The sequence below is a fragment of the Mesoplodon bidens genome (assembly GCF_964165515.1).
Source record: "Mesoplodon bidens genome assembly, chromosome: 2".
Taxonomy (NCBI): Eukaryota; Metazoa; Chordata; class Mammalia; order Artiodactyla; family Ziphiidae; genus Mesoplodon; species Mesoplodon bidens.
The window spans coordinates 107,359,624-107,503,802 of NC_138177.1; the positions used below are offsets into that span (position 1 = coordinate 107,359,624).

At 39.6% G+C, this 144,179-nt stretch overlaps 1 protein-coding gene across 3 annotated transcripts; it reads right to left on the minus strand.

Annotated features, from left to right (window-relative positions):
* Window positions 1-4,903: 4,903 nt before the first annotated feature.
* On the minus strand, window positions 4,904-79,599 carry LRRC8B (leucine rich repeat containing 8 VRAC subunit B). 3 transcript variants are annotated; one of them, XR_014015211.1, is made up of 6 exons: window positions 79,457-79,599; window positions 39,973-40,028; window positions 29,360-29,462; window positions 24,463-26,627; window positions 13,516-13,784; window positions 8,361-8,404 (listed from the first exon to the last, which is right to left on the minus strand). XR_014015211.1 is itself a non-coding variant. In XM_081225956.1 (5 exons), the coding sequence occupies exons 4-5, from the start codon at window positions 26,599-26,601 to the stop codon at window positions 8,132-8,134; spliced, it is 2,412 nt and encodes an 803-aa protein (XP_081082082.1). In that variant the 5' UTR covers window positions 26,602-26,627; window positions 29,360-29,462; window positions 39,973-40,028; window positions 79,457-79,599; the 3' UTR covers window positions 4,904-8,131. The 3 variants fall into 3 exon arrangements, 2 of the variants coding, with proteins under 2 accessions (XP_081082082.1, XP_081082083.1); XM_081225956.1 differs by lacking the exon at window positions 13,516-13,784 and having other exon boundaries at window positions 4,904-8,404; XM_081225957.1 differs by lacking the exons at window positions 13,516-13,784; window positions 79,457-79,599 and adding an exon at window positions 57,215-57,233 and having other exon boundaries at window positions 4,904-8,404.
* Window positions 79,600-144,179: the final 64,580 nt, after the last annotated feature.

Here is a 144,179-nt window from a genome sequence, read left to right on the forward strand (position 1 = left end):
GGGGTAAAGTGCTAATCTTGGGTGCTGTTTACCTAAACCTCTGAAGAAACGGCTTTGCAGACCTGTAGGTTAAATAGGATTCCTATCTGAACAGTCATGAGATGTTGAGAAAGTTATTTTTTCATTTGTTTTCTCATCTGTGAAATGGGAATAACACACCAAGTAAAACCTTGTTGGATGGATTGAGACGGCATGCGTGAATAACCTGGGGGAGCACCTGGCCCGTAGCAGGAGGTAAATAATGTTACTGTTGTAATGGATTTCCCCCGATATGACGTTTCTCCCGAGGTGACAGACTCCAAGCTGAAGCAGCAGGGATGAAATGATTAGATTTTTATCTTTCCTCAGTTTGAAGCCATTAATGAGGCTTATGATGTATTGTTCTGCCCAGGTATCACAGGTCCAGCAAATTTCCCTCAGGCCTCTTAATGCAGACTGAATCAATGCTCCTTCACTGGGCTACTTCTTCAGGATTTCCCTTTCCACAGAGCAGTTGCCTGAGACTTGTTCAGACTATTATGAAAAGAGTGACAGAATGGCTCTTTTCTTCCCATAATGATTTGAGTAGTTTCTTTATAAAATACTATAGAGGCAATAAGACAAGCATGTGAATCCTAACCCAGTTCAAGGAAAGACTAGAAGGAAACTCTCTTCACACAAGTGGCGGTTGGTCCCCCCAGTGTTTAAACATTTGCCTGGGTACTAATTTACAAGGAGCACCAAATATTATTGGAATAATTGGTAATAGGTCAGGGCCAGTTAACGCGGGTTTTCACATGCTATTCATTAGGTTACCAGCCTAAGGAATGCAAATTGGTCCTACTTCCATTAAGCACAGTGAATAAGTCTGTTATTTGGATTTGAAAATTGTGACAGGAAACCACCTTGAAGGAAGGGAGAATCTTAATAACTGAAAGACATTTATTTTTTCAAATACATTCTGACTTTATTCAGCATGTTATATGCAATGGTCCAAATCGATTATTTCTCTTCTGATAAAGTTACCACAACCTGAGGTAACTGAGAAACCATCTTTTCCCTACTATAATCCCATTTGCCTCAGGTTCCTAAGGTTGCAAGCACACCTCGCCAGCTGACAATCACATTCCCCTGGACATTGTGATTTGAAAGACATTTATTTTTTATTTTTTTTAAATATTTTTTTTGATGTGGACCACTTTTTTAAAGTCTTTATTGAATTTGTTACAGTATTGCTTCTGTTTTATGTTTTGGTTTTTTGGCCGCGAGGCGTGTGGGATCTTAGCTCCCCGAACAGGGATCGAAACTGTACCCCATGCATTGGAAGCACCCCCTGCACTGGAAGGCGAAGTCTTAACCACTGGATTGCCAGGGCAGTCCCCTTGAAAGACATCTATTTTGATGAGTACAAACTAAAACATCTCCCTTGATATGATGGGCATTTAATACTCTCAAAGTTGGGATTTAGTAAAGGGTGATTTGTGTAAGCTTGGAATATGTGGTTAGGACAATGCTAAACAGCCCAGTCAGAGAGAGAGAGACTGGAGGGTGTAGGGCCTGAGATCTAGGAAGGGCCAAAAGAGTAGGATGCTCTGAGGGGGAAAAAGAGAGGGGAGACCCAGCAGCTGAGAGGCCTGCTCATGAGGCCTGGGAAAAGAGACTGTCCACTGGGAGTGTTTGATAGAAATGCTATGAGGACCCCTACCTCCACCTGTCTCTCTGCTCAATCATCTTTAAGCTCTACCTTACTCTTGTGAGAGCTTTGCTTTTGGAGAAGGAAACAGACAGCTGACATAAAGGTTCATGATTTTTACTAATAGAAAACCAGTTTCCCCCATCTCTACCAAGTACATATTGAATGAATATTCAAAGCGTGTTTAAAGGGGTGACAAATTGTTACCTGCCCAGGGCACCTGCATGTCTGGTCTGGTCCTGGTGCCGGGCACTGCATGGGGTTTACTAAGTGCATCTCATTTGAGATGGAGTCACTGAGATTCAGTGAGGGCCACTGAATTCTCAAGATCTTACCTTGGGGGGGGGTGCTGCATTTTATAAAGGCAGGGCAAGGAGAAACTGAATAAAAGGGGAGGAAATAGGAACCACACGAACTTCTATTTGATTTCTTCTCATCTCAGCGGCAGAGGGAGGCAGAGAGTAAAAAACGATGTGCCTGAGCCCTAAATGAATAAACAACAGGCCTGTGTAAAAAGGCACACAAAATTTAAGGTACTTGTTGTAAGAAATAATTTGAAAAGCTTCTCAGCAGCACACAGAGAGTTCTATAGAATCATTGGTATTTAGGAGGCAAGACTTAGAACTCTTGTCTAAAGCATGATGAGACAACACAGGGTGAAGAGACTTGTATTTTCCAAGTCGAAAAATGACTGCATTTTTTGCATGTTGAAAAATGACTTTTTTTCTGATCCTTCGTTGGCATATTAGATACATATTCCTGTGTAAATATGGGGCTGAGTTCAAGGTCTGGCTTTGTGCTTTTGGATAAACTGCTTTCCTCTGGACTTCGGAGATGAGAGGGACACAGAAAACAAGCTAGGAACCTGGATTTCAGAGAATCCACTCATGTCAGAAACTCAAACATGAGCTGGAACTCCAGAGCATCAAACGGTGGCCTCAACAGCACCGACACAGCCTCTGCCTGCACAGCCAGGCCCCCTTCACAGCATGTTTGAAAAGTGATTTTGGAAAGTGGAGGTGAGTGCTGAACGTGGAGCCACCCTTGTCCCCATGCTCATGGGGGCAGGTGACTGCCCCGTGGCCTGTGAGCACAGGACCCAGTGCCCAAAGCACCTTGCAGTGACACCTTAGGTCAGGCACTGGCTTTGTTCCCCCAACATATTCCCATTCCTGAGGCATTTAGGGTGAGGGAAAGCCTTGCCTGAGGTATGCATTTTCTGGGAAAAATAGGACCATCTGGTTTCCTTCATCATCTGGTTCAGTCTATAACGAGTTCTGTCCTCCGGCAGAGAAAAGTTCTTACTATCTGCTTTCTAATGTGTTCCTGAAACTGTGTATGTGGTTGAGAGAGTCTTCTATCCAAAAGTTCAAACTATTATGTGCCTAGTTTACTCGATAATTCAAGTGTTTTCTCCCTTTACTAAACCTTCACAACATTTCTTGTCTTGTAGTTTTTTACTTTTTATTTACCTGGTCCACTATTCAATGCTAGTGCGAAACTCACAGTAGATGGAGAAACAGGAGCCGAGAGGGAGAGAGATGGGCTGGTTTGTGAACATCCATCCCCAAAGATGAACACTATTCGACAGATGGACTTACTAGGAGTGACAGATTCCACACCCTCAACACTCCCCCACAGTGTATTCTAGGATCAAGTCAACAGTTTTCAGGGACTTGATAATTTGTGGCCATTGTAGCATACTTTGAAAACTCATACTACTGTTATGAGATTCATATGTAAATCTAAAATACATCATTTGGTGAACAATATAACAGTACAACTGCACAGGAAACCCTGGGAAGAGGAGGGAATCACTTCTGGAACTTGGGCACTGATACGTGTATACAGGTAAAATTAGTCCAGTCAACTTCTTCCAACACTGAATCTGTTTTTATTTGCCATTTATTATAAAAATTGAATCTTTATTTTACACAAAAGTTATTTTAAAAACAGTAAAGTTTACCAAAACCTACTGAAGCTCAGGCAGAGGGATTTACCACCAAAATGCAGATTTACATGGTAAACCTGAGGGCCAAAATCATTCAACTCAAAACAATCTCACATTTTCTAGGAATCCATTATCAGAAGTGAAAACCAATTACGTACATGTTTCAGAATATGTGACAAAGACAAAAAAACAAATGCTAGCCTTCACTGTGAAGCTAACCAAAGAAAATGTCTCTACTCAGGATTGGCCCATTATTTTGCTGAGAGTGAAACATTTGAAGAGTTTTTAAAATATTTAAGCATAAATATTTAGGTTTATATACAACACATATATACACAAACACATCCATTCTAATTCTATGCCCCTTTGTATTTTTTAAATTGCACCATCTCTGTTAGAGATAATATATAACATGCAGGAGGCATTCCTAATTGTTTTTCTCAGCAGTAGTGTACTATACAAGTCAAATGCAAAATTTAAATATGAATTAATTTCAACCAGAAGCCAGCTCAACTCAGTACTTTGGCTCATATGTTCCATGTTAATGCTTTAGGGTTGATGAAATTGTTCATATAAAAAAAAAAAAAAGGTTGAAGAGAATGTAGTCAATTACCAAAGGTACTTAGTAGATAGTTCCCAGTGGATGTAGAAGTGATGGACCAGAAACAGGAAGAAACCAATTAAATAGGACTGCAGTTTTTTCACCGCTTCAGCTTTCATATCCAGCTGAAGATAAGAAATAATTATATCCAGGGCATTTTGCAACAGTTACTAGTTTAGGCCATTTCATGTATATAATGCCTTCATAATTCAAACCAGGATGCAAAATAACTCCTCCCCTCTCCCACCAGCCTTCGTCTTGTTTCCAGAAAGAAATAAACACAGATTCTGATGCAATATACAGTTCCTGAAAACAAAGTGGATTTACAGTTATATTCTCATGCTGTTCGTACAGATGAGGGATCACTGGATCAGCTCTAAAGACTGCAGGGATGGGTCAAGTAGAACTATTCAATTAGGCATAATTATAGGCTCTGGCTTCCCCCCAAATAAATACATGCTCAAGTATTATCGCAAGTTCTCTAGCACAAATATATTTTGTTACTATATAAATTTAAGGAGATGGGTGAGTGGAGAGGGAAAACAAAATACCTTATGTGGATGGGACAATGCTAAGAGAAAGTGACGATGGAAAGAACACTTGATTGAAAATACAAGGAAATAAAGCTATAAATCCACAGAATAATTGTTTGATTATTTTAATGGTTTCTGAACCCATCAATATTATGCAATACTTTAATTCAACATACAAAATTTGAATCATGAGACACCTGCAGAACAGAAACAAATATTTTCACTATCAAACAATAATGTTATGCAGATAACTCACTGCAGCTCACCACAGCACACACATTGGAGCTTTGCCACAACGAGACCCTGAGGATCTCTATTTACCCTGTTTAACACAAACATTTGCTAAGTGACAGTGAAACATGGTGATATCAGAGGAAAAATGAAGACTGAGGATGAAGAATGAAAACACCGAATCTATGTGCCACACAGATATACCCTGATGTATGTTAGTGAAGGAACACTACACCTTACAAGGAATGCTCAAAACCACTTAGGTCGCTGACCAAGTCTGAGCATTTAGTTTTCTTTTAACATTACAACTAAGAGAATAGAATACTCCATGATTACAAGTAAGGAATAAAAAAGAATTAATATACTAGCATTAACCTACAACCTCTTACAACTTTGGAAAAATATTAAACATATCCAAAACTAATAAATTACATTTTGTATACATGGGGCGTGTGTGTGTCTGTGTGTGTGTGCAAGCTCATCATTGTGTATCTGTGTGTATGTAAATAAAATGAACCAATGCTAGCATAAGCCTTCAACTTTGTTCTGAATAACATCCATATTTATTTTTTGGAAAATGCACTACACATTCTTGGAAATCAAGTATCAACTAAAGTCTTAAAATTATAATTGAATAAACTTCATTTTCTTCATTTAAAATCCTCTTCCAAATTGAAGATCTGCTCCAACATTGCAGTAAAGGTGGCATCAAACACCACAGTTTTGTGTGTTAAGTGGTGGTCTCAGAGTTCATGGCATCAGTGTTACATCATTTCAAAAGTTACCTAAACAATGGAGTGTAGGATTGAAATAAAAAAGTAAACCTAAAAACTAGGGCATCAAGAACAACAGAGTTTGCATTAGTAACCAAACCCTAGTGTTTGGAAAGAAGCTTACAAAACTCATTATTGATTCTGATAGTAACTTGCTTCCAGAAATATAGAAGGGTGATAAGGAAGGTTTGGCTAGTGACTTCTGCAGGTGAACAGAACTGGTGACTAGCTGGGAGGAGTTGTAGTTTGTCAGGGGAATAGTAGCAAATCTGAAATTTGTTTTAAAAACTCTTCCTTATAGAAGGGGGTAAGATTTTTCATACACATTATGGCTAATTATATGGCCCAAAACATTTAAACATATTTCCATGTATCATATTCATGTTCCAAACATAAGATAATCCTATCCAACACTGGAATCGGTACACATGACAATTCTATTGTGCAACAGGGATGTGAAACATTAAAATGACAAAAAACTCAATATTAAAAAGATTGAAAATAACATAAAACCCTAAATATAGTCAGAATCTGTTTTCTGAAATCCTACAAGAAAGTTTCATCAGTTATGCCTGGCTCCCTGAGAACTTGAGTGTTCTGACTAAAGGCAAGTTTTGGTAAGAATTGCATTTTTACACTGTTCTTTCTCATTCAGAATAAACAATAATGTTTTAGGCAGCTTTTGGTGTTTTATATTTTTTATAGCTATTACTCAAATTTCATTTGATGTGAACAATTCTTTTCTCTGAATGTTAGTCCAGGGGTGTGTGGCAGGTGAGGGAAGCTACATTCTGCCATAACTTAGACTCACTTTCATCTTTCTGGAAGGGACAAAGCAAGAAAAAAAAATACCATACAACACAATTCCATGTTTACAGTACTCTTTACCCATAGTGTTTTCCAGTTTTGTCTAGGTGCAGTTAATAGATTACTTCATAGTTACATCCAAAATAAGATGGCATCACAATGCCTAGACCCTTTAGAGAAAAACACATTGAAAATGTACATTTCCCCAAAATGAGTCAGTCGATTTTGTTCATTTTACAATATGCATGATAATAAAAAGCCAAACACAAAGCTCTTTATAAAAAAGAGCAAAATGTATTCCAGAAAAGTTAGACAAAGGCATGAGATGAATTTCAGTTAACCAGATCTATTTCTTTGTGAGCTTTGAGAACTCATTTTAAGCACTGAATTTTAAGCAGAGTGTTTTACATTATAATCCTATCTAGAGATCATGCAGATGGAGAAGAAAGTATTTTGCTTAACTCTTACTTAATTTCTACAGAATGCTTTAAAATCAGTTTTAAAGATCCAAATCTGCACCTCTCCCCTCCATCACAGTTTTTGAAGTAATTAAGAATTGTACCCGTACAATAGCACAGCACTAGGGAAGAGAGAGGTAGATGATGTGGCCATCCTCTTACAAGGAAACCCCCCGAATATTTTAGGGCATGAAACACAAGGCTTTTGTTATCCAAAAGTAATTAGTTGCAGAGTACAAAAACATTTTGGAACAGAATGTGCACAAATATGAGAATCATAAGCAGCTAAAACCAAATATATTAATAGTAAATTCTTAAAGAAAAGGATGTGTTCTCTGTACCTTACAAAAATTATTCTCACAGATTTTGAATCCAAGATAATACAATAAAAATATTTGTATGTTTTACATTTAATATAAAAATCATTAGCAAATAAAAAAGGCTTTGATGATATATAAGAAAAATTTGAGTATACATTAATTTTTAGGATGCCCCGAGGGTGACATGTCCTAAGTACCCTGCTCCTGTTCTATGCAAAGGCCAAAGGCAGGCACTTTCTCAGGGTTCATCATTGTTGTTAAGAGAAAATCAGATGGAGGAGGACTCAAAACAAGCTGGGACAGGAAGTAAAAATTAAGCCAGAAGGAATTCTGCCTAGCACAATGTACCCTGCCTAAAAATATTAAGACCATAAATCAAAGACAGTGCTCAGTGTACATCAAGGGAATTTATGTTGATGAGTTTATGGTCTAGGTGATAAATATCAAAACAGGAAGTCAGTTAAAACAAGTATGCAAATAAGTAATACCTAATCTTCAAAAGATACAAACTGCAATGTAGAGATTCAATAATTTCATGTCCCCATTCCACCCTCCAAGTGTACTTCTTATATTTCCATAAGTTAAAGATCAATTATTCACAAAACTTTAGTTCAGTGTTAATACTTTTTACCTGTTTAATTTAGGAATAGACACTGAGTTGCTTTAATAAGACATTTGGTTATAGTTAGTCATAATTATCCATTGTTCATCTTTATAACTTAGGAAAATTGAGTTCTCATTTAAAGCCCTGGAGTGTACTTTTAAAAATTATTTTCCTCTTTAGGTCAACATTTATCTAAGCATGTCTGCAAACGTTCTGTTACAGGGGGAGGAAGAGTATTGAGCAAATTCTCCTCGACAATCAGACAGCTCCGTTTGAGGGACTGACATCCTTCCAGTTCAGGAGGAAGTGTTTCCAGGTAATTACCAATGAGCTCCAGATGAGTAAGGTTTGACAGCTCACCCACGTGAGGGGACAAGCTCATCAGGCTATTTTTCCCCAAAAGTAAACACTGCAGCTTTTTGCACTGAAACAGCCCATCTGGTAGCATCTCAATCTGGAAAGGGAAAAAAAGAAGCCAGTAAAACTGTTTTTTGATGGCCTACCATAATACATCTATTTATCTATACCCCTACCTTTTCCCAAAAACATTTCTAACATTTTACAGAGGTACATATAACAATGATGATACACTTGAAGTAGATGGGAAAGATAAAGGAAAAATACGGTCGTCCTGACATGGAGTCAGGATTGAGGCTACCATGAACTTCTATAAACCCCTGCTGTATATGGGTGGGCAACAGATTTGGCTCTGAACATTCTAACAAGCAACTCTCAATTCTCAAAGGAAACCTAATCGGTTACATACTCTTTGTCCCTGAGATAAAAAAAAAACCAGTGGGCTTCCCTGGTGGTGCAGTGGTTGAGAATCTGCCTGCCAATGCAGGGGACACGGGTTTGAGTCCTGGTCTGGGAAGATCCCACATGCCGCAGAGCAACTAGCCCCGTGAGCCACAACTACTGAGCCTGCGCGTCTGGAGCCTGTGCTCCGCAACAAGAGAGGCCGCGACAGTGAAAGGCCTGCGCACCGCGATGAAGAGTGGCCCCCACTTGCAACAACTAGAGAAAGCCCTCGCACAGAAACGAAGACCCAACACAGCAAAAATAAATGAATAAATTAATAAACTCCTATCCCCAACATCTAAAAAAAAAACCAAAAAACAAACCAGTGACTGAGGAGAAGCCTAATTATTCTTGAGTCCTAGTCAGAAATCAGGGATCTCAAGAGTCCTCATAATAAGTTTACTGTGTGGGATAATGAGCTATACCCTCAAAAACATCCCGAGAACAGACACAAGGCTATTTTTTAGGGTTTCACAGTAGAGACTGAAAACTTTATTCTGTTAAAAAAAAAAGTTGACAGGAGTAGAGACAAGAAGATATGACAATCTATACAATCTATACAGGATATGACAATCTATACAATCTATACAGGATATGACAATCTATAGATATAGATATACAATCTATATACAATAGATATATACACAATCTATAGATATACAATCCATGCAAGATAGGACAATCTATACATGCACATTTCATTCCCCTCTACATACTCACTCACGAGTATTTATTCTTCTTCTTGCTCTCTGAGAGTTTCGATTAAGTCTTACGACACAGAGAAATCATTTAAAATACAATAAATAGCCTGCAACTGGGTCAACTGCTACAATTGCTCAACTGAACTGCTCCCCTATTTGGTGGGAAGGTTGCATCTGAGTTTCTAAGGGAGCCACAGTGTGTATATGAAATAGGGTTTATTGGGGAAAGACACCCAGAGAAGGGCTGAGCACACTCAATGTCCTCAGCTCTCATCCTGCCACTGAGGGGCAAGTGCGCTCCAGGAAGAGCTGGATTGCATGCACCCCACCCTGTAACGTTCCCCATATTTATACAGGCCTGGACCAGGCATCTTTGCAACTATGAAACAATGAGGCTCCTTTGTTCCGTAAGTGGCTTTGTTAGAAACAGGGATGAAAGGGGCGCTCCAGATTTCAATCTGCTCCTCTGATGGGCTAGTGTAGCCCCACTGAGCCAGTTCTCTGCTGGAACTTGTGGGGCCTTCCAGAACTGTCTCTTCAAAAGGGTAAACGTTCCCTATACAGCATAAAAAATTGGTCAAATTGCATTCAAAAATGCTCATTATGTTGGAAATTGCCTTCTCCTCCATCAACCACATATACTCTCAGTACTGGCTATCCTTGAAAATAAATCTAATGATCACTGTTGCTAAGTCAGCCATGCATTATAGCTCATCATTCTACACCAAAATACTAGGTATAAGCAAAGGAAAATATCTACCCTTTTATTTCATTCCTTCTTAAGAATGCAGATGCAAAACCACAGATATGTCAATTTCAGTATAGAGATATGACAGAGAGATGAGAGACAGAAGAAATGTAACCTCCTTCTGATTAGAGATTATCTGCAGCTCAAAAGTAGTGTCAGTGACGTACAAGTAGAGGGAATGATCAGTCCTGTGCAGTGTGCTCAGGGTTGAGAGTGCCTGCTGGTGCAAAAGGAGTGACTTAGGCAAAGAGGCTGGGAAGAGGGAAGACTTGGCTCACCTGTATTCAGTGAATGCCTGCTGGGAGCCTCGTTTTGTGCCAGGTTCCCAGCTAGGTGTTGGGGATAAAGTACTGAGCAAGACAGATGGGTCTTTAAGATCCATGCAGGGTCTCTCAACCTTGGCATTGTTGACATTTGGGGTGGGATAATTCTTTTTGTGGGGCTGTCCTGTGCATTGTGCAATGCTTAGCAGCATCCCTGGCCTCTACCTACTAGATGCCAGTGCCACTCCCCTCTCTAGTTGTGACGACTAAAAATGTCTCTAGACTAATGTCTTCCGCAGGGTAAAATTGCCCCCATTTGAGAAGCACTGGTCTAAAGGGGGAGTGAAATATGAAACAATTATAGAAATCATTAGTCTACAACGGCTGCTAGGAAGAAGAGTGCCTTAACCAGGGCTGCATCAAGGAATCCCAATCTCCCTTCCTCATTCAGCTTCCAGGGCCCGGAAGGTGCCTTGCTTGATTGCACTGATTTCCTATTGAGTGAAGACCCTAAAGCCATTGTCCTCATTCTCCTTCTGTCTTGCTGTCAACACTACCATGTCTCACCCATCTTCTTTCATCTCTCTGAATTTGTGATTTTAGCTTCTTCTCAGCCCCCAGAGTACAGGCAAGGGATTTCGCCAGGCAATGAGAGCGAGCCTCTGGGGTTGGTCCCTCAGTTGTGCCATAAAAGTGAGTTAAGGACTGTGGTTAGCGGCACACTTCCTGAGCGGTAAGTATCCGTCTCAGGGGCTTTCTCCCAGCATCATCACGCAGCTCAAGCACAGGGCTTTAACTCATGTAATGGAATTCAATTTTGCTAAAGGAGGCTGGGGAGCTGTGTTAGAGACTCAAGACTTTCTTTCAAGTCAGCAGTTTTATCTTGAAAAATCGACTTACAAATTTTGCCTGAGCCAATAAATTAAAAAAATATTTAGATAGCATTTATTTATACTGAATTCATTTAGCATGCTCTTTCTTAAACCATATAATACATGAGCCAGAAAGGAAAAAATTTCCCCAGTGGACCACTGATTTCTTCTCAAAAATCAAAAGAAATGTTTACAGACGATCAGATGATAAACTATATAAACAGAATGGTTTTACAGAATAAACTGTATTACATATATTTAATAAACTATGAAATAAACTGAAAAAAAACTCACTATGGTTACATTATCACTCTATATCCTAGAATTTTCTGGCAACCAAATACTTTCAACAAAATGTATTGAAGCCCCCAGAACATCCAAGGAAGGATGGTTCTCATCCTATATTCATGGCTGACATTGATAATTAAATATTCCACTGTTTCTCAGAGGCTGGGACCTCATTTCAGAATTCTTTTCAGTGTCAGATTTCCTATTTTTCTGGCCATTGACACATGCTATCTCAGAACATGTCAACCTGAATCTATAAAATCCAATCATTTCAAGAAGCAAAGCTGAATATTTCGATATCTAAGTGGTAATATCAAAACCAACAAGGAGCACTGCCACATAAATGATCTGCAGAAGGAATTTCTACATTATTCACCTTCTGGCTAAAGTCGTTGAGTTGCATTAAATGCAGAAATGGAGAAACTGGAAGACCTAGGTGTAAATTGGAGTGGTTTTTAAGATTTGAGGGAGGTTATTAAATCTTCCCCCTTTCCTGTGCTTCTCCATCACATTCAACACCATCATAATCCAATTACACTTTGGCACTGGATAGAGGTGGATGCTGCCTCTTCCTCTCCCATCATCTACACAGACCACTGCTTCCCGTGGAACATCATGTGGACTGATGCATCTGAGCTGTAGGAGAAAGAGCACTAGAGCAGGAGCTGGAACATGGGTTCCATCCCAGATCCATCACTGGGAAGCTTTGGACCTCAGGCAAATTGCTCTGAGCCTCAGTTTCAGTATCAGTAAAGTGAAGGCAGTGGACTAGAACAGAGCTTGGCAAAGTTTTTCTCTAAAGGAGCGCAACAGTAAATATTTTAGGTTTTGCAGGGCAAGTGGCAAAACTGAAAATATTATGTAGGTACTTACAATAACAAGAGAGAAAAAATTTCATACATTTAAGTGATGTAATTAAAAATACAATAACACAATTGAGTACAATTTCTTTGTAATACAGGCCCACTAAGGAGAACAATGCAACTTATTCATGGACACTGAAATTTGAATTTCATATAATTTTCATATGTGATGAAATATTATTATTATTCTTTTGATTTTTTTCCCCAACCACTTAAAAAATTTAAAAACCATTCTTAGGTCAGGCTGTGGGAGGATCTGGCTCCCAGGCTGTAGTTTGCTGACCTCAGGACCAATGACCCATAGTGTTCCTTTCAGATACAAGGGTCTCTTAATCTATATTCTTACTTCTAAATCATAATGATTAAACCTTTCCACAGGGTTTTGTTTCTTGATTGTCCTCTCCCAACCCTTGTGTCTGCTACAACCAGAGCCTCCTTTGAAGGTACTGATTCAGGCTAACTAGCACTTTTAGGCTCAAGCCTCACCTCAGCTACTATCCAATGACTCAAACTTGAACTAGACTGGTAGAATTCAAGGCACTCTCCACTCTGACCCACATTCTAAAGGCTCTCATCTCTTATTACATCTGCCGATGCCTGTTGCAATCCTCTGGGCATGACCTCTATCCTTTTACATTTCCCCAGTCAATGTTCTCAGGAACACTCTTCTCAAGAATTACCATGGAAAAGAACGCCTTGCTCAACTATGTGTGGCAAACGTTGCACACCATATCTCCCTCTTGGAGAAGCACAATGCATGTTCATATGTTAAAGTCTCTGAGGAATCCAGCAGCAAAAATATGCTTAAAAATGTTTAATGTTTTTTTGTGATAAAACTTAGTACTATTCAGTGGAGTAAACTCTGGAGTGCCCTCTCAGTGAATGTCTGTCATTTGGGGGGCTGTCTCACATCTTCTATGTCCTGAGAATTGCCTACCTTATCTTGGTGGGACTCTTGGTGGGAAGCAGAGCCCACTTCCAACTAGAGGAACCGAAAACACAAGATCCTTGTGTTCCCAGATAACTTACAGCTCGAGTGTGAGCATTCTTAAGCTCTATCAGGTGCTCACATGTGGGCCTTGTGTCACAAAGAAGCAGAAACCATGAAGAACCGATTTTGTGGGAGGGCAAGGGCCACAGTAGCAGCAGCAGCATTTTCAGGGTAGCATTGGTGTCCAGTGCTGGTACGGTCAGTGTGAAGGTATCTTCTTTATTTTACTTTTGTACTATGATTTTGGCTGCATTTCTTCTGCTATCTAACTTTGTGCTTGATTGTTTTCCAAGCTTCATTCTTCAGCCTTTTCAGGGATGAGATACATGACAGCCATTCAATAAATGTCTTTTCTGCTTAACCCCAGAGTTAGTATTTGTTACCTCCATCTATAAACCTGACACACTGCCCAAGTCTTTAAAAAAGAAGAGTCTTATATATACACAACCAAATGTAAAACAGATAGCTAGTTGGAAGCAGCTGCATAGCACAGAGAGATCAGCTCCATGCTTTGTGTCCACCTAGAGGGGTGGGATAGGGAGGATGGGAGGGAGACACAAGAGGGAGGCGATATGGGGATATATGTATATGTATAGCTGATTCACTTTGTTATAAAGCAGAAACTAACACACCATTGTAAAGCAATTATACTCCAATAAAGCTGTTTAAAAAAAAAAAAAAGAAGTCTTTAAAAACTGTTCTTTCAGGAATCTTTACCAACCTCCATTCTAAATGGAGGAATCAACTCACATTTCTGAGTATATGCACATCTAAGTATTTATGCAGCAGGTTTGATGTTTTATTTTCTAATTTTTATAAATATTTTGGTCTACTTCATAGACTCATGAGAACCTTAGGTTTCAAGAAGGAACCTTGAAATTAGTTAAATCTCTATATGAAATATTAATACTTAATTCCCTTTAACAATATTCCTACCAAGTGGTTGACAATTTATATGTGGACAGTTTTATTAATAAGAAAATCAGGGGGCTTCCCTGGTGGCGCAGTGGTTGGGAGTCCACCTGCCGATGCAGGGGACATGGGTTCGTGCCCCGGTCCGGGAGGATCCCACATGCCGTGGAGTGGCTGGGCCCGGGAGCCATGGTTTCTGAGCCTGCGCGTCTGGAGCCTGTGCTCCGCAACGGGAGAGGCCACAACAGCACAACAGTGAGAGGCCCGCGTACCGCAAAAAAAAAAAAAAAAAAAAAAAAAAAATCCCTTCTCCCTTCTCAAATGTTCATTCAGTCTTTGGACAGCTTTCTGGGGAAAGATGAGATATCTTCTCCTGCTTGTCCGAGCTCTAACACTTACAGCTATTCCCAATAAGCTTTCTTTCCTATGTAAGGTCTTCCAAATATTCGAAGACCAATATTGTGGACTATTCTCTCCCTTCCCTCCCCAGTACTTCTTATAATTAGGATACACTATACCATCAGAGAGGAACTTTTCATCTGTCTGGTCACTGTCTTCTGAGCTCCAGTTTCTCCACATCTTTAGCAGGTAAGTCTCTTCATAGTTCTGATGAAGTGTTCCTCACCCATTCAAAGGCGTCACAGTCATCATTATGGCCCGGAGGATGCTCCACAACTGCTGGCTATCACACTTCTGAGACAACACAGCCAAAGACACCATTGTACTTTGGCCATAAACTATCTTCAGCATAAGACTTTTCACATGCTACCAAGCACCCTTCAAGACAAAATATGTCTGATACTAACACCTAATCTCCCTTTTAGCCACAAACAAGAAGTCAGTAAACTTGGTGTCAAAGGTACCAATGATCTTAAATTTAACATTGAACTACAGAAAGCTGTTAACCTGCTTATACATTTAGATAATTCACGGCCCGCTGACAATTTTATCAGCCACGACTTTCAAAAATGTATGGAGTGGTCAGGAGGAGCTTCAAGATGGCGGAAGAGTAAGATGTGGAGATCACCTTCCCCCCCACACATACATCAGAAATACATCTACACGTGTAACAACTCCTACAGAACACCTACTGAATGCTGGCAGAAGACCTCAAACTTCCCAAAAGGCAAGAAACCCCCCACATACATGGTTAGGGCAAAAGACAAAAGAATAAACAGAGACAAAAGAATAGGGGCGGGACCTGCACCAGTGGGAGGGACCTGTGGAGGAGGAAAGGTTCCCACACACTAGGAAGCCCCTTCGCGGGTGGAGACTGCGGGTGGCGGAGGGGGGGAGCTTCGGAGCCACGGAAGAGAGCGCAGCAACAGGGGTGCAGAGGGCAAAGTGGAGAGATTCCCGCACAGAGGATCGGTGCCGACCAGCACTCACCAGCCCGAGAGGCTTGTCTGCTCACCCGCCGCGGCGGGCGGGGCTGGGAGCTGAGGCTCTGGTTTTGGTCAGAGCGCAGGGAGAGGACTGGCGGTGTGAACACAGTCTGAAGGAGGCTAGTGTGCCACGGCTAGCCGGGAGGGAATCCGGGAAAAAGTATGGAGCTGCCGAAGAGGCAAGAGACTTTTTCTTCCCTCTTTGTTTCCTGGTGCGCGAGGAGAGGTGATTAAAAGCGCTGTTTAAAGGAGCTCCAGAGACGGGCACGAGCCGCGGCTATCAGCACGGACCCCAGAGACGGGCATGAGACGCTAAGGCTGCTGCTGCCACCACCAAGAAGCCTGTGTGCGAGCACAGGCCACTATCCACACCCCCCTTCCGGGGAGCCTGTGCAGCCCGCCACTGCCAGGGTCCCGGGATGCAGGGACAACTTCCCCGGGAGAACGCACGGCGCGCCTCAGGCTGGTGCAACGTCACGTGGGCCTCTGCCGCCGCAGGCTCACCCCGCACTCCGTACCCCTCCCTCCCCCCGGCCTGAGTGAGCCAGAGTCCCCGAAGCAGCTGCTCCTTTAACCCCATCCTAAGCGAAGAACAGACGCCCTCAGGTGACCTACAGGCAGAAGCGGGGCCAAATCCAAAGCTGAACCCTAGGAGCTGTGCGAACAAAGAAGAGAAAGGGAAACCTCTCTCGTTAGACTCAGAAGCAGCGGATTGAATCTCCACAATCAACTTATTGTACCCTGCATCTGTGGAATACCTGATTAGACAACGAATCATCCCAAATTGAGGAGGTGGACTTTGGGAGCAATATATATATATATTTGTGTCCCTTTTTCTCTTTTTGTGAGTGTGTATGTATATGCTTCTGTGTGTGATTTTGTCTGTATAGCTTTGCTTTTACCATTTGCCCTAGGGTTCTGTCTGTCCATTTGTTTTTTAGTATAGTTTTTTTGTGTGTGTGGTACGCGGGCCTCTCACTGTTGTGGCCTCTCCTGTTGCGGAGCACAGGCTCCGGATGCGCAGGCTCAGCGGCCATGGCTCACGGGTCCAGCCGCTCCACGGCATGTGGTATCTTCCCAGACTGGGGCACGAACCCACGTCCCCTGCATCGGCAGGCGGACTCTCAACCACTGCGTCACCAGGGAAGCCCTTTAGTGTGGTTTTAAGCACTTGTTATCCTTGGTGGATTTGTTTTTTGGTTTGGTTGCTCTCTTCTTTCTTTCTTTTTTTTTGATTACTTAAAATTTTTTTTATTAATAATTATTTTTTATTTTAATAACTTTATTTTATCTTCTTTCTTTTCTCCATTTTTCTTGAGCCGTGTGGATGACAGGCTCTTGGTGGTCCAGCCAGGCGTCAGGTTTGTATCTCTGAGGTGGGAGAGCCAAGTTCAGGACATTGGTCCACGAGAGACCTCCCAGCTCCACGTAATATCAAACGGGGACAATCTCCCAGAGATCTACATCTCAACGCAAAGACCCAGCTCCACTCAATGACCAGAAAGTTCCAGTGCTGGAAACCTTATGCCAAACGACTAGCAAGACAGACAACACCACCCACTAGCAGAGAGGCTGCCTAAAATCATAATAAGGTCACAGACACCCCAAAACACACCACTGGACACGGATCTGCCCACCAGAAAGACAAGATCCAGCCTCATCCACTAGAACACAGGCACTAGTCCCCTCCAACAGGAAGCCTACCCAAGCCACTGAACCACCTTAGTCACTGGGGGCAGACACCAAAAACAACGGGAACTACGAACCTGCAGCCTGAGAAAAGGAGACCCCAAACACAGTAAGTTAAGCAAAATGAGAACACAGAGAAACACACAGCAGACAAAGGAGCAAAAAAACCCACCGGACCTAACAAATAAAGAGGAAACAGACAGTCTACCTGAAAAAGAATTCAGAATAATGATAGTAAAGGTGATCCAAAATCTTGGAAACAGAATGGAGAAAATGCAAGAGATGTTTAACAAGGACCCAGAAGAACTAAAGAGCCAAAAAACAATGATGAACACCACACTAAATAAAATTAACAATTCTCTAGAAGGGATCCATAGCAGAATAACTGAGGCAGGAAAACAGGTAAGTGACCTGGAAGATAAAATGGTGGAAATAACTACTGCAGAGCAGAATAAAGAAAGAAGAATGAAAAGAATTGAGGAAAGTCTCAGGGACCTCTGGGACGACATTAAAGGCACCAACTTTCGAATTATAGGGGTCCCAGAAGAAGAAGAGAAAAAGAAAGGGACTGAGAAAATATTTGAAGAGAATATAGTTGAAAACTTCCTTAATATGTGAAAGGAAATAGGTCATCAAGTCCAGGAAGCACAAGGAGTCCGATACAGGATAAATCCAATGACAAACATGCCAAGACACATATTAATAAAACTATCAAAAATTAAATACAAAGAAAAAATATTATAAGGAGCAAGGGAAAAACACCAAATAACATACAAGGGAATCCCCATAAGGTTAACAGCTGATCTTTCAGCAGAAACTCTACAAGCCAGAAGGGAGTGGCAGGATATATTTAAAGTGATGAAGGGGAAAAACCTACAACCAAGATTACTCTACCCAGCAAGGATCTCATTCAGATTTGATGGAGAAATTAAAACCTTTACAGACAAGCAAAAGGTAAGAGAATTCAGCACTGCCAAACCAGCTTTACAACAAATGCTAAAGGAACTTCTCTAGGCAGGAAACACAAATAAGTAAAAGACCTACAATAACAAACCCAAAACAATTAAGAAATGGTAATAAGAACATATATATCGATAAATACCTTAAATGTAAATGGATTAAATGCTCCAACCAAAAGACACAGACTGGCTGAATAGATACAAAAACAAGACCTGGACACATGCTGTCTACAAGAGACCCACTTAAGACGTAGGGACACATACAGACTGAAAGTGAGGGTCTGGAAAAAGATATTCCATGCAAATGGAAATCAAAAGAAAGCTGGAGTAGCAATTCTCATATCAGACAAAATAGACTTTAAAACAAAGACTGTTACAAGAGACAAAAAAGGACACTACATAATGATCAAGGGATCAATCCAAGAAGATATAACAATTGTAAATATTTATGCACCTAACATAGAAGCACCTCAATACATAAGGCAAATACTAACAGTCATAAAAGGGGAGATCAACAGTAACACAATAATAGTAGGGGATTTTAACACCCCACTTTCACCAATGGACAGATCATCCAAAATGAAAATAAATAAGGAAACACAAGCTTTAAATGATACATTAAACAAGATGGACTTAATTGATATATATAGGACATTCCATCCAAAAGCAACAGAATACACTTTTTTCTCAAGTGCTCAAGGAATATTCTCCAGGATAGATCATATCCTGGGTCACAAATCAAGCCTTGGTAAATTTAAGAAAATTGAAATCATATCAAGTATCTTTTCTGACCACAGTGCTATGAGACTAGATATCAATTAGAATAAAAAATCTGTAAAAAATACAAACACATGGAGGATAAACAATACACTACTTAATAATCAAGAAATCACTGAAGAATTCAAAGAGAAAATCAAAAAATACCTAGAAACAAATGACAATGAAAACATGACGTCCCAAAACCTATGGGATGCAGCAAAAGCAGTGCTAAGAGGGAAGTTTATAGCAATACAATCCTACCTTAAGAAAAAAAAAATCTCAAACAACGTAACCTTACACCTAAAGCAATCAGAGAAAGAAGAACAAAAAAACACCAAAGTTAGCAGAAGGAAAGAAATCATAAAGATCAGATCAGAAATAAATGAAAAAGAAATGAAGGAAGCAATAGCAAAGATCAATAAAAATAAAAGCTGGTTCTTTGAGAAGATAAACAAAATTGATAAACCACTAGCCAGACTCATCAAGAAAAAAAGGGAGTAGACTCAAATTAATAGAATTAGAAATGAAAAAGGAGAAGTGACAACTGACACTGCAGAAATACAAAGGATCGGGCTTCCCTGGTGGCGCAGTGGTTGGGAGTCCGCCTGCCAATGCAGGGGACGCGGGTTTGTGCCCCGGTCCGGGAAGATCCCACATGCCACGGAGTGGCTGGGCCCGTGAGCCATGGCCGCTGAGCCTGCGTGTCCGGAGCCTGTGCTCCGCAACGGGAGAGGCCACAACAGTAAGAGGCCCACTTACCACACACACACACACAAAAAAAAAAGACAAGGAGAAATACAAAGGATCATGAGAGATTACTACAGGCAACTATATGCCAATAAAATGGACAACCTGGAAGAAATGGACAAATCCTTAGAAATGCACAACCTTCTGAGACTGAACCAGGAAGAAGTAGAAAATATGAACAGACCAATCACAAGCACTGAAATTGAAACTGTGATTTAAAAGCTTCCAACAAACAAAAACCCAGGACCAGATGGATTCAGAGGCAAATTCTATGAAACATTTAGAGAAGAGCTAACACCTATCCTTCCCAAACTCTTCCGAAATATGGCAGAGGGAGGAACACTCCCAAACTCATTCTACGAGGCCACCATCACCCTGATACCAAAACCAGACAAAGATGTCACAAAGAAAGAAAACTACAGGCCAATATCACTGATGAACATAGATGCAAAAATCCTCAACAAAATACTAGCAAAAAGAATCCAACCGCACATTAAAAGGATCATACACCATGATCAAGTGGGGTTTATCCCAGAAATGCAAGGATTTTTCAATATATGCAAATCAATCAATGTGATACAACATATTAACAAAGTGAAGGAGAAAAACCGTATGATCATCTCAATAGATGCAGAGAAAGCTTTTGACAAAATTCATCACCCGTTTGTGATATAAAGCCTCCAGAAAGTAAGCACAGAGGGAACTTACCTCAACATAATAAAGGCCAGATATGACAAACCCACAGCCAACATCATCCTCGATGGTGAAAAACTGAAACCATTTCCATTAAGATCAGGAACAAGACAAGGTTGCCCACTCTCACCACTCTTATTCAACATAGTTTTGGAAGTTTTAGCCACAGCAATCAGATAAGAAAAGGAAATAAAAGGAATCCAAATTGGAAAAGAAGAAGTAAAGCTGTCACTGTTTGCAGATGACATGATACTATACATAGAGAATCCTAAAGATGCTACCGAAAAACTACTAGAGCTAATCAATGAATTTGGTAAAGTAGCAGGATATAAAATTAATGTACAGAAATCTCTGGCATTCCTGTACACTAATGATGAAAAATCTGAAAATGAAATCAAGAAAACACTCCCATTTACCATCGCAACAAAAAGAATAAAATATCTAGGAATAAACCTACCTAAGGAGACAAAAGACCTGTATGCAGAAAATTATAAGACACTGATGAAAGAAATTAAAGATGATACAAATAGATGGAGAGATATACCATGCTCCTGGATTGGAAGAATCAATATTGTGAAAATGACTCTACTACCCAAAGCAATCTACAGATTCAATGCAATCCCTATCAAACTACCACTGGCATTTTTCACAGAACTAGAACAAAAAATTTCAAAATTTGTTTGGAAAAACAAAAGGCCCCGAATAGCTAAAGCAATCTTGAGAACGAAAAACGGAGCTGGAGGAATCAGGCTCCCTGACTTCAGACTATACTACAAAGCTACAGTAATTAAGACAGTCTGGTACTGGCATAAAAACAGAAAGATAGATCAGTGGATCAGGATAGAAAGCCCAGAGATAAACCCACGCACATATGGCCAACTTATCTTTGATAAAGGAGACAAGAATATACAGTGGAGAAAAGACAGCCTCTTCAATAAGTGGTGCTGGGAAAACTGGATAGCTACATGTATAAGAATGAAATTAGAACATTCCCTAACACCATACACAAAAATAAGCTCAAAATGGATTAAAGACCTAAATGTAAGGCCAGACACTATCAAACTTTTGGAGGAAAACATAGGCAGAACACTCTATGACATAAATCACAGCAAGATCCTTTTTGACCCACCTCCTAGAGAAATGGAAATAAAAACAAAAATAAGCAAATGGGACCTAATGAAACTTAAAAGTTTGCACAGCAAAGGAAACGATAACCAAGACGAAAAGACAACCCTCGGAATGGGAGAAAATATTTGCAAATGAAGCAAATGACAAAGGATTAACCTCCAAAATTTACAAGCAGCTCATGCAACTCAATATCAAAAAAACAAACAACCCAATCCAAAAATGGGCGGGAGACCTTAATCGACAGTTCTCCGAAGATGATATACAGATTGCCAAGAAACACATGAAAGGATGCTCAACATCACTAATCATTAGAGAAATGCAAATCAAACCTACGAGGTATCACCTCACACCAGTCAGAATGGCTATCATCAAAAAGTCTACAAACAATAAATGCTGGAGAGGGTGTGGAGAAAAGGGAACCCTCTTGCACTGTTGGTGGGAATGTAAATTGATAGAGCCACTATGGAGAACAGTATGGAGGCTCCTTAAAAAATTAAAAATAGAACTACCATACGACCCAGCAATCCCACTACTGGGCATATACCCTGAGAAAACCATAATTCAAAAAGAGTCATGTACCACAATGTTCATTGCAGCTCTATTTACAATAGCCAGGACATGGAAGCAACCTAATTGTCCATCGACAGATGAATGGATAAAGAAGATGTGGCACATATATACAATAGAATATCACTCAGCCATAAAAAGAAATGAAATTGACTTATTTGTAGTGAGGTGGGTAGACCTAGAGTCTGTCATACAGAGTGAAGTAAGTCAGAAAGAGAAAAACAAATACCGTATGCTAACACATATATATGGAATCTAAAAAACAAAGAGGTTCTGACGAACCTAGGGGCAGGACAGGAATAAAGACACAGATGTAGAGAATGGACTTGAGGACACGGGGAGGGGGAAGGGTAAGCTGGGACGAAGTGAGAGAGTGGCATGGACATATATACACTACCAAATGTAAAATAGATAGATAGTGGGAAGCAGCCACATAGCACAGGGAGATCAGCTGGGTGCTCTGTGACCAACTAGAGGGGTGGGATAGGGAGGGTGGGAGGGAGGGAGACACAAGAGGGAGGAGATATGGGGATATATGTATATGTATAACTGATTCACTTTGTTATAAAAAATGAATGGATTGTTCCCTCATGGAGTAAGCCTAAGCAGCAGAACTGAAGGGTATTGGGGTATTATTCTTCCTACATATATTCAGAGATTGCTTAATAAAAGTGTGTTAATCTGTTCACACTGGAAGAAAAAAGAAATTTATGGAGTGATTTAACTGTACAACAACTTGGTGAAACCAATGCCTTTCAGAAGAATTGTTTATAGTTTTTATTATAGGTTTAACAACAGAAAAAGTGTAACCAAAATACTAATATTAATCAACTGCATAATTAAATGACACATGATGAATCTCTAGACCTGTAGTTTTCAAAGTATGGTCACCAGACCAGCAGCACCAACTTCACCTGAGATTTTTAGAACTGCAAACTGAAGCCCTACTTACTGAATCAGAACCATGGAGTGGGGCTCAGCAATCTGTGTTTTAACAGGCCCTTCAGGTAATTCTGGTGTTAACTGCTAATCTAGATCAACCTTAAAGGAGTTTTAAAACCTCATAATCCTTTAAGACATGAAGATGCTTTGTTTATTGTAAAATGGGTTCTATCCTTTTACATATGAGTAAAGTCATAGAATTCTAAAAGTCAGTATGAATTTTGCCTCATTCCCCAACTCTCTGGTATTTTTCCAACAATCCATGGTTTCTGAAAATACTGTCTGGTGATTAATATGTTTACTAGCCAACACCATGCTTGTAGCTATATTTAGCATGAAATATGAATTACAAAAAGTCCAGGAGATAGTACCTTTTCGGGTAGAGCGGAAGAAAATAGTTCTCATTTTTAACTAGAGGAGGATCACTTTCATCTTTTGGCAGACCTGATTTCTGACAGGTTTTTTTTCTTCTTCCCATATGGATATTACCGTCATCCTCTTGCCCTTTCAGCCAGCATGATTTTTTGTCTTTTTCCTCCTCCTTCACATTTTAACGTAGGAAACTACTCATTTATTTTGTTTTTTCTTGTTTCAGCAAAGTTAAGTTTTCCTTAATTTGGCTTTACTGTTGCAAATTATGGTTCATTTTTAAAGCATAGATGCTGGAAAAAGCTTCTAAGGAGCCCTAGTGTTGCATTATAGAACCAGGCCTTTCATTTTGAATTGTCTTTCTAGACATGCATGGAGATTTCAAGTCTTTCTTACTGTATCACAAAAAAGACTTATGAATAATTCATGATCACAGTATTTTTAACAAAAAGTTCTCCTATGACAGATTTGGAAAGCTGAAAAGTTTTATGAAACTTTCTAAATACTTAAGACTTTTCCAAAATGAAAGCAAGCCCTGCCATAACTAATTAATTAGTTTAAAACACTTCAGTTGTAATGTTTATGTAAAAGCCATGAACTGTGCCAAATGCTTATATATTTTTTCATAAAATCTCCATGACAACTGGTAAATTAGATGAAAAACTGATGCTCAGTGTTTTGATAATTTGTCCATGGTCACATGTCTAGAAGTGGTAGTCAGGCTGAGCTCAGGATGCTTAGTATGACTTAAAGTCCATTATCTTTAACTACATCACACTGCAACAGCAGATGCTCAAATGACTGGCCAAATAAAGGGCAGAATGGATTTACTTACATTGTTGTTGGTCACAGCAAAGTACTGCAAATTACTCAGATACTGGATTTCTTCTGGAATGAAGGTCAGGTGGTTATAGCTTAGATCCAAATAATGTAGTTTGGTGCATAGGAAAAGCTGCAGGGGCAGATTCTCAATGTTATTATGGTCCAAAGAGAGCTGCTCTAGATTAGATAATGCCCCAATCTGGGCCGGAATATAAGCTATGTTATTGTGCCACAACTTTAAGCAGGAAAGATTCTGGAGATGCTGAAAGCTAATGATCTCTTCCACAGTTTTAAGGTTATTTTCTTTGAGGTTTAACTCATGCAAATTGTTCAGACTGAAAATGGAGTGTGGAATGCGTTCCAGGTCACAGCTGATCAGCTCCAGGCTTTTCAGATTGACCATCTTTTTCAAGTTATTCAATACAACCAGCTTGCTCCCCTCGTTATCAAGGGACAACTTCTGCAGCGAAGGCAGGAGGTCTGTAATGACTTGTGGGATCCGGGAGATGCTGCTCTTCAAGTAGAGGGTCCTCAGGTTTTTCAGGTCCTGAAAGCCCTCCAACTGCATGGTACTCACCTGTTCAGGTAGAACACAGCCTGACAGGTAAAGTTCCTTGAGATTCTTCAGATGAAATACCCAGCGTGGAATTTTCCCCATTTCAGTAAATTTCAGGCGGAGGATTTTTAAATTCTCCTCTAGAAAGGCCAGGGCAGGATGGTCGACCACCAGAGACGAATGGTACACGTGGAGCTCCTTGAGGTTGACCAGCTGTGAGACTGCAGAAGGCAGCTTGACCTCAGGGATCAGCTCCAGGCTTAGCACTTCAATTTCTGTCAGCTCAAAGACATTGTCTGGAAGACCGTTTAGCATGAAAAGATGCAGTTCTATCTTGTCCTGGGAATTTTTCACAAGCTTACTTTTCAGTTTCTCGACCGTCCATTCGTTGTTGAGGTTGATCTGTTTCAGTTTGTTCTCACTGACCTCCGACAGGAATATGGAGAAGCGTTTGGAGTAAAGAGGATCATACTGATCAGCCAGATGGAGAATGAAGGCGAAGTCATTCTTGACATCCGGGATGTCACTGTAGTTGCTTTTTTCTCTCAGCGCCTCAAAAGAATATTGCTTCAGAGAACTCCGCAGCATCCACCACAAGCTGTAGGAGGAGGTAAGACCATAAAGTATAACCAAGATGACATAAAATGAAGCCAGGACCTTAAATATTTCTGCCAAGGAGTAGACACACTGGTAGCGCTTATATCCAGTAAAAGCCTGCACATCCACTGAACAGTCAATTTCAAGAGTAATGTAGGTTAAAAAATACGGAACATAAGTTATGATGAGGACAAACAAAATGACTTTGACTATTATCTGCTTCAGATACACTCTATAAATGATATCCTTCTGTTCCACGTGCATGCGGAACCTTTTTACTTTTTCAAAGATGGCTTTGGCCTGTTCGCCCTCCTTCTTGTCCAGGACGCTAGAAGTTGGGCTTTCTATGCCAGCTGACTCTAAGCCAGGCTGCGGGTAGGGCAACGACTGCTTGTTGGAATCAACATCAGCTGAGCACCCTGAGGAAGAAAGCAAAACCTTGGACTTGGAGAGTGTCAGGGGCCTCACTGACTGCTCAGCCACCGTCTCTGACAGGGCACGGGTGGTCCATGGAGAATCGAAGCACTTGTGAAGGATGGCCACAAAATGCTCGAGCCTGGAACTGGTACTGGGGTAGTGCAGCCAAAAGTTGCTGCAGGCTGCAAAGATGAGCGTGTGCAAGAGCACCAGGTAGGGAAAGAACTTTGCGAACCAGTGGAGCTGCTTCTCATAACAGACGGCGTCGATGTAAGAGTACTGCTGTCGGTGGAGGTCGTTCTGGATTCTGAGGGGGAGCGGAAGCAGCGTCCCGGGATCGGAGGAGGTGTTCACGCTGGCTTTCAGGATGTCCCAAGGCACGGCGCAGTGATTGTCGAATTCCACCTTACATGGAAGACAGCACAGAACCCTGCTCTGTGTGAGCTGTAGGGCTCCAGCCAGCACGGCCACCAGCAGCATGATCAGGGTGATGTAATACCAAAAGACGTCCCACCACGGTTTTAGGATGTGATAAGACGACTGGGCGTCTGCTAAACATTTTAGCTCTGTTAGTGTAATCATGACTTTCCCTTGTAGGAGGGCAGAAACTGGAGGAGGAAAATAAAAGAAAAACCACTGAAGCAAGTACCCCAAATAAGCTTAAACTCTAAGGCTTGTACATAACCAAGTAGGATTTAGCTCAGGGGCAAAACCTGGGAAGCAGGACTGATGATCAAAAGGTACCAAAGTTTCCTGGTTTCATTCGAAAACTTAGGCTGTACCAACTGAGCACTGTAAAGTCCCTTAGATGAGAGACCATTTGGTGGCAGCCAGATTGGATCTGTAAAGGTATTTATTTGGTGCAGGATGTGAAGCAACTATCTAGTTTCCTCCTGCATCTTCACTTCATGCTAAGCTACTAAAACCAGAAGCCAAATTTTCTTCAATCAACTTTAGGAAAACTTGTTCTTATGCTACTAATTTCTAACAGCCACATTTTGTACCTTCCAAATGGTCTGAATAAGCTCTCTTTTACATTCCACTCCCAAGTCTGGAGCATCGGTTACAGCCTAAGAGTTGTGTTTCAACCATGATAAGGAATTTCCTTTGAGGAAGCACTGCTTTATAAAATTATCCCTTAGGATTAGAGGGATGTACCAATTCTATGTTCAGAACAAACTGTGATTTAATACATTATCTCCTTTCCCCCCAAGCTCTTGCTTTGTAACTTACGTTCGCATCCAACTTAGCGTATTTAAAAGCTGGCACAAAATGGTAATGGCTTAAAAAATGGATGGGGAAGGAAGCCCCAGTTACAACACTGTGGAAGGGACTCTCTCTCATGTTTAATGTTTTGATGGCAAAGTACTAATAGTATAAATGATTAAGGGCACATACTATTATTATTTTTGCCTTCAGAAAAACAAGGTGGATTTTGCATTTTCATATTTAAAGTATTCACACAATGCTCTTTACAGAAATGACTTATGTAGTATTCAGCCTTACCTAAATCGTTAAAAAAATTGTTAACTAGTAAAATCCAGACCACCTATAAGATGGCACAGAGTAAGACAGATAAAAGGAAATATTTGGATTTATAACAATTCTGGTTAAAAAGAATCACAGTAGCATGGTCATCTTTGCTGGTGGTTCAGCTGCAACCTTCATCCACGGACTTCTCTTGCACTTTTTTGAGTCTTAAGTCTTATCTTTCCTGGGTCTGAGTTTCTCTTTCTAGATACCCTAGTACTGGTAGCACCCCCAAGAAAAACTGTTTTGTTCTCATTAGTCTTCCTTCAAGGGACTGGTATCCTGCCTTGAACCCCAGAATCCCATTACAGAGGCTCTGATACTTATGAATAAGTGTCTTTTCTTTTGCTGGTCAGCCCTAACATCTTCCTGACCATCTGACCCTGAACCCTATACCTTCATGCTCTCCCCCTTGCTAAGGCATCCCAGGATCCTTGATTTTAACTACTAGCCTGGAGCACCACTTTCCACCTGCATCCTCTCTGGCCATCATCATATTATATGGATTCAACTTCCTGTTAGGACCTATGCTTGATAAAATAATTTTCCAGGGTTTCTCTCCCTTACTCTGGTTTAGTGGGTCTATTTCTAACTCTCAACTCCTCCCCTTCTGCTTCAATCCACTGCAGTTAATCATAACTGTGTGTCAAGACAAGACAAAAACCAAAAACAAGAGGATTATATGCGACAGAAAGTCTGGGCTGAGACCCCAACATATCATCAACATGATGGGAGGAAAGGAGGGCAGAAAACATTGCTGGATGAACTTGTGAAAAATATCTAGGGATTTTAGTTGACATGAATGCACACATTAAGCTAATTGTGTCATAGCTATTATGCAAAATATAGCCATATGCTATCTTTACACTAAATATAGCCATAATATGACTATAATCTGTGGCCATATTAAATCATGAACCCAGATAAAGGGGCAACAGTCCTCTGTATCTGCCTGGTAAGATCATACCTGGAACCCAACATTCAGTCATAGGTTAAAGACTAATTGGGCAACAAAATAATCAGGAGCTACTTGTTTACGAACCATTTCCTATGGAGGAACACAGGTAACTTATGATATTCAGCTGAGATAAAAGATGACTAGGGGAACCTGAGAATTTATCTTTACATTTTTGCAGGACTACCTCTTGGATTAAAGAATAAGTGGGGGCTTCCCTGGTGGCGCAGTGGTTGACAGTCCGCCTGCCGATGTAGGGGACACGGGTTCATGCCCTGGTCCGGGAAGATCCCACATCCCGTGGAGCGGCTGGGCCCGTGAGCCATGGCTACTGGGCCTGCGTGTCCAGAGCCTGCGCTCCGCAATGGGAGAGGCCACAACAGTGAGAGGCCCGCGTACCACAAAAAAAAAAAAAAAAAAAAAAAAGAATAAGTGGATTTGTTCCAGAGGCAGAACTAGGTGGGTGCACATTTTAGAAAGTGACATTTTGATTTAATTTGTAGTGGAACATCCATAAAAATAGTTCTGTGAAATAGTTCAGGCCCTTCTACCAGGGCTGAGCTGAATAAGATGACCATCCGTCAAGGATGTTGCAAAAGAATTTCTTGTAATGGATAAAGAAAGTGAATGAGATCATCTCTAAGGGCTCTGGCCAGCTCAAAGTCTATGGCTTTATTTGTCCCCTCAAAGATGCTGGGAGTTATATTCATTTCAGATACACAACTGAAATTGTAGAAGAATGTAAACACAAACAGCTCTAACAATAAGGGTATTTCACAGACAGCAAATATTTATTCAACAAAGAGCACAAGTCAACATTGGCCAAAACAATATACTTTAAATATTTATACTTACTATAATGAAAAAAAATGATTCCAATAAGTTGACTGTGCTTCAGTCAGGAGGCCTACACCTTTTGAAATTTCTTAGACACACCATCTCTGTGATTGTCTTCATTCTGTGAGAAAGTATAGGTATCTTGAAATAGCTGTGGTCATCCAAACAAACAAAATTGGAGATACTGTCATTAGAGACCTTCTCCATCATAAGACATTACATGGCAAGTGGATTTTCATAGACCAGTTTACTTTTCACACTGGGAGACATTCTGGCAAAGCTATTTATATAAGACCCCATCCACATACCAGATTGCACTCAGCCTCTGAACTTCCTTAACTTACAGAGAAGTTTCTACAGAAATTTAGATGTTAACATATTTTAAAATGCTGTATCTACAACACTTAGATGAACACTTAGCTTCTTCCAAGCAGTCTCCATATGCTAATTTCGCTCATTCAATCCTCATACACAGTTGGTCTTATTTGCATTCATCAGATAGCCTGTCAAACCATATAATTTCTGCACTTTATCATATATCTATCCAAATGAGACTCAGTGCTCTTAAAATTTAGCCTACTGATTCATTAAATATAGTTACAAGTCAATAACTTTTTAAGACACAGCTCAGAAATATGACTGAAATTCTCTGAAATTATGACATTATTAAATGTAGCTACCTTTATATTAAAACCTATTGGTTTTTGTTTCTTACCTTATAGGTTAATAAAAGTCATTTTTAGCATCTACTTCAATCATTTGCAATAGCTTAAATTACATATATACTGATTAGTTTGAAATGTGAGAACATTCTAAAACACACAAAATTTTTTTTAGCTGGGTGTGAAAATTGCAGTTTTTAGTGCCTATGTATCCTCTGAAAACTTGTTGAGAAGGTTTATATATTTGCCTGGAAGACACAATCCTTTTTCGGTTTATTAAGTACTCAAAATCCGGCTCAGAGTACTGACCCCAAATTGTATTTAAGGTATTTTTAGCAATACTCTTGCAACCTTGTCATTTTCAAAGATCAAAGAGTTAGCATGTCTGAAATTTACTTTGGATTTACCAATCCATGTGTAAAGCCTTCTTTATAATTACTACTGAAGATCAAATTATTTTGCAGGCCAGAAAGCACAGTTAGTGTGTGACAACTCAGCGTGTATTAATTCATACTTAGCACCACTGGAATATGAGTTTCTTATTCACAATTCATTTTTAAAAGACTGACAACATATGATACACAACTACATTTATGTGTAGTTAAGCACAATAAAGACATTTGATCTGTGAAACATTTTACATATTCTTCCACTGCATTGCATCCGTAATGTGCCAGGAAAGAATTTATTGCATAACTCCAGAATGCTACCCAGCTGTAATGATACTTCCTGCACAATACAGTTTCCTTTAGATATTGCAAATATATTTTCTACTTTAAGCACAAAAAGAAAGAAGAGTCACAAACCTCCAACTACAGTAATATTTTAAAATAATCAGAATGGGAAACTACAATAACTAACCTGTTTGCAAACCACAACTGACTACAAGTTCGCCATATTTATTCTTTTTCTTATTTTTATTTTATTTATTTATTTAATTGTTATTATTATTATTTTTTATTTGGCTGCGTTGGGTCTTCGTTACTGCGTGTGGGCTTTTCTCTGGTTGCGGCGAGCAGGGCCTACTCTTCACTGCATTGCGGGGGCTTCTCCTGTTGTGAAGCACGGGCTCTAGGTGTGCGGGCTTCAGTAGTTGTGGCACGCAGGCTCAACAGTTGTGGCTCATGGGCTCTAGAGCACTGGCTCAGTAGTTGTGGCACATGGGCTTAGTTGCTCCACAGCATGTGGGATCTTCTTGGACCAGGGCTTGAACCCGTGTCCCCTGCATTGGCAGGTGGATTCTTAACCACTGCACCACCAGGGAAGCCCTGTCATATTTATTCTAACTGAGAATTATTTGTAGAGAATTTTTCCTGTTCATCTTTTTAAGAATTATAAACTTTTCCTCTAATCATCTAATTCAGATTTCCTTTGATGAGTTCCTCGTCAATAAGAGGACAAATAAAAATCTGTTATTAATAATCTAATATCTGTTTTCCTACTTTCAAAGCACTTTCATTTACATTAATTTGTCTCATACCTACAACAAACCATTAAGATAAATATTATTCTTCACATTTTATAAACATGGAAAATAAGGCAGGCCCAAAGGAGTTATCTCGTCCAAGGTGACGAAACTGGCAAGAAATAGTAACAACTAGAACCCAGGTCCTCAGGTTAAAATCTCAGGCCTTGTCCACACCAGACCACACTGTCCAGACCATTTAATCCAATTAAGCCAGTCTGAGTTCTTTCAACAGCTAAAAAAAAGTTGAATATTTAACTCCCTCCCCTAACTGAAATGGACTGAATGTTTGTGTCCCTGAAAAATACATATTTTGAAATCCTAATCCCTCAACGTGATAGTATGAGGAGGTGGGGCCTTGGGAGGTGATTAGGTCATGAGGGTGGAGCCCTCGTGAATGGGATTAGTGCCCTTATAAAGGGGACCCCAGAGAGCTCTCCTGCCCCTTCCACTATGTGAGGAAACAGCAAGAACGTGGCCATCTATGAACTAGGAAGTGAGTTCTCATCAGACACTGAATCTGCTGGTGCCATGATCTTAGACTTCCCAGCCTCCAGAAACTGTGAGAAATAAATGTTTATTGTTTAAGTCATCCGTCTGTGGTAGTTTGCTATAGCAGCCTGAAGGGACTAAGACATCAACTTACCCCAACATCTGCATTATAACTGGGTTCCATTTTAATCTTTGAAAGACAAAGATACAAAGGATATAGCTTTCCACAATGTCTCCATTTACATACTATATAATCTGCTTTCTCAGCTAGACTTTTTCTACTGAACATTTTCCACTGAACAATTTAAGACTTTATATAAATATATAGCATCTGGATTTAATGATGTATGAAAAGTCTCAAGCATTCCTACATGTTAAATGATGTTAATTTTTCTAATTGAAGTGCTTAACTGGAGAGTTAGAGCATAGCTGTCCTTTGTCGTTACAAAACTTAATACTGTTTGTGTGTCCAGGAAATTTTTTCCAGACCATATTTTTGCAAACAATGAGGATCCAATCCAAATCAGATCTCTATTTCTAATATACAAACGCACTAAATCAGTTCAAAGAAACAATGTTAAAAGTAAAGGATTTTATGGTCCTAATCCCATTCCTTTAGCTTTTAAGCCTTGTTAAAAAATCATAAAAGCTTTTCAAAGCACATGAATTCATCTGACAATCTCACCCCAAAGTCTCTAAGACTGGAACAACAACACTCAAGTTAGCCAGTCTTTACTTCCCACTAGTCCTTGTTTTACTTTGAAAGCATTTCCAAAACAACCAGTGAAAAAATAAACTAATGATGATCAGATGGTATTTAGAGTCATTGTATGATGAGAACTGGATGCTACTTCAAAGCTCTCTGTCTCTGGCCCCAGGCAGGGACACAGCCAAACAATACAGAATGGGGTTTCTCTATATTACTCTCACTGAAAATTGATTTTAAAATCACCTTACATCCTTTCAAAATGCTTAGTCCTACTTCTCATCAAGATGTTTCTTCGGTCTGGGCTTCCCTGGTGGTGTAGTGGTTAAGAATCCACCTGCCAATGCAGAGGACACAGGTTCGAGCCCTGGTCCAGGAAGATCCCACATGCCGCAGAGCAACTAAGCCCGTGCACCACAACTACTGAGCCTGTGCTCTAGAGCCCACAAGCCACAACTACTGAGCCCGGCTGCCACAACTACTGACGCTTGTGTGCCTAGAGCCTGTGCTCTGCAACAAGAGAAGCCACTGCAATGAGAAGCCCGCGCACCACAACAAAGAGTAGCCCCTGCTCGCCACAACTACAGAAAGCCCGCGTGCAGCAACGAAGACCCAATGCAGCCAAAAATAAATAAATAAAAATAAATAAATTTATTAAAAAAGAGATGTTTCTTGGGTCTAACATATATCCAACTGCAATTTTTTTGGTCTTTTTTTTTGTTTAACATATTTATTGGAGTATAATTGTTTTACAATGGTGTCTTACTTTCTGCTTTATAACAAAGTGAATCAGCTATACATATACATATGTCTCCATATCTCCTCCCTCTTGCATCTTCTTCCCACCCTCCCCATCCCACCCCTCTAGGTGGTCACAAAGCACCGAGCTCTTTGAGTTCTCTCTCTGAGAAATGATGCATTAGTATCCAGGATTAATTTGCTCCTTTGCTTTATACTATTATAAATAACCCCCTGAACCACTCTTCAGAAAACTGATGACAATTACTTAGCATTTCTCAAGCACTTAAATGATCACTAGCCAGACACTAGTTTTGAGACCTAGAAGGGAACTAGAATTCATCTAGTAAAGTGTTTCTCTAACATCAATGTTCATAAATCACTGGAGAGCTTATGAAATCACAATGTGATAGGTCCCACCCTCAGAGTTTCTGATTCATTAGGTCTGCATTAGGCCACAAGAATGTGTATTTCTAACAAATTCCTATGTTGATGTTGCTGGTGTAGAGACCACTTTTTGAGAATCACAAATCTAAGACAGTGGTTCTCAACTTCGGCTTCACGTTAGAATCACCTGGGGCACTTTTATAAGAAACTTAAACCCAGGGCCACTCTTAAAGAACACTTTAGTTGGTCTAGGTGAGGCCAGCAATTTTTTTTTTTTTTTCATATCTCCCAGGAGGAGAAAGTTCACAAGATAGATTGGCAATGAAATATCTGGGGAAAGTGCCTACCTTTTAAGTCTTCCTGAAGTTTCAGATGTCTAGAGTGCTCCCCCTCCCCACAAACTACAAAGTAACAGCTACCATCAACTACAGGAACCTTCCAAGACTCAGGTGTAAGGTAGAGGAATACTGAGTCACTGAGTTAGAGAGATTTGCAGGATGGATTTGAGGAGAAGGATTAGAAACAAGGGGGTGGTTGAAAGGCTATTTCAATAACGTGGGCCAGAAATAATATGGAAAACTTTTGTAATATATTTGAAAAGAAAGCAGTGAATGAAATAGTCACTGTAAATGAAAATTCAGTGCCACTTAGCAAAATCAAATGTCCTAAGAGAGGTCCATGGAGAAACAGGGTCAAAGGATTCCGATTCTGATCCTGTGGTATTATAGGATCTTCCACAGTTTATAGCACATAGTGTACAGTAAGTATTTGTACAATAAATAACTGAACGTACAAAAATGCAGAAGGCAGAAGAATATTACGTTCACGTGTTAGGCAGGGTGTATCTAAGATGATTAAGCCTTTCCACAGAGAGGCTAGAACTTGGAAGCATATAGATGGGAAGGATTTTGGCTAACTATTCTGCATATTCCAAACCTTAATAGCTTAAAAATAGTTTTATTTCTTGTGATTCTGTGGGTGGTTCTTTTATTTGCTGGTGTTGGCTGGCACAAAGATGGCTGGAAGTTCCAAAATGTCCTCATTCATCAGGTTGGTAGTTGGTGCTGACTGCTGGCTGGTACTTTGTGTGAGATTTCTTGTGGCTGTTTGAGTGTCCTCACATAGCTTGGTGGTTGGGTTCTAAAACAGTGCATTCCAAGCAAAGAGGTAAAACCTGCAGTCTTTTATGAGACAGCTCTCAAAGCTACACGGTGTCATGTCCACTGTATTCTATTGGTCAAAGGAGTCAGGTACCAGCCCAGATTCAAGGAGGCAAATGCCCCCTCTCAGTGGGAAAAGTGGCAAAGAATGTGCAGCAGTGTTTAATCCACTGCAGTCTACTCTCTGCCCACAAATGATTTACATTCCTCCCACATGAAAGCCTCACCCTCTGCCAAGTCCCTGAAAAGTTTCATTCTGCTATGGCATCAAGTTCAGGCTTTAAGTCTAGGATCTTGTCATCTAAATCATGTCCAGGATGCTATGGGACAACACCCTTAAGATTCTTAGAAGCCCTTCTATCTAGCTGAGAAGAGGCACTGCCTTAAATCTTTTTGAAGTCTTAATACAGGGTCCTAGACCTGTGTCCTGGCTTTTATTTGCACCTTAAGACCAAGTTTTACTGCACTAGTGCTACTCTGGATCTGATCTTTCTACCTGAGGCCATTTCTTACTTTGAAAGAAACAGTTTTTATTCACGACCCCAGAAAATTCTGGATTGGAAATATGTCCTCTAAAGTCTACTTAAAATCTGAACCATTTCTTCTATAATTAAACTCCCTCTTACAATACTTTGGTCGTAAGTGGTTTAAAAAAGTCAGTTGGTACTTCCAATATTCTGCTGGGAAATCTAAGCTAGATCCACAAATCAGTTAGGTTCATTTTCTATCTTCCATGTTACTGTAAGTGTCAATCTTGTTAATTTTTTTGTCAATACATAACAAGGGTACCGTTTTATATCCTCCAATAGTAATTTCCTCACTGCTCTTCGAGCCACCATTAAGAATCTTCTTTTTTTAAAACTTTAATTCATTCATTCATTCATTTATGGCTGCATGGGGTCTTCATTGTTGCGCACAGGCTTTCTCTAGTTGCGGTGAGTGGGGGCTACTCTTCATTGCAGTGCACAGGCTTCTCTTTGCAGTGGCTTTTCTTGCTTTGGAGCATGGGCTCTAGGCACACGGGCTTCAGTAGTTGTGGCACGCGGGCTCAGTAGTTGTGGCTCGCGGGCTCTAGAGCGCAGGCTCAGTAGTTGTGGCACACGGGCTTAGTTGCTCCATGGCATGTGGGATCTTCCCGGACTAGGGCTCAAACCCGTGTTCCCTGCATTGGCAGGTGGATTCTTAAACATTGCGCCACCAGGGAAGTCCAATAATCTTCTTACTTCCCCTTCAGGTTCACTGCTACCTGGTCTCAAAACCAATGCCAGATGTTTTCTTGTGGCAACACCTCAATTCTAGGTACCAATTTTTGTTCTGGTTCTTTACTGCTATGTAACAAACCATCCCCAAACTTAGCAACTGAAATAACCATTCATCATTTCTGATGAATCTGTGGGATGATGAGGCAGTTCCGTTTCACATGGTGTTGGCTGGAACGCTGTGATGGCTGGAAGGTCCAAAATGCCTCAGTCACAGGGCTGGCATTTTGGATGGCTGCTGGCCTGGAGCTCAGCTTGAGCTAATGACCAGGGGCTTTGCCACTCCTCCACATGGCTGTTTAGGCTGCCTCAGAGCAAGGTGGCTAAGTTCTAAGTAGGAACGTTACAAGCACACAAAAGCAAAAGCTACAAATCTCCTCAAGGTCCAGCCTTAGAAATTACTCCACACCATTTCTTCCTCTTGATGGGGCAAAAAGGAAAGAGATCCAGCCCAGATTCAAAAGGAAGGGAAACAGACTCCATCTCTTGATGGGAAAAATCACAAAGTATTTGCAGCCATCTTTAATCCACTATAGGAAGTCAAGATCATTTAAGTAGTAGATAGTGCCACAGAAATGAATTAATTATTTGAAAGAATTTAGTGAGTGAAGAATAGAATCTCTCTCCCCTTTATAACATATCAGATGAGGAAGGACTATCAGACAGTAAAGGGGGATAGAATAGCAGGGTCAGTGAGGTAAAAAAGCAGCACAGTGTTTCTGGAGCACAGAAATCAAAGGGTTTGACATCATAGTCAAAAGAGAGAAACCAAAGGAGAATAATGATGTGTAACTATCATTCTGCAGCTTCTTACACAAAGCTGTAGAGTGGAAATGGATCTGTGAAACAATCAAATAATATGCTAAATATTAGAAAAATTACCCATATCATCTAAAGTCCCAGGAGAAAGTTACTGAATACGACAATTAAGAGCATGTGAACAACTCTAGAAATCCTAATTAAATCGGAGTTGTTGAACTTTAAAGAACATTGTTTCACTATTCCTTGTTTCTGATGGTTATGAAATATATTGTGCATTTAATTTAGATGGTAATTGTGTTTTTAGAAAAAAACCTCTCAATTCTTTGATGCTTTAAGCTACCAAATTATCTAGAATACATTTAAAATGAAGAGAAGCTGCAGTCCCATTACTGTAATATTAACACTAGAGCATAAGCCACCAGTGGCTACATAATTCCTAGAATGTGTAAACAGACAGCAACCTCAAACCCTTCTCCGCCATCTTCATTGTTTATAAAACCGTTTTCCTGACCCCCTCCCATCACCCCAGAGTCAGCAAGCCATAAAGTCGAGCCAAACCCAGTCCCTGTGCAGTCCCTGGGGAATGACACATGCTCTCCTTTCAAATGACTAGCCGATAGCACTGATCATCAGTCCATTTGCTTCTACAGTAATTCTTCCATAGGTGACCTACCTTTCACAGGAGCAGAATCATATGGACTGTTTAACCCAAGAAGAAACCGCAGAGATCAGAGTCTAACTCTTCACAAATAAGGAAACTAAATTTCAAAGATGTTCAAGCAGCTTCTCTAGGGTCACAGGGTAGTAGAACATGGCCTTAAGGCCACCTTGCCTAATTTGAAAAGAACTGGGAGGTTGAGAGCATTGCTTCTGGTCACCTAGCCTAAGTAATAATAGGCCAAATAAAACAGGGTTTTGGAACATGAAGTTGCAAAAATAGTCCAGAACATTTCTGTGTTATAATTTTTTAAAACTATAAATCAAAATGAGATTTTTTTTTTTTTTTAGCTCTGGGACACACAGACCAGTATATTCTAGAAATACTTAAACATATGATTAAGCCACTAGTCTTAACCCTTTCTCTAAAGTTAACATTTATATACATTCAATTATGGAGGTTAGAACTACAAAGGCATACCAAGGAAATATGAGGCCTTGTTTCTGCTTTCATGGGATTTACAATCCTATTGTGGAGAGAAGACATGCATAGTTGAGAGTTAGCAGCACCATCTTATACTGTCATTTCAGTGCCAAAATGAGTGGGATGATGGCCAAAAGTAAGCACTGCATTTGGTTCTACACAAACAAAATATCCAAAGAGAATGGGTGAAACATTACTGAGAATGGTAAAGCAGTACTTGTCAAACAAAGGTCAGGATTTAGTCTGTTCATGCAACAAATATTTAGAATGCCTACTATGTGCCAGGCAGAGTTCTAAGTGTTAGGGAAATATAGATGTGCAAGACACAAGATCCCTGCTCTCAGGGACCTTACTGTGTAGTGAGGAAAGAGAGAAAATCAAATACACACACATGATAAAATCAGAAATGTTATGAAGAATACATAGCTACTTTAGACTGGGGAGTGAGGAAAGGCCTCTTTAGAGGGACTACCATTAGAACACAGATCTAAATGGAGCCTACCAGATGATGATACTGGGGAAGATCATTCCAGGGAGAAGGAGCAAGAAGCTTAGGATGCGTGCAGATCAGAAAGGAGGACACCTGGCTGGAATGTCAGAAGCCTGGGGAAAGTACAGTAACAGAGGGCCTGCAGTCAAGATAAAGAGTTTGGATAGTAAGTAGTATAGGAGTGGTGGAAAAGCCACTGAAGAGTCATAAGGAGAAAAGTAGCTGATCTGTTACTAGCTTTTAAGAATTCACAGTCAACTCAATGAATCAGCAGGGAAATGCGGATATACTCGAGAAGTCCAAGTATCTACCTTCATCTGTAAAAAGAATGGTGTTCAGAATACAGCAGGGGATAGATCCACTGTCCTCACCACTGCTTTACCTGGACTATATGTTCAGAGCTGGGTGACACAGCTTTAAGACATATGCCATATTCACAACACTGGAGAGCCATGCAATTTAATACAGTGTACAAATTAATCATTCATCATGTCAAAGTCAAAAGCTCTTCCACAGAGCTAATTTAAGATTAAACTTCCACAACTGTAAAAGATGAATGATGTTTGCAGGAAGCAACAGGATATAGAACTTGTTTATTTCTGACTTACCTACTCTAGGAAAGCATGGCCATGTTTTCATTACGGAAACATGGCAAACCAATTCTATACATTAAAAATGCTACCCTAGGGACTTACCTGGTGGCGCAGTGGTTAAGAATCCGCCTGCCAATGCAGGGGACACGGGTTCGAGCCCTGGTCTGGGAAGATCCCACATGTCACGGAGTAAATAAGCCCATGCACCACAACTACTGAGCCTGCATGCCACAACTACTGAAGCCCACGAGCTTAGAGCCCATGCTCCGCAACAAGGGACGCCACTGCAATGAGAAGCGCTCACCGCAATGAAGAGTAGCCCCCGCCCTCTGCAACTAGAGGAAGCCCATGCGCAGGAACGAAGACCCAATGCAGCCAAATAAATAAATAAATTAATTAATTTAAAAAAATGCTACCTTAAACAAAAATCAGAAAAATATAGACATGGAGTCATGGAGTCTAAGTCTCTCATAGACATTTATTATATTCCTTAGATCTTTAATGTTAAAAAAATGACAAATATCAAACACATACACATATCCTTTTCTACATACAAAACCAACAAAGGATAGGAAGATGACATTTTACCAAAATGTATACAGATTTAATTTTCTGTTTAACTGGTTTAAAAACATCAAAAGGACTTTACTCAAAACATCTGTAAGAACAGTAATCTCTTTTTACACACTAAGTATTCAGTATTTATTTGCCCCAAGCTACCAGTGTAATAGTAATTATCTTTACCATGTGTTCACAATTCAGAATATTAATCTTACCCTATGAATGCCTGGTCAACCGGAAACTCTGCAATTAGTTTCTATTTGAAAAATTCCTAAAGAGAAATCATAAACATATTGTTATATTTTATGCATCATAGGATTGCAAGACAATTTATCCACTTATGTGGTTCTAAAGTTTCAAACGTCTATAATAACTTTATGAAACATATAAAAGATAACTTTTTTAAAAAGCCACTGCTGTTAAAGAGATCACTTTCTGACCTCTTACAAAAGGTGTCAACTAAAACCCAGGGAGAGAAACAAAATCACTGTCACAAGCTACACATTTAATCCCATCACCATGGCAATTTACAAGGCATAAAATATGAACTTTAAATTTTTAATGAAGAAAGAGGTAAGCATTATGAGGCACCACTCATTTTATAAATAGAAGATAGAAAAACTCATTGAAAATATCTATGCTTCTTACAGAAAATAGGGAAACATGGGGAAAAAACAACTTAATGTTTAGGATCGTTTTCCTCTTCCAATTTTGTTTTTGTTTTTGCCGGCCAGCTAGTTTTACATAACTATGCCATTATAAAATTCAGTGTTATGATATTGAGATCTCTTTTTGCCTCATCATTTCTCATAGGCTTTCTCGATGTTGTTGTAGTTTCTCGAAACATCATTTTTGAAGCATAATAGTTCATACATGGCTATGTCATAGGTTACAAAATCACTTCCCTACTGAACCTTATGTTTTCCCTTTTTATTACTAATAATGCTGTAAACATCTCTAACTCTGTTCATATGATTTCCTTTGCATAGACCTCCAAAGGTAAGAGTAATAGATCAAAGAGCATGAACATTTTAAGGCTTCTGATATATAATATCAAATTACTTCCCAAGAAGATTATGCTAATTTTCTTTCCTATAAACAATATGAGTAGTACCCTCACCAGATGTGGGAATCATCATTAAAAATAAAAGTCTTTGCTAATTCCACACATGAAAAGGATCTTGTTGCTTTATTGTGCATTTCTTTGAATTGGGTTGAATGCTTCCCAACATGTTTTAACAATGAGTTTCATTCCTCCTTTCTGTTTCACATTTACCTAAACCAGAGTAATATTTTGCTGAGAAGATATAAATGCAGAATTTAATGAAAGCTCTCTCATAATGACAACTTGTCATCTCAGAGTGCAGCCATTGCTGCCAAGTAAAAAAACAAAATGCAGCTCAGTTTCTTTATCCAGCTTAAAATCACTCAAACTAATTTTAGAAACAACAGCAAACATTATCACCTTTCTTCCTCCCCAGCAGCGAACCAAAGTATAAGTTGCAAGAATGAAATGTGAAAGTACTAAATGGCAACGCTTCTAAGAATAGAAATAAACAGTCCATACTAGGCAAGATCAAAACAGGACTTGGATTGTCACAGTACTTGTGACAGACCCAGCTTCTGAGGAAGCATCAGTGGGCTCCCCAGCTAGCCATGCTGGATGGGTGTTATAAAACCGGCTTTACCTACCCTCTGAAAAACATTTACTCTCCCCAGAGGCAAGACACAAGATGTGTATTTTCACTGAAAAAATCAATTCCAAGATAACCTAAAAAAATGTATCCTGGAAGATTTGGAGATGACAAGCCTAACACTGAGAGCTCCCTTTCTCAAATAAGAGCTCCTTTCAGAAGGTTCCCAGTGAGGGACACAGAAGGGAACGCTCCCAAGTGACTGTGGATTAAGGAACAATAGGGGATAATCAGCCTTCTGATAGAAAAACAAAAGGCCCTAAGGCTTTTACTTTGAAAACTGAGAAGTCTGGGTGCTCTTATTTCCTTCTGGCCAGTGGAGACAGTGGAGATTGACAAAACAAACTCCTTTGTAGTAAAAGCAAAGGCCTACTATAAAATTTTAGAATCTGAGAAAGGCTTTCCATTTGGGAGAATTTGTCTTTCAGTGATAGATTCCTTTTTTTTTCCCCCCGGTATGCGGGCCTCTCACTGTTGTGACCTCTCCTGTTGCGGAGCACAGGCTCCGGACGCGCAGGCTCAGCGGCCGTGGCTTACAGGCCTAGCCGCTCCGCGGCATGTGGGATCTTCCCAGACTGGGTCATGAACCCGTGTCCCCTGCATCGGCAGGCGGACTCTCAACCACTGCGCTACTAGGGAAGCCCTAGATTACTTTTAAGATTTAGCAAGAAGTCAAGAATCTCTGCAGGTCAATATGGCAAGAATCCCTACAATGTCACACTTATTCAACCTGCCTTGTGCAATTCCATAAGATTAAGGCTTTAGGTTGTGTAAAATTAAAGTATCCTATTTTTCATCAATTTGAAAGGTTCAAACTCTGAATACCAGATTTACCTAAGAGAGGGACATTTCACTTCACCATCGGTCCCACCCTAGCCTCACTCCATGAATCACCGCATGAGCCACACTGACCTCCACAGCCTGCGTTCACTGCTCTTCCATCTGCTTTCCTGGAATACTTTATCTCACACTGTTTTATGACATGTAATAAGCTACTGCCTCAAGTTCCTTGAGGACTGGGGCAGAATCTTATTTACCTATATTCTCAGGATCTACCCCAGCAACTCTTTCCGAGGCTAGGTTAAGCGCCTCGGTATTACGGCAGCTTCCCTGTACCAATTCATCAATGGGGTGTTGAAACATCTTTGGAAAGTTAGCTAAATTAAAGTAAAATAGTATCTACCAGACTTTTCTCAGGGATTGTTCAGAATGTGGTTGGAAGGAAAGACAAAGAGACTTCTGGTCAGTTGAGATCCTGGGAACTGGCAGAAGGGGGAACTAGAGGGGCTCTTTGGCTACCCTCTTCCCTCTCATACAGCTCCTGGCTTCTCTTCAAAATGTTGTGAACAGGGCTTCCCTGGTGGTGCAGTGGTTGGGAGTCCACCTGCCAATGCAGGGGACACGGGTTCGTGCCCCGGTCCGGGAAGATCCCACATGCCGCGGAGCGGCTGGGCCCGTGAGCCATGGCCGCTGAGCCTGGGCGTCCGGAGCCTGTGCTCCGCAACGGGAGAGGCCACAGCAGTGAGAGGCCCACGTACCGCAAAAAAAAAAAAAAAAAAAAAAAAAAAATGTTGTGAACAAATATTTAAAGAATAGCAGTCTGAAGTGACATCAAATCATTAACCTGCCCAGAGTAACAAGTTAATAGCCCACCTAGGGTGCGCCCATGTCTCAGTCCTGCCCCTGCACTCATCATGAATATTGAGTAAGCAATTATTGAGTGAACCAATAATACCAGATCAGGTTTCCCCACCCAGTTAGGAACCAAGGGTATGGAGGAGCAGGCCTGGCTCTCTGGAAGACCTGTACGCACATCTGCTGTACAGACACGGTGGGCCTGGAAGGGTGATAAGCAAAGCAGTGGGGACAGAGCCTCAGGCATTGCCACCTGCTCATGACAGGTACAGAAATTCAGAGGCAGAGGCTAAGCCTTCTCCCTTCAGAAAGAAAGGAGAAAATTTCATATTTGCCAGCTTACTCATCAAACATGACATCTCACAAATCTGAATGCAGAAGTGCTGTCAAATTCAGCCTGACTGGCTACATTATAATGACGGTGAGTCAATTTGAATCAGTGATGGATCAATGCATAAATGCCACAGCAGTCTTAAATGACCTTAATATCATATCAAATTATGATTTCAAAATTCTTCTTTTGTACAAATGAACAGTATAATGCAACAGGAATAATGCTGGGACCAGCGGAAGCGTCAAGATACCACCCAACAAGGATACTGTGTACCATGTTGTTCTGTGCCCATTTCTTGTCCAGTCCACCTTCCCCCAAGACCACAGGCTCTGGGAAGGTAAGGACTTTCCTTGTCACCCAGGGCCTGCCACATATGAGATGCTCCCTAAGTGTCGTAGTTCCACAACCCTGTGTGCTATTATCAAGCTAACGATATTTCAGGTACAGGGATGGTTTCAGTCTCACAAAACCAGTAACTTCTGATAGTGATCAGTATATGGAATGCTATATCTGCTCTACCATATTGTTAACCCAATGACAAAAATCAATTGCCATGCATTGCAAATCAGACTAGTGTTTACATCAAGTTAATTTCTAACCACAAAACACGAAAGTTTAATGTTCACCGAGTACTGAATGACCGTTAAACACAAAAGATGTTTAAAATAAACACTGCTACTCACTCAACCCCCTCCCCCCACCCCCAACAAGTAGTTGTTCCATACCTGGTGCTTCTTTGGCATCGAGGGAATGGTGAGTGTTCTACCGTTTCTATTAAACTGCATCACAAATAGCTGGTCAGATGCCTCCCTGCCTCTCACTATGAGCTCTTAGAAGAGTTCAGTGTGCAAGACAGGAGCTAACACACAAGAGATTCTCAGTAATTGTCTGTTGAATGGAGAAAGGTGGTGGGAGGTGGAAAGGGGAAAGCTACCATTTACTGTGCACTTAGTGAGGTACGTAGTATGACTTCAACTTTTTTTTTTTCTACATCTTTATTGGAGTATAATTGCTTTACAATGGTGTGTTAGTTTCTGCTTTATAACAAAGTGAATCAGTTATACATATACATATGTTCCCATCTCTCTTCCCTCTTGCATCTTCCTCCCACCCTCCCTATCCCAACCCTCTAGGTGGTCACAAAGCACCAAGCTGATCTCCCTGTGCTATACGGCTGCTTCCCACTAGCTATCTACTTTACGTTTTGTAGTGTATATATGTCCATGCCACTCTCTCGCTTTGTCACAGCTTACCCTTCCCCCTCCCCATATCCTCAAGTCCATTCTCTAGTAGGTCTGTGTCTTTATTCCCGTCTTACCCCTAGGTTCTTCATGACATTTTTTTTCTTAAATTCCATATATATGTGTTAGCATACGGTATTTGTCTATTTGTAATGAGGTGGATGGACCTAGAGTCTGTCATACAGAGTGAAGTAAGTCAGAAAGAGAATGACCTCAACTCTTATTAACGGTGGGAAAGGTGAGGATGGGAGGAACTAAGAAGCTTGCTCATGCTCAAGCTCACAAAGGAGAAGAATTCACACCATCTGCTACACCACCTCTCCAATAAGCTATGTTAAAAGGAGTTTTACATAGAATGTGACATTGCTTAAAAAAACACCAACAATATCTTTTAGAGAAACTGAAAGACACAATCTAAAAATCAGATCTATACAGTTTCCCTGTTCATTACTCAGTATTCCATCTAGTGAAACTGAATCAGCAACTGCTCCCTCCATCCTGCTTGCCTCTATCAAGTAATGAAGATCAACATGAACAGGAGTGCATCCTACCGGCACAACCTCTTACAGAGAAACATTCACCCACCCCTGTAACGACAAGAGGAATAACCCAAGTTTAATCTGTATTTAAATGATCTTTTACATGGGTTTTCTTCCTGGCCTTACTATTAAAATGTGGTTAAACTAAATTTATGCCATATCACCTAAATAGGACCTTCTTTCTGAATGACTTAATAAAAAAGTATCGCATGTCTTCAATCTGTTAGTTACTTTGTTAGGCTTAGTTCTTACCTGACACTCTTAGGAGGAAGGGAGTATAGCAGAATGGTTAAGATCAAGTTCTGACTGTGTCATTTACCACCTGCTTGATCTTAGATAAACTAAGTATCAATTTTCTCATCTGTAAAATAGAGATAATAATGGAGGCGTTTTAAGAATTAAATGAGATAACTATAAATCTAATGTTTAGCATAGCAGGAGGTACAAAGTAAATGCTCAAAAATGATAATTTATTAACTGAGTAGTAGGTTTATTTAAAGTGAATTCTTTAAAGGTTGGCTTTAAATTATCCTGTAAAGAGAAACCACACTGGATATTAGGGGGTTTGGTTTTCCACCCAAGCTAGAGATTTCCATGCCATGTTTTGCAAAGTATCACATGACTCCAGTTACTAGAAAGTGTTGTGCAATATAAATATAAATGTAATTTACCTCAATTATTTAATATATGACACATAGGGAAGACCAAGTATCGTGAAGCCAAAACAATACAAGATGATGCAACATTTTAAAAAAGTTAACCTGTGCAAGTACCCTCTAATTTTTGATGCAATGCCTGCCTTCCCAATCAAGATTCATGCTGCAGACAAGTCAGATATAGCCAGTATCACCCAAGGCCATGTTTTAAAATCTGTAATCACAGGTGCACAACAATGTGAATGTGCTTCATGCCACAGAACTGTACACTTTAAAATGGTTAAAATCGTAAATTTTATATTACATATATTTTACCACAAAAAAAATCTATCATGTAAAACAGGAAGACTGTTCTGACTGCTTTAAAATGAACACAAATGGATTACACAAAATAAATATACAGTGGGCCCCCATGTACTAGAAAACATACCAACACATAAAAATATTATTTTACTGTGTCAAATTTGCTTTGTCCATAATTCATAGGTTATTATAATAAATACTAAATATTTCATTATCAATTTTTTGTTACCTTTAATTGGAAGGATTTGGGTGGGGGAGATATGATCTCACTAATTTGCCTAGAAAAGGTGTGGGTCTCTTTTATACTAGATAAACAGCCATATATGAAGCTAACACATTCAAATATCTTCTAGTGACTAGCTAGGTAAACACACACGAGATCTTTCTTTTCTCCTAAAATAACCACTGAAGCACCCACATGCTTACAACAATCATTAATAACTTGAGATGAATTTGCCAAGTATTTGATCCTCTTGTTAATCTTCTTTTATTTAGAGGTCAATTCAGCAGAAAGCATCTAGGACAGCCTTATAGGGCGTGAGTCGGGGTGAGGAAGAAGTTGGTGGTAAGGTAGAGAGATTGCGTGTGTGTGTGTAAGTGGTTAGAGAAGAGCCATCATAATCCTTTACCTTAGCAGACATACTTATCAGGCACTTACACTAGTCAATCAATCCCTGAGGCTTTCATAATAACACGTATTTTTGTAGGACTGCCTTGTTACCTCCTTGGTCTCTGGATTATGTGTGGTAGAAATGTCCATTCAAGGCATGAGTGAGTAAAGGTAGTGATCCATATCAAACGAGGGACAATTTAATAGCAAGAGCTGCTCTGCCTCTCTATAGGGCTATATTGAAGAAGAATGAGGGAATGTAGTAATGAAACGGGATGTTTAAATGAAGGAAAGTAACCATCACCATGGCACACAGAAGAAGACTAAGAGGCATCACACCCTAACAGAAAGAAGCCCTGACTAGGTGTCAGGAGACCCTGACATTTCTACTCTCTACTTTACATCTCACTGACAGTATAGTGTTGGGCAAGTCATCTCACATCATCTGACCTGACTTCCCTCACTTGTCATGTTCAAGAGAGAAACAAATGATAGCTGGACCCTCCACTTCCTGCATTCCATTATCCTGCGAGTTGATTAATTGCCGCTGGAGCTAAGGGAGACCTAATCTGAGGAGACTCCTATGGAGTGGTGAGAATCAAGAAGGGCTTTGAAAGAAGAAGGTGACGGCACCAGGAAAAGCATTAACCCAAAGATGGCTGCTTCGTGTTTCCTTAGAAAGAGAGCACTCTGAATGATCTGCAATTGGAAACTAATAAATTGGGCTTGCCAAAAAGAGAGTAAAACTGGGTCACAGCAAGAAAAGAAGGTCATCAGGTCAAGCATATGAGGAAAGCATTGATTTTAATTGAAGGGAAAAAGGTAAGAGGGAACCTTGGAAGGGTCCTAATACTACCATCTCTCAGGCAGCGGGGTTCGCCAGGATTCAGTCACTGACCAGTAGCTTCTCTGCTCATGCACATGCTCTCCTGGGATGACATCCTCTATTCTTAAGAATTATCCAGGGCTTCCCTGGTGGTGCAGTGGTTAAGAATCTGCCTAGCAATGCAGGGGACATGGGTTCAAGCCCTGGTCCGGGAAGATCCCACATGCTGCGGAGCAACTAAGTCTGTGCGCCACAACTACTGAGCCTGCACTCTAGAGCTCGCAAGCCACAACTACTGAAGCCCTCACACCTAGAGCCCGTGCTCTGCAACAAGAGAAGCACTGCAATGAGAAGCCTGTGCACCCCAACGAAGAGTAGGCCCCGCTCCCTGCAACTAGAGTAAGCCCATGCGCGGCAACGAAGACCCAACGCAGCCAAAAGTAAATAAATAAATTTAAAAAAAAAGAAAAAACAAGATAAAGGAATTATCCACCACCTCCCTGTAGATGATTCCCCAAAATTATATGACAAGCCCAGTTCCCTAATCCTAAACTGCAGAATCATCTCCCCGCTATCTTCCCAGCTCTACACTGAGATGTGTAGAAACCTTAAACTCAGCATGTCCCAAACTGAACCTGCCATTTCTTCTCACACCCACACCAAACCTGCTCTTCCTGAGTGCCTGAACACTGGAAGCAACATTAACACTGTTAGCTGAGTGATGTTGAAGGTTGACAGCAACATCAAGAGCTCACGCACCTAACCCCAAACCTTCTTTTCCTCTATCCTCTGAAATCAATTGGTTCTTTTCTTAAACTACTCCCTTCTTTTGCATCCCTGCTACCACTGCCTTGGGTGGAGGCTGCCTCATCTTTGGGGAAGACAGCTGAAATATTCTCCTCCCTTCCCTTCCTTAGTCCCATTTCCATGTTGCAGCCAGAGAGCTCTTTCTAAAACACATCACCTCCTGATTTGGTTATTTGTTATTATGAGGACAATGTCTCAGGGAGGTGGTGGGGGGCAGCAGCTGGCACTGGAACACGATGGAAACGAGTGCTATCCAGCTTCTCTTGTGGTTTTATTAGCTCTTGCTATTTCCTTCCCAGGAATGCTAGTGTCTGACCGCAAAAGGCTGGGCAGACTGGACATATTCTGTGATCACCACTCACTTGAGGACAGCTGGAATAGGAAGAATCACATGGCCACATGGCTCACCCTGGGCACGCACACAACCTCACAAGTTGGATATGGCTGCCTTTAACTTCAGCTCATGCTGCCCGTGTCATGGATTCTGATACAGTTTGGACTACTGCTGTGAGAGGAAGGCATTTTTAAAGCCTCTGGCTCTGTTTTTATCTACATGTTACTGGTGTCTATGCTCCCAGATATCAGGCATATTTACAGAAGTTTTATTCTGCTTCCTGGTCAGCAGCAGTCATTGATAGGGCAGTCAATTCTGGAAGCATAGAGCGATGATCACTCCTCCTGCTGAGATGTTGCTCTGTGGATGTTCTGGAGCTGCTTTAGGTAACTGCAAACTGCCCACTTTTTATTTATCTTCATATCTTTTGTTCCCCTAACCCTCCAGTCCCCCCACAAGTGAGGGTAAGAGGTAGGGGCTGGTTTTCTCTGCTCCCGGTGTGGAAAATATGCACTGGAACGATTCCCAGGCCCGTCTCCACCGCCATCTGCATGGGCTAAAGCAAACCACTCGCCCAAGTCCAGACCGCCATGTCCTTGGCTTCAAAACGTGGCCAATCATACTGGCCCTAAGCTGACAGTAGTGGTAAAAGAAATACTGTGGAAGCATTCTGAAATCATTAAAGGTGCACATAAATGTAAAGGGGAACTCATTAGAGAAAACCTTTTTTTTTCTTTTTGCCAGTAAAGTAATTTTAGAAGAGGATGCTTTTGGCCTTGGAGCATTATCCTAAACTGAAACAAAACAACCCACGAAGTGAGTCTTATTTACACCATCTTGGTTCCAAGGAAACAAAACGGCAAGTGTTACAAGGTCACTGACACCCCCTCACACTTAAGTCCTACTACAAAGTCAGAAAGAATTTTTTAAAAAGGCACAGGGGTCCAGGTAGAAATATGTGACCAAAACACAAAACTGGCAGTAGTCTCCTTACTGTGAGAAGATAATAACGTGAGCAGAAAAGTTCTTCTCCAAATCCACCCTGCAATAATGGACTGAAAATGGACCATTCACACTATCAACTAGGGATTTAAAAAAGAAAGAAAAAAACAACACCTGCAACCTCTGGCTCACAGTCTGTCTGCCCAACCCAGAGAGGACTTTGTCTGCCCAACCCAGAGAGGACTTTTAAAACGTTAGGGTCAGCCAAGACTGCTTATCTCTTCCAGCTCCTATTTTCACTGAAAGAAGGTGTGGGAAGTAAAGGATTGAGCAAGAGCATTAAGAGAGAAATAGGTCAGTTTCAAAAAAAAACCCAGCTCTTATGTCATCTGTGTTTCAGGTAAAAAGTCCACTTTCACCTCGGTGTTAAATCAGTGCTTCATGTTTGCAACTTGGTTAATGGCTGCTGGTGGTTTTCATTTCATTCAAACATTGGTTTTCATTTGCTCCTCTGCTGGAGCAGAAAAATGTCTGGTCTCCATTTAGGATAAACATAGTGAGTTGTCTCTTTTTCTGACATTACCTTCTCTGACACCACCTGGGTGTCCTGAGATGCAATCCTATCCTGATACTTAAGTTAGTGCAAGACTCCACAGGTCTAAGTGCTCAGTCCCACAAGACTGCCCCCACTTTAGATGCCAGTCTCAAGTCCCAGGTACTCAGATTACCCACACTTTTGTCCAACTTAATTACAAATTCAGGGGCTCCCACAACCCCCCCCCCAAGGTTGATAATTCATTAGAATGACTCACAGAACTCAGGAAAACACTTTAGGTTTACAGGTTTATTGTAAAGGATACAACTCTGCGACAGTCAAATGGAAGAGATGCATAGGGAAAGATATTTGGTGGTGTGTGTGGGGAGGGTGAGTGGTGTGTGGGGAGGGTGAGTGGTGGGTGTGGAGCTTTCACGCGCCGTCTGAGTACGCCACCCTCCCAGAACCTCGATATGTTCACTCACCTGGAAGCTCCCACACTCTGTCATTTAGGGGCGTTTCTGGAGGTTTCATTACATAGGCATCATTGATTAAATCACAGGCCACTGGAGGTCAGGGGGTAGACTGAAAGTTCCAACCCTCTAGTCACCCCGCTGGTCCCTCTGGCAACCAGCCCTCATCCTGAAGCTCTCTAGGGGCCCATCCAGAGTCACCCCATTAGCATAAAGCCACGTAGGGCTGAAAGGGGCTCATCATGAGTAATAAAAGATGCTCCTGTCAGGAAATTCCAAGGGTTTTAGGAACTCTGTGCCAGAAACTGAGGGCAAAGACCAAATATATATGTATTTCTTATTATACCACTCATACCTCCCACTGCATGAGAATAGTCTTACAGGAGGGCTAATTCTTACTCAAACTAGTCGCAGTTTGAAACAGCGCCAAGCAGTCCACTTAGAAGGCCAAGCTCACCTGCAAGGGCCAAACAGAGCAGGCAGTCATTTAAGCCACGGATGTCCTGAGTTAATGACTTAGAGAAGTTACTTCTTAAGGGACCCCTTCTCTGACCAGGCCCTTCACAATGTGTTCTTTTAGTTCTCTATTCCTTGTTTTCACAGCACTTAGCACACACCTTCGTGTAATTGTTCGATTAAGGTTTACTTCTCTCCCACTAAAGTATAAGCTCTAGGAGGTCTGGTCTACATGTCTCATGCTCATCATTGTATCCCCAGGGCTTAGTAGGCAGAAGCTGCTAGTAAATATTAAATGAACATTAAAAGAATTAAAATGAGAACCCCCTCCCCCTCTAGCTTGGAGCAAAGACCAGAACAACTTCCTATAATCACCACAGTATCTTATCTTCAAATCACCTAATTCCACATGACATGCAAAGGCCCCTGAATCCTTTAGGAGATAAAGTCTCTATTCCAGCCCTATCAAAAAGAGAAAAGAGATTGAGCTTAGCCATGGCCTTAAGAATAATTTGAGGCAGCTCTGGGGATACTGAAGTGATAAGAGTAAGGTCAGGCTTCTAAAAGAACCCACAAAGAACTAATAGGAATCAGGTAGATTGTCCACATTCCAGAGACGGTGAGTGGTAGGGTTTCTGCACATTGGGTTGTCCTTGGGCTTTAGAATTCAGAGGACTCTGCCGCTTCACTTAGTGTTAGCAAAGAAGAGAAGCCATGTTCTCTCTGGAACTGTGATGGCTTCCCAGGAGACAAAAGCCACATTCCCAATCCGGAAGTTTAACACATGACTTCTGAACGAGGGTGGGGCTTTGTGTGGCTCAGTGACAAATCCAGCTGCACAGCATGCATCATCTCCTGTCAGTGACTTAGGTTTCTCCTTTGTGCACAGCAAATGAATCTACGGTTATTTCTCAGTAACAAACTTGAAGGTAGAAGGATCGCAGCAAGAAAGCTAATGGTGTCTTTTCTTCCTGTCTCCATTTTTTCCCCCTAACCCATACACAAGAAATAACATTTTTCTATTTACATTTGACAACATCGTGTGTTTCCATTGTGGGAAGTCTTATTCACTGAAGGAAGGCAACAACTTAGTCACTGTTAGTTGAACAGAGATAGAAATGAAGAGGGCCCTATGTGCCACCAACTTGTGTCATGGCCAGAGATGGGGTACCGATAGAGTATAGGAGGATTGTCACATCTTGCATCCACTAAGTGTCCTCAACAATCATGACCTAGCTTCTGCTGGGTGCAAAGCATCGTCATCCCAGATTTTGAAAGGGACAGAAAGGTGTCAAACTCAAACATGAACTTCAAAAAGACCTTATGCTTTGGTAAATAAAGCATGAATACAAGAAAGATCAAACAAATGGATTACACAGTTATGTTTTAAGGCAATATATGCCAAAGAAATAATAGTCATTGCACAGGTGTTACGAGTTGGACCAAGAAAAATGCATAGGATTTATATAAATGGGAGGTGAAGGGATGAGGGGTAGAAGGGAGGATTAATATTTTATGTGAAGGAATGAGGAACAAATAAAGAAGGTAGGAGGAAGCCAAGGTGAATTTAAGAAGTTAGTGAAGAGACATGTGTGGATGGAGTGGAAGTTTTCAGACAGTAATAATGGAGATAAGAGTGGAAAGTAGATTTGGGTCAAATAAAGTCTAGAATGTCAGGCTAAGAATTTTTCAAGACACAGCTCAGCCCTTAGCATATAACAGGCACCTGAGAAGTAATTGTTTTGAGATAAAAATATCACTTGTTGAATTAATAGTCATATATTTTCATGAGAGCAGAAGGAATTTAGATTTGATCATACGAGCAGTAGGGAATCACTGATGGTATCTGAGCAGAGGAGTGATGGAAAAAAATACACTTAAGGACATATTAGCGTATATTAGGGAAATTAATTTGAAAGCATCAGGAAGAATTCATTGGAAGGGATTTGAGAATGAGAGCAGGAAGCCTAATTCTATATTAGGGTATATATCAGATCAACTTGTAAAATAAAACATAAAATAAAACATAATTAAAATATCAAGTAGAAAAGTAGTTATGCTTAAAAAAATTACGCTTTCAGATTAGCCAGTAAAATGATGCAACTGGGGCTTCCCCGGTGGCGCAGTGGTTGAGACTCCGCCTGCCGATGCAGGGGACACAGGTTCGTGACCCGGTCCGGGAAGATCCCACATGCCACGGAGCGGCTGGGCCCGTGAGCCATGGCCGCTGAGCCTGCACGTCCGGAGCCTGTGCTCCGCAATGGGAGAGGCCACAACAGTGAGGCGCCCACGTACCGCAAAAAAATGATTCAACTGGACAAAACAATTAGATTTTGAGGGAGCAGATTTTTCCTAAAAGTCTTAATTGATGTTTTCAAAAGAGAAATGGATTTGATTAGGTTTTCTACACTAGATGGTACTTGAATACTTTAGTGGAAATTAGATGCATTGGGATAAAAATATCAGTTTTAGAATTAGTAGCCAAATATTTCATGCAATGTTATAACACATAAGAACAGTCATTTAAAACACACACACACACACAAAATTGTGCCTGATACACTAGTGGCCATGTTAGATACACCCTAAGCAAGCCATCAGCCCAAGAGTATACTGGGCCTTTCTTTTGGAAAAATCATTAGGCATTATGTCACTCACCATGCAATCAAACCTCTGTTTAAAATCAAGTTACAATTACTCTAATTATGGGCCTACATTTCACTTGATTCACAGCTGGTGCCTAATCAAACAGTTCTGTAGGCTTCAACACAAGGTAACTTAATTAAATTCAGTGGCAAAACGTTTTTTTTTTCCCCTTAAGTTTTCTTTAAGCAACTGACTTACCAATTTAGGCATCAGAAATCTTATTTCTATAAAAATTACTACATGAACTAAATCTAAATCAAACCAAAATGCATCCATTAAAAAACAATATTCATGTCTCATAAACACTTTGTTTAAATATTTCCCAGCAACAGCCTTGTGTGGACAAACCAGGAAGTGAAACCAAATAAGATCACATTGTGAAAGCAGAGTAAAATGAAAGAGTACATTTGGAATTAGCTGAAGCACTATTAAGATTTCATTTAAAAACTTTCCCTTGGAAACATCAATCTAATTAAAGCAGTAATAAGAGGACTTGCAAAAGCAGAAGTCTTCATTTTGTTGTCTGGCAATTTCCCTCAATGCAAATGCCTTTTCCTGTGGCCAGGCTGGCTCATCTGAAATGCTAGTGCTTACCTGGTGAACGCAGAACAGGGTTAAGCTATCATTTTCATTCTACTAAGTCAGCCCTGCAACAAAACAATCACAGTCTTTAAAGACTTACTTTGGAGAAATGTACCTTTTGCTTCTAAGGTAACAAGCAAATCCCATTTCTCCTAATTGTTTTGCTGGGATTACTGTCATTCCCTGTATTTTACTTTAAATTATAAACTCCTTAAAAACAGGAACCATACTTTACAGTTGGATTAGTTTGTTTTTTAACTGAGTATGAAGACTCAGTGACCCAGACATAGCAAAAGTTATAAATATACAACGATTATTCTTATTGTTCAAGGATAGTGTCATCAAACAAGACTTGTCACAGTTCGTATTTTCCTTCTAGTCAGAATCATAAATCCCTGCACTCCACCACCATATCCCTCATTCCTAGAAGGATGCCTGTGGAAGAGGCAGCTAGAAGATACCTGTGCAAAACCAGAATGAATTCTCACTATTATTTTTTATTCTTATTTTTGATTTTAAGCAGGATTTGAGTAAGCTTAATATGAGAAATAATGCAATATTTGTATGGGTATTTCTTAGCAATCTAAATAAGGTAGTTCCTAAACTACTTATGACTTCAGCAAGTAATCAGGTACCCCCTGTCAGACACTGCACAAACACAACGCAAATGCGAATATCAGTGCTACTCTGCAGACAAAGCAGACACACTGCTGCTACACACGAGAATGAAATTTAAAGGGAAAAAAACACTATGTAAGTAGTGACATCCATTGGCATGTATATGTGCCTGTATAAACATGTGTGTGTGCATAATAGTATACATAATCATGCGGGTAGTGAATTCGATAAACATTTGCTAGCCTACTCTATGCAAGAAGTGTATTACTCCTAAGAAGATGAGGCAATTCTATTGCCATCGTGTAAACAGATTGAAAAGACTGCCTCAGAGTCTAATGAGCTCGTCTATGAACCCATAAAGTAAGTCAGTATGGAGGCAGGCCAGTTGCCTAGGCCGTCTCCTTCTCTCTGGTCACCTCATTTTCTCCCGGTTACTCTCTCACTTCCTGTACTTTCACTCTAGTGCCTGATACTTTATGCTTGTAATTACTGGATTCTCTTGACAGGGGAGAATTTGTTGAACATTGGCTGTGGTGTGGGCTAAATAGGACAAGAAGGAATGACGGTCACTAAATGAGAATTTATTTTACTTCTGCATTTCACCTCATGTCTACCCTTAAAATGCCCAAAGTTAGGGAGACAGGAAACATACACAAAATGAATAGGGAAAAGGAATACATATAATCAAGGATTAAACAGTATAGTTGAGACAACAATGAGATACATCTGCATAATGCTTTAAAGTTTATGGAGCATTTTTTCCCATAAGTCATTTAAATCACTCACTTGACTTGACGATAAGGATACCAGCTCAGAGAGAAAAAAGTAAGCTGCCTAAGTCAGATGTCTGGTGAACAAGAGCTTGATCCCATAACTGACACCAAATATCGTGTTGTTCTCACCAGCAGAAGCTGCCTCTCACAAAGGCCAACAATTATAGTTCAGGGAATGGAGAAAGCAGCACAGGTGATGTGCATCTGAGCCTTTCGGGATATGCAGGAGCTAGATCAGGAAGAAGACCTCCAGCTGGGGAAGGGCAAGAGCAGGGAGTCTTGAGTGGGGAGGAGCAATGAGGCAGGAGGTCCCACTGGGGAGCGGATCTTCATAGCCAGAGATGACTTCACAAATAAGTGAGGCACTAAGGACAGTGAGGACTTAAGATTCCAGAATGAAGAGTATGGCTTGACTTGACTCACAAAAGACAACCATTACAGATTCTAAAACAGAGTGCAAGCAATGTTGTAGGAAAAGTAACCTAGTGGGGCATGAGAGATACACTGGGGCAGGAGAAGGGAGGGGAGGCAGAATGGAGACAAGGGTACCAGGTAGGATCCTACTGCAGTAATTCAATAACTGAGTAGTCAGGACCTGAACAGGGGAGTGTCAGTGAAAATGAAAGGAGTGAATTTAAGTAGCAGTAACAGAAAAAATCGGACACTATTGGCTGATGGGAGAGATGAGGAAAGGAAATAGGAATAAAGTTGAGTGAGAGGCTTGATCATAAAGTGTGAGTTAATATTCCAATATTCATTGGAAGATCAATGAGCAATCTGGCGAATTTGCTCTTTCACTATGAATCAAGGATAATTTACTAACATAATTAAGGTTTTATACCTTTATTAGGGATTTGGTGTAGCTAAGTTTTGACCAAGTACTACTCTTGGGAGTGAACCCTGTGGAAAAGTTGAAGAAGGTGAGGTAAAAAGGCCATTTAGGTTCAGATCATAAAGAGACCTGGGTACCATGCTATGGAATCCATGAAGGTTTTTATACAAGGAAGTGAAATGATCTGGTCAGTGTCAAATTTCACATTTAGAAATTTAGTATTTGCTGCTCTGACAGCAGCATGGAGGGTTCATTAGAAGGGGGGTGTACGATATAGGTTAAGAGACCAGATCAATAGTCCAAGGGATAAAAACAAGAAAGAAGGCTTGAGCTGAGATGTGACTAAGCGTGAGCAGAAGCGGGGATAAAAGCCAATATTTTTAAGCACTTTTAAGTACCATCATTCTGTAGTACTTTCAAGCAGGTACTCGGCTAAATAGTTTATGGGCATGGATTCTAGAGTTACTCAGGTATTGATCAGGACTGGTGGCAGACTAGGTATTAAGGAAAGCCAAGACTCAAGGACAAGAGACCACCCTGGTTTTGGCCACAAGGTCAATGGTGAAAAGTGGTCAGTGGAGGCTGATGAATGTGGTTTTTAAAACACTGAGTTTGAAGTACCTGTGGGTCATTTAGGTGGTGAGGTCTAGTAGGCAGCTGGAAATAAACTGGAGCCCTGGGGAGAGGAGAACATATGTGTTTGTTAGACTGTTCGTTTTTGCTGCTGACCTTGGCCAATGTTGGATTTAAAGGCTTGCACTTGGTAATTTGGAATAGAGACGTAAATGTAGACTGAGTCCATCTCCTGCATAAAGGAGTTAGTTCACTTAATACTTGCCTTTGTGAATATTTCTATTTAAAGATGAGACAATTTAATTTTTTATGAAGGCAATCAAGTTGACTAAAACATAATGTCTATATGTTATAAAACACACACACACACACACACACACACATCTCTTTGTGTGGCTTCTACTTGTCTGCCCAACTGGAGGTAAACAGGACTGGAAGATTTTTTTTTTTCTTTTTGCGGTACGCGGGCCTCTCGCTGCTGTGCCTCTCCCGTTGCGGAGCACAGGCTCCGGACGCACAGGCTCAGCGGCCATGGCTCACGGGCCCAGCCGCTCCGTGGCATGTGGGATCTTCCCGGACCGGGGCACAAACCCGTGTCCCCTGCATCGGCAGGTGGACTCTCAACCACTGTGCCACCAGGGAAGCCCAGGACTGGAAGATTTTAAATAACTTCCAGCCTCCCTGTTGTAGGTGCTCACTACCATCCTGATCATGAATGGCCAACTCTCTAACAAAATGTGTAAGGGCATATTTTTCATTGTACTTCAGTGTAAAAAAGCTGCTCTCCCACGCTACTTAAACTTCATTTTGTGCTTTAAACCTACTGGTTGGTTGTAGAAACAGTGAATATATTTAGTTCATCAACAGAGTTAATAGAAACAGGAAGGAATTTCAGATGTGGTATGTTTTGTATTTTTATAAAAATCTTTCCTTTGCTAGCTTTGATAGAATTGGGAAATGTATCCTTGGGGAATCCAATTCTAAAGAATACTCCTTGTTTTGTTCTCCTCTATGTAATTTATCTCTGTTTAATGTGCTATATAATTATTTTGTCTATTTTCTGTGTCTACCCACTAGGCAGTAAGCTCCAAGAGCACAGACCTTTTATCTGTAAGGTTCAATGATGTATCCCCAGCTTTTAACTCAGATAGTAGGAGCTCAATAAATAATTGCTGAGTGAATAAATCACAGTCCTGTGATTCCTGTACTTCAAGAACTTGACATGTGTTTTTCCTTAGCAATCATGACTCAATCTCCATGTTCCAACTTCATCCTGAACCATGCTTTCTATTTACATACTCCAAAGAAATTCTTTTAGGACCTGTATCATGGTGGGATCCTGCAGGGCATTGAAGGTTATTGGTACAAAGAAATGAACATGGGGAAAACTGTAGCCAAGTGTCAAAACCTCCCAGGTTCTCCAGGTGATTCCTCTGCATAGTTCTGTCTTATAAGGAAGAGTTATGATTCTTCTACCCTCCTATTCTGACTTCTGGTTTCCTGATCTCAATTCCTGTTTACAGCATCTGCTTCAAGCTAGACTTCCTTTTGGTATTCTGACCCCAGCTTACCTGAGTTTGACATCTGTTATTTTCATTGCTTGACATTTTGATTTTGTGTGTGTGTGCGTGAGGGGGGTTAAACCTAGAGAACGGTCTAAGCCTGTATTTCTTACACAGCCTAGAAACTCACATAACTTAAAATGATAAGCTATTATAGACTACTTTCCCCTCAAGGTTCTTATTGCCTTTCCCTGTCCCCCTTATAAATCTAATAATTTCCGTACCACTCTGATAGGCTAATCACCGTGACCACTTGCATTCCTTATTCTACATAAATTTTTTTTCTGGTCAACTACATTTGGTAAGTAGGAATTATTATACAATCAAAGACACGAAGAAAACTACTACCATTCTCCAGATGCATATTACGAATGAAATTTAAAAGGACTTCAAACTTAGAAAAAAAGAGATGTATTCTAAGCTACAAATTTATGCTACAAATTATCCATTTGATGTCTAGATATATACTAGAAAAAATACTGTACTTCTGCACTCTTTGTGAGATGTAGTCAGTATACAACCTAGGCTATGTGCTTTAAGTTATTGGATTGGGTCTAATTTAATTCATAGGCCAACAATTCCAAACGTATCAATTCTACCAGCAAGGCAATGTTTAGAAAGGCTCTCTTCATCTGCAGAGAAGACAATTCACTTGATAGCACTCCTTTCTTGAGAAATGACTCAAATCAGTTAGACTGAAAATAAATCTAGAGAGTACACAGCTGTCATACAGCCCAAAGTAGTCCTCTGAGCAATAACTTGATTCACTTTTCCCTATCTGTACAACTGGTTCTGCAAACAGGATTGTAATCCAACAATGCATTTTTGCCCCACTGTGAAGAGAGAGCTTTTCAGTGCCCTAGGGAAGGCCGTGTTGGATTCCTTTATACTTACAGGTATGGTAAACTGCACATAGTGATTCCTTGATTTTATTTAATGAGAAACAGACATTTAAGCTCAATGATCTATGTCAACCAGTTACAAATAAGGTCTCTAAAATTAGAGAATAATATTTTATCAATGTCAGCATCAAAGTTTGAGGGATAGACAAGTACCAGACTGCCTCCTGGGTATAGGCAACTTATTTATTTATATTGTAACATTCCTTAATTACTAACTTTTTATTATGGAAAATTTAAAACATACACAAAAGTAGAGAGTAGTAGTATAATGAAGCCCATGTGCCCATCACTCTGATACAACAGTCATGATACCCACTCCAACTGGATTATTTGAAACAAATTCTAGACATTATATTTTATCTGGCTTATTTCAGTATGCATCTCCAAAAGGTAAAGAGTTTAAAAAATATAACCACATGGGCCTCCCTGGTGGCGCAGTGGTTGAGAGTCCGCCTGCCGATGCAGGGGACGCGGGTTCGTGCCCCGGTCTGGGAGGATCCCACATGCCGCGGAGCGGCTGGGCCCGTGAGCCATGGCCGCTGAGCCTGCGCGTCCGGAGCCTGTGCTCCGCAACGGGAGAGGCCACAGCAGTGAGAGGCCCACATACCGCAAAAAGAAAAAAAAAATATATATATATATATAACCACAATATCATAATCATACCCAATAGTGTGCTGGTAGGTATTTTACAACCAGTTCTCTGGCCAGGGGGGCAGGGAGGGAGGAGGGGGAAGGCCCTGATTTGTAGTCTTTGCCAATTTCTGTGGGGTTGATAAGAAATGTGCAGCACACATTCAGTACCTCGACTATGCAGAGACATTAGATATAAATAACCTTAAGAGCACAGATAACAGCAAATTATAGGAAAATTAATAGGAAGTGATAAATTTTGGGTGTTACTTTTATTTTAATACTTCAAGTTTGTATAATTTTTTAATGGTTGTGTTTAACAACTGGCTTGCAAAATTCCTGAAAACATAACAATCATCTCTCGTCAACTCTAGCATACCACTGAATCACATCCAAACAATTAATAATTCCTTAATATTACCAACTATCCAAATTTCTCTCCTATTTTTCCTCAGCAATAGAGAAACATTTTAAGCAGGAAGGAAGAGGGAACTTTGCTTCCGAAAGCTACACCAAAGAGTTAGGCTTTCTAAACGGTTGGGTGCTTCTGTCTGTAACTGGCTGCTGTTAAAGGCTGTTTCCAGGAGGTTAAATTAGGTGCCGTCATGCACATGTGCCTCTATATTACTGGGCAATCAGCAGTGTTTTTAGTTTGCTTTTACTGCCCATTCTCAGGCACACGAGAGAGAGAGTTTTAAAAGGAGTAGAGAAGGAACTTGGCAGATGGGAAAATAAGTCCTTTCCAGGTAAACAACCATAAAATGATGGAGTGTTCTACAAGAAAGACTCCTAAGGTGTGAGACCTTCTGTCACACCACCATTGAAACTCAGTTTGTAGAAGCCCTCTTTAAATGTGCCTTCCAGAACTGAATACGGCATGTCAGGTGTGGTGGCATCTAAGAAACCCCCTAAGTGGGTCCGCTGTCATCCTTGACGAGGATGCCAGGCTGCACTGTGACCCCACCTTCAGCTCACAGTCAAGTCCAACTTAAGTCTCGTAAATGAACCAGTGTCTACCAGCACTCGCCCAGACTCCAGAGTGTATATTCATGAACTCCCTCCCACCACCAAATCTGTTTCCAAACTACCTTTCCAACATCATTTCCCACTGTGCCTTTGAACAAACCCTTTATTCCAGATAGGCCAGCCTACCCACTGTCCAAAAATATTACATACCATTTTTATATTTTAAACTTTTTATTATGAAAAATCCCTAATATAAAAGTATAAATAATAGTATAAGGAAGCCCCATGTACCCTTCACTCAGCTTCAACAATTATCAACTCATATCACACCCATGCCCAGGATTATTTTGAAGCAAATCCTGGACATATCATTTCACAATTATTTCAGTACTTCATACATTCTGTCCCGTACGTCTCTGCTCAGATATTTCCCTTCCATCCCCTTCACCTTTCCAAATTCTGTCTCATCCTGCCAGGCTCAGCTTGGGTCTCACTTCCTACATTGTTTCCACTGAACTTGTCACTTAGTTATATGTCTCCTTGGGCATCTCTCTTATTGTTGTCCTGTTGTTCTGTACCTCCTAAGCTGTATACTCACAATGTCATTAGCCTGGAAAGCAGGAAACTGCTCTCACTACACAGACAGTGCAATGATAATGATTAGTAGGAAGAGTACTAAAGAATAACAACCTGGTTTTAAAAAGTTTATTAAAATTTGGTACACCAATTTCACACAGCATATTGACTCAATTGCTTATATGGCAAACGTCTCATGGCATAGAACAGGGTGTGCCCACAAAGTATGACAGGCCAGAAAGAACACTAGACATGAAGCTAAAAGAACTAGTTCTTCTCCTAGTCCTTCTGTTTGTGTGTCATTTTTGGGTATATTGAGTGACTTCTCAAAGTTCACCTATAAAATAGGAATTAACTGTAGCCATTCTCTCTCTCTCTCTCTCTCTCTCACTGGACTGTCAGAGTCAAATGCGATTATGTATGTAAAGATGGCCTTGTAATTATAAAGCATGTTGTTGATACACATCATTACCTGTAAATGCAGAAACGGCTGGCCATCTGATTTGATAATAAGAAAAACTATTGCTTTGGATCCTGAAATATGGGAATAAATTTAAGCTCTCAACAGGGAAAATGGGAATGTGAAAGATAGTATAGAGATCAGATGGGATTTAGAACCAACAAAATTAACCCTAGAGGAATTCAAGAGCATACCTAGATTCTAGTTCAAAAACCACTGCCTTATAATTAAGAGACTGCAAAGGAAGCAAGATATACAGTCAGCTATTTAAGAAAAATTCCTGTTACATTACTTACATGAAAAGGCAAAATTCAACATCTGATGCCCCCCTTCAAAGAAAACTGCAGAATTATCCCCCAAAATGGCTATAATTCTGAATTTATTTTCTCCTAGGGCATTTTCAAAGTCTTTGACTTCTCAACTTTTCCTTTTGCTTTGTCAAAGAACAATCATTACTATCACTCTGCAAACATTTATCATATTACACTAAACACTACTTAAATTACAATAGAATTGAGGCCTCTCCTTCTTCCAGCAGAAAAGAGGATAGATGGCTTTATCAAAAAAAATGCTGTTCTGGGCTTCCCTGGTGGCGCAGTGGTTGAGAGTCCGCCTGCCGATGCAGGGGACACGGGTCCGTGCCCCGGTCCGGGAAGATCCCACATGCCGCGGAGCGGCTGGGCCCATGAGCCATGGCCGCTGAGCCTGCGCGTCCGGAGCCTGTGCTCCGCAACGGGAGAGGCCACAGCAGTGAGAGGCCTGCGTACAGAAAAAAAAACAAAAACCTGTTCTGCAATTGACACTGCAAGCTGTCATTGGAGTCCTGTGAGACACAGGTTCAGCCTACCTAAACCATCCATTAGAATATTAATATTATACATTTTCTTGCAAGTAAATGAAAATTACAAGGGGTGAGGAAAAGGCTTAAATTTTTTTAAACTCTGGATAATCTAGGCCAATGTAGAAAAAAGGGTTTTTCAACTTTGGACATTAACAGAATTTAGCAATAGTTGGTAAAAACAACAGCTGCTAAGCCTGGTAAACCCACATGAGATTATTAGGTCAAAAATCACAGAAATACAGAGAACATTTCAGAACTCCCAGCACACTGACAACAAAGCACCAAAGTGAAATCTCATTAGGAAAGGAAATGTTTTTAGAAAGAACTTTTTTTTAAAATAAGACTGCTGCACCATGTGTAACATCTCTGAGGACTTCACTAGAGAGGAAAAACACAGAATCAAGAGTGAAGTACAGAACAGTTTCCTTCCTCTGTTCCCTTTCCCCTCTCATCATTCGCCAATGCACACACCAGGCAACTCTCTGCTTCCTTACAACTCATTCTCAATTCACACAAACACTGATACAGAGATTGAAAAAAAAATCATCATTTTTCAAAAGTAGACCATATTGTTAGAATAAACTTTCTCTCGTCTAGATCACTTTAAGATAAGGAAACTACCAGTCACTGATGCTTTCACCTTCATGCAGAACAGGAAAAGAAACAAAGGAGCTCCAAGGCTTCTTACAGATAAAAATGAGAATTTTATGCTATCTAGATTTATGTGGCTTTTGAGTATTGTTACCCATGCTGATCAATTATCATGAAAAACTTTTCAAAGTTAAAGTCTACATATCTCAAATATGCATTAAAAATGTGAAGGACCATACTTTTTTTACTTGTTCATTTGCTGAATAATTCAAGGTTGAATTTCAGAGAATGTGCAGATTGAACAAATTTCAGGCTATAACAAAAACTTAGAGGCTTTTCCAATCTGGTCCTGGGACAGCTATAATTTCTTCTAATTTGTAGTGTTCCTGTACAATCAATAACTATATAAAAGCCTAATTTTCCAGCATTAAGTAATTTGACTCTAAAAATAACGAGGAAAAAGTCCATTTAAGCCTAGTCAACTGAAACAGCAAGTTATAAATCATCAAAAGACAAATCAAGTGGAACCTGCCCTAATAGTTCTTCCTAGGTAGATAAGACAAAACAAGCCCAGTGTTTTGTGAGGCCCTTCTAAGTAGCTGATGTGAGGCTGAAGTAGTCAAGTTTGCTCAGCATATTGTAACACTCAGTTGTGGAAGCTAATGCTCACTCACCACAAGATAACCAACCACATGTAAATATTCTACTAAGCCCTTTATATCAATTAACTTATTTATGCTCCCAACACCTCCATGAGGTTATCTCCACTTTACAGATGAGGCAACTGAGACAGTTATGGGATTTACCTATGCCTGCACAACCAGTAAACTCGTAAGACTAGCAAGAAAGTGGATAATCTTCAAAGACATCTCTGAGGGGAATAAAAAGTAGCTCAGCTCAATAAAATGAACAGCACACTAAACGTACATTCATTCGTTCACCCCTTCCTTCAGTCATAGGTGTAGTAGGAGGAGTCAGCAAAATGACTAAGGAGAGTGAACTCTTATCCTGACTAACATCTACCTTATTTGGGAGCTAAGCTACTCAGAACGCCAGTTTAATCGTAAAAATAGACATAGTTCTACCTGGCCTTTCTCCCTTCACGTTGATGATAACATCAAATGCAATGGATACTCCTTTCGCCCAGGAGGCGTAAGAAAACAACTGCCCACGAAGGAGGAAACTCCTGGCAAATACAAGCCCTGCTCCCCCCATAAAACCTACCCAACGTGCCCACAGTTTTCAAGCCTTCTGGGAAACAAGGAACTGTCCTGTGTAGAGTGATTACCTGCTTTCCACAGACTTCTCCTGTGCAAAAAGAGTCATTATTCTTCCCACAGAACACACACTACTTCTCCCAAGTCTTCTCTCATTTCTAGTAAGACACTCATGTTTAGAAGCTGTCTTAATCCATTCGGGCTGCTATCACAAACTCCCATAGACTGGGTGGCTTAATCAACAACATTTATTTCTCACAGTTCTAGAAGCTGAGAAGTCCAATACCAAGGTGCCAGAAGATTCAGTGTCTGCTGAGAGCTCACTTGCTGGTTCACAGAAGGACCTCTTCTCGTTGTGTCCACACATGGTTGGAAGGGCAAGGAGCTCTCGGAGTCTCTTTCATAAGGGCACTAATCCTATTCTTGAAGGCTCTACCCCCATGACTTAATTACCTCCTAAAGACACCCCCCCCAATACCGTCACCTTAAGGGTTAGGTTTTAACATATGAATTTTGCGGGGGACATAGCCTATAGCAAAGCTATGATTTTTAAAGTTGTGCTAATATAAGTACATTCACTGGTAACCTGAAATTTGAGGATTTGGGGGACTCCATAAATAATCAGAAGGAACTTAGTCCCTTCCTTCTACAAAAAACTGAAAAGTTATAAATTATAGTAAAACTAGTAAAATTTCAGTAAGCATAGATGGACTTATGTAACTACCATGGGATGCTTGTGATAAAAGAAAATGAGAATATGTACTCCTATGACCTCTTCCTCAAGTTTGTTTCATATGAGTCTCCTCTGCTCCATCCCCACTGCCCTACTGGGTCTCCCAACATGATCTCTCACATCTCCAACACATCCTCCACATTAACGGCCAGCATCACTTCCCAAAACAAATCTGATGTTACCTTCTGCTTCAAAACCTTCCTTGTGGCTCCTGGGCTCCTCCTGATGAAGCTGAGTGCTGCTTATGGGGTTAAAAATGTATCTCTAAGGCCACCCCAGGCAGAGGCTGAGCCAGAATCAGCACTGGGAGTTCCAACTCCCACTCTAGTCTCCAGTGCTCTCATTCTTCCATTCATGACACAAAGGGGAATAGCTGACTTTGGCAGGGAGGGCTACACTGGGTATATACTTAAAAATCTCGAAGTGTGAGATTGATTCCAAGCATATTTTCACATCAGTGTAAGAGACATTATAGCAGATAAAACTGGCAAAATACTATTTCATCAGGCAAAAAGAAAGGAGCCACATGGCCAAAGAAACAAGAATTTAGAGCCAAAAAGAACTTCAGGCCCTCATGCCACAATGCAACAGACACATAGAATGTTCACCTTCTTTAGCTCCAAAAATTTGATTCACATCCCATGACTTTACAAGCTAAAACATTGTGCTAAAAACTACTTTCCCTCTACATAAAACACAAACATAAAACATAAGTGATGCATAAGTGTTTTATAAGTGATTATAAAACATAATATTCAATTTAAAAATAAGTGTCTGGAAATTGGAATTGGTTAATTGGAATATTTTATTTAATCTTTGGGTATTTCATTATGGGTGTCTAAGAACCTGATACTTGAAGATGTAATATATGAAAGAATGAACATACATGTGGGAAGGTTAAAAACTACCTGTGGGCACCTTCTCCCAAATCTTATGGAAAACACTAATTTCCATAATATAGAGAGAATATTTAATTGTAATTCTAAAACAAGTACAAAATAAGTGCACATTAGTTTAACCACTTATTTTTTAAAAATTCAATGGATGGGAGCAAATACTGCAAGCTATCGGTAATCAAGAAAGATTTTTATTTAATTTTTTAAAAAGTCTAATACTGACTAAATACTTTGAAGGGAGGAAAACCTAAACTGGCAAATCTCCTCTACTGCAAGATTAAGTTGAACAATACTAACTCAAGCATAGGATTAACAACTGGTAAACCGTAAGACCAGCCCAAGATTCCTCCCATGTAATATGCTTCAGTAGATCTGTCTTTTGCAGTGGGGTGACTCTGTGGCATTAATTTCTGTACTACATCTGCTCCACAGGCTCCTAGTGCTCTTTGCTCACCTTCATGATCGTGGGTAAAGAAAGGTCTGGTGAAGTGTAGAACAATGGGAAAAGTAGGGCCTGAATCAGCTCATAACCCTAGTGCCCCCTCCCAGTTGGGTTGGTTCAGTTCTACCACCAATAAAGAACCATCCATGCTTGAAAAAACCTAGATCCCTTTTTAGCATTGTGAACCATGTAGGAGATGCTTATTATATCTGCTTTGTTCTCTATTTCTAGGGTGCCCATCACCATAGCAACAAGGCACACAGATGGAAAAGTAGGCTAGAAATACCTAGAAATGGGGGTGGGGATGGGGACTATGGAAGAAAGGGCCTTTCATTGGTTAAGAGAGAAAAGGCTAGAATTATTCTATCAACACAACACTATGGGACACTTCTAGTGGAAAAAGTAGGTTTTCTTTGCAACAACAGAAAGCAGCCTAAAAATTCAATAAATATCAGTGTTTGTAGGAGGTAGAGTGGCTAACTTTTGGAGGTTTTAAAGCCAGGTCTATTTTATTAAAAAATCTTGTGTGCAAATCAAAACCTTTACACAGCATCCAATTTTGGAAATGACACATAGTTCCACAGTGTGGATGATTACTACTTAAAATTTTTGGTTATTTTGTTGTACTAAAGTTGAGACATCTGTTAAGGAAGTGTGGCTGGGAAGATAAGTTGATACAATGAATATTTTCCTGAAAGTGACAAGTTTATCTTCCAAGTTTTTGTATAAAATATCCCCAGAGGAAATCACTGGGTGGAGTGGTGAGGGTGACTGTTGTTTCACCCTAGGGAGTCCCTGTCCCCGTCAAAACTGGGACAAGGCCTTGCCCACCTCCAGCCCCTCTGCTGTCGGTAAGAACATCTTCACACTCCAAGGTCTCTATTTTGGTTTCTGTTTGTTTTTTCCTTTTCTACTGCCACCCTGAGTCCTCCTTGTTCATAATTTTCTAGGACATTTGGAATGCTTGGGATATTATTTATATTGTTACTGGTCAGGAAATAGAACAAGGAGCCACACTGGCCACATAAGCTACTTGGGGAGGTTTTCTATGTAAATAAAAATGGTGTATATATTAAAAAACAAGAGATGCTTTATGGACCAAATTGAGAGAGTTTAACACTAGCAACTTAGAGAGTTTAACAGCAAAAGCAATGGACAACTTTATGGGAATCTTAGGTCCTTGACTCAGCCGCTAACTAGCTGTGACACTGGATGATTTTTACTTTGCCTTTTTCAACCTTAATGTCTTATCAGTAAAAAGAAAAACTGAGATGGAACAGGGATATGAACTTGAGGTGTTCTAAGGATGATTTCAAGGCATGTTAAAATGTTATGCATATGTGTGTAGTATTCTGGGAAAGCCCCTCAAGGATACCTATAATATAAAGAAGGTTAAAAATCGATACTCTGTAAGATCTCTTCCACACAACTCTAGAATACCATGACTTGAATCAACTTACCCAAATAAACTCAAGGCTTTGAGCTCAGACTCAGGTGAGTGTAATACTCAGGTCTTCTCAAAAGTCCTCACCCAAGGGATGCTCTCCCTGACCACCCTGTGTCACCAACCACTACCAGCCGCCAACCACTCTCTAGCCCTGTACCCTGCTTCATTGTTCATCAGAGCACTCAGTACATGATATCATATGTTGGATTTGCTTATCGTCTATCTTCCCTCCTCTAGGATGTACGCTCCATGCTGTTTTCTTCATTGTTGGATTTATTCTCAGTGCCTGGCAAATATTAAGTGCTCAAAAAATATTGAATAAATTTTTTCTTAATCCATAAAATGAAGCATGGCAGACCCAAAATTCAAATACATTTTTTTTTAACTCTGGGGGCCTGCTAAGAGCAATGTACTCTACTAAGCATTTTGTGAGCATATCTGTCTTACTTAATCTTCATATGATCACATTAAGGCAAGCTTTTCAATTTTTAGAGCCTTCTATAAAGTAACACATCTGGGAAAAGGAGGCAGGCAACATACTGTAGAAAAAGTTGTTTCATCAGGCACCAGATCTACAGCTAACTTGTAGAGTCTGCTGAGACAAGCCACAATCCTTTTATAACTTAGTATCCACATTTGTATCCTGGGAATAACACTTGCCCCATCTCCCACAGGTCATCAGGAGAATAAATGTGCATATAAATGCTTCAGTATGTTAGAAGTGATGTACAAATGTATAATAGAGTAAGTAATGTGGTGGGGGTCCCTGTAAAGTGTTTCAGGAGAGATTTGCTACAAGCTGCTGGGAGAAGGCAAGAGCACAGGGGACATCTGTACAGTGTCCTTACATACAGGGTGTCAAGAGCATCCAGGATCCAGGAGGACCCAATAAAGACTTACTAATCCATGGGAATGACAGCCAGGCTCAACTCCTCTCCCTTCAGAATGCATTACTCTGTAAAGAAAAAAATGTCCCAAACCTAGCCTGGGACCAAACCTTTTTGCATGTAATTCACAACCTCCTCTTGGAAAGAAATTAGCATTCCTGCTAATGCTAATTTCCTGCTAAAACGTGGAAGAAAACTTTTTTTCAATGGGATTAAGACTTGCTCTTAGAAATCAGTCACCCACTGACCTAGGTGACTGTCGGTCAAGCACCTGGTGATCCTTACCAACATTCTATTTGTATATAGTCTAACAATGCGTATAAAAAAATTATGTATTATTTCTAAATATTCTAGGAGAGTTTGAGTGTACATTCCTAAAATGGATAATGGTGATTCTATCACTTTGGTATCAAATTAGCTTCCATCAAGTCTTTTTAAAAGAGTGATAAGCTCTAACCATGTTCTTTCCCTTTTGAATGTTCTTGTCCACCAAGAAGAAATCTTTAAATTGGCCTATTGGGGACTTTTTCCTTAGAGTTGATAGTGAATTTGACTGAAAAGTTTTCTTTAGCACCCAAACCAGTTGATCTTCAAAGTGGGGTAAGGGGTTTGGGGGCTTTTTGTTTTTGGAAGGAGGAGTACTCTGGTAGAATCTACTTCCAGATCACCAATTAACCCTCGTCTAAAAGTATGTGTTTCAGAACACCTGATGTCCAGCTGGTTCCTTCTGGCCATCTCCCTTTTTTCCCCTTTTCACAGTCATCCTCTCCCCACGTTCCACAAGAAAGGTAAACATCTCATTTCTCAGGAGTCTGCGTGTGGTGCATTGCCTTGGGGAGTAAAACTCTCCAGGGCTCCAAGCTGAGAGGGTCATTTGAAATACTTGTAGGGTTATAGATGTTAAGAAAGTGACTGACTTTCAAGACTGAGAAATCCTTTTGGGAGTTGGGGAAAGTATCCATTTCTTTGCTTCAAACAACACTGGAGGGAGACCCAATCAAGTTGTTAGACAACAGAACATGGAAAATCATTTTTGTGATCAATCACTAGGTAACTTTTGTCATACACCTCAGGAGTTTAAAAAATAGAGTGGAATTATACTGCCTTCATTCCCATACACTTATTTATGTGGTAAGGTGTCTCAAGCATTTACACTTAAAAAGAAGCCTTGATTATGAAGCCTATCTTATTTTAGCAATAAGTTTTACTTATGCATAAATAAACTCTTTTTAAGCCCCAGGCATCTCACTGAGAAGTTATTTTCCATAAAATTTTACCTATGCTTAATACTTATTCATCAAAATTCTAATATACTTGTTCTGGTCAATCGTATATTAGTCAAAATCATAAAAACTCAATCCAAATGAAATTTTGTTTAACATTTAGAGGCTTATTGTCACAAGAACTTAAAAAAATATAGTGTGTATATATGTGCGTCACAAGAGTATGATAAGGTAATCAATGACAGATTTTCAAACCTAAGACTGTTACATGGGGATTAGGTTATATAGAAGAAGAATGAAATGAGTTCCACAAGGGAAACAACTATGTAAAAATTCCCAGCTTTTCTAGACCAGCTTGTTTGTGTGTTTTTTAAATGGATGACATGGTAGATATGAAATCACTGTGGTATTTAATTTAGCTTCCACTGGGTACATTAAAAAGTGTTTTTTTAAATCAGTATTTCTAATATCAGAAGTGCCATTTTTTACAACTATAAAAAAATTTAGATATTAACTTTTAAAATGTATGAGGAGAGGACACAGTGTTTCAAAATCCTTTTAGGGGGTACTGGATAAAAACATTATCAGACACTTTATTCTAAACTGCCTGTAAGGACTTCCCTGGTGGTCCAGCAGTTAAGACTCCACGCTCTCAATGCAGGGGGCCTGGGTTCAATCCTTGGTCAGGGAACTAGAGCCCACAGGTCACAACTAAGACCCCATGCAGCCAGATTTAAAAAAAAAAAAAAAAAAAAAAAGTTGCTTCTATCTTGCTGTACTCTGTGCCCAAGTTTAGTCCCCAAAGCCTGGAATTGAAAGCACCCTTGGAGATCATAAACTGCCTGTAAGCCAAGAACCTGTGCTGACCATCTAAAATTTTGACTTCTAATAGAAAGAGCCAGAATTATTTCAGTAAAGTCCAAGAGCTGAGTCAAGCATCGCCTGCAAATGGCCAAATCCAGAACTCTAAACACAGTAAGCGTTCAGTAAACACTAGCTCATTAACAAAATATTTTGGTCATTCAACTGATATCTATTAACAGCATATATACAATAACTCTTCTTCCTACTTCTAACCTTCAAGGAAATCTTTCAGATTTCCAAATACCAGTCAAAAGTACACTATTGAAACAAGGCCCTGGACTAGACAATAAGTATACTGAATTTTATTGCCTAATGCTTTCCCACATATCAGTTTACATGCCAAGTATAATGCCTGGCTCAGGAAGCTCACTGGGGAGATGAACAAAATTCATCCTTTATCATGAAGGAGCACCTAGGAGGAGGCAGAGGCATTCTCTGGCAGAGGGAATATAACAGATGCACAAGCATCAGAGGCAACACAGGGACGGGATTCAGGAGCTCCTACAAGTGGTAGGCAGAGGGAAGGGTCTGGAATGGTCTTCCACAATAGGTATGCTTGAACTGACTCTTGAAAGATGGGCAGGTGTTTGACAAGGGGATATGAACACAGAGAGAGAAAAGGAAAAAAAAAGCCATGGAGTGAAGCCATCTAGCTACCTTGTACCTTCCTCCCTGCACTGCAGACAGTTTAAGATGGCTGGTGCATGGGGGTGCGATTGTGCACGCTGTGTCCATGGTGCACGCGTTGGTGATTTAGAAATGACGGGGGAGGGGGAGCGGGGGGCAGTGAGAGGTGAAGCTGGAGAGTTGTAGAAGCAGACGGAGGAAGACTGTATTATATGGCTCTCCAAGGCATTTGGAATCGATCCTTTGGCAAAGCAAGTCATTAAAGGATTATTAAACCAGGTAGTCGTGGTATGAACTTTGCCTTTCACAATGATTATTTTCCTGTTGTGTGGACAACCAATTTGGTGGGGGGAAGATAGGAAAGTCTACAAACTGAACTACCATTTGGAGGCAATTAGCAGCAGTCCTGGAAAAGACTCAAGGCAGTCAAGAGACTGTAAAGGAAGGGCACTGTTGGGAGGTACCTTAAGGGTGTGGCCTCTGGACAAACTGGTCACCATCCTTTAAGGAGCAGTTAAGGGGGGAACAAAGCAAAGAGAAGCCCAGAGTGAGTTCTACGCATTTTAGGGTTATGTAATTGGGTACATGGTATTGCTATTTGCAAAAATATGGAATCTAAAGATGATTAGCAAGTTTTGGTGGGGGAAAAAATATCTTTGGTACACTAACTCCAGGCCCTTACTGTTCCATAAGGCAGGTAGCACCAGTGATATCATCCCCATTTTAAGTTCAAAAGGGTAATTTTTTTTTTTTTGCCCAAAATCACATGTAGCAGTTTGGGGAGTCCACTACATACCAGGCTTAAGGGCAGATATACAAGGGAGACAAGATCCATGCTTTCACATAACATATTCTGGTGTGGGCGGGGAGGGAAACAGAAGATAAACAAGCCAGCAAACAATAAACCAAAGCCTGAAAGACTAGGATGGAGAAAGGCAAGGGTACTTTATCTGAGGTGATCAGGGAAACTATACCTGAGGTCATTGGAGCTGACCTTCCATTGAGAAGGAAGCAGCTATGCAGATTCATAAGAGAAGAGCGGTCCAGGCATAGAGCAGCAACTGAGAAGCCCCAGAGGTAGGAACAAGGTTGGGGTGCCCTGAGGGAGGAATTCCAAATACTTGGCAAGTGGTGAGCCAGAGGAAGCCCCAGCTCCAAAGGCATTCCTGGGAGGGTGGAGGTGAAAGCCTTGCGCCCCCTTAGGGCAGTGTTGGCAGAGCATAAATACTCTGGGAACCTGCCCACCAAGCACAGCATCGTGCATCCAGAAACTGCATCATGACTCACACTTTTCGAAGACAAGTCATTGCTCAGTTCCCTATTTCGGCATTGAAATAGGGCCAGGAACAAACTCACTTAGTTTTGCCTAGAGAGATGAACTTTAAAATCTTCAGATGAACAGAATTCATCTTAAATTCATCTGCTCAGAGCAAGAAATAACCTGCAGTCCAATGGCAGGCGGCTCTGCCCCCAAGGCTCTGTCATGTCCTCACGTGTTACACGGGAGCAGAGCCTCCCAGCCACCCTCCAAGGCCCTCAAAGGGACTAGAGAGGCAACATTTTCTCCAAAGGATGCCCCATTAGCTCAGCTGGACAGGATACGGAGAAATGGTACCCCACTGCCAAGGTGCCAAGCTGGGTCCTGTCAATGAGAGCCTGAAAACCTTGGAGAGACTGGATGTTCGGCTGCCTGCTGGCTCTGAGATGCGCCATCCCAAGCACAGCAGTCCAGCCAGCTCTCTGGAACATACTGCCTATGCCTCCCCTCCTGTGGTCATCTTCCACTGCTGCTTTGTGGTCTACCTATTCTGCCAACGTTCCTTCATGTGCCCCCATTCAGCCAAATGGCTTCAAATTCCCCTTGCTAAGGGTGATGCAGATCAACCCTCTGACCCTCTCTGAAAAGATCCTACTTTACAGCCAATTTTCTCAGATGCATCTGCTTGGTGTATCCAAAAGAAAAAAGTAGCTGAATTTAAAGTTTGTCAATATAGCATGAATAAATTAGAAAAGAATTAAATTGTTCCTGAATTAGGTGACCCCTTTCAGAGGATCACATGGAGAAGTTATATATTATGAACACTTAAAGATGACTCCAAACACACTTCCACAACATCTCTGCTCCTGCTCCCTGGCCAATTTTTGTTCCTAAAGTCACCATACAACCTCCAACCATAAGACGCTTGCACATACTTTCACGGCACCTAATAATGTTGGTAGTAGCAATTTTTCATGTATTTGCAGTGATTGATTCTCCTGTCTCCCCCAGTAACATGTAACCTCCATGGTGGTATGGACCACGTGCATTTTTGCTTACTGTTGTGTCCCTAGAAGCCGGCACAGTGTCTGGCACACAGTAGGTGCTTAACAAATAGCTACTGAAAAAAAATGCTATGAAATATACTCATTGGTGGGAAGTTTCTGCTTCTGAGAGTGCATGTGGCAAAAAATCATTCAAATCAAGGCTGGAAAAGGTTAAGGCTGAGCTATTCTGGTTTTTATAAAATATATATATATATATATATATATATATATATATATTATACACACACACACATACACAGGAAAGACTTTGCTAGGTTTAAACTGATTTGGGGGACAATTCTCAAAAAGTCTGACTAACAATATAACAATACTCATTTGGATATGTATGGAGGTGACCAATTTTAAAACTTTTTTTTAATGCAATAAGAGTTCATTTTCAAAAAGGTTCATCTAGATTAGGCCAAATTAAAAAAGAAAAGCTACCACTTACTTCATCAGGCACAGTTTATTAGGTAATCTACATACATTTTTTTCATTTACTCCTCATATCTGAACCTTACCCCCAGGTTACAGATTAGGAAATTGAGGATGCAAGAGGCATGCTGAGTAAGTGGGAGAGTCAGGATTCATACCTAGATCTATTTGATTCCAAGAGCTATATCTTAAATCTAAGCCACACTATAAGCTAAGAAATAGGTGTGACATTGAGTAATAAGGTGTTACTCCCTCCCATGATAAGGTACAAGACTACAGTCTAGTACCATCGATTGGGGCCAGTATTTAAAATAGGATTTGGATGCCAACGACGTGGTAGTAGAGAAAGGAGACAATTCATGAAAAAGGAATAAGGAGGAATATGAACTACCATTTACTGAAAGCCTGTTTTATGCCAGATACTGGATACTGGATTAGATGCTTTCACGTTAAGAGCTTTTTTAATCCTAAGAATTCTGTGAGATGGATAACAATAGTCAAGAAAAAAAAGGTGTAGAATAAGAGTGGTGTTCGACTACTCCAATGTTCCTTTCCCCCATTTTACTAAGGATGCGAAAATCCCATGTTTTAGCTGGGCATAAGGTTGTCTACAGTAAGGACAATATTCCCCAGTCTCTATTCCAGCTAGGTGAGGTCATATTGCTAAAGTCTGGTCAATGAGATTTAACAAGAAATGTATGACAGCCTCCAGGAAATTTCCTTAAGAGACCCTGGGCTCTTGCTTTTTCCCATCTTCTTCCCTTCCTTTCGTCCTCCCTTCTACACTTGGAACCTGGATGTGATGGCTGAAGCTCCACTTAGGACCATGAGATTGAGGGCCTCATTTGATGTTTGGTACTTCTAAAAGGTGGAAACAGCCTAGGTCTCAGAGGATTTGTAAAATCATAATACCAGCTCTGGAGTGTCCCTCCATAAGCTTTTTTTTTTTTTTTAATGTGAAAGAGAAACAAACATCACTTTGTTTAAGCAATTTTTCTTTGAGGTCTCTGTAACTGACAGCTAATCTTAACTAATCCAGCAACTCATCCAAAGTGATAGTGTAGGGTTCAAACCCAGGCTCATCAGTCTGCACAGTTCACACTCTTAGGCAGAAGCCTGAAGAACTCCTGATTATAATCTGCAATAGACTTGAGGGAGAAATGTAAAAATGCTGAAAAAAAATTTGAAAGAAGAAAAGAAGGAAGGTTTGAATATGCTTTCAAATCTGCATACCTGAGACAATCAAAGGGAATATGCTACTGGACAGTAAAAAATTTAGTCTCCATCATAGATGGGCTGAGGAAGATCTCAGTCACCTGCATGGAGCTGGAAAGAGAAGAGAAATAGAAGCTGTGTAGCTGATAATGTCTCTGAAAGATGCTGTTGACCAAGGAGCGGGCATTGTAGAATAGAGCCCTGAAAATGGCCACAGGATGAAACAAACAACAAAGAATTACAAGGAATCCTGAAATTGAAGAAGCAGGAGATGAAGTTCAAAGATACACAGTCTGGAAAGAAACAAGCAGAATTATATGACCCATATCACGCAGAATCACATGACCCATATCAAGACCAAAAAGGCAAAAGTAAAGGTCAAGGTTGAAGCTCTGACAACTCATTTTTATTCATTTCCTTTACATGGGTTCACAACAGCATTGCAGAAGTGAATTTAAATTGTGTTGCAATTGAGTAGAATCCTAAATAAGAGGAAGTCATAGAACAGGGAGTTTATTATTACCCTTTGTTCAATTTCTAAATGAACAGCACTGAAAAGAACTTAGAGAGATACAGTGATTGGAGTTAGGCCTAATTTTATTTAAGATCAATCTTAATGATCCAGAAAAGGAAAAATAAGTTATGTCTGCCAAAGACATTATTTTAAACACGAGAAAAAAAACCTAAGTCTTAATAAAGGTGCGTAGGAAGTTTAGGAAATATAGATAGGAAATAAAATGCAAGTGGGCAATAGCAATAAAAGAAAAGGCAGCAATATGAAAACAGACATGACAGAAATTAGAATGTATTTTACAACTGGTTAAAGAAATTCCATACTATAATTGGACCTCCCAAATTCCTATCAGTGGTCGCAGGTCTGTACTGTTTGCAGAGTAAGCAATACTCCCTGCGTCAGGAGAGCAGTGAGGGACATGCTATATAGGAGGCAATGAAAACCATGCCACCGAGTCTGGAGTAACACGACAGATTGAGCATACATTTGTTTCTGATAATATCAGTGTAAGCTAGAAGGATGCTGGAAAGAGAAGCAAAAAATAAATTTGGAAATTCAACTTGAGAAACACTAAATGAACATCAGATATTAAATAGGCTATTTTTTATGGGCAGTAAAAAATCAAAAAGGAACATAAAAATACTTGGATACCATCAAAAAGGATTTTAAAATTACAAAAACTTTTTTATAAATAAAAATTTTGGCTCAAACAAGAATCTTCTACATATTATTTCCAACCTTCAACTCCAGAAAACAAAACAAAAAATCACAAATTTCAAACCACTGAAGGAAAATACCCACACAGCCTAAAAAAATGTGGAGGGATAATGGAATATTATTCAGTACTAAAAAGAAAAATTATCAAGCCATGAAAAGACATGGAGGAAACTTAAATGCATAATACTAAGTGCAAGAAGCCAATGTGAAAAGGCTACAGACTGATTCCAACTACAAGACATTTTGGAAAATGGACACAGTGAAAATATCAGTGGTTGCCAGGGGTTGGGGGGCAGGAGGGATGAATAGGAAGATCACAGAGGAGTTTTAGGGCAGTGATAATATGATATAGTATCATACTCTGATGACATTATAATGGTGGATACATGTTGTTATATACTTGGCCAAACCCATAGAATGTACGACACCGAGTGAACCCTAATCTAAACTATGGTCTTTGGGTGATAATGATGTCTCAGCGTAGGTTTATCTATTGTATCAAGTGTACTGACTCTGGTGGGGGATGTTGATAATGGGGGAGGCTATGCATGAATGGGAGCAGGGGGTACATGGGAACTCTCTGCAGTTACTCTCAATTTTGCTGTGGACCTAAAACTGCTCTAAAAAATAAATTCTATTAAAAAAAAAGAAAAACTTCAAAGACCTGGTACCCTTTTCCAGTGATGTTGATTAGGGCCCTTTTTCATTTTAATTAACGTTGGTGCTTTCATTCTGAGGATTCGGAGGAATGAAACAGCAATGGGGAGGGGAATGGTCTTTAAAAAGCAAATCTTAACCAGTCAAATGAAATCACTCCCAATGTGAGAATCTTCCTGTTAGGCTGGACATGTTGGAACACTTTTCCAATTTAAGAAAAAAAGAACGTTTCAAAGAATAGTAAATTTAATTCTAACATGTAGTAGATGGAGAGTAGGTATCATGACTCAACCGTACACTCAGCAACAACACTGTCCCCCTCATTACCTGAACTAAGAGTAACGTCTGATATGTTAGGGGCTCAGTCACTTGTGGGATTGGCTGACATTTTATATTCCTTCAAGGGTGAAGCTGTTGACTAGGGAAGCCAGGGGCAAAAGAAAGTCACCTTGGCACTCACAAATCAAAGAGCATTTTCGGGTCTCAGGAGGTGGAACCTCAACACGTAGAGGGTACTGGAATTTTTAAACAATTATACTGCAGTTTGATTGCTTCTGTGTACTATAACCTGACACTTAGGTTTTAGGAGACCTAACAGTCTGATAAAGACACATACCATTTCACTTCCTCTTAGAAAGCAGTGTGTACACTTTGCCTGTGTTAAGTTGGTTAACTATGTGCAATTTAAAATTTTCATACAGATATCTTTTTACGGACTTAAAAGTTTTTGGCAAGGCGAATTTATTCAAGGAAGTTCACGGGTAGGTTTTCGTTTTTAAATCAGGTTTATCCTTTTTTGGGGGAGGTGGGAAGGGGGCCGCTGAGAGGGAGTCTTTCTGACCACAAAGAGGTCTTCCACAAATGTCATCTGACTAAAAGCAACCTATGGACTTTGGGAAGTCAGGTGAGGACACAGAGTGATGAGCCAACACCCAGCCTCCTCCCTCTGACCTCTCAGCACCTGCTCAACTGCAGCCCAGTAAGGGGAAACTCTTAGCTTCTCTCTCGAAACGGGTATAGGTTGCTCCCTTCTCCTTCAAACAAATGAATGCCAACACCACCATTAAATTGTAGGCGAACAATTGTAGATTTCCCACGAGTAGAAAATGTTTGCCAACAAACAGCGCCAGGGCAGGGGGCAAAGGAGAGCGACCCGAGCGCGGACGCCCTCCGGAGAGGTCTGCTCATCTAGGGAGGGCGAGACTCCAGCCCAGGAAACCAGAACCCGGTTCCCGCACCACCCCGAGGACTCACACTCAGGTGCGGCACCGTGACTGCTGGGGGAGACATGAGACCGCCTCGTCGCGCCGCCCACTCCTCCTGCCCCGAATGATCCCAGCACCCAGAAGTCCCTCGGGGGTATCACTCCCCCTCTCCTAGAGACGAGGGAGTGGCAAAACCGCGCCTCATCTCTCTAGCCCAGCCACCTGCCCGCAGGCCCGGCTCGCAGGTGAGGCGCGGACAGGTAACCGCACCTACTCGTCCAACCCCACCTGCTGCGTCCCCTCACCCGGTCCTCCGCCCCCACCTACTGGGTCGGCTCGGCTCCTCCTCGGTGACCAGGGGCGTCCCGCCCCGACCTACCTGCGTGCCTCCGGCCCCCGGATCCGGCGCTCCTCGCGGGGTGCGCCCCGCGCCGCTCCGGGCGCGCCGGCGGCGGCCCCACGCCCGCACTTCGTTGCTGCCGGCTGCTGCGGGCTCAGCGGGAAGCCCCAGCGCTGCCAGGCTCACCGCCTCCGACCGGCTCCATTGTGACGCGGCGCATTCCGCCGGCCAATCGGGGCGCGGCGGCGCGAACCGCTGACTAAGTTCGCGGGGGGAGAAGGAGGGTACTGGGCGGAGGCAGGAGGCGGAGGCGTTGGCCCCACGGCGGTGGTGGCGGCGGAGGAGAAGGAGGAAGGGGAGAAATGGGCAGCAGCTGTTTCGGTAGTTGCTCCTGCTGTTAAATTTGCAGCAGCCTCTGCCCGAGTGTTTGCCCAGCTTAGGGACTGCGGGGGCCTGTGACTCACCCCTTGCTGATGGAAACAAAGCGCGGCTGCCATCACCCGGGAGCGCGCCATGTGGCCGCCCGGCCCGCTCGGCACAGCCTCGGGTGCGCAGGCAGCAGTGCACAGCTCACGTCTCGCTGGGGCTGGAAAAGCGGGGAGCTGTTTTCAAGAGACGGCAGAGGGGCTTAGGGCTATCCAGGTGCACATGCAAGGGACTTTGGAAGTACATTTATGTGTCGGACCACTGCCTTCTCACATGTGCACCCCGAGTAACTTGTTATTTACATAACGTGTTTTGAACCTGAAGGGAAGGCTCGGGTGGAGCTTGCGGGAAATCCCTTTACCTTTCCTTATACTGCGTACTTAAGATGCAGGGCCGAGCCCCTGTGTGGCAGTTTACAGTTGTACCAAACTAAGCGGCTTAAGATTCTGGGCCTCCAATAGCATTCGTCTCTCTCATATGTCTTTATCCTCGGGCTGGGGAGGGAACAACGTGGTAGAGGGGTCTCGCTTTACTCATAACTAGGCTTTTACTGCTAAGAAACTGCGTCTACCCTATTCACTGACCCGCTCTTTTCCCTCTACAGTTAAGTGGGAAAAGTTACAATGTGCCTTACAGAACAAACGAAAAATTAATCCAAACCCAGGAATTCAGGGGACAGAATTTTTATCATCCTCATTCACCCCCTACTCTCATCCCCACCCCAGATTTAAGTCAGTCTTTTTGTAGACTATCATCCTCAACACTGCGATTCAATTAGGCAACATTTATATCTTTGAGTTGCTATGGCAATCACATTACCATTAAAAAAAAATGTACGGGAACCTCCGGAAGGAATAAAATAAAGACTATAAAAGACTCAGCATTTGGAGCATATCTGATCGTTTTGTATAAATGGGAGTAAAGAAAATGGAACAACTGAGTTATATGAGACCAAGTGGTGTCAGACAGAGACTGTTGAGATTAGGACTACAATTTAAATTACCCCAAAAGGGGATAAGAGTGTTGTCTTTGTGACACTGCTCTATTCTCTCCTTGTCCACTGCATTCTGGGTTGGCAGCTGTCTTGGAGGAAAGGCTGAAAGAGCATTCCTTCATTTAGTCATTGATAGAGTTTTTATCGAACTTATGAGGGTGAGACACTGTGTATGTACAGATCCGTTAAGCTAATTTAGATTTGAATTTGGTCCTCAAACTGCTTACAACCTGGAGAGGAAGATAAAAAGTATTCAGAATTAAATATGAAACAAGGAAAAAAGTGAGTGCTATGAGAAATACTGATTGATTGTAAAGTCATGGCATTAAAATTTTTAAGTGTCTAATTTTCCATATGTGTCTTTGAATGTTTGGAAAGGCATATTGTCTCCCCTTCCAAAACCACGAACAGAGAATCCATTCTTCTATCACAGCAATATCACTACTTGTGTGACTTGGAGTAGTAACTTAACCTCGTTGGGACTCAGCCTCTGAGATTAAGAGATTAAAAACTAGATGATCTGTTAAGATTCCAATTCCAATGAGGGTATGAATAAAAAAGTGACTCCCATGCTTGGTAACCCAAGTCACCATTAGCAGGAAGTTAAAGTGCTCAAGTTCATTAAAACTGTATTAGCTCTGGGTTCACCTCAGATATGTGGCTTATGAATGTATTTATTCCAATTTTCATTAACAAAATCACCCTCCATGGTGACAACATTTATTACTGACACTGAAGAAATTGGGCTTCTGAATTTGTGATATTTTGCTTCTGGGAACCCTCCTCTGAAACTGTAGCATCAAACAGATGTTTCTTTTGTTTCTTCTTCCTTCTGTTTCTCTTCATATAAGCTCCTGCTTATATCACAGGAGAAAAATGAATGACCCCAAATGCTGTTCTCATAGAACTTTAATACTCTGTACATGATTCAAGCTCATAAAGAAGAGTATTTAGTAGTAACTAGAAATTATTGGCCCTGGGTAGGCCTTATAATGAGAAATAAAAATACTGTTTGACTTTTTATGCCTGTGCCCAGTTTTTCTACTACACTGTAATCTCTTTGAAAACAGGACGAGTGGAGTCTTGATATATGCTCAGTCCTTAGAGGAGTATCTGAAATTCTCTAAGGGACTCTGATCAATTATTTTGATCAGAGAAAGTCAATTATTCTGATCAAAGGAAATTCTAAAAGACTCAGTCACTATTTCCACAGCCAAATTCGTTGAAGTCTAAAATAGTGTTTAAAAGTCCCATCATAGACATTAAGCACTTGTTATGTCACCATCAGTATGCTAGACATCGTGGACAATACCAAAAAAGCATCAGACTTGGTCCCTGACCTCAGCAGCTCATAAGTTAGATGAACACATAGAAAACAATCAAGTGCTACTTATGCTCCAATGAAGAGAGGGATCAGTGCACATGGTAATAAACAAAGTCTCATGAAGAAAGGGAAACTTTAAGTATTGAAAGAGAAGCAAAATTTAGAAAGACTAAATCCTATACCTTTGTCTTATCTACCCCAAGTATTGTCTTAAAATGACCAATCAGGGCTCAGTCAATCTCCTTCTGGTAAGCCGAGACTGTCTAGAAGAAGCATAAGTAGAAATACTCTATTTTCTACAACATCCCATTGAGTAGAATAGCTAGTGGTAGGTTGATCACATTCATATGAAAAAGAGGATGACTATGGACAGCGCATGTGGCTGGTTCCTCTGTCGAATGACACAAATAATAGAAATAAAAGGATCATTGCAATTTGGTCATCTGGTTGTTGAAATGCATGCCCCACATGAAGTAATCAACTAACTCCTGGGTTTGGTAGGTCCCTTCTGAGCTGATTCCCTGAAAAAAAATAATCTGAGTGACATCAGCATTAAGCTATGCTCCATGCGGCTGCCTTGATAAGGGTTCCATTTTCTCTTTGTCTTGAGAATTTTTAGGATTAATGGAAGGCAGAATATGATCCAGCATTAACAGTTCTTTTCTAATTCTAAAATGATTTCTGATAATGAAAAATCCTCTATTTCTTTAAATTAATTAAACATTGAATGTCTGCAGTATATAAAAGAAAGCACTGGCCATCTGACAGAGGTGAGGGAGAATACCAAGATAAATATAATAATTCCTTTCATTAAAGATATGTACTCTAGTAGAGGTTTATCCAGATAGCATATAGCATCTTAAAGGGGAGGTGAGGTTGGTGGGCTATGTAGGGTTGGAGGAGAATCATATGAACTTGGGTCTGAAGAAGTTTGGCTAGCTTTAAGGTTCTAAATTGAAATATTACTTTTAACTATTTTCTGAGCATTATGGTTCAAGTTTGTTAGCTCTACCAAGACATCAAATCAGAAGAAAAGAACAAGAGCAAGAAGGCATTCATGGTTTTGCATTCTCAGAACGTTTTCCAGAATCCTCCTGGTTCAGCTATGTATGACTGAGCATATTGTCACTGATAAAGAATTTTTATTTATTTTTGACCAAACACTTCACCATGTTTTCCCGACCTTTTCAATCTCCTGGTTGTAGAGGTTTAACATGAACTTGCCTTGGGCCTGGGGAAAATTCTGAGAATGACACCTGAGAATGAGCTCAGTAGTGAGAATTCCAAAGATAGGATGAGTAGGACATTGCACATGTTTTTGGAATAAGGTAGCTTGACTAGAAACTAATTGCGCAGGGCCGGCTGTGCACTTCTGTGTGAGTTGATCCTTTATCATGGTCCCAGTATGGAATATTCATGACTAGTTACTCTGTGTTCTTACTACCCACTGTGCTGATTGCCCCCTCTGCCTTAAGTATACTCTGCCCTGTCCTTATGACACAGGGGCTAGGAAGATGACTTTCCAGACTCTTCTCCAAAGGAAAAACAAGAATTCCTGCAGCAGGATGCCCAACATTCCCAGTTGATCTGTCTTCTGGGAAGATGCCCAAATATTTCTTTGGAAGTTTCCTACGCATCCCATTTAAAGACTATGTACTGTCATCTGGGTCACATATTGGAATCCACCACACAGCAGCCAGCCAATTATTGACTCTTGTCCCTTTCCCATCCATAAAAAGAAGACTTCTAAGAAAATACTTGCAAGTGAAGCCAGACTGAAAGCTTAGAATTAAAGCAGAGCTGGTGCCCCTCAGCTCCTGCAAAGTGGGCTAAAAAAAGCCCGTAGGAGTTCTGCTAGTGGCTGAGACAATGCTTGCTGAGATCCCTGTGAGGATTCAATCTGTGTTCCCTAAACCATGTTGAAATCTGGTCAAAAAGTTTCCTGGTCCTGTAAAAGCAGCTGGTATCTGAGGGTCCCCAGGTCTAACACCAGCCAGACAGTGACTCTTCCCACCAACTCTCACCCTTTTTTTCTCAACAGCTGTCTGTGTATGTGCTTCTGTGTGTGTGTGCTTCTTGGCCTGATATAAGGCCATCTGTTAATTATAATACACATCGAACACTAGCCTTCAATTCTCATATAAAATGATTCTGTAAGAGTAGGAGCTAATATCTATCTATCTATCTATCTATATCTATCTATCTATATATATATATATAGATATATCTGTGGTTTATTAAGAATTTTAAAAAATCAAAATAAATTGTAAAAGAACAAGATTCAGAGCATTTTAGAGATGGAGGAGAAAAAGATATATGCCAGAAAGAACACAGAACCTAGTGTCTTGGGTTCTGCTGGTGGCTCTTCTGGCCATGAGGCCTAGGGCAAGCCACTAACAGTCTAGGCAGGAGTTTCTAATTTCCAATGTGTTTAATATATCTATCCTGGACTGTATAAGAAAAGAAGATAAGTATAGTTCACGTTTCAGATACCTCATATTTTGTTTCATTTTAATCATTTACCATCCAACAAATATTTATTCTGTGCCTACTACGTGAAAAACACTATACTGGTTTTTGGGGATACACTGGTCCATGTGATAGATGTGATCTTTGCCCTCCTGGGGTCTATAGACTCCCAGCACGCCTCCAGGGAATATAAGACTGGACAAGATAAATCAGTGAGGACTGACTAACCAAACTCCAGTGTGTCCCCACAGCACCATACTCTCTGGCTTTATCTCCTGAACTCTATGTACCCAAATGCAGACACATCTTTGAATTATCTGCTTCTTCTTCTACTAACTTCTCTCTGCAGACTTCTTTACATCCAATTCACCATCTGCATGAAATTGCTGTTTTTGGAGCATAATAGAGCAATAAGACATGTGACCTGAAGAAGCTTAAAGTTTTTAAAACTTAAAAAACTAGAGGCAGGGGCTTCCCTGGTGGCGCAGTGGTTGAGAGTCCGCCTGCCGATGCAGGGGACACGGGTTCGTGTCCCGGTCCGGGAAGATCCCACATGCCGCGGAGTGGCTGGGCCCGTGAGCCATGGCCGCTGAGCCTGCGCGTCCGGAGCCTGTGCTCCGCAACGGGAGAGGCCACAACAGTGAGAGGCCCGCGTACCGCAAAAAAAAAAAAAAAAAAAAAAAAAAAATAGAGGTAAATAGGTAGTTGGTTATATGAGAAAATATGGGGCCAAGTAGTATCTCCTAATACAGTATATTATCATGGTTCAGAACCTACAACTCAAATACGCTTTATAATAGCTGTATATAACTAGGTTACCTTATGAAAAAGAATAGTAAGATAATAAACCAGGTGTCCTTTATCTCATTACAAAATTGAAGGGCAAAGGTAGTCAGGTCTCACACTGGTAGAGGAAAGAGTGGGTTAAAGTAGGGAAGACTTCTCAGAGAAATTCAGACCTAATGGGTAAATTACTTAGGGCTCAAAGGAAGCCTGATGTTTTGGTGAGCAGAACAGCTTTTGGTGGCTGACAAAGGCCTCTGTGTAGGTGGGGGAGTTACAGACAGTTTGATTACAAGTAAAGATGAGGCAGAAGCAAACTGAAGGATGAAAACAGATACATGGGTGGGTGGAAATTTATAATTTTATCTTCTTTGAGTGAACTCGATTGTCAAATAAAATTCCTGGATTTCCTTAACTTACTTACCAATTCAATAAGCAGATATAATATTTTGTTCTCTAGGGTCCTCAAGGAAAAAATATAATTATAATACAAATAATTTCTATTTATGGACTATTTGATAGTTCACGCAAATTACTCAAATAGTGTATTATAGGCGTTTCTAAACAATATGCTCTTACCTCTATAGTCTGTATACCTAAGAGTGATGGCATCTATTAGCAGTTTCTAGCCTTGCTGAGTCACTCTGTTAATCCTCCTGCAGCTCAGTCATCATTCAGAGGCCCAATAGGTTGAAAGTTGACAACTGCTTAACTACAGATCCCTAACATCCTCTGGAGGAATGCTGCGAGGCTGTGGAACTCAGGAGGGCAAAGGTCACATCCATCACATGGACTAGTGCATCCTCAGAAACACGTTCATTGTTTTGAACATAGTAGGCACAAAACAAGTATTTGCTGGGTGATAACTGAAAGAGTGAAATGAAATGAAGTCTGACACTTCTGAGATGCACATCTTCTCTAATTTGTGTATTCTAGGGTCATCTCAGGATTTAACCCCTAGCTCTGTCCACTTTAGTTCTCATATTTTAACATGTTCTTACTTGATTGAAAAATCAACAAATTTAAAAGACTGAGATTTGGAAGTGGGAAGGAGTACATGGGGGTGAGTCAAGAAGACAAGGGAATGATATACAGGTGGCAACATTCATCAAAGTTAGCTAAAAAAATTACTTATTACAAGATTACTTATTATATTTCTCATGGCTATGTATGTCTTCATCTCTTCCTCCTGGTAACATATATATCCACATTGAATTGGGCCACTTTTTCCAACTTGAGTGTCTTGTGACTTTAAAGTGCCATAATATCTTAAGATTTCTTTGATAATTTTTGACCAAAGGATTGGCTTTAGAGATGCTGGAAACCATTTTGCTAGCATAAAGTAACAAGACAGTATAAAGACATGAGTCAGAAAGTCATGACTACCTTTAGAAACAGTTACTTGAATATAGCATAGTGTAAAAGCAGGGATTCTGGAGCAAGACTACTTGGATTCAAATCGTGGCTTTGCCCTTATGAGCTGCTTGATGTTTGTCATTACTTAATTTCTCTGTGCCTTAATTTTCTATTTGGAAAATGGGTTGTGAAGATTAAATGAATAGTATGGTTAGAGTAGCTCCAAACACATAGTAAATCCCATATTAATCTTAGCTTTTATCATGATCTTGGGGAAGTAACTTACTGGGTTTAGAGTTTCCATGTATAAAATGAGAGGCTTTGACTAGATTATCTCTAAGGCCCTCCTGTTTTCAAGTGAAGACAGTCCAGGCATTTTTCTACCATATATGTATGTGGTTAGAGATGGGGAAGTGCATGAGTAAATGCTTTCCTTGACTGATGGAAGATGGGGCTATTGGGAGATTGAGATAAGCTTCTTCACTAGACTCTAAATTCCTTGAGGTTAAGAAGTATATCTTTTCCTCTTCAGGATCCCAAGGACTAACATGGTACCTGGGGGGAGTGAGTGCTCTATAAACCATTAATGAATGTGGAATAAATGCCTGTGTCTTATGTTCCCAGGTGTGTAGGAATAGAAAAGGGTCATAACTGCTTCCTAAGCTTTTTCTAGCTTAAAGCTACTTACACAAAATATTTAAGAAACATTAGTGCTCTCTACTGGAGATATTCATAGTGCAGGAATTCATGATAGATTGGATTTTTGATGGCAGATTCTTATTTGAGTTCAGAAGTCTTGGATTTTAGAGATAGAATATAGTAGGTAGACATATTTTGCTGTGTTGCAAGTACAGATTTGGTGTTATGGCATTGAGAATGGAGTGATTTGCACTAAAACCCAAGACTCTTTTCCTTGCCTTGCATTTCTGCTCTTTCTCCAGAGCACTTGTATCTACACATTTGTACAAATGTTGTGTTCTTTCTCATTCATTTTAAATAAAAACAGAAGGGTAGCATTAAATAAAATATTAATGTTAAGAAAGTGAAAAGACAACGCACAGAGTAGTAGAAAATATTCACAAATTGTATATTTGATGAGAGGCTTGTATTCAGAGTATATAAAAACAAAACTCAGCAATAAAAAGAAAAATAACCCAATTTTAAAATGGCAAAGTATTTGAATCAACATTTCTTGGGAAAAAAAAAAAGATACTGATGGACAATAAGCACATGAAAAGATGCTCAATATCATTAGTCGTTAGGGAAATGCAAATCAAAATCACAAGCAGATACTACTTCAAACTCATTAGGATGACTAAAATAAAAAGAAAATGAGAAATCTCAGTAAGGATATGGAGATATTGGAACCTTTATAACATTCCTGGTGGAACTGTAAATTGGTGTATCCACTTTGAAAAACAGCCTGGCAGTTTCTCAAAGTGTTGAACACAGAATTACTATATGATGCATCAATTCTACTCCTAGGAATATATTCAAGAGAATTGAAAACACATGGCCACAAAGAAACCTGTACATGAATGCTCATAGTAGCATTATTCATAATAACCAAAAGGTAGAAACAGCCCAAATGTCTACCAACTGATGAGTGAATAAACAAATTGTGGTATATCCATACAATGGAATATTTTGTGACCATAAAAATAATGAAATATTGATATCTGCTACAACATAAATGAACCTTGGAAACATTATGCTAAATGAAAGAAACCAGTCATGAAATGTTACATAATATGTGATTCGTTTATATGAAATGTCCAGTATAGGTAAATCCACACACACACAAAAGAAGGTTAGTAGTTGCCAGAGGTTGGCAGAGAAGGGACAGAAAGTGACTGCTAATGGGTACAGGGTTTCTTTTGGGAGTGATGAAAGTGTTCTGATATTAGATAGTTATGATTGTTGCATAACTCTGTGACTATATGAAAAAAACAGTGAATTGTGCACTGTAAAAAGGTGAATTTTGTGAATTGCATCTCAGTATACCTGCTGTTAAACAAAATCAATGTCCTCTAAATATACACAGTTATAACCATAGGACAAAGTTTCAGGCTTTGGTGGATTTTTTGAATCTGGACATTGTCCTATAAAGCTCTCCTGTAAGGCTACGCCTGTTAAGGGATTTCTGGGGTTTTTTTGTTTGCTTTTTTTAACCAAAGAAATAATCTGAGATTGTGTCTTTTTAATGCCAAAAGAACTGATTAAGAAGTAACAAAAGCAATCTAACAGCTTATTTTGGTTTTATCAAATTTAAACTTTTTGCCTTTTATTAAGAAAACTATTAGTTATATTAATTTTTAAAAATAAAAACTATAAAAGAATGACTCCTCTCTCAAGTATTCCCCAAACTGTGCATTTGGGGTCTTATAATAAATGCTGGCCAGGGCTTAAGGATGATGTGATAGGGGGAACTTTATGTAAACACAGTCACCCCCCTGTATCCACAGGTTCTGCATCTGTGGATTGACTTTTAATTGGCTGTTGATTGAATTCACAAATGCAGAACCTGCTGATATGGAGGACCGACTGTACTATACCATTTTATATAAGGGATTTGAGCATCCATAGATTTTGAAATCCGTGGCAAGTCCTGGAACTAATACCCTGTGGATACTGAAGGACGACTATATATTTCTCTTTTCATTTCTGTCAGTTTTTGTTTCATATCTTTGGTGCTCTATTGTTAGGTGCGCATATGTTTATAGTTGTTATATCTTCCTGATGGATTGATAGTTTTAGCATAATAAAATGTCCCTCCAGCTTTATTTTTGTTGTTTGCATGGTGCATCTTTTTTCATTATTTTACTTTCAGTCTATTTGTAATTCTGACAATAACCTGTGTCTCCTTGTAGACACCATATATTTGGATCCTTTTTTTTAACCCAGTCTGACAATCTCTGCTCTTTGATTGGATTGTTTCATCCATTCACATTTGTTATTAATATAATTGAATTTACACTTCCCACTTAAGTTGTTTTTCTATGCCTCACCTTTATTTATTTTTTTGCATTAATGCCTTCTTTTTCATTAATTGAATATTTTCTAATATTGCATTTTAATATATTTAATGATTTTATTGCTATATATGTTTAGTTATTTCCTTTAGGGCTTACCATATACATCTTAACTTATCAAAAAAAGCTTCAGAATTATACCAGCAATTCCAGGGCAATGTAGAAACATCATTCCCATATAGCTCTATTCTCTTTTCTCTCTTATTGTGGTATTACTGTTATAGCTATTACCTCTATACATGTTATAAACCCAACAATACATTGTTATAATTATTATTACTTTACATAATTTTATGTCTTTTAAAGAAGCTGAGAGAAGAAAGGAGAGCAAGTATATATGTATAGCTTTTGTTATATCAGCCTTCTTATTTATCATTTTAGGTTCTCTGCATTTGTTCCTATGGATTCAAGTTAAGTATCTGATGTCAATTCTTAACCCAGTATGGCTTTATTCTCACCAACTTCCTTGTGCTGTTATTGGCAAATATATTAAATTTATGTTATAGGCCCGTCAATACAATTAAATATACATTGCTTTATGCTTTTTAAATGATTAAGAGAAGAAATGATAAGAAACAGGCATTTATACTCTTTTATTATTACATCATTACCTTTATCAGTGCTCTTTGTTGTGTGTGTGCCTGTGTGCATGTGCATGTGTGTGTGCGCGTGCACGCACACGCGTTGTGTGTATTCAAATAAGTGTCTGAGGTCACTTCCTTTCAGCCCGAAGGACTTACTTTAGTATTTCTTGTAAGGCAGGTCTGCTAGCAACAGATTCTTTCAGTTTTTGTTTATCCTAATATCTTTATTTCACCTTCATTTTTTTTGAATGATAAATTTGCTGGATATGGGATTCTTGATTAGCAGTTTTTAAAATCTGAGGACTTAGAATATGTAATCCCATTGACTCCAGCCCTCTATTGTTTCTGATAATTCAACTGTTAATCTTATTGGAGTTTCCTTATAAGTGAGGAGTCATTTTTCTGTTGCTGTTTTCAACATTTTCTTTGGAAATTTTACTATGATGTGTCTATTCATGGATCTTTTTTAGTTTATCCTATTTGTAGTTTTTTGAACTTCCTGGATAAGTAGGTTTATATTTTTTCAGTAAATTTGGGAAGTTTTCAGCCATTAATTTTTCAAATATTTTTTCTGCCCCTTTCTCTCTCTTGTTCTTTTTCTGGTACTACCACTACATGTCTGTTGGTATACTTAATAGTGACCCACATTTCTCTGAGGCTTTGTTCATTTTCTTTATTTTTTTCCTCTCTGTTCTTTGAATTACATAACTTCTATTGATCTATTTTCAAGTTCTTTAATTTCATCTTCTGCCAGTTTAAATTTACTACTGAGCCCATCTAGTGAATTTTAAAATTTCAGTTATTTTACTTTTCAACTCCAAAATTTCCATTAGGTTCTTTTAACTAATTGCTATCACTTTATTAATGTTCTCTATGTGATGTGACATTGTCATCATGCTTTCCTTTCTTCTAAAATCATTGTTTCCTTCAGTTCTTTGAACATATTTATAATGGCTTCTTTGAAGTCTTTTTCTGATAAATCTGACATCTGGTCACTCTTACAGGCAGTTTTATTGCTTGCTTTTCTTCTGGTATACAGGTCATATTTTCCTGCTTATTTTTCATGTCTCATAATATGTTTCTGAAAATGAACATTGTAGATAACATATTGCAGCAACTTTGGATACTGGCTCCATCTCGCCCCTCCTCTGGGGCTTGTTGTTGCTATTAGCTTGTTTAGTTGTTTAGGGACTGAATGGGTTATTTTAGTGAAGTCTATTCCTTGCCCCTCCTCCTCTGCACACTAAACACACATAAAGTCTCTAATGTTTTTCCTCAAGGGTTCATCCTTGGATGTGCCCAGTCACTCTGGGATAGCAGGGTTTTAGCAGGATTGTTTGTCTGATTACCTGACCACACCCACCTATGAAACTCCACTAATGGCTGGTTAATTGCTCTATTGTTTGTAACAATGTCCTGGGGAATAAATTAATTTACACATTAATCCAATCAAATTCAGGCTCCTTCGAAGTGATAGTTCCTGATACTCAGTGTTTGAGGTTTATTCAGATTCTAGGAGGGTTCTTGCAGCTGTTTTCTTATTTTTCTCCAGCAACTATTTGTCTTATCATTTAGCCTATATATCCTCAAGTAAGTTATCAATCTCCTTCCAATTGCCTCTAACCAACAGTTCTACTGTTTTTGTTTGTTTGTTTGCTTTTTTGCAGTACGCAGGCCCCTCACCGCTGTGGCCCCTCCTGTTGCAGAGCACAGGCTCTGGACACGCAGGCTCAGCTGCCACAGCTTACGGGCCCAGCTGCTCCGCAGCACGTGGGATCCTCCCGGACCGGGGCACGAACCCGTGTCCCCTGCACCGGCAGGCAGACTCCCAACCACTGCGCCACCAGGGAAGCCCTCTACTGTTTTTTTGAAAGTACCCTTAGGCTTGAACTTCACATGCTGTATCAGATAAAGTTGATTCCTTTGGGGAGAGAATTTGAGCTCTTTGTTCTATGGCCAGCCTTTTCTCCCAGGCAAAATCTCTGAGTCACAACTCTGGTGCTGGAGTAAGGAACTATAGCTCAATTCTCTCTAAGTGACACCCCAGCTCAAAGAAGTAAGTGCTCAGTGGATGTGGGGGCACAGCCCCAGATGTCCTTGGCTTGTTTCCCTTGGCATAAACCCCCTGTCCTTTGGGCTGAGGCAAGAGCAATTGGGACCTTGGTGTCCTACCATGCCCAAGGTAGAACCTTTGTCTCATGAGTGGGAGAAGGGAGCCCCCACCTCTTGGCTGCACTTATCCAGAACTTCACCTCAGCAACAAGCAGCTGGGGGCAGCATGAGAAATGCTGATGTCTTGTCCCTCCCAGGAAGATAGGCTTCCAACTGGGAGCTGGGGGGAGTCAGAACCTTGTGTTCTCGGCTGTACCAGTCTGGGTGGAGTTCCCATCTCACTGAGCTGGGAATGGTGAGGGATAGTATGGGTCTTGGCTCAAATACCACAGACTCTTGTTTTATGGAGTTTTAGTAAATATTCTTGAGTATATATTTCCTCACTTGCTGTATGCCTATAGGGCCATTTCTATTTTTGTATGCCCACACGGCCAACTACTTTTATTTTTTATTTTATTTTTATTTTATTTTGTTTTTGCGGTACGCGGGCCTCTCACTGTTGTGGCCTCTCCCGTGGCGGAGCACAGGCTCCGGACGCGCAGGCTCAGCGGCCATGGCTCACGGGCCCAGCCGCTCCGCGGCATGTGGGATCCTCCCGGACTGAGGCACGAACCCGTGTCCCCTGCATCGGCAGGTGGACTCTCAACCACTGCACCTCCAGGGAAGCCCACAGCCAACTACTTTTAAATGGCTGTTTAAAAAATACTTTTCATCAGTTTTGCTGAGGAGCGAGTCTGAGTTGCACACTGTCATGCCAGAAGTGGAACCAGGAAGGAGAAACTGATCCAGTATAGATTAGCATTGTCTTTAGCTGAGTGCTTGAAGTATTTGTGGTTGCCAGTGGAAGGCCTAAGATATATTTGTATTACTACTACTACTACTACTACTACTACTACTACTACTAATTTTCTTAGGTTAGTATCCCAGAAGCAAAGCCTAAGATAGTAGTTCCTGTAAATGACTGGTTGATTGAGTCCTCTTAGAAGAAAACTTTAGAGAAGTAGTGACATGGGAGAATACAAGTTCCCAGGCATCTCTCAAGGAAGGTGGTGTGATCCTCTCTAGCAGCCAACACTCATAGCATCTAAGGATGGACACTCTGTAGTAAAGAGACTCAGAGTAGAGTTCAACAGCAGCTGCTGTAAGAATCTAAATCAACCTCATGAAAGTAATTGTAGTAATAGTAATAAAAGTAATAAAACAGCTACTTTTACTGGCCACTTTCTGTCTTTTAAGAAAGCTTACACTTACTATCTCTAATTCTCATGACTACACAGTAAGTTAGATATTACTCTGTCATTTCTACAGATGAAGAGATCAGACCTGACCTGTTCTAGGTCACTCGGCTTGGTTGTAGATATTAGTCTCAGATGCAACCTGTCTGACTCCAAGGCCTGTCCTCTGTCCATTATCTACACAAAACTGTCCAAGAAGAGGTAAAGAAAGAAGGAATGAAAGAAAAATAAAAGGAAAAACAGAGAAATAGTAAGCAAAAAAGCAGAGGCATGCCTGGGAGTGCATACCAACAGCCCCAGTAGCTATTCATTAGAACAAATACCCTTGGTTTAGGCCTAAGCCTTCTGCGGTCAGCCTTGTCAGGGCTCAACAATGCTGAAATCTCTTGGTTAATATCATCCAAGGAGTGAGAATTTGGGGGAAAATGTACATGGGCCCATTACCCACTCAACATGCTTAAATTATTTGGTTTAGCAAGGAGCAGAGCTATTTCTCTAAAACAAGAATCCCACATGGCAATATTTTCCTTCAAATTAATTGGCAGTGGAGAGACTTCAAGTGGCGCTACATACGCCCTAAGCCCCATTGTGGTTCAAGTGCTAAATGTTTAGGTGCTCTGTGAACATCAATTTAAACAGCATCCTGCAGCGATTTATTCCAAAGGAGCCAGATTTTTGTAAATAGAGGATACATGCACCTGGTCTCTTTTCAATGAGTGAAAATGTGATATTTCTTAATAAGACTAAGGTAAAAAAGAAGACTTACAGGTCGAGCCATACTCATTGTTAGGTGCAATAAATGCTTTCTTTTTACATTGAAGACGTTTCGTGAAGTATATCGTAGAGATCATTTCAAAATCTTTCCTTTTTTAGATTAGGTTAAAGAGAAATTGCCATTCGGTAAGAATACAATTCTACTTGAATGATAAGTTAGGCATCTAACTAAACTGCTCTATGCCAGTGAACAGTGTAGTTGAAGTTAGAAATCACTTTCTCACTTTGTCTTGCTAATTTAAAACACATTAACATGTAAGTAACTTTCTCAATAGCACCTGTGACTCCAAATGGTGTGCCATTTGAATATCACAGAAATATTGGAAAGTGGTGATTTTTATCTCAAAACAGGAACACTCCTAATCTCCTAAAACAGAAATTATGCTTTCAGACCTAGAAACACCAATGCAATCTGACAAGTTAGTAACTCCAACAACAAAATTACAAAGACTTCATTGGCATATGAATAGTGTGGAAGTTATAACAAACACATTTGAGAAAAATTTAGATTTATTATATTCAAACAAAATCCTTTCAAAGTTTAGTCTCACATCTGCTTTTTCAATGCCAGCCATGATTGGTAACATGATTGAACCATATTTCTAATCTCTTGGGTTTCACATTGTTTTAATTTGTCATGCAAGAATATTTTTTAGCATATGGCATTTCAATATTTTTTAAGGTTTCTTACAGCAGTTTCTAGGAGAGTTTAAAACTAAATTTTCCTTAGAAAATGATTCTTTATCTGTACCAGTAGAAATAGATTCAGAAATCACAACTGGATTAGGCAGAACACATGAAGCAATGATACTAATGACTGATATCTGTTGCTAGAGGACAACTTCTGATGTTTAATTCCTTACAAAATCAGACTGATCTGTGATTCACTATTATTTTTCATTATTATTTTGATTTTATAATACAGCTAGAACAATGGACAGTACTTTAAGACATAATCCAAGAGGAAAATAACCTGTACTCTGCATACACCAATTTTTAATATTTCTATGTGTTTTCTCTCGGATGTATTCCATTTGCAGTGAATTTTTATCTTCAGTGGCCCTGTATTCATCTTCAATGTCCCACAAGTCCAGACTCTTGGTGGAGGGGATAAGGCCTTCTCCGTGCTTTCAGTCTTATTTCTCCTCTTGCTAACCCTTAAAAGTCTGCCCCAGTTAAATCAATTCAAGAAGTGTCAGTGTCTGACAATACCTTAATATTTGTTAAAATCAACAGTCACATAAAGTCATTAAACATCTACTATGTACTGGGTGAAGTATATGCTTATATTCCATGTTATAAATACACACGCACATGCACACGCACATACAAACACACCCATCAGGCAGGCCCCTCCCATGGAAGACTAAAATGTAACAAAGGCCCTATTATTCCAAAAAAAATCAAATATTATTCCTGACAAGAGTATGTTTTTATTTTTTTAATTTTAATTTTTTAAAGGAACTCCTTTCTTTCTCTCTTTCTTTCTTTCTTTCTTTCTTTTTGCCTGTGTTGGGTCTTCATTTTTGTGCGAGGGCTTTCTCTAGTTGCTGTGAATGGGGGCCACTCTTCATCGCGGTGGGCGGGCCTCTCACTATCGCAGCATCTCTTGTTGCGGAGTACAGGCTCCAGACCTGCAGGCTCAGTAGTTGTGGCTCACGGGGCTAGTTGCTCCGTGGCATGTGGGATCTTCCCAGACCAGGGCTCGAACCCGTGTTCCCTGTATTGGCAGGCAGATTCTCAACCACTGTGCCACCAGGGAAGCCCAAGAGTATGTTTTTAAATACAGAATATAATAAACATTATGCAATACTCTTTTTCAAAGTCTATTGACATTGATGAGTAAATATATAATTATAGGCTTACAAAGAACTAAGAAGAGACATATCCCATTTTAGGCAAGATCTTCATATAGGATCCAGAAACCCAGAATTACAAAACAGATTAATTAGGGGTGATTATTTTTTCCAAGCAAGGGTGCCACCTCACATGATTCTTTTAAAGTATGAACTCTGATTTAAAATATTTAATATTTCGATTTTAAAAACTCATATTTGTGCACTAGCTTTACCCGTAATCATTTCAGAGGTATAGATTTACCTCTCTGAGCTACTTCCTGAAAAATATATACATCTGGACAGAGAGCTAAATTTAGGTCAAATTACTTTTTAAAATTTAAAAACATTGTATTTGATTGTCTTGCAACATTGAGGTTAGAGAAGAAAGAAGCAGAGGTAACTAATATTTACTTAATATTTAATTTTTCCAGACTCTTTGCAAGGTGCTCTGAGTCCTGCTTAGCATCAACAGTTTTTGAGGTGAGTGTACCTATTCTTACTTTGTAAATCAGAAACAGAGGCCCACAAATAACCACAGTAATACAGCTAGTAAGGACTGAAAAGAAGCTTATAATCCAGAGCCATAGGACTCCATAGTGTATGCCTTAAAAACAAAAACAAAAACAACCCAGTTGGGCTTCCCTGATGGCACAGTGGTTGAGAGTCCGCCTGCCGATGCAGGGGACGTGGGTTCGTGCCCCGGTCCAGGAAGATCCCACATGCCGGAGAGCGGCTGGGCCTGTGAGCCATGGCCGCTGAGTCTGCGCGTCCGGAGCCTGTGCTCCGCAACGGGAGAGACCACAACAGTGAGAGGCCCGCGTACCGCAAAAAAAAAAAAAACCCAACAATCCAGTGTATCAACCATAAAAAAAAGCAACTTAAAAAGATCCTTGATTTTGGAAGAAAATAGTATGAATAGTTTTTGAGTACAAAGGCCCACATTGTTATACTCCAACAACATGTAAATTAACTTTTCTAGTTAGCTTGCTTTAAGGTAAAACAATTTAGGCCCTTGCAAATTGTGGATTTAGCCTCTTGAAAAATACTGAAAATTTACCAAGCATGAAGAAAACAATTCATAGCACACTGGCATATTAAATGCTCAGTTTTTATGAGCAAGCCATGCCAAATATAAGGTAATTTTAGCCATTGAAGTCTGTCTTTATGTAAATAGATGTCTGCTCTCACTGGTGCCATCCCGGCAATACAGATGGGCTATTTGTTGCCTGGTGCCAGGCTGTAGAAAGATCTTAGAGTACCACAGATTGGTCTGCTGTTTGAGTTGGAACTGAACCAACTACCATATGAGAACTGCAGTCATCTATTTTGATAGTCAGTTCTCTTCATTAGTATTCATTTTTGCTCTGGGGATTCAGCTCTCACACTAAGGGTGGGTCCCTAAAAGCATCTGGTTTCCCCCTTCCATATTACTGGCTTTGGATATTTTATTAATTGCAGTGCGAGTTGTCATCATTTACTAGTTTCAAATACTCTTCAAATACCATCAGTATAAATAATCCTTTGTTCCTTCTTTGTGAAAAAAAAATCACGGGGTTCTGAATCTCTGGCCCATTACAATGCTGTATTTTATTTCATTTTTGATATGGAGTGAGCATAGCCAATCTCTCAGAATGTGGTGAAAGATTTTTGCTGCGTGACTACATTTTTCTTGTATGATTTCTTTCCATACTGACTTTCCTTTAATCCATCCTGTCTATTCTTGGAACTCCTTCTACTGCTCCTCTCCAACTTTCAACTCTTTTTCAAAGTGACAGATGTCACATCTATGCTACTTCAGAACTTTCATGTATCCATATTCAAGTAATGTCCTTCACCACCTTTACACTACTATATGAATATGGACCAAGAGGACTCAGACAACTGAGGGATCTAGGTTATGAAATGCCTGGTTTATCGTTTTCTTGACCCATCCTACCTCCAGAGTAGGAGTAAAGCCTGGAAAAATACTCAAATTAGATTCATGAAAATTCTGAAGTGGCATAGACGTGACATCTAGTGTTCTGAATGAATCCTATATATTAAGAGCATCAGAGTATCCTATAGCATGCCAGTGTGGCAGCATACTGAACCCTGCCTCAGAGTCTGCAAGACCTAGAAGCCCCATGAGATACAGAGAATGACAGAACTTCAGATGACCCAACAGATGTCGGCACATATGCTGCCCTATCTTATGCAAGCAACTACATTCTGGGTCTTGAGATGGAAACACTAAGATTCATTTATTCCTTGTTTTGCTCCTTTATTCACACAAATGTTTATTGATTGCCTACTATGTGCCAAGCACTCTGTTAAGAATAGAGCTCACAATCCTTTTCTTGGCATCATGGTGGTCTTTTCCCTCCTATCACCACAAATCACAATGGTACCACAGTTAAGTATTTGCCAAGCACCTGTGCTGTGCTAGGCACTGTGCTGGTTATTTACATAGTCTCTCTCATCATCATCATAATCTTGCATGGGAGATAGTAATATTCCCACTTTATAACTAAGGAAACTGAGACTCAGAAAGACTAGTTATCTTCTCAAAGTAAGTGGTGGAGCCTAGAATCCAAGAACCCTAGTTTGGTTGGACTCCAAACAGCTGTACTACAGCTCTTTTTCCCAATAGGCTGTAGAAAACCCTCCTGCACTGAGAGTTAAGGTGCTCAGTGCGCCAGACCAGAGAGCTCCCGCAGCACTTTGGAGCAGTTCCTGCTCTTGTCCAACCAGGACTAAGTTCAGGCTTCCTTCCCTCTCTAGGGTTTTGGCAACCGAAGGTTCTTCTCCTGAAACCAGTCTTTTTCTCTTGCGCCTCTTGCCAACGGTTGTCTAGTTGCCTAGTTAGCAGATTCAACTCTTATTTTCCTCTTTATAGCCCTTCTCATCTGTGTATCAACAAATTTAAAGTCATTTGTTCTCACTTGTCTTTCCTTTTTCTAAAATGCACTTAGTCTTTTCCTACATGTGGTTAAAGTTTTTCTGTCATTTCCTAGATCTATTTAATGCTTTAGTTTCCAGTGAATGTATGCATCCAATTATCAATTCTTCCCCCTCCTATCCCATGCTGCTTCCTTGCAATCTTACTTAACTTATCAAGCCTGGTATCTGCTGCTTCTGAGCAAGAAATATTAGGCAAGTTGTCTCACCAGTATGTGCCTCAGTTTCCTCATTTGTACAAGGCAATAGTACCTACTTCATAGAGTTGTTGTAAGAAATAAATAAAATAATACAGTACTTCACAATGATTGGAACTTAGTAAGATATAAATGTTAACTGTTATTATTGTTGAGGTTTAGTAGCGCATGCCAATTCTTTTCATCAGAATAGGCTCATAGGAGGGACTAAGACCTGGCAATAAACCCACCCACAGGGGAGCTGGCACCTGATGCATGTGCTGGGCTGGAGGTTTAAGCTGTCGGGTAAGCATGCTTTCTGACTTTCTGAGGGCTAAGTCAGATTCAGTCAGGCAAATAGTTGGTAACAGAATTGACAATGATATAGCAGGGAGTTCTGGCATTTGAGAAGATACAGCAATGAAGACTTGAAGATTTGTCAAGTGATATGAAGGCTAGGTTCTCTAGGCTGATTTCCAGGACAGGCCCCCAGTCCTTTGGAAAAGACCTTTGAAAGAAGTTCTGGTAAGGAACTGGAATATGGGTGAGTAATCAAGAACTTGGAGATGGTCAGAAGCCAACTGTAAGCCACGGAGTTAGATGTCAAAACTTGGGAATGCAGTGAAGGTCCAGATATCAGACATGGGGCCTCACACCAGAGTCAGATTCAGAATAGAATAGAATAGAACAGAATGAAATAGAACAGAGCAACATGGGGCTCTGGGACGTGGGGCTGGGGCAGTCCCAGGCCAGGACTACAGACCCAGCCAGATGGTGAGGACTTGGATCCAGACCCAGCGATTCTGGGACAGATATAGAGATGAGAAACCAGGCTGAGCTGGATCCTTTGTAAATCTAATATTTTATTAGTCTATATTAGATTTATACACCCTGAGAGTTTAGATAAGTATGTATATGTAGGTATCTTGATGTGGTGTAAATTCTGCTTATTCTGCTACTACTGCAAAGTATCGTAGAGATAATGAAAAATAGATGTGAAGGTGATTTTTAAGTTTTTTTAAAAGCTTTTTAAATGTAAGGAATTGTGGCTGTTAATTATAATTATACCTTTTCACAACAGCAATGAAATTTTCCATTTAAATTCTTGTTTTTCTTCATAATCTAGCCTGAATAATATTGCCATTAAAATAAAAACAACTGGTATATTGAATAAGCATAGTTTGAGGGATATAATAAGAAAAGCAATTTTATTTTTGTCTCCCACTGATACTTTAAAGTGTATTCAGTAAGATAAATGTTTTTCCTGCTGCTGGATAAAAGCTCGAGGGGACTTAATGACAGAAAGTCCCATGGTTGCTTTAACTTGCAAACCAGAGCTTGATTCAAAAATTAGAATGTCAGGCTTCCCTGGTGGCGCAGTGGTTGAGAATCCGCCTGCCGATGCAGGGGACACGGGTTTGTGCCCCGGTCCGGGAAGATCCCACATGCCGCGGAGCGGCTGGGTCCGTGAGCCATGGCCGCTGAGCCTGCGCGTCCAGAGCCTGTGCTCCGCCACGGGAGAGGCCACAACAGTGAGAGGCCCGCGTACCGCACAAAAAAAAAAAAAAAAATTAGAATGTCTAGGCTAAATTTTAGTTTCATTTATAGGTAAGAATTCCTTCCCCTTTTCTTCCCCTCCCATCGCTAGCTGTCTCCTTGCAACCTTGTCAGGGAGGGCTTATGGGTTGCTTGTCCCACCTAAGCAGCCTCAGGGACAGACAAGAAGAGGACCAGAAAGTTCTTGCTTAACTGGTACTTTCATTCTGTCTCTTTACTCTCTGGGCCTGGTTGATGTTTAGAGCTGATGTTCTCTCTCTCGGGCCATTCTGAATTATTTGACAGCTCACCTGCTGGGCCTCTCTGACCTCCCCTCCACAATGTGGGCCGTGCCCCTAGGCTTTCAGCAGTCCACCCAAGCCCAGATTCTGTTGGGATCTCTTGCCATCAGGCCAAAGCCCTGTTTGAACAGATGGGAGGACTTTTACAATGATTCCAGGATGAGAGTCTACCTGTAATCAGTCTCTGTTGATGAGCTGACAGCAGCCAATCTCTTGGATGTCTCTGTCCTGATACCTCAGGCCAGCAGCCATAGCCTCCAGCCACAGTCCTCAGACTTGTCACACCCCAGTCCAGCTTGCTTCCACAACTGCGGGAACACAGATTGTCTCCCAGAGTCTCCTTCAGGATTTCCTCGCCTCATTTGAAGAAGAAAGAATCTCTTTTCCATAGGTAAAACTCCTTTAGAATTCCACCCTCTCAGTCTGCCCTCAACATTTTATATCATCAAAGTGGGTCAGAGGTTTTAAAGGTACCAAAATTGGTTCTCATAATTTTCTTTGAAACTATATACATGGTCTGGCATCTCACTTTGGAATTCAATATCTATTGTATTGTGATGCATGAGACAAAATTTCCAGTTTGATATCCTACCATATAAACAAAAATGTATCAGTCAGAGAAGCTTCTCAACTATTTATGTTTAGGATACAGGGAAATTAGAGTTCATTAGGCTATAGAATCACTGGGAAAAATAAGAATCCTTACTTATTCTAAGGATTCTAAGAATCCTTACTTATTCTTATACTTGGAGTTGCAAGTCCAAGTATCTCCTGATCATAAGAGAACACGGAAAGTACGCTTGCCCCTTGCTTCCACTGTACTTGGTATATCACCACTATCATTGCTCTCACCATTTTACTTTTACATTTACTAGATTTTAAGATCCTGGGGAATAAGGACATGTACCTATTTTTCCTTGTATTTTTGGTACCTAAGCATAGTATTTGGGATATTGAGGAAACTTAATAAACTAACTTAAAGAGATATGGATTTCTACTTGGGCTCTGATGATAACTGGGTGAGTGGCATAAGAATGCAATATTCCTGCTTCCTAGGCTCCTTATCAGTAAAATGGGGAAACTGCTGCTATGCTAATTAATAAAGATGAAAACTATTAAAAATGACCTAAAAACCATTCTGAAAACAAAGTGATTTATAAATGCTAGTAATTACTTCTATTATGCCCTATCTCTCGCTGCACCGTTTCTACAGATGTGCTGTCAAAATGACCTAGAATCTCAGATTTTGCCAGGCTTGTTGGTCGAGGGGGTGACCTCTGTGTTCCTCTACAGGATTTCTTTCTTTCTCTTTTAAAAAAGTTTCTGGCCATGGCGCATGCAGCATGTGGGATCTTAGTTCCCCCACCAGGGGTCAACCCATGCCCCCTGCAGTGGAAACATGGAATCTTAACCACTGGACTGCCAGGGAAGTCCCAATATAGGATTTCTTGATTTCACGGTCCTTGATAAGTTTTTATTTATTATGGATAAAATGAAAGAAGCTAAGGCAGCTTTTGAACTGAGTTATACTTTTTGTTTTGTTAACCATGAAAGGTCATAGAGTGACATCAGAAGTGGTAGGAATAGCACATAGTCAATTTTTGAAACATCTTTTTTAGAAAAAAAAAAAAAACCTGGAAAACCAAGAGAGTCCCAGTCTGTTGTTCATTTATGCTTCTATGAAATAGGCCCATCCAATTCAGCATATGTCAATGTATTTCTCATCTAGTGTTATATAAAAAACTACCTCAAACCTTACCAGCTTAAAACAACAAACATATTTATTGTTTCACAGTTTCTGTGGGTCAGAAATCTGTGAAAAGCTTAAGTGGGTGGTGTTTCTCAAAGTTTCTCATGTGGCTTCAATCAAGGTGTCTGCCAGGGCTGGAGTCATCTGAATCTTAACTGGGTCTAGAGAATGTGTTTGGCTGACAGCTACAGCTGTTGGCAAGAGGCCTCAGTTACTCTCCTTATGGGTCCTCCATAGGATTGCTCATGACCTGGCTCCCCACACAGTGAGTGATCTAAGAGAGAGAGAGAAAGAGAGGCAGGAAGTATGGGTGGTGGGTGAGGAGACAGAGGAGAGAAGACAATTCCCAAAACAGAAGCTTTAATTCTTTATAATCTAGTTTTGGAAGGAACATACCATCACTTCTGCCATATGCTCTTGGTCACACAGACCAACCCTGGTATGGAATGGGAAGGCACTACACAAAGGTCTGATACCAGGAGGTGGGGATCACTGGGATTCGAGGAAGCTGCTTATGGCAATGTGTCCTCTGGCCCCCACTGATTCACTTCCTCTCCTACTCTCACCTCCTCCCATGGCCCCCACTGCAGTATCCAGAATCTCATCATTTAATCAGGTCCAGGTGTGGATGAGGCTCCTTGGGTGTATTTTCTTAGGTATAGTAACCTAGATCTATATATTGTTGAACTAAAGAAACAAGGATCTGTCCCTCTCAATATTACTCAGTCATAAAAAAGAATGAAATAATGCCATTTGCAGTGACATGGATGGACCTAGAGATTGTCATACTGAGTGAAGTAAGTCAGACAGAGAACAACAACTATTGTATGATATCGCTTATATGTGGAATCTGAAAAAAATGGTACAAATGAACTTATTTACAAAACAGAAACAGAATTACAGGTGTAGAAAATATTCTTATGGTTACCAGGGGAGAAAAGGTGGGGGAGGGATACATTGGGATTGACATATATGCACTACTGTATATAAAATAGATAACTAGTGGCTTCCCTGGTGGCGCAGTGGTTGAGAGTCCGCCTGCCGATGCAGGGGACACGGGTTCGTGCCCCGGTACGGGAAGATCCCACATGCCGCGGAGCAGCTGGGCCCGTGAGCCATGGCCGCTGAGCCTGCGCGTCTGGAGCCTGTGCTCTGCAACGGGAGAGGCCATAACAGTGAGAGGCCCGCGTACCGCAAAAAAATAAAATAAAATAAAATAAAATAGGTAACTAATAAGGACCTAGTGTATAGCACAGGGAACTCTACTCAATACTCTGTAATGACGTATATGGGAAAAGAATCTAAAAAAGAGTGGATATATGTATATGTATAACTGATTCACTTTGCTGTACAGCAGAAAGTAACACAACGTTGTAAATCAAGTATACTCCAATAAAAATTAAAAAAAAAAAGAACCTGTCCCTCTCAAAACACCCAGTGATCACTGGTGTGAAAGGCACAGGATAACTGCTATAGACATTTCTGTACAAAAAGGGGGAACTGGGAGTCACTGATCAGAGCAGTTATAAAATCCAGTCAGACATGGTAGAAGTTCTTGATTAGGTCTCCAGGCCTGGAAATACTTCATCATGGCTCTCTATGCCTTTCTCTGGCCTTCTGGCATTGCCCTCTGAGCAATCCTTCCTTTGTCATGAAAGATAGTTTGTGTTTACCGCTGAGCAGTTTTCTCAGCCTGCTTCCTTCCAGTGAAATTTTTGTAGTCCAAAGGCCACTTTTCATATTGTACTGATTCTGTCCCTCTCAGGCCAAGCTGATAATGTTTCTGAATGTATAATTCTTTTAAAAACATTGTGGATTTTCTGTGAATCTTATTAAGTTGAACCATTAGACAAAAGGCATACCTACAAATCCTTTCAATGGAGCCCTGGCTCTTCCTTGGGTTTTTCTGAGAAGGCTGAGGAACAATACCCTTAAGCTTTCCAGAGGCCCTATTGTTTGACTGAGAGCATCCGTGATACACACTGTAATTCTCCTCAGAGAATCTTTTTCTGATTAAATCATACTCTGTGGAACCACCTCTGATGATCCTGAGGTCTAAACAAAAGACTTTTCAGTCTTTGGTTTCATATTTGACCCGTTTCCACCCTCGCCCCCAGAAGTGCTCTGGATTTGTTCTTTGCGTAGAAGCTGTTTCTTAATCTTAGGATCATTTGCCATCGTGAAAAGCTAAGAACTTTCAAAATCATTGATTACTGGCTCTTTTGTGTTTATTAATTCTTCCTTTAGTTTGTATCTCTCCTCCTGCCTTCTACTTTAAGCAAAAAGAAGGCAGGTAGCACTTTTAACACTGCTGTTGGAAATCTCTATGTCACCCAGTTCATTAGTTACATTTTTTTCTTACATTTAACACTTCTCATATAACTATGTGCAACACTGTTTCTGAGCTTTCTGCTATTAAAATGCAAAGCTCTTCTTGATTCTGTGTTCCAATAACAGTTGCTTCACTTTCTTGTAAGCCCTTACTCACTGCCTTATCAAACACTACAAGGCATCTATTAACAGCTACTTCAAGGCATTTTAGGCTTTCATTAAGGCTCTCTTCAATGCCCATTGCCCAGTTCCTAAGCCATTCCCACATTTTAGATTTTTGTTATTGCAGCATCCCATTTCCAGATACCAAAATCTATATTAGTTATCTATTGTGTACTAAACTACTTTCAAACATAACAACTTTAAATAACAAATATTTATTATCCCACTGTTTGCAAAGGAAGCTTGGAGCAGCTTAGCTGGATGGTTCTGACTCAGGATCTCTCACGTGGTTGCAGCTGAGCTGTCAGCTGGGCTGCAGTCTTTGGAGGCTCGGGTGGGGTTGGGGTTCATTTTCTAAGCTCTTTCCAATGGCTTTTGGCAAGAGGCTTCTGTTCCTCCTTACATGGGCCTCTCCACAGGGCTCCTCATGATATGGCTTCTCCCAGAGTAAGTGATCCAGGAGAGAAAAAGCACATTTGCAAGGAAGAGTCTGCAGGTTTCTTATACTCTAATCTCAGAAGTGAATACCATCATATCTTCTGTATCCAAATCATTAGAAGTTAGTCATTAAAACTAACCTACACTTAAGTTTTACCTCCTGAAGGGAGAAGGTTCAAAGAATTTGTGGGCATACTTTTAAAATCACCACAGGCAACATGCTGACTGTGGAAGACAGTTTTCGATGGTTTTAATTTCTTTGATTCCCAGTAGTCTGATTTTAAGATATAAAATATCTTAAAGTAACCCAATCCCATAAAAAAGAAGACTTAAGTAATATTAGCTATACATTAAAGGAATTGGTCATTAAATTTCACAATCTAGTTGAGGCAAAAAAGTAAAGGAAAAAGAAACCTTGCATGTGTGGCTAATTTGTAAAGCATTGACATCAAAGAATTGAGCATATTCTTGTATTAGCAGTGAAAATGGGCAACTCCTACTGATGACTTTATCTTGTGGTTCAGATTTGTGGTTAAATAATATGTGGTCAGAGGTGTTTCATCACCTACCTTGTCATTATATACATTATATACACTTCCTCTTTGTTGACTTATAGTTAACTTTGAACAATCAATCCATTCCAATCTAAATAAGTCTTTTTCAGAGAAAATTCATGAATCTGAAAAATATATAATAAATGATATAAAAGCCACAATTAAATATTATTACAGATATGGAATACATATAGTATAATTGTACCACTTAGAGAGGTACAGAATTGTTATAGAACCTTGCTAATTGTAATTTTCTTTCACCTTTTACATTTTCTTACATAGATGCAGAGCAAGGTAGTGTCAGTTCAATAAATACAGGCAACATTCAATGATTATAAAAGGTTGGAATGATTCTAGAACAGTTATATTTTCATACATTGTTCTGGTAGGAACTGGAGTTCACTAGGAGAATTGAGGATAGGGGAAAGAAGCTTATTCCACACTTCCTTAATATATCCACATGAGCTGTCTGAGTTAAGTATTCAACATCAGGTCCTGAAAATGGAGAAGAGGCCTATACATTAAGCAGAGTTGGCAAACAGGAAAAATACTGCCATTCATTACCTCTTTTTCTTAATTTACCCTTCTTGGCCCTGGACAGAAAGTTGTATGGGATTTGGAGTGGCTGAAGCTAGTGATGAAGATGATGTTAGTGATTTCTCTCTTAGCCCTGAACGGCCATTGATCGCAAAGACTTAGAATCAGCTCATTCTGAACCTCACAGCTCCCTTCTGTGGCCAACACTTAATCTTCTGGTGTAATTTCTCTGCTGTTTCTCACAGACCCCTCTTCTAGAGTTACATTGAAAACAAAGGATTATTTCTCACTCTTTACTTACTCCTACAACCAACTCATTAGAAGGGGGAAAACCTAATTATTATGAATTCACCTGCTTTATGTGTTCAACAGTTGTAGAAATCAAGACATCCTTGTCAATACTAACTGGTTGGATTGTTACGGTTGCCCTCTTGTACCTAGAGTCCATACAAGACTTTAAGCCTTGTTCTATTGTTGCTTCCTCAATGCATGATAATTATAAGTAGAAATTTATGAAATCCCTGTATATGTACGTTGACAAAGTCATAATCTTATAGGAGATAATAAAATGGATAAAATCTCGGGACTTCCCTGATGGTCCAGTGGTTAAGACTGTGTGCTCCCAGTGCAGGGGGCATTAGTTCTATCCCTGGTCAGGGAACTAAGATCCCACATGCCATGTGGTGTGGCCAAAAAAAAAAAAAAAAGAATAAAATTAATAACTTCCATGATTATGATATTTGTGTATATGGAACAAACTACAGCTACCAGAAGTAGATAATGTCATTAGAAAAGTAAATTAGAATAGTATTAGAAAAGACATCTGATGGTGATTTGTAATGGTAATAAAAGAGGAACTTCCTAAACATCAAACTTAAAAGGCTCTAGTGTGCTCATTTTCTAATAGATTTCTATGATTATCATAGCAGGTGCTATGTATCATCATTAATATTTTGTCAGATAATTTTTTTAAATGAACTCACTTTCCACTGTAGAACTATAATAAGCAAAAGTAAAGGAATACTTTTTCCATATTTCCATTTTTAAATTAAAAAATAGAATTAAATATGACAATTCAGAAAAATGAACAAATTATTAGTGTTCAGCTCAATAAACTATCACAAAATAAACTTACTGGGTAATCACCACCCAGGCCAAGAGACAGAGTATTGTCTTCATTCTTCTCTCAATCAATGCCTCCTTCCTTCTTTTCCAGGAGCATACATTATCCTGACTTCTAGCTTCATTTTGGCTGTTTTAAAAGTTTACATGAAAGTAATAACAAAGCATGTATTCTTCAGTGTTTGGCTAATTTTGCTCAACATTATATTTGTGAGTCATCAATGTTGTGGTGAGCTAGAGTTCTTTAATTTTAATTGTTATATACTATTCCATTTTATAGATATTACTATGCAATTATTCATTTAATGTTGGTAGACATTTGAATTATTTCCAGTTTAGGGATACTAGAAATAATGATATTAGGAATGTTCTTGAGCATGTCTTTTGGTGCACACATGCATGCATTTCTGTTGGCTATAAATCGAGGAGTGGATCTGCTGGGCAGGGTTGGCTTCATTGACATGCAACTTGTACAGCTGCACAGTGCCCTGTGCTTGCAAAAGCTCAGTACTTGGTATAGTGCTCTGTTATTTCTGTTCTAAAATTCCTTTTCTTTATTGAAGTATATTTGATTTACAATATTGTGTTAGTTTCACGTGTACAGCAAAGTGATTTTGTTATACATAATGTGTATGTATCTATATTCTTTTTATCAATTCTTTTTCATTATAGGTTATTACAATACAAGATATTGAATGTAGTTCCCTATGCTATACACTAGGTCCTTGCTGTTTATCTTTTTTTTTTTTTCTTTTGCGGTACGCGGGCCTTTTGTTGCTGTGGCCTCTCCTGCTGCGGAGCAAAGGCTCCGGACGCGCAGGCTCAGTGACCACAGCCTACGGGTCCAGCCGCTCCGTGGCATGCGGGATCCTCCCAGGCCGGGGCACGAACCCGTGTCCCCCGCACCAGCAGGCAGACTCCCAAACACTGCGCCACCAGGGAAGCCCGCTGTTTATCTAGTTTTATATACGGTAGTGTGAATTTTTTTTTTTTTTTTTTTTTTGGTACACGGGCCTCTCACTGTTGTGGCCTCTCCCATTGTGGAGCACAGGCTCCGGATGCGCAGGCTCAGTGGCCACGGCTCACGGGCCTAGCCGCTCCACGGCATGTGGGATCTTCCTGGACCAGGGCACAAACCTGTGTCCCCTGCATCAGCAGGAGGGCCCTCAACCACTGCACCACCAGGGATGCCCCAGTAGTGTGTATTTGTTAATTCCATCCTCCTAATTTAGTCCTCCCCCACTTTCCCTTTGGTGACCATAAGTTTGTTTTCTATGTCTCTGACTCTGTTTATGTTTTATAAATAAGTTCATTTGTACTGTTTCTAAGATTCCACATATAAGTGATATCATATAATATTTGTCTTTCTCTGTCTGACTTACTTCACTTAGTATGATATTCTCTAGGTCCATCCATGTTGCTGCAAGTGTCATTATTTCATTCTTTTTTATGGCTGAGTAATATTCCATCGTATATATATATATATATATATATATATATATATATATATATATATATATACTACGTCTTCTTTATCCATTCATCTGTCGATGGACATTTAGATTGCTTCCATGTCTTAGCTATTGTAAATTGTGCCACTATGAACACTGGGGTGCATGTATATTTTTGAATTAGATCTCTCATCTTTTCAGTCTCAAAATTCTTAACAATTTTATGTTGAAGCTTGTCTTTTGTAATTGAAGTCTGATGGAATAATGAGCATGTGCATAGCAGAGGAAAAAGGCACAATGTCCATGTTCGCAGTTCCTGGTGGCTTCATTTGCCTGTGACCAAAACCCTGCAAGCATAGAATTCTGGTGGAGCTACTATTCATTGAAGTTCAACAAGATTCAAAACAAATTTAAGATAAGTGTATTACATCTACAGACTGGACTGAGTAAGCAGGGCACTGACTGCCTCAAGAGGCCATGCTTTCATTCAAATCAGTATTTGCATCAAGTGCAGGGAGAAGGTAATGCATTCTAAGGAAAACGACTTCCCTTTATTAGCCAACCACTTAACTCTGAAAATGATGACAGAGAAGGAAAGGGAAAGATGGGACAAACCCTTCCTCTTAGTCCTTTCTTAGTAAGGGTTAAAGTAAGCCAAAGGTAGAGAATGTAGATAGAATATGAACACGTCAAGAGGTGAAATAAAAATAGCAGAGTTAGTTTTGTGGAGTGTTTCCACTGTTTTGGTAGAATAAAGTACATCTCCATGTATGGGCTATAAAATACAAATTGTGTAATACTGATGATTCCACATATGAGTCAAGTGCCTTTATATGTGCACTTAAAACTGGCATTGTACAATACAGAGATTAATTGTAAAATTCAAGATAATTTAAAATTTTAATTTTTCTTTGCTTAGAATGGCATTAAAGAGCAAATAAACAACATCATGACATGTTGCCAGAGATACAGTGCAAGAAAGGAAAAATTTTTATGTTTTAGTACCTTTTGAAGTACTTTCCCCCTGCTATTTGAACAGGTCCTGTATTTTTATTTTGTACTGGATCCACAAATTATGCAGCCAGACCCGCTACATAGGGCCGTAGGATGTGCATGACCATTTTAGAAAATAGTTTTTCAAAGTGGTTTACATTCCACCTAAAGGGGACAAAATTTCCTGTTGTGTCATAAGTTTCTCAGCACTTGATATTTAGATTTAGATATTCTGATGGGTGTGTTGTATTTCCCTAATGATCAGTGAGATCGTGAGCCTTTTCATATGTTTATTGGCCAGTTGGTCATCATCTTTTGTGAAGAAAATTTTTAAGAGAACCATTTTCTAATTGATTTATTTGTCCTTTTTTTATCAATTAGTAGGGTTCTTCATATATTCTGGACGTGCGCTCTTAGATTGTCTGGGTTGAAAATTTCTTCTCCCAATTGTTATTACTTTAATAGAGTCTTTATGAACTTAAGTTCATAATTTCAATTTAGTCTAATTACTTAATCTTTTTCTTTATGATTTTTGCTTTTTGATTCCTGTTTATCTAAAACAGGAATCTTCACCTAACCCCAGATCTGGATGTTGTCCATGATATCTTCTGGAAGCTTTGTTGTTTAACTGTTCACATTTAAGTCTACAATCCACCTGGACTTGATTTTTGTTTATAGTATGAAGCAGAGGTAATTAAAAATGTGTAATTTTTTTCTCACATAATCCTTTGGGCCTGGAGATTTCTTTATGGAAAATGTTTAAATTACACACTTGATTCTTTTAATTGTTATAGTACTATTTAGATTTTCTATTTCTTTTTGTGTCAGTTCTAGAAAGTTAATGTTTTCCTAAAGAAATTTATTGATTTGGACCTAAATTTTCAAATGTATTTGAATACTATTTTTCGTGATATCCTCTTAGGATATTTCCAGTGTCTTCATGATTCATACTGATGTCACTTTGTAAATTCCCAATATTTTTTATTTTGTACCTTGTTTCTCTCTTTTCTTGATTGCCAGGGATCAATCAATATTTTTATACATTTCAAATAATAAGTTTTAGGCATTGCTGATCTTCTTTATTCTACATTTATTTTTCCATTTTTTTAGTTGCTCTTACCTTTCTTTCCTCTGTTTTGAGGCTTAACATAATTTATCTTAATGTATATTGCAGAACAATATACAAATATAAGGTGGCCATTTGTATTCTAAAAGCATGGGAAGGGGAAAATATCTGCCTCTAAAGGCATAAAATATCTTTAGACGAATACACAGGAAACTCTAGGCAGGGGAACTGGGTGGTGAGGACACAGGATAGGAATGTGACTTTTAACATTACATACCCATTTGAATTTTGGACCATATGAATATGTTTTACATATATACATTCTTTTTAATGTTCCATATGAATATTTTAACTATTTAGAATAAAACAAATAGAATTTAAGAAAAACATAATGTATTGTTATTTCATTTTGTGTCAGAGAACTTGGTTCAGTAAAAAACACTTTTTGTGCTGATAGTAATAGTGAAGATTGAGGTCATTATGTAAACAAATTAACTTTATGGATAGAGGTTTAAAGAATTTGTGAATTAACTACTTTGCTTTTATTATTTATTAGAAAGTTCTTGCTTCGTTATTTGTACTCTAGCTCAGAGGATGGAGCATATATTGATTATTTCTTAAATTCATTATGTAGTTTAGGTTTGTTAGATTATCACATAACTAAATTTGGAAAGGTAGAATAACTAGAGATTTCTGGAATGCGAGGTTCCTAGTCACTTAATATAATTTAGAAATGTTTCCTGAATACCCTGCCACAAATAGAGAAAATTATTTAGGGCATCAAGCAGGGAAGTACACCTACTCATGTATCTTTGGTGATGAATATTGTCCTCCTAGGCTGACCTGGCAGCATGTGTAAGGATACACATGACTTAATGAGAGGGGATTGGGCCCTCAATCACCTTAATCAATTATCAACCTTGGTGATAAATGGAGTGACACATGTGGGAGACTCAAGAATTGCCTCCAGAATTTCTGTAGAGGTTTTCTGAGTCAACTTTTCAGTCATTTAAAATATTTTTTGATATCCAGGAACACTTCCTAACACTTGGCTTTGTCTATGTTCTGGCCATTTTCAATTGCACTAGATGACTAGTGATCTGAAATCCAATCTAAGGAAATACTGTTCTCCTTAAAGTTCTTGTTGAACTTTAGTGGAAGAGGGGATTGAAACTAATGCCTAGTCTGAGGATGAAGGTTGGCTCTGGAGCTCATTCATCTCTGTCTCCCAGGTTGGCAGGAATAAAGAAAAAATTGACTTCACTCTGTCTGCAGCTATGTAAAATGATTTCTGATTTATTAAAAACTTTTCTTATCCTCCTTTTCAAACTCTCTACCTTCACTAAGTTCAGTTTATGATGCTTTAAAACTAAATAAAATGAAAAAGACTTTGGGAGGAATATTTTCTATTTATAATTTGTTTGGGTATCCTAGTTTCTTAATCATATCTCTCAAAAGACTCAGTTTTTTTTTTAATCCCTCAAAAAGACTCAGGTTTCTTATCTTTAAAAAGCTGTTACATTACCCTTGAGAGGTAAATGAGATGTTTGCCAAGAGCCTTGTAATTTCCAAATTTGAACATTAAAAATAAGTCACTATTGGCATTATATTAACACTTTTTTATAGTCACCAAGTAGCCTGCAAGTAATAAGAACTTGTTGTTTAGCTTCAGCTTGATTAAAAAACTGAAGAAGTCATTATGCAGTCATAATTTTTGGTTCTGCTGCTCAGTGTAAAATGTAGTATGAACCAGCTTTCTAGGTGTTTTGGTTATGTATTGCTTATGATTTAGGGTGGTTTGCTATGGAGCAACAGGTAACTAAAATAACAGGCAATAACAACTATTCATTTTCTCCTTATTCCGCGATTTGAGGAGGGCTCGGTGGGGATGTATTGTCTTTGGGCCACGTGGTGTTGGCTGGGGTAGTTCAAGCTTCATGTACATGTCTGGTGCCTCACCTGGAGTGGATGGATCAGATGGGGGCTGGCTGGTCTTCCCTCTTTTCTTTCAAACTCTCTTATTATCCAGGGCTTCTTTCTATATACATGATTATCTATCTATCTCTCTATGTATCTATCTATCTAACCAGCATCTATCCATCTATCAATCATTATCTATCTACCTATCTATTCATCTACCCACCCGCCCATTCATCCATGCACCCGTCCATCCATCCAAGAGGCTTATCTCTCTAACATAGTAGTTGAACTTCTTTATATGGCTGCTGCATTCCAAGAGAATTAAAACAGGACTGACCATATTTCTTAAGGCCTAGGCCTGGAACTGTCAAAACATCACTTCTGCCATATACTTTTTGACAAAATGAGTCACAAGGACAGCCCAGTTTCAAAGAGAGGAAAAATAGACTCCAACTCCTCAGGATGAAGTGTCATGGATATACAGAGATGAGAGGAAGGTGGCCATCTTTGGAAACAATTTACCATGTGAAGACAGCAAGATCAGTCTATTAAAATATCTCTTCGATGAGTCCCTTTATTCCTAAAAAAGAATTAGTTCATGCCCCAAAAATGTGTCCTTTGATGGAATCTGGTCTTTTAATCTTTATCTGATTATCATCAATATGCACAGAAGGTTTTTGTACTTTGCACATTACAGATTAGATACTTAAGTTTGCCTTCCTTATTCCTTTTTTTGTAACAACGACACAGACTTTTATGAAATACACACACTCATACACATACACAAAAAACACATGCAAAAAATGATTTCTACAATAAGACAGATTTAGGTTTTAATCCCAGGTTTTATCACACATTAACTGTATGGCCTCGGACAAGTTACTTATATTCTACGATTCTCAGTTTCCTCACCTGCAAATTGGATTGACAGAAATATCTATTTTATAGCATAGTTCTGAGATTTGAATGAGATGGGAAATTTCTCATATATGAGCCTTCAATCATTATTAACTATTATATCTTCTCTTATGACTTCAAAATCATTTATAAAATTATGTTTATTTTCACTCTTATTTTTTAAGTCTCCTGTAACTTGAGCAACCAGGGGAATGCTAGTGCCATATACTGAGGTGAGAAAGATTGAGACAAGAGTATGTTTTGGGATAAGTAATTTTCCTGATAAGAAATTATCCCAGAGGCTATTAGATGATATATGAACATATACTGAATTGTGCATATATATTCATATATACATGCATACATGTAAATGTATACAGATACATAGCAAGACATGCAGATCCAGAGAGGGAATGGGGGAAGAAGAGAAGGAGGAAGAGAGAGAGAGAGAGAAAATAATAAATTTTGGAAACAATGATCCCAACTGATGATGAATGACTAAGGACTATTCATTACTCTTTGCTCTCAAAGGTAGAGATTTTACCTTATTCATCTTTCTAGTTTCCATATCACACACCACTGTCTATCACCTCCATGTGGAAGAGTATTCATATAATTTTTCTCTGCATTATATTAACACATTCTTTATAGAGTTAGCTTGAGAAATGATCTGGCAACAATTTTTAGAGCTACTCAATATTCCACAGATTCAGTTATAACCAGTTATGACTTTCATTTGCTGGGTCTTTGAAATACCTTTCTTTGCTTTCTCAATATTGTAATAGAACAAGGAAGAACTTAAAATGTGAGTATTCTCTTTGTCTTCTAAGGCCAACAATTTCTATTATAATTTGAACAAAATATACGTCTTGTAATTTATTAACATTCAATACTAATTAACATTTATAATTCATATAACATTTCCATAGTCATTACAGAATTTGATAAAATAAACCCTTGGAGTCTCATCATTATGCCTATATGACAGGTAAGGAAATGCTCAGAGAGTTTAAGCCTGAGCCGGTGCGTGGCAGAGCTAGGACTCAAGTGCATGTCTTTCAACTCCAGGATCTATGCAATAATAAAAGTTTTGGTAGAAGAATCATCTTTGGGGATGTATGTGAATTTAAATTATTCCTGACTCCTATTATTATGACTGATTTGAAATAACTCTACATATTTCAAAATTTCTAATTAAATTTTGGTAACATCTTTTTAAAATGCACCATCTGTGATTCTTCAGCAACTGTTCATGGTGGATCTGTGGTTTATTCTAAATATATGGGTTATTAATTCATAATGAAAGTGACACAATGCTAGTAGAAGAAATTCACCAGAAATGATGATAAGTCTATCATTAAAAAGGATTTTACTTATTCTTTTGGCTAGTTATGAATAAGATTTTTGAAATTAAAGTTATTCCAATTATAGCAAACTGGTACTCGTTCTAGGTTTTTCTGTCCCACAGCAGGTTTAGTGTTATACTGAATTTCATTCATGGCAAATGGATTCTAGTGCAATTGAAAATGGCCAGAACATAGACAAAGCCAAGTGTTAGGAAGTGTTCCTGGATATCAAAAAATATTTTAAATGACTGAAAAGTTGACTCAGAAAACCTCTACAGAAATTCTGGAGGCAATTCTTGAGTCTCCCACATGTGTCACTCCATTTATCACCAAGGTTGATAATTGATTAAGGTGATTGAGGACCCTATCCCCTCTCATTAAGTCATGTGTATCCCTACACATGTTGCCAGGTCAGCCCAGGAGGACAATATTCATCACCAAAGATACATGAGTGGGTGTACTTCCCTGCTTGATGCCCTAAATAATTTTCTCTATTTGTGGCAGGGTATTCAGGAAACATTTCTAAATTATATTAAATGACAAGGAACCTCACATTCCAGAAATCTCTAGTTATTTTACCTTTCCAAATTTAGTTATGTGATAATCTAACAAACCTAAACTACATAATGAATTTAAGAAATTCAGTAATGTGGAATTGTGGTTTCAATACCAGTTAATGGACTGGCTACTGCCCTAGATGTTGTTATTGATCATCTGAGTATTTGCTAGGATTGCCTTTCTGAACAGCTACTGATTAAGGCTCTTCTCTTACTAATAATAGCAAACACATAAACCCTCAACCTGTGCCAGGCATTACAGAATTATGTTTCATAGAGGTATTTAGTTCCTGACATGTTATGATAGTTTTGTCTAAACTTTCAAAAAAATATCTAAATTAGATGACACAAATAGTCATTGCTCAAGGGAAGCTGAAACACTCTTGTCGTTTGTATATTCTTAAAAGCTTGCAAAACACTTTCTTAGAATGATCTAATCCTCAAGATGGCTTCAGGGACAGGTATTATAATTGAAATCTTACAGTAGAAGGAATTGAAGTTTACAGAGGTTAAGTGACTTACCCAAGACCCCTTTGGTGGTGGCAGAGTAGGGACCTGGGGCATCGTGGAAAGAGCAAGGAGTCAGAGAGCCTCAAATGCAAGTTCCACCATCTTTGCCATTTCCCAGCTCTTGACCTTGGACAGGTTCCTTAAAAGTATCTGAGCTAGTTTCCTCATCTGCCTTGGCTTTGTCAGAGTGTTGCTGGTAGGACTGAGTGAACTGATGAGTGTGAAGTGTCTGACACCTGAAAAGTGTGTGTGTGTGTTACATTATTTAACCTTTGAGGAGGAGATGGGAGATGGCATAGCACTGTAGACCACAGCACTTCAAGGCAGAACTGGTTCTAACTAACATGTGCTGCATGATCTTGAGTGTGTTACTTGAGCTCTCTGGGTCTCTGCTTTCCTCTGTTGTGAAATATGTATCATAATATGACCCTGTGGAGCTGTGAGCATTACCATTGTGACACAAGTGAAGCTCGGAGCACAGCACCAGGCTGTCAGGAGGCACTCAGTGAATGTCAGGGCTCCTCTCTCTGGCTTCCAGCTTGGTGCTGGTGTTAGGACAACATTGGCTCCGTAGAGAGTGCTGAATGATTTGGTCTAGCATGGAAGAGCTGTGGTGGGCTATGCAGGTCATTCCATGGGTGAGGAATCTGAGACCCGGAAGGGCGAACTGACTTACCCAGATCACAGAGCCAATGGCAGAGTTGGAAGTTGAACCCAATTCTGATGTCAACTCCAGTAGTATTTCTTTTTCTTTTTACAATATTACAGTAACTTCATAAATAGCATTATTTATACCTCTTTTGCCTTGTGAAAATGATTTTTATTAAGAACTAATTAATATGTGTAGATAGCATTGCTGGAGCAGTTGAATCAAACCTGAATTGTTCTACTTCACTGATAGCCAGGCATAGGACTTTAAGCATAGAAACATTTCCTTTCGTATACTGAGCTATTCTCTGTAACAGGACCACAGGGTGTGTCTTTGGTTTCTGTGCCTGGTGTCTAAACCTGTGCCCCCTTGGAAACAAGTCACACACTTTCAATGTCTACTTATTTGATTTCAAATTCCCTGTTGCTATTACTCCAGAGACTTGTGTGTATCCAATGAAAGATGTAGTAGAAAGAACCCAGTACTGAGGCATAAAGAAATCCAGATTCCAGTTCCACATTTGGTATTAACTGGTTGTTAAACCTTGTTGGTAACACATCTATTACCCCTCTGATGGCTCTAAAGATCCTGAAGTAAGTCTGGAATATTTCTATTGTTGCTACAACAAATTACCACAAACAGTGGCTTTAAATGACATAGATTTATATTCTTATAGTTATGGAGGTCAGAAGTCAGAAATGGGTCTTATGGGGCTAAAATCAAGATGTTGGCTCTTTCTGAAGGTTCACAGGAGAATCCATTTCTTTGCTGTTTTCACCTTGTAGAGGCTGCCTATATTCCTTGGCTCATGACCCCTTCCTGGCGTCACTCCCATCTCCTGCTTCCACGATCACATCTCCTCCTCTCTCTGACACTCCAATGTACCCCTGGGATTACACTGAACTCACCTGAATACTCCAGAATACTCTTCCCATCTCCAAATCCTTGACTAGGTCATATCTGCAAAGTCCCTTTTGCCACATAAGGAAACATTCAGAGGTTTTAGATATTAGGATGTGGGCATATGGGTGGTGGTGGGATTATTCAGTCTACCACAGTAACCAAAGTGGTCAATGATAGAGGACTGGGGATTGGAGTAGGAAAGAATGAACTTGGTTTTGGTAACTTCATTTATTTCTTAAAATTGTGAACAATGGCAGGAAATATAGCACATGAACTTCAGTTATGTAGACCTAGATTCAAATTCCAGCTATGCCACTTACTAGCTGTGTGACCTTAGGCAGATAACATAACCTCTCTGAGTCTCTGCTTCCTCATCTGTAAAATGGAAATAATAATGTGGATTATTTTTTTTAATGTGAGGTTTGAATGAGATAATGCATAGAATGTCACGCTATTAGATAATGACTAGTACAGGTCAAGGTCTCAGTAAATGAGGCTGTCAATACTACTAAAGCCCAGGTCTTGCTTCGAATTCAGGGTGTGACCTCAGGAAAGCTCTCTCACTCTTTTTTTTTTCTTTTTAAAATTTGGAACTTGGGTGCAGAGTTGAGATCATTGTACTCCTCAGTGCTCATCTGGGCAAGGTATCACTTTTGTTTAATTTTCATTTAGTCAAGTTTCAATATTCTTATCTCTTCCTCTGGTTCTTATTCCCATTTCCTCCACTGCCTTCTCAACAAACCCTCTCTAATGTGCTTGCTATGTGTCTTTGGATTCATATATATTCTTCTAAAATATGCATTATTGTATAATAGATGTACATGTTTTAAATTAAATTGTTATGTATTGTACTCTACAGTGTGTCTATTTCTTACTTTTTTTTCACTCACGTTGGCATTATTGAGGATTTGTCTGTCCCAGACCATATTACTTCTCTACTCCGTGGTGATGGGCATCTCTCCCCTTTACAGACGAATATCCATTTATATGCATCTTTATAGACTTGTGCAAAAGTTTCTCTGGGACATACACATAGTAGTTAGAAGAAGGTCAATGGGATAAGTATTGACAGATTGCCCTATAGAAAGGCTACACCATTTCTTCTTTCACCTCTTGAACAAGTGTTCCTGTTCACTTGGTGTTTTTTGACTTTAATTTTTGCCATCTGAAGGGTACAAAAAGCTATTATTTATTTTTCAATTCCTTTAAGCACTATTGGACTTAAGCATAGTTTTATATACTTGCTGGTTTACAGGTTTCTCTGTTCTATGGATAGAAATAATATACATAATTTATATAGCTATTAATTCTTTGCTCATTTCTTTCTTGGCTTAACTAATTTTTGTCATTGTTATTTGTTAATTTATTGGTGTCACTTGAATGTTTTAGATGCTACTTCTTTGTTGGGTTTAGACATTTCAAATTTCTTGTCCAAATCTTCATTATTCTGTTAACTCTATCCATAATATATATTCTAGATATACTCAGATATAGATAGCGTGTCAGTTATGCTGTCACTAACTTTGCCCAATCACATGTATTTTAAGACTGGGAGGGTTTCTTTGATGAAAAGAAACTCAACTATTTCCCCCTTTATGATGTATGATTTGGGGTCTTATTAAAAATTTCCTCCCCACCCCGAGATAACAAAGATGCTCTTCTGTATTTTCTTCTACTTGCTTCATATATTCCTTCATACTTTTAGTTCCTTAAACCTTAGAGGCTCACTTTTATGTATGGTATAAGGTAGAGATCCAACTTAATTGTCTCCCAGGTGATGACCAGTTTTTTAATACCATCTCACACACAACACATCCTTTCTCCCCTTGTCTTTTGTACTGTATCCATCATATGGCATGTTTCCATATGCACTTGTACCTATTTCTGAACTCAATATTTAACTCCATGGTCTATTTGTCCCTATATGAATACCATGTGTTTTGAAAAATTACTGTGGATATATAATGTGTCTTAATTTCTGGGTCAGAGTCCCTTCCCTTTTCTATACTTAAAGAAAAATTTTTGGTATTCAGGAATTTTTATTCTTCCACATCCTAAATGTGCTGAGGTCCCCTAAAATTTCTACTGTAATTTTGATGGGGATTTAATTAAAATGAGAAGTATAATCTTTGATTTTTGGCACTGGATGAGACATGAAGAGTAATGTATATATATACTACAGAGCTATTTCTAACATTTACTACAAATTTTTGAGGGATAAAAAGTGCATTTATGCATATGGACTGGGGAGTATCTTTGAAATACAAACTGTGACTTTTGGTTTAACTTGCAATTACAGCAAAAGCTGCAGTGTTGTGAGAATGCTTCTATAGTCATAAAATTATAGCATTTGAATAACATTTTATGAAGTCCTTAGATGTACAGACACAATTGCCAACAGAAGCTCCCAACTTAAGAGATTCTGTGGCCATGGATCATTTCTACATAATGTGAACGCTGTGAGCTATCAAGTTCCTTCTGATGTGTTTTTAGTCCAAAGTCTTAATTCTGGAGCAAGAGATTAAATGTACACTTTTTGGGTGGTGTATCTACAGCTATCTAAACATTTATTTTACTCTGGAAGCACAGTTATTTAAATATTACCATGGTACATAAGCTCTCTGACTATATCACTAAAGCAGATCTCTGTCTCCAGAAACAAATATTCTGAAAAATGTGACCATTGGAGAGGTGCCGGCCAGAAAATATTTTGCTCTATTCTAAATAGAGTTGGCCTGGCAGTAGCCCCATTTGCTTCAGTACCCATCTTATGAATAGATCGGTGTCCATTTCCCATTTAGGTGCTCATTCTCCCATTCCTCATATTCTCGGTCTTTCTTGCCCTTGTCAGTTGGATCTCAGGAAGTAATCTGAAGCTCATCCAGATCAAGGCATAAATGGTCCAGAAGACATAAAGTCCTGCATCCCCAGTGATATTTGCATTAGAACAGACATCTCAGTCTCAAACTAAAGATATGGATCTGCAAGGTAGGCAGTAATCCCTTTTGAAGCCCGTGAAATTACAATTCACATTCCATTTATGCACAATCTCAGCTTTAGAACTAAGGCAAGGATGCCAGCAAAAACAAAAAACCTAGACTTGTCATTAATTTTTTTAAATGTGCTGTTACCAGTTTACCTGTAGTGACTATAAAACTCCATGTAATTGCTGTCCTGTTCTTCCAGCCCCAAAGGGCTAGATTTGCTGTGAGCCTCTTGGGGAAGGGTGTGAAGATTGTTACTTGTCTCCCCTCTCCTCTCCTCTGGGCCTTCTGCAGGAGAGTGAGGGGGCATCTGAGCACAGAGGAGAGTTCCAGGAAGGCTGCATGACCCACCCAAACACAGCCTGGCCTTATTGGCTCAAAGCCCATCTAAGACATGGGACTCCAAGGGTCGTGTCCTTGCATTTGTCCTAGACAATTACAATTGCCTACACAAATACTTCATCTGGAAGGTATTTAGCATTCTTGATGGAAAATATGGTCTTAGGCAGCCTTCCTGAGAAGTAACCAGTCACCGAAGAGGCTCCTTCCAGCTAAGTCAGTAATTTTCAGAAGGAATATCACTTGACTACTATAGCAGTTCATCTGTAAGGAATATGATGGTTGTTTTGGTTGAATTTCACTTGAAAGAATTCAACTTAACCTTTAAAAAAAGCTTAGGTCAACAATTAGTCAGCACCTAGTTTCTGCCAAATGTGGACTGGACTGAGTTTTCCAAAGGTGTGTTGGGGTTGGAAAAAGCCAATGGGAAAAAGAAAGCAAGGGTCATGCTGAGTTCAGCTCAGGATTTGGAGTGTGCTTTCCCAAACTCTGCCTTACCAGTCCACCCACCGATTAAGTGGGGCAAAGTGATTAACAAAACTGTTCGTGTACTGGGGACACAGTCAACCATTTCAAAAATGCCCTGATTGGCAAGAATGCATTTCTCAGCCATAGGTCAAGAGGAGAATGACCACACTTCACAGCAGATTCTGGACATGCACTGCTTGCTTATGGTGAAAGTCTCAGAAAGTTAATTGTGGAGCTGAATAACTTCCACTCTGTCCCTTCCTAGTTACCTGGAACTCCTTAAAGAGAGAGACAATGGCTTACTTGTTTTGACTCCCTAATGTGCAGCATAATGCCCAGCACATAGTAAATGCTTAATTAATATTTGCTAAGTGATGGGATCACATCAGCAGACTAACTTCATAATGTGGCTGTGCTATGAGGCCTCTCCGTGTGAAAGGATGTGAAGATAGATGTCAGTTCATTGGGGGTGGGGTGGGGAAGCCTCCTCTAACTTATAGCCAATCACCTCTGTCCTTAGAAACTAAAGAATGCAAAACACATAAAGCCAATGATTAGTTTATCAGACAAGGTATCTATCACCTTGCACTGGATCCAAAGGAATGCCATTATTTAGGAAGGAGTGGAAATTGTGGGGAGAAGGGAAGTCTGGGGCTTAAGGGCAGAGAAAAGAGAAGGAGGTACTTTAAAGGAAAAAGGGATTAGAAGAGGTCAGAATAGACACTTCTACCCCAGTGGATATTCAGACTTCTGGGCCTGTGAAATTATGAGAACAGGCAGACTTCCTGGATTTATGGCAGTCCAGGAGGCAGTAAGCAAGTGACCTGTTTTTAATGAAACATTAAGTAAGATGCAGGCAGCTCACTGGTTCCTCACTGGCATTAAGCAATAGCAAAAGTATGGGAAAAAATGAAACCCATAGATCACACCCACATTTACTTTCACCACGGTAGTACATCACCACCCTTTTCCTGTTAGACTCTGACAAGGAAGCTCTTGTCCTGAGTGATCCTACCCTTCTTTTCTACCACTTCTGCTCTGTGATCAGAGAAATGGGTTGAAGGAGTTTGGAGTGGAAAGCAAAGGGTGAGGTGTCTCATACCTGGATAAGAAACCTGTGGGGAAAATTCGGAATCAGACATGATTGGGGAAGGATGGGATTCTGTGTCTCCTTCACCCCTTTGTTCATCTCATCCCCCAGCTGGTGTGGGTCTTTGAGAATGACCACTCTGTAATTACGCAGTGCGAGGTGGTCACTGCTGGGGGAATTGGGTGGTGGATCAGCCCTACTCAAACCCTCAAAACAGCACACCTTTACCTTCGCACGTTTCCACCAGGATTGGTTGTCTGGGCCTCACCTGGGCCCGTGCGGGTCTTTTCAGGCTGCGTCCCAAGGTCTTTTGCAGCAACTCTGGCCTTGCTCTCATTTGTCTAAAGTGGGACAGTCACTGCTTCCTGGGGTCTTGCCTCCTCCCTGGCCCCCAGCCTTCAGGGACCCACATCTTTTCTTGTTTATTTCCCCCTCTCCCAGAGGAAGTCTTTTCTCTGGGCTGAGGAAAGTACCTCTATCCTGCTTGCTTCTTCCAAGACTCTCTGCTTTTAAATTCCCTTTTCCTTTTTATCTCTTCCACAAACCTTCTAAGTTCTCCCGTGGGTTTAGTTTAGGCTTTGTGAAATAAAACCTGGAAATTGTTGCTTTTGGCTGCGCTACAGACCTCTCTGAAAGCAATGAAACACAGAGCCAGCTACTTGTTTGAAAGAGGGAGAAGAAGGGAGAAAATATAGGAAGTGGGGAAAAAAAAGAAACTCCTAAAGGCTTAAAATATATTTTTTCAACCTTATTTCAAGGATATTCAAGTATTTGTAGGTGCTCTGATCCCAAATAATGATAATAACATAAAGAAACAAACGTTTCCATACTTGAAGGGGAGATATTTATAGACAGATAGAACCTACGGGGCCCTATAAATGACACTATATATGCAGTTTTCCCCAAGTGAATATAAAACTCCCCTGGGTACAATATCCTGAAATATTTGGTTTGCTGACTAATATTTCCTGCTATCTCCCAAAAAGTGGATCTCTCTTTTTTCTTGACTTCCTCCCTTTTTTGTTTTACTCTTAGGTTCTGGTGGATCAGATTTCCTTACATCTTCCTTCTACCAAACTTGGCTTATTTGCCCTGAATCGCTTCTAACAAACTTTTACAGACTTTACTAAAAGTTCATAAATTTCTTGTAAACTTGATTCTTTATAAAAGTTACTTAAAATCTCCCCATCTTTCTCCCTCTTCCTCGCCTTCTCTCTCTGTCCTATGTCTCAAGTCCGAGAGCACGCCAGCTTTTTTAGAAAAAACCCTCTGCTGCCTTCTTGTGGACATCTGCAGATAAGCAGGCATGCTCCCCAGAGCTGCTGAAACTGGCTGGCTAACCGGCTATGGAAATGGGTGGGACGATCACTTGGCTCCCACCAATGAGCTTCTTGACGTTGCTTCCTTCTTGGCAGCATCCAGGACACTGACCCACAGTCACATGTACACTTGTTTTTTTATTTAATTGGACGGACTCAGCTAGTTTTTTGTTATTGGCAGCTTATGAGTAGTTTCCCCTATTTTTCTGTCTCAGTCCCAAGGTTTGGAGTCAAGGAAGAAAGCAAAGCATTTCATGAATGTCTGAAGCTGCTGCCTGTGGAGAGTGGATGCCTCCTTTGGAGGGGCAGCCTGACCTCCCTGGATTGTTACAAAGGAGGCGTCAGCCTGACACTCCCTGGATTGTTACTAAGAGTGATCAGAATGTTGCTTCTCAAGTGTCCAGACTGACCTTCATTCTGGGCACCAGGGTGTTACTGTGGGCTACTTATGTTGCTGCTTTTCTTTACCTTCAGAGTGGGCCGTGTCTTCTTCTTCTTTTTTTTTAAAATAAAAGTAATATGTTCATTTGTACATTAGAAAAATCAGATAGTGAAAGACAGTAGAAGTCACCTGTAATGTCAACACACTGACACGCTGTTGGCAATTTGCATTGCATCATCCTACTCGTGTATATATATCTCTGAAGAGTTGTATCCTATTATAGAAGTGGTTCGACATCCCTCTTCTCACACAACACCATGTTGCAGTCATTTTTCTAAGCTGTGCTGTGTAATTTACATCATTCTTTTCATGCTGTGTAGCTGTCCTCATGCTTGCATTAGTGCCTTTTCACTTGGCTTTCCCTTGTGAGGACGGGAAGATTTACCAGCTGTCCCCCTTGTCGGCCACCTTCAATATAGGGAGACTTCTCTGTCATTTGTCATTCACGTCATGCCACATGCCATGTCAGTCCTGTCAGTAATGAATTTGTTCATTTATTTGTTTGCTTATTTTTGGCTTTTCCTGAGAGCCGAGGACTTCTCTATCTTCTTTATCACTCTGTCCTCAGAGCTTAGGGTAGTATTTGATGCAAAGTATTTCCTTGGTCAATAATTGTTGACTGACTGACTGAATTCATTCTATGGCTGGACCGACTGTACCAAATGTGCTTAAGTGATTTCTTTTTGCAGAGCCTTTAGATGGTACCCTGTATTTTAATATTTTTAGCAACACTGCAAGAATGTCTTTGTGCACGTGGACACTTTTTTTCTCCCTCACAACATTAAACTGAAACATTTTAAACACACAGAAAAGTAGAAAGAATGATGCAACAAACACCTATATACCTTTCCACAAGATTAAAAACTTGTTAATATTTTGCCACATTTATTTTTTCTCTCTCATACTCTTTTTGATAAACATTTTAAAAGTTACAGATTTCAGATACTTCACCCCTAAGCATGCATCTCCCAAGAATAAGTAACTTCTCCCAAACAAACACATGCTATTAGCACACCTAAGAAGGTTAATAATAATTTTTAAAATTTTTTTACTGGAGTATAGTTGCTTTACAATATTGTGTTAGTTTCTACTGTACAGCAAAGTGAATTAGCAATATGTGTACATACATCCCCTCTTTTTTGGATTTCCTTCCCATTTAGGTCACCACAGAGCATTGAGTAGAGTTCCCTGTACTATACAGTAGGTTCTCATTAGTTATATATTTTATATATAGTATCAATAGTGTATATATGTCAATCTCAATCTCCCAATTCATCCCACCCCACCGTTTCCCCCTTGGTATCCATACGTTTGTTCTCTATGCCTGTGTCTCTATTTCTCCTTTGTAGATAAAATTGTCTATACCAATTTTTTCAGATTCCACATATATGCATTAATATAATATATGTTTTTCTTTTTCTTACTTACTTCACTCTGTATGGCAGTCTCTAGGTCCATCCACATTTCTACAAATGACCCAATTTCGTTCCTTTTTATGGCTGAGTAATATTCCATTGTGTATATGTACCACATCTTCTTTATCCATTCCTCTGTTGATGGACATTTAGGTTGCTTCCATGTCCTGGCTATTGTAAATAATGCTGCAATGAACATTGGGGTGCATGTGTCTTTTTGAATTATGGTTTTCTCTGGGTATACGCCCAGGAGTGGGATTGCTGTGTCATATGGTAGTTCTATTTTTAGTTTTTTAAGGAACCTCCATACTGTTCTCCATAGTGGCTGTATCAATTTACATTCCCACCAACAAAGCATGAGGGTTCCCTTTTCTCCACACCCTCTCCAGCATTTATTGGGTGTGGATTTTTAAAAAAAATTATTTATTTTATTTATTTATTATTTTTGGCTGTGTTGGGTCTTTGCTGCTGCGTGAAGGCTTTCTCTAGTTGAGGCAAGTGGGGGCCACACTTCACCACATCATGCGGGCCTCCCATTGCGGAGGCTTCTCTTGTGGCAAAGCATGGGCTCTAGGCGCTTGGGCTTCAGTAGTTGTGACGTGTGGGTATCAGTAGTTGTGGCTCGCATGCTCTAGAGTGTGGGCTGAGTAGTTGTGGCGCACGGGCTTAGTCGCTCTGCGGCATGTGGGATCTTTCCGGACAAGAGCTCAAACCCGTGTCCCCTGCACTCGCAGGTGGATTCTTAACCACTGTGCTACCAAGGAAACCCTGTTTGTGGATTTTTTGATGATGGCCATTCTGACCAGTGTGAGGTGATACCTCATTGTAGTTTTGATTTTCATTTCTCTAATAATTAGTGATGTTGAGCATCTTTTCATGTGTTTCTTGGCCATCTGTAAGTCTTCTTTGGTGAAATGTCTATTTAGGTCTTCCGCCCATTTTTTGATTGGGTTGTTTGTTTTTTTGATATTGACCTGCATTAGCTGCTTGTATATTTTGGAGACTAATCCTTCATCAGCCGCTTTGTTTGCAAATATTGTCTCCCATTCTGAGGGTTGTCTTTTGGTCTTGTTTATGGTTTCCTTTGCTGACAAAAGCTTTTAAGTTTAATCAAGTCCCATTTGTTTATTTTTGTTTTTATTTCCATTACTCTAGGAGGTGGGTCAAAAAAGATCTGGTTGTGATTTATGTAAAAGAGTGTTCTGCCTCTGTTTTCCTCTAAGAGTTTTATAGTGTCTGGCCTTATGTTTAGATCTTTAATCCATTTTGAGTTTATTTTTGTGTATGGTGTTTGGGAGTGTTCTAATTTCATTCTTTTAAATGTAGCTGTCCAGTTTTCCCAGCACCACCTATTGAAGAGGCTGTCTTTGCTCCATTGTGTATTCTGGCCTCCTTTGTCATAGACTAGGTGACCATAGGAGCATGGGTTTATCTCTAGGCTTTCTATTCTGTACCATTGATCTATATTTCTGTTTTTGTGCCAGTACCATACTGTCTTGATTACTGTAGCTTTGTAGTATAGTCTGACATCTGGGAGCCTGATTCCTCCACCTCCATTTTTTTTTTTTTCTGAAAATTGCTTTTACTCTTCAAGGTCTTTTGTGATTCAATACAAATTGTAAAATTTTTTCTTCTAGTTCTCTGAAAAATGCCATTGGTTGTTTGACAGGGACTGCATTGAATCTGTAGAATGCTTTGGGTAGTATATTCATTTTCACAGTGTTGATTCTTCCAATCCAAGAACATGGTATATCTCTCCATCGGTTAGTGTCATCTTTGATTTCTTTCTTCAGTGTCTTACAGTTTTCTGTGTACAGGTCTTTTGCCTCCTTAGGTAAGTTTATTCCTAGGTATTTTATTCTTTTTGTTGCAATGGTAAATGGGATTGTTTCCTTAATTTCTCTTTCTGATCTTTCGTAGTTAGTGTATAGGAATGCAAGAGATTTTTGTGTATTAATTTTGTATCCTGTGACTTTACTAAATTCATTGATGAGCTCTAGTAGTTTTCTGGAGGCATCTTTAGGATTTTCTATGTATAGTATCATGTCATCTGCAAGTAGTGACAGTTTTATTTCTTCTTTGCCAATTTGTATTTCCTTTATTTCTTTTTCTTCTCTGATTGCCGTGGTTAGGACTTCCAAAACTATGTTGAATAATAGTGGCGAGAGTGGTCACCCTTGTCTTGTTCCTGATTTTGGAGGAAGTGCTTTCAGTTTTTCACCATTGAGAATAATGTTTGCTGTGGGTTTGTCATATATGGCCTTTATTATGTTGAGGTAGGTTCCATCTATACCCACTTTCTGGAGAGTTTTTGTCATAAATGGGTGCTGAAGTTTGTAGAAACTTTTTCTGCATCTATTGTGATGATCATATGGTTTTTATTCTTCAGCTGTTAATATGGTGTATCACATTGACTGATTTGCATATATTGAAGAATCCTTGCATTCCTGGGATAAATCTCACTTGATCATGGTGTATGATCTTTCTAATGTGTTGTTGAATTCTGTTTGCTAGTATTTTGCTGAGGATTTTTGCATGTATGTTCATCAGTGATATCGGTCTATAATTTTCTTTTTTTGTGTGTGATATCTTTGTCTGGTTTTGGTATCAGGGTGATGGTGGCCTCATAGAATGAGTTTGGGAGTGTTCCTTCCTCTGCATTTTTTGGAAGAGTTTGAGAAGGATAGGTGTTAGCTCTTTTTTAAATGTTTGATATAATTCACCTGTGAAGCCATCTGGTCCTGGACTTTTGTTTGCTGGAAGATTTTTTTTCTTTTTTTTTTGCGGTATGCGGGCCTCTCACTGTTGTGGCCTCTCCCGTTGTGGAGCACAGGCTCTGGATGTGCAGGCTCAGCGGCCATGGCTCACGGGCCCAGCCGCTCCACGGCATGTGGGATCTTCCCAGACCGGGGCACGAACCCGTGTCCCCTGCATCGGCAAGCAGACTCTCAACCACTGCGCCACCAGAGAAGCCCTGATGGAAGATTTTTAATTAGAGTTTCAATGTCATTACTTGTGATTGGTCTCTTCATATTTTCTATTTCTTCCTGGAGTCTTGGAAGGTTGTACTTTTCTAAGAATTTGTCCATTTCTTCCAGGTTGTCCATTTTATTGGCATATAGTTGCTTGTAGTAATCTCTCATGATCCTTTGTATTTCTGCAGTGTCAGTTGTTACTTCTTTTTCATTTCTAATTCTGTTGATTTGAGTCTTCTCCCTTTATTTCTTGATGAGTTTGGCAAATGGTTTATCAATTTTGTTTATCTTCTCAAAGAACCAGCTTTTAGTTTTATTGATCTTTGCTATTGTTTTTTATGTTTCTATTTCATTTATTTCTGTTCTGATCTTTATGATTTCTTTCCTTCTACTAACTTTAGTTTTTTTGTTCTTTCTTTAGTTGCTTTAGGTTTAAGGTTAGGTTGTTTATTTGAGATATTTCTTGTTTCTTGAAGTAGGATTGTATTGCTATAAGCTTCCCTCTTAGAAATTCTTTTGCTGCATCCCATAGATTTTCCGTCATTGTATTTTTGTTGTCATTTGTTTCTATGTATTTTTTGATTTGCTCTTTGATTTCTTCAGTGATCTCTTGGTTATTTAGTAGCTCACTGTTTAGCCTCCATGTATTTGTGTTTTTTACAGTTTTTTTTCCTGTAATTGATTTCTTTCTTTCTTTTTTTTTTTTTTGCAGTACACGGGCCTCTCACTGTTGTGGCCTCTCCCCTCGCGGAGCACAGGCTCCGGGCGCACAGGTTCAGTGGCCATGGTTCACGGGCCCAGCCGCTCCATGGCATGTGGGATCTCCCCGGACTGGGGCACGAACCCGTGTCCCCTGCATCGGCAGGCGGACTCTCAACCACTGCGCCACCAGGGAAGCCCCCTGTAATTGATTTCTAATCTCATAACGTTGTGGTTGGAAAAGATGCTTGATATGATTTCAATTTTCTTAAATTTATTGAGGCTTGATTTGTGACCCAAGATGTGATCTATCCTGGAGAATGTTCCATGTGCACTTCAGAAGAAAGTGTATTCTGCTGCTTTCGGATGGAATGTCCTACAAATATTAGTTTAGTCTATCTGGTCTATTGTGTCATTTAAGGCTTGTGTTTCTGTATTAATTTTTTGTCTGGATGATCTATCCATTGGCGTAAGTGGAGTGTTAAAATCCCCCACTATTATTGAGTTACTGTCGATTTCCCCTTTTATGGTTGTTAGCATTTGCCTTATGTATTGAGGAGCTCCTATGTTGGGTGCATGAATATTTAAAATTGTTATATCTTCTTCCTGGATTGATACCTTGGTCATTATGTTTTGTTTTTCCTTGTCTCTTGTGACAGTCTTTATTTTAAAGTCTATTTTGTCTGATATGAGTATTGCTAATCAAGCTTTCTTTTGATTTCCATTTGCATCAAATATCTTTTTCCATCCCCTCAATTTCAGTCTCTATGTGTCCCTAGGTCTGAAGTGGGTCTTGTAGACAACATATATGCAGGTCTTATTTTTGTATCCATTCAGTGAGTCTGTGTCTTTTGGTTGGAGCATTTAATCCATTTAGTAAGGTAATTATCAATACATATGTTCCTATTACCATTTTCTTAATTTTGGGGGGTTTGTTTTTGTGGGTCTTTTTCTTCTCTTGTGTCTCCCACCTACAGATGTTTCTTTAGCATTTGTTGTAAAGCTGGTTTGGTGGTGCTGAATTCTCTTAGCTTTTGCTTGTCTGTAAAGCTTTTGATTTCTCTGTTGAATTTGAATGAGATCCTTGCTGGGTAGAGTAATCTTTGTTGTAGGATTTTTTCTTTCATCACTTTAAATATAACCTGCCACTCCCTTCTGGCCTGCAGAGTCTCTGCTGAAAAATCAGCTGATAATCTTATGGGGATTCCCTTGTATGTTATTTGTTGCTTTTACCTTGCTGCTTTTAATATTTTTTCTTTGAATTTAATTTTTGTTAGTGTGATTAATATGTGTCTTCATGTGTTTCTGTTAGGGTTTATCCTGTATGGGACTCTCTGTGCTTCCTGGACGTGGGTGGCTATTTCCTTTCCCATGTTAGGGAAGTTTTTGACTATAATGTATTCAAATATTTTCTCATACCCTTTCTTTTACTCTTCTTCTTTTGGGACCCCTATAATTTGAATGCTGGTGCATTTAGTGCTGTCCCAGTGGTCTCTGAGACTGTCCTCAATTCTTTTCATTCTTTTTTCTTTATTCTGCTCCTTGGCAGTTATTTCCACCATTCTATCTTCCAACTCACTTATTCCTTCTTCTGTCTCAGTTATTCTGGTATTGATTCCTTGTAATGTATTTTTCATTTCAGTTATTGTGTTGTTCATCTCCGTTTGTTTGTTCTTTAGTTCTAGGTCTTTGTTAAACATTTCTTGTATTTTCTCTATCCGTGCTTCCATTCTATTTCCAAGATTTTGGATCATCTTTACTATCATTACTCTGAATTCTTTTTCAGGTAACTTGCCTATTTCCTCTTTATTTATTTGGTCTTGTGGGCTTTTATCTTGCTCCTTCATCTGCAACATATTTCTCTGTCTTCTCATTTTGTCTCACTTACAGTGTTTGAGGTCTCTTTTCCTCATGCTGCAGGGTCATAGTTCCTCTTGATTCTGGTGTCTGCCTCCAGTGGTCAAGGTTGGTCCAGCAGCTTGTGTAGACTTCCTGGTGGGAGGAACTGATGCCTGCCTTCTGGTGAGTAGAGCTGGATCTTGTCCCTCTGATGGGCAGGGCTGCGTCAAGTGGTGTGTTTTGGGGTGTCTGTGGGCTTAGTACAACTTTAGGCAGGCTGCTTGTTCATGGGTGGGTTTGTGATCCTGTCTTGCTTGTTGTTTGGCATGGGGTGTTCAGCACTGGAGCCTGCAGGCAGGTGGTTAGAGCCAGGTCTTGGAGTTCAGATGGAGACCTTTGGGAGATCTCTCGCCATTTAATATTTCCTGGGGCCTGAATTCTCTTGTGTTTCAGCAACCTGGACTCAGAGCTCCCACCATGAGGCTCAGGCCAGACCCCTGTCCTGGGAACCAATATCCTGCAAACCACACAGCTCATCAAAAAAAAAAAAAAAAAAAAAGAGGAAAAAAGAAGAGAATAGAAAAAAGAAGAAGAAAAAAACAAACAATGAAAATAAAGGATGGGAAGAAAACAAACAGCCAAAAAGCCCACAACAAATAGCAAAAACAGAAACAAGCAAACAACAACAACAACTATTAAAAACAAACAAACGAGCAGACATCCAAAGCCCCAGACAAATGGTAAAAGCAAAACCAAAGAAACAAAAACAAAAAAGAACAAAGAGACACACACAAAAAGAAGCAAAAACAAAAACTGAAACAACAAAAACCAAGAGAACAACCAGCCAAAGAGATGAACCCCTAAATGAAATGGAAAAATTAAAAGCAAAACTAACAAAACAAAAACAAAACAAAACAAATGCAGAATGCAAACTGAAGGAAAAAGCAAAGAAAACAAAACAAATATGCAAAACACTATAAAAAATAGAAAAGATAAGCACAAATAGAACAAAGGAAAAAAGATAAAACCAAAATAGAATAAAGGAAAGAAAAAGGAAAAAACACAGAACAAGAAAAAAGTAAATAGAAATAGAAATATAAAAAGATAAAAAATATAAAAAAACTAAAGAAAAAGAAAAACAAAAAAACCCCCACAGAATAAAACAAAACATAAAAAAGTAATAATTATATTTTCCTGGGGTCTCAGCTGTCAGTGTCCTTGCCCCCACCATCAGTCACAGCCAACCTCCGCTGCCCCAGGAGGCCCTCCAAAACTTCTAGGTAGGTCTCTGGTCCCTCTGTGGACATAGTGGGAGCAGCTCAGACTCTGACCTGGCCCAACTCCTGCATGTACTAATCCCCAAAGTCCACAGCTGCTAGAGGTAGACCTCCTTCATTTGTGGGAATACTCGTTGTCCATTCAGATACTCCATAGATGTAAGGGTTACCAAGCTGATTGAAGGGATTTTTGGCTTGTGCCCAGAAAGATTTTTGTTCCTCTTCCTTAGTTGCCCTGCCCCTGGGGCTCAGCTGTGGTTTTAGCTCCACACTGGCATGTGGGCCACCCATAGGAGTCTGCTCCTGAGGCTGTCCTGGAGCACTTGGGTCTGCCCCTGTGAGGACAGGGTGCATATGTGACATGACTATCTAGGTCATGCGGGCCCTGGCAGTGACAGGTGCATGGGAAAGCCAGTGGCCATGGTTGGCAGAGATCTGGCCCTAGCTTCTGATGGCTGGTGTGAGAAAGTCAGCCCTGGTGGGGGCTTTCCTTAGCTCCTGGAGGGGCAGGGGGCCGGTTTGTGGAGAGAGAGGCTGCAATGGCAAATCCACCCACTGTGAGTCACTCAAGAGCGGTGCCTTGTTTCTATGGCAGTCTGGGTTTCCTCCACAAGAATTCCTGGTTGTGGATTTCCTCCCTTCCTTCCCCTTGTGCTGTCTCCTTGCAGCCAACAGCAGTCCTCTCCCTGGGTGTTCTCTCCAATCCCTACGTTCCAGCTCTCAGTTCCCATGTGCACATGCGGACACACATCCCAGTCTGGGGTGCACAGGGCTGTGTCATGGACCACCTGTGTAAGTCTCACTCTGTCCTGTGTGCCACAGACTGGCCATTTCACCCTCCTCCAACAGCCTCAGGTACTCCTCTTCTGTCCCAACTGATCTCTCCATCAGTGAGGGGGCTTCCCCCGATGTGGGAACCTCTCCTCTGCTTCAGCTCCTCTTCAGGGGTGCAGAGCCTGTCCTGCTTCCTCTCTTCTTTTTCCCTTCTTTCTTTTATCCTACCTGGTTTTGTAGGGATCTTTCTTGAGCTTTCCTGTGTCCAAGGTCTTCTGCTAGTGTTCAGCTGGTGTTCTGTGAGAACTGTTCTATCTGTCGATGTATTCTTGATGCATTTGTGGAGAGAGATGAACTCCATGTCCTCCTACTCCTCTTCCATCTTAGTGATTCCCAATAATAATTAATAATTCTCTAATATAACCTGATAGTCATCCTATATTCAAATCTCCCCAACTGTGTCTAAAACTACTTTTATTGCTGTTTTATTTATTTATATTTTTGAATCTGGATAAACGGAGTTTCACTCCCTGTATTTATTTATATGTTATATCTGTTTAGATCAATCTAGAAGTGTCATCTTGTATTTTTAATTTATTATTCATTTTTTAAAATGACATTGAATCTTTAAAGAAATAGATTAATTTTCTTATAGAATATCCCAGATATTCTGCCTGTTTATTTTCTCATGGTGTCATTTACCTTGTTTTTCTTTCCCCCATGTTTACTATCACAGAAGGTAGATCTGGATACTGACTGGGATTACATGATTATAATCACTCATAGTCGTGAGACTTTTTGATGTTAAAATTGTCCCAAATTTGTCCATGAGATGTCCATTTGGCCAGCTTCTCTGTCCTTGATATGACCTCATTAATCTTTGAGTGTGCTTTTGCTTTCTGGCATAGAAATATATCATAGCCACACTTTGTGTTTTCCCCCTACACCTGCAATCTGTGATTTCTCCAAGGAGCACTGTTTGCTGTTGTTTTTTAAAAAATGAACAAAAATTATTTAAAAAACAAAAATCTGGGTGCTGCATTTGCTCATTATTATTAGAGTTCTGTTGCTTCAAGAACCTTTTAGTGGGCCAAACTGTTATATATATATACTTTTTAATTTTTCCATTCAAATTTATGTTATAAAGATTTTTCTTAACTTCTTTTATATTTTTATTTTAAACACTCACCAACCAAAGCTCACCAAAGAAAAAGATTTATTTAGCTTGTTGCAGAAAAGGAAAATGCACACCATAGGGAACCAGAGGTCATCTCAAAATTGGGAAATTAAGAAGAGTACAGGGGATGGGAGTTAAACATACAATAGTCTCAGCAGGAATTATTTAGAATTTGTAAAGTCTGTGAGTTGCTGCTATCATTTGTAGTTTTATCTTTAGAACACTGAGTTCCCTATGAGTTATTGTTAAGAATGTGGTCTCTTCTGAAAAAGGACTATGGGCTGAATGAGCTGGTGTTTGAGCTTAGATAATTTGTCTTGCATGTTATGGTTTGGTGTATTTTATATATTTTGTGAGCTATAGTACAGTTATATAAGTTGTGGTTTTTGTTTCAGTTACCAGTTCCCCCCTTTAACCTAGCAGCCATCAGAGTTATATTTTTAAAAACAACTTTATTGAGGTAGAGTTGATATACAAAAACTGTGCCTATGTAGTGTCTACAAGTGATGAGTTTGGACATATGCATACAATCATGAAACCATCACCACAGCCAAGACCATGGACATATTCATTACCTCCAAAATTTTCCTTGTGCCTCTTTTTTTTTTGGTGAGAACACTTAAGAGATTTACCCTCTTAACAAAATTTTGAGTGCATAATGCAGTGTTGTTCATGATCAGTTCTATGTTGTATGGCAGAATTTATTCATCTTGCATAACTGACATTTTAAACCCATTAAACAACCAGTCTCCATTGCCTCCTCCCTGTGGCCCCTCCACAGCCACCACTTGATTCACTGCTTCTATGAGTTTGACTATTTTATGTACTTCATATAAGTGGAATCATGCAATATTTGTGCTTCTATGACTGGCTTACTTCACTTATATAATGTCTTCCAAGTTCATTCATGTTGTCACAAATAGTAGGATTTCCTTCCTTTTTAGGACTGAGTAATATTCCATCTCATGAATATACCACATTTTCTTAGTCTATTCTTTGGTCATTGGACATTACTGTCATTGGCTTTGTCTGCCATGTAGTTCTTTTTTTTCTCTTTTCCTCTCTTACTGTCTTCCTTTGTGTTTTGCTGATTTTTGTTGCTGTTGAGATATTGTTGCTGAAACTTGCCCTCTGTTCACTGGTGCTGAATAGAAATGTGGAGACAGAGTTTTGGGTGAAGTAGAAAAGAGTAGCTTTTATTGCTTTGTCAGGCAGAGAGGGCCACAGCAGGCTAATGCCCTCAAGACTGTGTGACCCACCCTAGAGGGGGTAGTGAGGAGTTTTATTGTGTTCAAGGAGCAGGGTGTGATCAACTCGTGGACAATTCTTGGATTGGTTGGCATCAACGTGAATTTTCAAGCAACATCAACCTTCTGGTTTCAACCAGTGTAGGGTTTATGTTCTTATGTTCTTATGGTCAGCAGTTTTCATCTGGTGGGGATCTGCTTCCTCTAAAAACAACTTAGGAATGTGTGTCAGGCCTTTATATCTTTCAGGGAACTGTGAGTTCGGTGATTCTGCCATATGGCAGATTTATAGCCTAAACTGTTGCCCATTCTCCAGCCCAACAGCTATTCTTTATTTCCCAATCATCAAATCTTGAGTCAGCCTTTTACTTCAAAAGACAAGGACACAAGGGCATGTACACAGTTTCAATATTCTTTGATTGTTTTCTCTTTCTCTCTCTTGTTTTTAAGTTTTTTTTTCTTTTGGATGTGCCACGTGGCTTGTGGGATCTCAGTTTCCTAGCCAGGGACTGAAGCTGGGCCATGGCAGTGGAAGCCTAGAATCCTAACCACTAGGCAACCAGGGAACTCCCTGTTTTCTCTTTTTCTTTTTGTATCCTCTGTTAGCATTTTCTTTGTGGTTACCATGAGGCTTACATAAAATACAATATCGTATAGTTATGTCTCTTTTTAAGCTGACAATAACTTAACTTCAATCACATACAAAAACTCCCTCCCCACTTTATGTTTGATGTCACCTTCTATATGTTTTTATATTGTGAATCTATTAATAAATTTTTGTAGTTTTTATTCTTAAAACTTTTTCTTTTAACTCTTATACCATAATTAACAGTGATTTGTATACCAGTGTTACAGTATTCTGTATTTGTATATATATTTACATTTATCAGCAAGTTTTATACTTTGATATATATTCCTGTTGCAGTTTAGTGTCTTCATTTCATCTTCAAAAACTCCCTTTAGTGTTTCTTGTAAGGTGGGTCTACTAGTGATGAACTCCCTCAGCTTTTGTTTGTCTGAGAAAGTCTTTATGTCTCTTTCATTTTTGAAGAACAGTTTTGTTGGGTATAGTATTCTTAGTTGACAATTTTTCTTCCATCAGCACTTTGAGTATATCATCCTACTCCCTTTTAGCCTGTAAAATTTCTGCTGAGAATTTCACTCATGGTCTTATGGGTTCCCTTGTATGTTAGTTTTTTCATGCTGCATTCAAAACTCTCTCTGTCTTTGATGTGACAATTTGATTATAATGTGTCTCAGTGTAGACATCTTTAAGTTCATCCTCTTTGGGTTCTTTAGGCTCAGTGAATCTGTATGTTTATTTCCCTCCCCAGATTTGGGAAATTTTCAACCATTATTTTTTAAATAACCTTTCTGTCCCTTTCTCTCTCCCTTCTCCTCCTCTTATACTGTGTACATTGGTTTTCTTGAATGCTCTCCCATAAATCTCATGGGCTTTCTTGACTCTTTTTTGTTCTTTTTGCTCCTCTGATGGGAGTATTTCAAATGATTGTCTTTGAGTTCACTGATTCTTTTTTCTTCTTGACCAAGTTTGTTGTTGAAGCTCTGTACTGAATTTTTTCAGTTCAGTATTTTATTCTTCAGTTTCAGAATTTCTGTTTTGTTCTTTGTTATGGTTTCTATTTCATTTTGTTCATGTATCATTTTCCTGATTTTTTAAAGTATTCTATCTGTTCTCTCATAGCTCATTGTGCTTCTTTAAGATGATTATTTTGAATTCTTTGTCAGGCAATCCACTAATCTCAAATTCTTTAGGATAAGTTACTAGAGATTTACTTTGTATCATATTTCCCTGATACTTGTGTTCCCTGCTGCTTTGCATTGGTGTCTGTGATTCGAAGAAGACTCTCAAACATTTTCTATGGATGTGCACAATCCACTGCTCATCTTCCTCCTGGGAGAGAAGTTTCAGTGTTGTGTGCCTTCCTCCAATCTTGCAGAGCTGTGCTGTCCACATTGAGCTGCCATCCTTTTTTACCTAAGGCAGTGTAATGAAAGACCAGGATGTTGGATTCATGCCTCATTCTTCTCCTTCCCATCTAAGGGAGAAGTCTCAAGTTTGTGCTCCTTCTCGCAAACTCACAGAGCTGTGTGACTTCCATATACCACCTGACCCTTTTCCTAGGGCAGTGCATTGAAAAGCCTGGTCACTGAGTGTAAGCTCCCCTTCTCTCCCTCCCTCCTGAAGTAGAAGTCTCAGAATTGTGTGTCATATCCCAATCTTGCAGAGCCAAGCCAATGGCTGAGAGCAACTCCCCTTTTTTGCTGCCCTCATATTTATTTCTCATTTGAAATAAGGGAGCCTTTAAATATTTCTCTGTGCTAGTTAGTCATTGATAGAAGTGTTACAGCTATAAATTTCCCTCTAAGCTCTGTTTTTGCCACATTTGTACATTTTGGCATGTTGTGTTTATGTTTTTATTCATTTCAAAGTATTTTCTAATTTCTCTTGTGATTTCTTCTTTGACAAATTCATTATTTAGGAGTATTTGTTTAATTTCCACATATTTGTAAATCCCCAAATTTCCTTCTGTTATTGATTTCTAATTTAATTCCATTGTGTTTGGGGAATATAGTTTACATGATTTCAATCTTTTAAAATGTATGAGGTTTGTTTTATAGCCTTGTATATGGTCTGTCTTGAAGAATGTTTCAGGTGTGTTTTTGAAGAGTGTATGTTTTCCTGCTGTCGGGAAGAGTGCTCTTCAGATATCTGGTAGATTTGATAGTGATGCCAAGTCCTTTATATCCCTGTTGATTTTATGCTTACTTGTTCTACCACCTAATTTAAAGATTTACTTTTGTCCTTGTGGTTCTGCAGCTTCACCAGGTTGTGTCTATATGGATATTTTTGGAAACTTTTTTCTTTGAGTAGTTGGTCTTGAATCTGTGGTTTGGTTTACTTTCAATATTTCTGGAAAATATCCACCAATACTTCTTTTTTTAAATTTTAAAAAACTGAAGTATAATTTACATAAAATATTATATTAGTTTCAAATGTACAACATAGTGATTCAACATTTATATACATTACAGGTTAATCCCTATGATAAGTCTATTTGTCACCATACAAAGTGATTACAATATTATTGGCTATATTCACTATGCTGTATGTTACATCCCCCTCACTTATTTATTTTATAACTGGAAGTTTGTACTTCTTAATTCCCTTCACTTATTTGGCCCAACCCACACTCCCTTCACTTCCAGTGACCAGCAGTTTGTTCTCTGTATCTATGAGTCTGTTTCAGTTTTGTTTTGTGTGTTCATTTGTTTTGTGTTTTAGATTCCACATATAAGTGAAATCATATGGTATTTGTCTTTCTCCACCTGACTTATTTCACTGAGCATAATAGCCTCTAGGTCCATCCATGTTGTCTCAAATGGCAACATTTCATTATCTTTTAATGGTTGGGAAATATTCCATTATATATGTATACCATATCTTCTTTGTTCATTCATCTGTTGATGGACACTTATGTTGCTTCCATATCTTGGCTACTGTACGTAATGATGCAATGAACATAGGGGAGCACATATCTTTTCAAATTAGTGCTTTTTTCTTATTTGGATAGATATCCAGAAGTGGAATTTCTAGATTGTATGGTAGTTTTTTTTTTTAATTTTTGAGAAAACTCCTTTCTGTTTTCCACAGTGGCTGCACCAATTTACATTCCCACCAACAGTCCACGAATGTTCCTTTTCTCCACATCCTCACCAACACTTGTTGGTTGTTGTCTTTTTGATAATAGCCATGAATAGCCACTCTGACAGTTGTGAGATTATGTCTCATTTTGGTTTTGACTTGCATTTCCCTGATGATTAGTGATGTTGCGCATCTTCTGATGTGTCTGTTAGCCATCTCTATGTCTTCCTATGAAAAATGTGTATTTGGTCCTCTGCCATTTTTCAATTGGATTGTTTATTTTTTTGGTATTTAGTTGTATGAGTTCTTTATATATATTTGATATTAACCACTTATTGAATATATAATTTGAAAATACCTTCTCCCATTCAGTAGATTGCTTTTTGCTTTTGTTGATGGTTTCCTTTGCTGTGCAAAAGCTTTTTAGCTTGATGTAGTCCCCCCGCCTTTGTTTTTTGCTTTTGTTTCCCTTGCCTGAGAAGACAGACACCCCCTCTCCCCCAACAATCTCTAAGACAAATGTCAGAGAGCATACTCCTGATGTTTTCTTCTAGGAGTTTTATGCTTTCAGGTTTTACATTTAAGTATTTAATCCATTTTGAGTTTATTTATATATATTGTAAAAGAAAGTGGTCCAGTTTGATTCTTTTTCATGTACCTGTTCAGTTTTCCCAACAACATTTATTGAAGAGACTGTCTTTTCCCTACTGTTTATTCTTGGCTCCTTGGTTGTAAATCAATAAACCATATAAGTGTGGGTTTATTTCTGGGCTCTCTATTCTGTTCATTGATCTATATGTCTGTTTTTGTGCCAATACTGTATAGTTTTGATTAGACTAGATGAACATTTTAGACCAGATATACATAGAACATTCCACTGCAAAATAGCAGAATACATATTGTTTTCAAGTGCACATGGAGCATTCTCCAGGATAGGTCGCATATTAGGCCACAAAACAACAAAACAACTACATCTTGGTAGTGTAGTTTTGATAACAGGATGTGTGATACCTCAGTTTTGTTTTTTCTTAAGATTGCTTTGGCTACTGAAGTCTTTTGTGGTTCCATACAAATTTGTTCCAGATCTATAAAAAATGCTATAGGCACTTTGATAAGGACTGCAATGAATTTGTAGATTGCTTTGGGTAGTATGGATATTTCAACAATATTAATTCTTCTAATCCATGACTGTGGTATATCTTTACATTTATTTATATTGTCTTCAAGTTCTTTCATCAATATCTTATGGTTTTCAGAGAACAGATCTTTTACCTCCTTAGTTAGATTTATTCCTAGATATATTATTCTTTTGATGCAGCTGTAAATGGGGTTGTGTTTCTTAATTTCTCTTAGCTTATTATTAGTGTACAGAAACACAAGAGATTTCTGTATATTGAGTTTGCGTCTTGCAACTTTACTGAGTTTATCAAGTCTAATAATTTTTTGTGGAGTCTTTAGAATTTTCTATATATAGCATCATGTAATATTATTTCCTCCTTTTTACTAACTTTGGGCTTTGTTATTCTCTGCTTTTTAAAGTTCCTTTAGGTGTAAGGTTAGATTGTTTATTTGAGATTTTTCTTGTTTTCTGAGGTAGACCTGTATCACCATGAACTTTTCTTTTAGAACTGCTTTTGCCAAACCCCATAGATTTTGGAATGTTGTGCTTCCACTTTCATTTGTCTCAAGGTACTTTTTAATTTCCTCTTTGATTTCTTTGCTGAGTCACTGAGTTTTTTTTTCATAACACACTTTTAAATTTATTTATTTGTTTATTTATTTATGGCTGCGTTGGGTCTTCACTGCCGCGCATGGGCTTTCTCTAGTTGTGGTGAGTGAGGGCTATGCTTCGCTGCAGTGCACAGGTTTCTTATTGTGGTGGCTTCTCTTGTGGCAGAGCATGGGCTCTAGGAGCATGGGATTCAGTAGTTGTGGCACATGGGCTCAGTAGTTGTGGTGCATGAGCTTAGTTGCTCTGTGGCATGTGGGATCTTCCTGGACCAGGGCTCAAACCCGTGTCCCCTGCATTGGCAGACGATTCTTAACCATTGAGCCAACAGGGAAGTCCCGAGCCATTGAGTTTTTAGAAGCATGCTGTTTAGTCTCCACATGTTTGTGTTTTTTTTCCATTTTTTTTGTAATTGATTTCTAGTTTCATATCATTGTGATCCAAAAAGAAGCTTGATATAATTTCAACCTTCTTAAATTTATTGAGATTTGTTCTGTGGCTTAACATGTGACCTATCCTGGAGAATGCTCCATATGCCCTTGAAAAGAATATGTATTCTGCTGTTTTGGGGTGGAATGTTCTATATACATCTGATCTAAAGTGTTCATTTAGTCTAAAGTGTTGTTTAAGACCAATGTTTCCTTATTGATATTCTGTTTGGATGATCTATCCATTAATATCAGTGAGGTGTTAAAGTACTTGACTATTATTGTATTACTGTCAATTTCTCCTTTATATATGTTAATATTTGCTTTATGTATTTATGTGCTCCTATGTTGGGTGCATAGATATTTGCAAATGTTAAATCCTCTCATTGAATTGATCCCTTTATAAATATGAAGTGTCCTTTTTTGTCTCTTTTTACAGTCTTTGTTTTAAATCTATTTTGTCTGATACAAGTATTGTGACCCAGATTTTTTTGTTTCCATTTGCATGGAATATCTTTTCCTATCCCTTCACTTTCAGTCTGTGTGTGTCTTGATCCAAAGTGAGTCTTTTGTAGGCAACACATATCGGTCTTGTTTTTTATACATTCAGTCACCCTATGTCTTCTGTTTGGCATATTTAGTCCATTTACATTTAAAGAAATTATTGATAGGTATGTAATTATAGCCACTTGTTAATTGTTTTCTGTTTGTTAATATTTGTTTAATATTGCCCCTGTATTACCTCACTTTTGTTCTGGAACACCCATTTAATGTAGTTTAGGTTTTCTTACCTTATCCTCCAAGACTCCTCACTTCTACTCTTCTCTTCTAAATTTTTTCTCCTTCTCCTTTCCCTTCCCCCTCTCCCCCTTCCCCTTCCTCTTCTTCTCCTTCTTCTCCTTCTTCTTCTTCTTCTTCTTCTTCTTCTTCTTCTTCTTCTTCTTCTTCTTCTTCTTCTTCTTCTTCTTCTTCTTCTTCTTCTTCTTCTTCTTCTTCTTCTTCTTCTTCTTCTTCTCCTTCTCCTCCTCCTTCTCCTTCTCCTTCCCCTTCTACTTCTTCTTCTCCTCCTTCTTCCCCTTTTTCTTCTCCTCCTTCTTCTCCTCCTCCTCCTTCTTCCCCTTCTCCTCCTCCTCCTTCTTCTTCTCCTCCTCCTTCTTCTTTCTCTTCCTCTTTCTCTCTTCCTCCTTTTCCTTTTCCTCCTCCTCCTCCTCCTCCTCCTCCTCCTTCTTCTTCTCTGTCTCCTTCCCTCCCCCTCCTCTTTCTCCTCCTCTGCTTCCTCTTCCTTCTTCTTGGTGCTGCCATCAGGATATCTTATTCTGACCTGTCTTCCAGTACACCAATTCTTTCTTCACATGTCTCTAATCTGCTTTGAATAATATATTTTGGATTTTAAATTTCAACTGTTCCATTTTTCATTTAAATAAATTTCCATTCCTTTTGAAATCTTCTACATCGCTTTATCTAGTTTCCTATAACTTGTAAATATTTTAAAGTTTGTCTTTTATTTGTATAAGTGGGGAAACCCTATGAGTTTGTAATCTGTATTCAATATTTCCAATATTTAAAATGTGTTAGTCTCTTTTTACACTTTGTGGGTTTTTTGAGGTGGTAGGAGTGTTTGATCATTGTTTCTTTTTGATTATTTTTCTCTTTATTTCTGTTTAATTTCTTTTAAAATTCCTTGTCGGGATTGTATGATGAATAGGGTAAAGTTATCTTCCTTTGTGGAGGATTTAAGCTTAATTTTTAGGGACCTGTGACTATTACTAGTCCAGAATTGCCTCAAACCAGGATCTTGGCTTGAGTTTCTGGACCATCAAAGAGATGCA

What these genes read in the sequence shown, in the direction of transcription:
- LRRC8B (XM_081225956.1), bottom strand. Translation starts at nt 26,601, where the DNA reads ATGATTACACTAACAGAGCTAAAATGTTTAGCAGACGCCCAGTCGTCT. An exon ending in TTGCTGTGACCAACAACAAT is followed by an intron (nt 8,405 to 24,462) that starts GTAAGTAAATCC and finishes TTCCCTTTCCAG; the next exon opens with ATTGAGATGCTACCAGATGG.